Source organism: Marmota monax, unplaced genomic scaffold, assembly GCF_021218885.2.
Source record: "Marmota monax isolate L192 unplaced genomic scaffold, Marmota_monax_Labrador192_F-V1.1 WCK01_AAM20220418_F8-fsc00021, whole genome shotgun sequence".
NCBI classification, from domain to species: domain Eukaryota; kingdom Metazoa; phylum Chordata; class Mammalia; order Rodentia; family Sciuridae; genus Marmota; species Marmota monax.
Window position 1 is genome coordinate 22,950,590 of NW_026695228.1, and position 143,279 is coordinate 23,093,868.

At 43.2% G+C, this 143,279-nt stretch overlaps 6 protein-coding genes, 1 non-coding gene and 3 pseudogenes across 9 annotated transcripts; 3 read left to right on the plus strand and 7 right to left on the minus strand.

Moving 5' to 3' along the window:
- Positions 1–1,530: 1,530 nt before the first annotated feature.
- LOC124087550 (deaminated glutathione amidase-like) lies at positions 1,531–2,767 on the minus strand (annotated as a pseudogene).
- A 14,157-nt stretch (positions 2,768–16,924) lies between these two features.
- Positions 16,925–21,681, minus strand: LOC124087651 (ribonucleoside-diphosphate reductase subunit M2-like; annotated as a pseudogene).
- Positions 21,682–22,421: 740 nt separating this feature from the next.
- Positions 22,422–28,502, minus strand: Casp14 (caspase 14). 2 transcript variants are annotated; one of them, XM_046436397.2, is made up of 7 exons: positions 28,329–28,502; positions 26,415–26,484; positions 25,499–25,648; positions 25,175–25,400; positions 24,904–25,020; positions 24,653–24,756; positions 22,422–24,167 (listed from the first exon to the last, which is right to left on the minus strand). In XM_046436397.2, the coding sequence occupies exons 2-7, from the start codon at positions 26,451–26,453 to the stop codon at positions 24,063–24,065; spliced, it is 741 nt and encodes a 246-aa protein (XP_046292353.1). In that variant the 5' UTR covers positions 26,454–26,484; positions 28,329–28,502; the 3' UTR covers positions 22,422–24,062. The 2 variants fall into 2 exon arrangements, with proteins under 2 accessions (XP_046292353.1, XP_058432557.1); XM_058576574.1 differs by having other exon boundaries at positions 25,499–25,746.
- Positions 28,503–51,449: 22,947 nt separating this feature from the next.
- Positions 51,450–59,211, minus strand: Tektl1 (tektin like 1). The gene is made up of 7 exons (XM_046436634.2): positions 58,642–59,211; positions 57,391–57,495; positions 53,522–53,720; positions 52,979–53,145; positions 52,765–52,860; positions 52,558–52,671; positions 51,450–51,972 (listed from the first exon to the last, which is right to left on the minus strand). The coding sequence occupies exons 1-7, from the start codon at positions 59,209–59,211 to the stop codon at positions 51,712–51,714; spliced, it is 1,512 nt and encodes a 503-aa protein (XP_046292590.1). The 3' UTR covers positions 51,450–51,711.
- Positions 59,212–67,791: 8,580 nt separating this feature from the next.
- On the plus strand, positions 67,792–67,864 carry Trnaa-ugc (transfer RNA alanine (anticodon UGC)). The gene has a single exon. It is a non-coding gene; the product is annotated as a tRNA-Ala (tRNA).
- A 12,085-nt stretch (positions 67,865–79,949) lies between these two features.
- On the plus strand, positions 79,950–100,658 carry Slc1a6 (solute carrier family 1 member 6). Of its 2 annotated transcripts, XM_058576703.1 has the most exons (10): positions 79,952–80,287; positions 86,474–86,685; positions 87,459–87,596; positions 88,437–88,641; positions 89,676–89,718; positions 91,568–91,911; positions 94,992–95,225; positions 96,229–96,423; positions 98,932–99,066; positions 100,108–100,658. In XM_058576703.1, the coding sequence occupies exons 2-10, from the start codon at positions 86,481–86,483 to the stop codon at positions 100,301–100,303; spliced, it is 1,695 nt and encodes a 564-aa protein (XP_058432686.1). In that variant the 5' UTR covers positions 79,952–80,287; positions 86,474–86,480; the 3' UTR covers positions 100,304–100,658. The 2 variants fall into 2 exon arrangements, with proteins under 2 accessions (XP_046293028.1, XP_058432686.1); XM_046437072.2 differs by lacking the exon at positions 98,932–99,066 and having other exon boundaries at positions 79,950–80,287.
- Positions 100,659–105,309: 4,651 nt separating this feature from the next.
- LOC124087653 (INO80 complex subunit E-like) lies at positions 105,310–106,141 on the plus strand (annotated as a pseudogene).
- Positions 106,142–108,363: 2,222 nt separating this feature from the next.
- LOC124087654 (olfactory receptor 7C2-like) lies at positions 108,364–109,320 on the minus strand. The gene has a single exon (XM_046436636.1). The coding sequence runs from the start codon at positions 109,318–109,320 to the stop codon at positions 108,364–108,366; it is 957 nt and encodes a 318-aa protein (XP_046292592.1).
- Positions 109,321–118,656: 9,336 nt separating this feature from the next.
- On the minus strand, positions 118,657–119,999 carry LOC124087655 (olfactory receptor 7C2-like). The gene has a single exon (XM_046436637.2). It carries the CDS (start codon positions 119,984–119,986, stop codon positions 119,024–119,026), a length of 963 nt encoding a protein of 320 aa, XP_046292593.1. The 5' UTR covers positions 119,987–119,999; the 3' UTR covers positions 118,657–119,023.
- A 12,607-nt stretch (positions 120,000–132,606) lies between these two features.
- LOC124087656 (olfactory receptor 7C2-like) lies at positions 132,607–133,572 on the minus strand. Its single transcript, XM_046436638.2, has one exon. The coding sequence runs from the start codon at positions 133,567–133,569 to the stop codon at positions 132,607–132,609; it is 963 nt and encodes a 320-aa protein (XP_046292594.1). The 5' UTR covers positions 133,570–133,572.
- Positions 133,573–143,279: the final 9,707 nt, after the last annotated feature.

Sequence of the window (143,279 nt, forward strand, 5' to 3'; positions counted from 1 at the left end):
CTTCTCTTTGGGGAAGATGTGTGCTTTGGGATTACAGAGTAGGTGAGGAGAGAGAGAAACTCCTGGGGGTTCCCCCTCACTGGGGCACCTCCCTCATGCCCCCTCTCCGTCCAGAGGGAGCCTCATGGAAGTGCCTGGGCAGGGTGGTCCAGGGTGTTCAGGACCTCGATGGGCATTTGGATTCTCATCCATCCCTCACAAGGAAAACTCCGCGGGGAAGGAGATCGATACCATCAAGGGAAGCTCGGGAAGAAATGAGCAATCAACAGACACTGAATGAACGAGTTCATCAGACCATTTCTTGATCACCTGCTGTGAGTTGGATGCTATGCTTGGGAGTGAGATTTCAAACCACGTCCATGTTGAAAGTGCCTTCCTGTCAGCCCCGGGCTGTCAGTGTCAGCCTTCTGTAGGGAATCCCTCCTGCACCCTTGCTCAACTCTGTTGGCATGCTTTGTGCTTTGTTCTTTGGGAGCTGCATTTCTGTCTCCCCAGGGCGCCTTCCTGTCTCCTGGAATACGTTCATTTTTACCTTATCCCCCACTGGCCTTCTGATTTCTTTTAAACAATTAAGTTTTAAGTGGGCCACTGTGGTGCCCACCTGTCATTCCAACTCCCCAGGAGGCTAAGGCAGGAGAATTGCAAATTTAAGATCCTGTCTGCACAAAAGTTAACTGTTGGACTCTGAACTCGGGGCCTCACACGTTAGGCAAGTGCTCTGTCACTGACCTACAGCCCCAGCCATTTTTTATTTTGAGACGAGGTCTCATTTAGTTGTTCAGACTGGTCTTGAACTTGTGATTCCTGCCTTAGTTGCCCATGTAGCTGGGATAACAGGTATGTGAAATTATGCCCAGATAAAAATTAACCTCTTAAATGTGTCATTCTACTATGCAATGAAATAATGAAATGCCGCCCCCAACACAGGCTCTGCCTTCCCATTTTAGAAGCCTTCTTCAGGAATAATCCCTTTTAGTAATTCTTGGTTGGTCTTCTATTCTCTCTCTCTCTCTCTCTCTCTCTCTCTCTCTCTCTCTCTCTCTCCCTTTTTATACATAAAAGTAGCATACTATAATATTGTTCTGCACCTTGCATTTCATTTCTCACATAATTTATTTTGGTGATGTTTTCACATCCCTAATTTTGTTTACAACTCCTTATTTTCCATTAAACATGTGGTGCCATAACTGATAGAACTTCTTTTTTTTAAATGATGATTATTATTTTTTTCAATGCCAGTGCTTCTCAGTCCTCAGCATAATTTCAGTTTTCATGAAATAAACAGTGACTACATAAAATTTCATTTTTTCTGAAACTGAAATCTGAGCTCAGGGGAAAGATTCTTCTTTCCCAAGAAGTTGATTGTCTGTTCCACTGAGAATCAAGGTTCTCCAAGTGAAGGAAGCTGTGCTTGGATCCTGTTTACAAATCACAATAGCATCACCTCACAGTGTAGTGGGGTGGTGTGTGTGTGTGTGTGTGTGTGTCTGTCTGTCTGTCTGTCTGTCTGAATTCATGAAAGTCAAAGCCTTAAGACTTTGGGTGACCCAAATTGCCACAGAGGTCAGGCCTGTGATGCTGGAACACAGGCAGATGTTGGCACAACTGTTGCAGAAAGCTGAGGTCAATTTGGGCAAGGCAGAGTCCTGGCCCTTCAGAGCAACGGGCCACCACTGTTCCCCAGGGGCTACCACCATGCTTGGCCATAACTTGCTCTCATGGTGGTGTCGACACTGTGCAGCTGCCACAACATAGCACTGGATTTCAATGGCATAGCTCAGCAATACCTCCCAGTGGGCAGGGCCTGTAGCAGATCCAAAAGCTGAAGGGTAGGTGAGTATTTCTGCTCCAGTGTGAGCCAATGCTAGAGAGAGTTGAGGGAACCACAGACAGCTAGACCAATCTTGCCTGCTGGTGTGCTGACGGTGACTCAAGACTGGGCCCAGGCATGGTAAAATTGCTTTCTTGCATAGGCTCCTGCCCTAGAATCTCTACATCACACAGATGCGACTTCCTATAGGTGGCCACTCCTGATCCCTTGCTGTTCAGAAGCACATGACAGTTGTAGATTCTCTGAGTTGGCTCCCAGTCTTGGCCACCTCATGGAAACTACCCAAGAACAGCCAGAGTCCACACATTCCCTTAAAGCTGGGTGTATTCCTCCATAAGGTTCCCACCCACAGGCTCAGACAGGCACAGCGTCTCTGCAGGGTCTCGTGCAATGAAATCAAATGCCCAGTCTGGCAGCCTCTTGAACCAGCTCAGCACATGTCTTAAAGCTCTGTTGCTTGTCTGGTGTCGATGTTACCTGGACAGAGCCACAGGGGCAATTCCCAGGAGGAAGAGGAGATAGTCATGGGTCTGGGCCTGGGCTGGGCACGAAGTCTTGAGAGTCGAGGTATCTGGAGTCTGGGACACAGAAGGAACAGGAGTTGGTGATGCGGTCTGGTGATGAAGCCCAGCCTGAGGAAGGTGAAAAATCAAAAAACCAAACTCTCCTTCATGCAAAATATTTCTAGGATTCTCTGCCATCTACCCTTCATGCTGTGAAGGTGAATCAGGGACCTGCCAGTAAAAAAATCACCCATGTCTTGAAAACCACTTTTTACTGTAAGTAATTACAGGCTATGGAAAGAGATCCTAAGTGGGAAGATCGGGGGGCGGGGGGGGTTCTTTGATCGGCGCTTGAATAACTCAACTTCCAGTGATCTCACATTAAACTGAAGCCCTTTTCCTCTGCCAAACATTTCTGCAGATCAAAAGTCATCTCAGAGCCCGGTGCAGTGGCGCACCCCTGTAATCCCAGAGGCTGGGGAGGCTGAGGCAGGAAGATCACGAGGAAAAGCCCTGTGAATAGGTACATATTGAAAATACTTAAAATGTGCCAAACGGAACCAGGCATGGTGGCACATGCCTGTAATCCCAGCTGCTCAGGAGGTTATGGCAGAAAGATTGCAAGTTTGAGGCTGCCTGGGGAACGTCGTGAGACTCTGCCTCAAAATAAAATTAAAAGGGCTGGGGGGCTGGGGATGTGGCTCAAGTGGTAGCGCACCCCCCTGGCATGTGCGGGGCGCTGGGTTCGATCCTCAGCACCACATAAAAATAAAATAAAGATGTTGTGTCCACCGAAAACTAAAAAATAAATAAATATTAAAAAATTCTCTCTCTCTCTTAAAAAAAAAAAGGGCTGGGGGTGTAGCTCAGTGGGAGAGCACTTGCCTAGCATGTGTGAAGCCCCAAGTTTAATCCCCAGCACTGAAGAGAGAAAAGAGGGAAAAAAAAAAGAAAAGAAAAAAGTGTGCCTCATGTGTCTGTTCCTGACAAGCCATACTACAGTTTTTTTTGAAGAATAAGATACGTACACACTGCTGATTCAACTTAATTTTTCAACAAGCCCCTTAGTACGTGTAAACATGTGGACAAGAGACCCTCCATTGGCCCAGCAGCACCATTAAATGACAGCCGTGTGACCTGGTAGCACACACTGAGGTTAGGTCTTTGATGAGGAAGTATGTTGGCAGGGACATGTGCATTCCTGTGGCCAACTGAGTCTCTCTGCAGCTGTTGCGCATCCACCCAAATCAGGACCAGTCCCTGCTTGTCATTTCTCTGGTAGGGATCCAAGAACGAGGAGCAACTTGAGAAACACTTCCCAGCTGGAAGGATGAAGATGGAGTGTCGAAGAAGAAAGTTCCTTAAGACCCTTGTGCATGATTTTCAGCAGCAGTGCCCGGGCTGCTGGTGAAGAGGAGGGAGGGTGGTCATTGTGCCGGGAGGGGAGGAGGGGAAACGAGCTGATAGGGAGAGTCTGGGAGGTTCATTCTCATTGCTAATAAGAGGTGCTATGACGGTGGTATGCCAAGCACCCTTCATGCTTTACTTCTCAATCTCATGACTCTGGTTCAAAGAAGCTCTTTTATTTTTAATTGGTTCTGGGCATCCAAACCAGAGCTTTGCACGTGCTGGGCAAGTGCCCTACCACTGAGCTGTATCCCTAGCCCCAAAGTGACTATTTTTACCTCCACTTTGAAGACAGGACAATGGAAACTTGGGGAAATAGAGTGATTTGTCTAAGGGCACATGGCTGTGAAAAAGAAGACAGGACACGAACTCAAGGTCTTTCAAATTCCAGTAACTCTACTCTTTTATTCGGAGTATCTTTTTTTTTTTTTTTGGGTGGGGGTGGTACTGGGAATTGAATTTAGGGGCACTTGGCCACTGAACCACATCCCAGCCCTATTTTGTATTTTTTTAAAAAATTTATTTAGAGACAGTGTCTCACTGAGTTGCTTAGCACCTTGCTGTTGCCGAGGCTGGCTTTGAACTCAGGATCTTTCTGCCTCAGCCTCCCTAGCCTCTGGGGTTACAGTCATGTACTACCGTAGCCATCTCTGAGTCTTCTTTAAACTCAGTTTCCTCATCTATAAAATGAGATTCACAATAATGGCTACCTTGTAGGGCTGTTGGAAAGATCAAATACGATGAGGAAGTTATAAGGAGAAAAAGGTGCTATGTGCAAATTAGCTTGATTGTGGCAATCACTTTATAATGCATACATATATTAAAACATCACCACATACACCTTAAATATATACAATTTCCACTGGTGAGCCATACCTCAATAAAGCTGGGAATAAAATAACATAAAGCTTAAAAAGTAAAAAATAAATATACAAAGGAGGAAATCCTTTGTGTTTGTAGCCACCGTGTCCGTGCAAGTTTATTGTGGTGTTACACAACTCTTGTCATTATATCTGGGAATGAAATCCTTAGGCTTATTTATCTATTAAACATCACCTATTAATTGCTCACAATTCCTCTGGAGGTTTTGTAATACTTTCGTCCCCTTTATTCACCAGTACAAGTTGGTGTGCAGGCTCAGCCTTTCAATATGCGCGGTCATATCATAGTATTTTGTATTCCAGGCCTTTGGTGAACATTGTACTATTTATAAATGTTTTCTACTTTCTTTGTTTTAAGACGGGTCTAGCTGTGTTCCCAGGCTGGTCTGCATCTCCTGGGTCACCATCCTCCTCAAGTCCCAAGTAGGAGGGACTGTAGGCACGTGCCTATTGATGCTATTTACTTTTACTTTGTGTTGTTCCTTTGCTTCACTTTAACCAACGCTTCTGCTCTTGAGATAATTAATATGTACAAATATTTTCAGGTAATTAATATTAACAGCACTATGTGTTCTGGTGTTTTTGTGCAAATCTTTTTTTATATCTGAGAGTGTATTACCTGTTTGTTCTACTTGTTTGTTTGTTTGTTTATTTGGCAGCACATACATCATGGAAATTTTCCAGGTAAAGAGATAGATATCTAACTCATTATTTTTAATAGCTGCTTAATGTCCCATGATATGAGTGTACTCTGATTATGCAACCATTCCACCTTTGAGGACATGCAGGGCATCTCCAGTTTACCATTTGTTGCTACTATGAACAATTCACCAGTAAACATTTCTCTAGGGCGGAGTCCCAGATGTGGGATTTCAAATAGGTATTGTCATATCAATTTTCCAAAAGTGCAATAATAGGTCACACTCCCACTAATGAGGTGTGCCTCTTTCAACACCTCTTTGCAAGCACTGGATCTTATATTTTAATTAATTAATTAATTAATTAATTTCTGGGTACTGGGGATTGAACCCAGGGATACTTTACCACTGAGCTCCATCCCCAGCCCTTTTTATTTTGAGACAGGGCCTTGCTGAGTTGCTGAGGCTGGCCTTGAACTTGTGATCCTCCTGCTTCTGTCTCCTGAGTGGCTGAGATACAGGTGTGTGCCACCACACCTGGCTGAGTCTTTTTTTTTTAAAAAAATATATTTATTTTTTAGTTTTAGGTGGACACAATATTTTATTTTTATGTGGTGCTGAGTATCTAACCCAGTGCCTCATGCATGCCAGGCGAGCAGTCTACCACTGAGCCACAAACCCAGCCCCGTGGCTGTGTCTTATATGTAAAAAAATTATTCCCAATCTTATGAGTGAACAGGAGCAAGTCACTGTCTCTTCCATTTTCACTTCCCTGATGATAGTGAAGTGGAACCTCTTTCCATTTGTTTATTTTATTTTAAAAAGAGCCCCTTTCCTGTGATTGCTCATTCAATATTCTATTTGGATTATTTGTGTGGTTTTTTAAAAAAATATTTAGTTATTTAGTTGTATACAATACCTTTATTTTATTTATTTATTTTTATGTGCTGCTAAGGAGACAACCCAGGGCCTTGCATGTGCTCTCGCAGGTGCTAGGCGAACACTCTACCACTGAGCCACAACCCCAGCCCTAGATTATTTGTGTTTTATTTGCAGGAGCTCTTTAAATGTTCAAAATTATTGACATTTTAGTGGTTATGAGTAGTATCCGGTCCCAGGACTGTGAAAATATTATTATTACTATTTTTGCAGCACTGGGGATTGAACTAGGGCCTCACACATGCTGTGCAAATGTTCTACCACTGAGCTACACCCCAGCCTTGTCTTTAATGATGTTTTCAGTCTCTGTCATATCAGCCACACTACATCGGCTGTCTATTCATTCTTGGGTCAACTTTGCAAATTTATATTTATATAAATTATAAACTTGATTATAAATTATATAAATTATAAAGTTTATAAATTTGTATTTTGTTAGTCAATCGTAGTTTCTATATATTTTCAAAAGTGTTGCTGTACATTTTTATATAATAGTTTGTTATTTTAATGTCTTCCATACCTGTGTTTATGTTTTCTTCTTTCTAATCTGGTATAACTTTTTTTTTTTGACCAGATTTATGAGATATTTATCTTATTTATTTATTTACATATATTAGTGTATGTTGTTCTGGTTCTTTTTATCTTTTGTCTTTTTGAATTCTCCCTACTGTCTTTTGGTTTGTTTTGATGCTCTTTTTAATTTTAAAAATATGCTTCTTTGTTTAAGTTGTTCTTTGTTAATAACAAACGCACTTGCCTTTATGATTTTTCTCCTAGGGACTGCTTTAATAGCAGCCCACCTATTTGTCTTGAGACAGTTTCCTTTTCACTGTTTTTTTTTTTTTTAAGAGAGAGAGAGAGAGAGAATTTTTAATATTTATTTTTTAGTTTTCGGCGTACACAACATCTTTGTTTGTATGTGGTGCTGAGGATCGAACCCGGGCCGCACGCATGCCAGGTGAGCGCGCTACCGCTTGAGCCACATCCCCAGCCCCTCACTGTTGTTTTAATAGCTCATAAAACTTAAATTTTTTCTGCAAGTCAGAGATGACTCAGGAAACTTTTGAAGATTTGTTGAGATACTACAGGTCAGTTGAATCATGTCAACATGTCATAGTAAGTTTTTGTCTTACTATGAAGTAAGTTTACATTGTAAGTTTGTTTTCAGGAAGTAAGGCAACTCTGGATTTATTTAGCATCCACTCAATAACCATATCAGGAAATATGCATGTTTCCTGATCTTAGGGTGAACATGCAGTATTTGTCTTTTTGTGCCTGATTTATTTAGCTTAATATAATATCATCCAGGCTCATCCATGTTGATGGGATTTCACTTTTTGTAGCTGAATATTATTCTATTGTATGTTTATGCTGCATTTTCTCTATCTTTTCATCCATTGGTGACAGGATTTAGGTCAACTCTGTCTCTTGTAGCTGTCTTGATTAGTCAGGTGTCCTCAGGCTTGAGGACATAGGCTCATTCTTGCTCAGTCTTGCAGGAGACTCTAAGCCTTTGCCTCCATCGCCTAGTTTTATTTTATTTGTATTATAATTATTGCATATTGATCATACACAGTAATGGGTTTCACTGTGACAATTTCATAACATATGAGGTACCTTGATCATATCCAGCACCCCTATTTCTCTCTTTCCCCTCTCCTTCTCCCCCAGCCTTCTTCTCCTTCTTTACTAGTATACTGCTTTTGCTCTTTACCTTTGTTCTTTCTAGATTCCAAATATGGGAAAAAACATGTGATCCTTGTCTTTCTGAGTTTTACCTCCACTTCCCTCCATTTTCCTGCAAATGGCATGATTTCACCCTTCTTCGTGACTGGATAAATCTCCCTTGTGTATATACCACATTTTCTTTATCTATTCACCTGTTGATGGACACTGAGGCTGGTTCCAGAATCGGTCTGTTAGTGAATCCTAATTTAAGTTTGCTGGCAGTAGAGTTGAAGAGAGTAACAATTTGTGTGGCCTGGGGCTTATTTTTACTTATTTATTTAGTTTAAAAATAGTTTTAGTGGACACAATACCTTTATTTTATTTGTTTATTTTTATGTTGTGCTGAGGATCTAACCCAGTGCCTCACACATGCTAGGCAAGTGCTCTGCCACTGAGCCACAACCTCAGCCCCTGGCCTGGGGTTTTTTTTTTTTTTTTTTAATGGGGCTAGAGAGGAGCAAAAAATGTCAGTGTCTTCCATTGTTCATCCTAGGAGTCTGTATCAACTAACTGCTGCTGCGGCTTGGTGATCTGTGGCACTAGATTAGGACTTTAGTCTCCTTGGGGACATTAGTCAAGGATGAAAAGAAATGGGTAAGGAGCAACTGGCACCCTTTTGAGATTTTATAACTAGAATTTTATTTGGTAATGATTAGGGAAGCTCAGCACAGTGGTACTCAGTTTTCAAGCAGTAACAACTCTGTTTGATTGCTACCCATTTATTTGTTTACTTGTTTATTTTTATTCTCATTAGAGTATAATCAGAGGTTATGCTTGTCTTTTAAGGATGAAGAAGTCTGAGAAGGTGCCACAGAACTTCAATAGAATATATGCCAAACCAAAAAAAATGTTAACTAAAAAGTATTTAATTTAGAAATTTTAGGAATAGAAGAAGGCAATTACATGTATTTGTTGCAAGATACACTGATCACACTTTGTCTTTTCTTTTTTGGTCTTGGTGCTGGGCATGGAACCCAGGGCCTGTGTATACTGGCATGAAATCTGCCATTGAGCTATACCCCAGGCCCTACACAATTCTTTTCTGGTTGAGGCTACAAGACGTACTTAATAACATTATATCATCCTAACAATAACTTATTATGTAGTGTTTTGAGAAAAAATGATTGTTGTTATCTTCTCCTTGATTGGACTTTATGTAGTTATAGAAATTTACTACGCAGACCATTTTTGGTACAAAATGGAATGTGATCTCCAAGTGTTTAGGAGAGATGACCTGGAGTTTTAGAATAAAGATGCAAACCCCTGGCATAGTGGCAAGGCTTGAAATCCCAGCTACTTGGGAGACTGAGGCAGGAGGAGCACAAGTTCAAGGCTGGCCGGGGCAATTTAGTGAGAGTCCTGTCTCAAAATAAAATAAATGGGGCTGGGGATGGAGCTCCTGATCAAAAGGAAGGTGAGGTAAAACAGTACTTTAGCTTTACGATGCCTAGTTACTGGCAGGCTAGCAGCTGTCCCATGGTAGGTCACCTTCCAGATGTGGAAAGTCAAGCTCTTTCCCAACCTCTAGAAGGCTCTTCCCCTACCTACCACTGGCCTCAGCCACCCCCCCCCCCCTTCGTCACCTTAGCCTCTGATTCACACCTTAGCCTCTGATTCAGGGATTTGCTGTGACATTTCTGTCCATGTCTTAGGTGTGTGAAGCCTAATTGATCCCAAAGCTCCTTTTAAGAAGCCACATGTGGGAAGAGCACCAAGCCTCCACTGGCTATCTTGTGTCACTTGTCACCTTGTCCTTGAGTGGGAGTGTTTATCTCATGAAGCATCCACATCTTCTCTGAAGGCGGATAATGACACCTTTTGTGCAGGGTCATTGTGAACATGAAGATCAGAGACAGGTGCATGTAAAGAGCCTAGCACAGTGGGGCACACATCCAAGGGTCAGAGTTGATGTCACTTACGTTTTAGGAGGCTGTGTCTGCCCATTTCTTCCTTTAATTCTCTGTCCTGGGCACTGAGATCAGCAACTTGGAATAAAAAAAACCAAAAAACAAAAAACAAAGGAAAAATGATTTGCTCACAGCCCCAGGAGGCTGCTAAAATACTGAGAGAAAACTGAATAATTCTAACTCAGAGGTTGGGCAATATTTTTCTGGAAAGGACCAGAGAGTAAAGGGCCAGATAGTTTTAGCTTTGTGAGCCACATGGTCTCTGTCCCCTCTGTCTTTGTAGATCAGAAGCAGCCATAGACAGTGATAGTCACAGCTGAGCCATTGAAACTTCACAAAACAGGCAGCACGCAGGGTTTGAACCCTGGTCTAGGTCAGCATCCTCTTAAAGCAAGAACATTTTCTGCAGTACCCATGACAGATGGGGAGATTTGATCGATACAGAACTCCTTACCTCTAAAATTGCAAACATGGTGTAGGAGACCAGAATATGCCACCTAAAATATGACTGAATGACTTCACCCCTCATGCCTGGCAGGCTAGCAGCTGCTCCATGGTAGGTCACTTCCAGATGTGGAAAGTCAAGCTCTTTCCCAACCTCTAGAAGGCTCTGCCCCTCCCTGCCACTGGCCTCTCTGGCATAAGGATTGTTTCAAGCTGATTATTCTGAGAAACTTCAGAACTTGGAGTAGCTCTGAAAACAGGAGAGACGTTTTAACTGTAAAGTACAAATTTATGTCTATGAAGGAAATCACCCTTTGTAAGGGTTTCTCTCTCTGTACCAGGGAGAGAACATTAAATCCAAACCACATTCAATTTGTTTTTCCTTTGTATATCATTTGCTTATTTCCTATGCAACTGGATGGTTGAGTCCCTGGTCAGCCAGGATCCAGATAGGTCCTTGGCTTGGCTGCCAGTAACACAACTGAGTGTGAGGGCTGGAGAGAAGAGACTGGGTCTGGTTGCTGCCTTTATTCCTGCTAGCTCCTGCAGGGATGTTAATGTCCAAATAATATTTGTTGGATGAATGCATGAGTGGACAGAGATCTCCAAAGTGTTAGATCATGGAGGAAGGAACTCCTATTACCTGAAAAGGCAAAGGGACGCTTCACAGAGTGGTGACATGGGCCAGGTGTCTAAGAAGAGAGTGTACGATGAAAATGTACTGAATCCACCTAGCCGCCTGAACGTCACTCATCACGGCTTAGCAACAGCACACCATGGAGTGTTGGTTGCTTCCCCTTGTGATTGCTTGGCTGACACTTGCCTGTAGCTGTTTCTCCTTGTCATCCCCAGAGAATATCCCATCACATACTGCCAGCCTACGCAAAGATCAAAATTCAAAATCCAAAGGACAGCTTTTATTGAATGTATATTGCTTTCTTGTAATCTAAAGTAAAAAAAAAATAGTAAGTTGAACTATTGTAAGTTGGGGACCATCTGAAATTATGTGTGCATATGTGTACGAGTGTGTGTATTTACGTGTGTTTACATGAGCATATGAATGTGTATGTGACTGTGCATATGTATGTGGATGTGTTCTGTGTGGGTATATATGTATAGGTATATCAGTGTGTATGTGCATATGTGAGTGTGTTTGTGTGTGTGTGTGTGTGTGTGTGTGTGACAGAGAGAGAGAGAGAGAGAGAGAGAGAGAGAGGGAGGACATTCCAGGTAGAGGAAAGAACGTGTAAAAAATCATGCCATGTTGAGAGACTCTTGTACAGTAGTTTCTTTCCATTGTTTTTTTTTTAAACTCAGTTTTTTTTTTTAGTTGTAGGTGGACACAATATCTTTATTTTATTTATTTATATGTGGTGCAAACTCAAGCGCCTCACATATGCCCAGCGAGTGTTCTATCGCTGAGCCACAACCCCAGCCCCTCTTTCCATTCTTGGTCCATATGCACATCTATTTGGGTTCAGTTGGAAATGCATAAACATCATTTTCCTATGAGCTTTCCCCCACCTAACATTATTTGATCCCTGTACCCTGCCCCAGTTTCGCATACTCCTTGTAATTACCACTTCAATGGCTGCTTCACACTGCATGGAGTGCATGTATACTTGCCCTTTCTGTGGCTTTTACTAATTACAGATAAAACTGAAATAACAGCTTAAAATTTTTCTTCCTTTGTCATTTCCTTATGGTAACTGCTCCAAAGTGGAATTACGGATCAAAGGAAGTTGGAGATGTAGCTCAGTGTTAGTGCACTTGCCTACCATATGCAAGACCCTGGGTTTATTCCTAGTACAGAAAGACCAAAACAAAACAAAAGCCAAAAAACAAACAAAATGCCAAAACCAAAAAGTGTAGAGAACTTTTACATTTTACACCTCTTGACAAAGCTGTTTTCCTAAGGTTGTAGCAATTTATATTGCCACCAGGTGTTTTATTGTTAGCTCATCCAACTGTGCTAATTAGGAGGGTTTTAACAGGTCTCTGCAGGGCTGGTGGCATTTGCTTTTTTTTTTTTTTTTTTTTTTTTTTTTTTACTGCTAATGCAAGAGGACAAACTCAGCAAACTTCCCTTATGAGGGTTGACTTAGTCACAAAGGGAGAGTCCTGATGGCCTGGTCACAAGAGATGAGGTCTTGAAACTGTAGTTTCCCCAAGGGATCACAATCAATTATAATTTTTTTTTTTTGTACCAGGGATTGGACCTAGGGGTGCTTCACTATTGAGCCACATCCCCAGCCCTTTCTATTTTTTATTTAGAGACAAGATCTCACTAAGTTGCTTAGGGTCTCTCTTGCCTCAGCCGCCTGAGTTTCTGGGATTACAGATGTGTGCCACCTCGCCCATTTTCCTTCACTAATAAGGTTTCCTGTTATCGCCAGTCCTGTGACTTGTGGATTCTTTTTGGTGTGTATATCTGATGTCCTTCCTATAAGTTATGGCCCTTTGTTTTCCATTCCATATCCACCTGCATATGGCTAAACTATCTACCTAACTTAACAGGTGTTTTTTGGGATATATAATTCACATATTACAAAATTCACCCTTTGAAAATATATAATTCAGTTTTTTTTTGCTATTTATAATACTTGACTTTTTATTCAGCTATAAAATTGTCACAGTTTTAGTTGAGGTTGTCATTACGTTTTATCTGGATTATTACAGTGGTTTTTTAAATTTCCTAACTAAACCTTTTATTTTTTTATTTTATTTTATTTTTTTATTGGTTGTTTTTTTTTTGTATATTCAGAGTACTGCAACCATTACCACTATACATTTCTGAAACTTTCTCATCACTCCAAAAGGAAACCCTGTGCCCATTAGCAGTCACTCTCATGTACCTTTGTTCAACCCCTAGCAACCACTAATCTGTTTGCTGTCTCTGTGGATTTGGCTGTTCTGGGCATTTCATAGAATAAGAACATATGTTGCTTTTTGCAACTGACTTTTCTCATTTAGCATAATGGTTCGTCTACATTGTAGCCTGTATCAGTCTTTCATTCCTTTATATTGCCAAATAATATATATTCCACTGCATGGATAACAGTTTCCTTTTAATTTAAAAATGCAACTGTTTTAAAGAAAAATATCAACAGAATAACAATACATAAGGGATGAAGGTGGAATGCAAAAGACTAAACTTTGGGAAACTGTAATATAGAAACATGCACTTGGATACATGCACAAGTCCACATGAAAGATCTGGGACATGACTTCTGGGCATGCAAAGCCTTTAATTCTGTGGTTTGGGAGGGAGAATTGTTTATCCCATCTTCCCACCTATGCTATAGAATCATCAGTGGGAAGATGGTAGGTGGAAAATGTTTGTTAGAAAATGTATCTATTGCCTGTCTCTCCACCCTCCCATCATCAAGAATCTGTGCAAAGAGGTAGATATGTTGACCTAAAAACGTTAAACCCAGGGGCTGGAAGTGCAGCTCAGTGGTGGAGTGCTTATAAAATGCTTATCTGGGGTGTGTGAGGCCCACACACATGTATACACACACGTATACACACACACAGATTCAAGCCCACCCAGGATGGCATGAAGCAGTTGAAAGATGGTCCACTTTGACACCATGGTATTTGAACCCCAAGCACCAGGGACAAACTGTAAATTATTTTCAAGTGAAATTTCAAAATTTATGATTTGCCAATCAGAAATTACTGGCAACAGATTAGAGCTGACAAACTCATTTACATGGATTAGACACTCCAGCTTTTCTTTACTTTGTAATTAACAATGAATAACCCAGTTGCAATCAAGATTAAATTAGGGAAACAAAACACAATATCCTTTTATATATTTTATGAAGATCTGGAAGACAGGAGCTTGAAGGCTCCAAATCTAATGAAATGACAGGGAGGGCTGGGCTGGACCTCGGGGACAGAACTTATAGATGGCTGTATGAGGCCCTGGGTTCTATTCTGTCCCCAGCCCCCAGAAGAAAAAATAAAACCAAATAAATAAAATATGTTTTCAAGAAATGACGAGGAGAGGGAAATGCTGATTTCTCTCATTTGATCAGTGTATGCTGCGTGTACATGTTGAACTATCACCCTCCCTGGCAATAAGTGCAGTCATTACATGTAAATAAAAAAATTAAAAAATAGTAAACACACACACAAACTACCCTAGTTATTATTTTTTTGTTTTCATTAAACTTCTTTTAAAAAGTTTAGTTGGCAAATTATAATTGTGCATGTTTATGGGGTTATGCTAAATGATGTTATGCTAAATATTTACATTATGGAATGATCAAATCCTTGGAGCCAGTGTGTTGAAGAGAGATTGTTATTCCTATGTTCATTGCAACATTAAATAAACTTCTTATTTTGGAATAATTTTAAGTTTACAGAAAAGTTGCCAAAATAGTATAAAGAGTTTTTATACATCCTTCATTTACTTCCTTGAATGTTAACACGTGACACAAGACTCATGTTGTTGTGCAATTACTAACTCAACTCTGAATTATACATAGATTTCACCACAAATACCCTTTTTCCATTGTAGGCTCCCATCCACGATGCCACACGGTGTTTAATTATCTTGTCTCTAGTTTTCTCTGATCTGTGACAGGCCTGTCTTTTCTTGATCTCAAGAGTTTTGAAGAGTACTGGCTAGGTGTGTTGCAGAATGCCTCTCTGTTTGGGTTTGTCTGATGTTCACTCATTTTGAGACTGGGGCTATGGTATTTTGAGAAGAAAACACCCTATTTATTTATTTAGTTTTAAAGTAAAAACTCCAGACTTAGCCATTTTTTTTCCATTTTTTGCTCTCTGACTATTTTACCCAGAGTAGTACATCGCCTTTTATTTATTTATTTATTTATTTATTTATTTTTTATTTTTAAAAATTTTTTATTGTTGGTTGTTCAAAACATTACAAATTTCTTGACATATCATATTCCACACTTTGATTCAAGTGGGATACATCGCCTTTTATTTGGCCATTTTCATTGACATATAATAAGTTTACATCATCTTAGAATATAGTGTGATATTTTGATACATTTTTACAGTGTGTAATGAATGACTTAGGATATTTAGTTTATCTGTCAAACATTTTCCATTTTTTTTGCATTAAGAACATTCAAAACCCTCTCTTTTAGCACTTTTGAATGATATAATTTATTACTATTGACTCTAGTCACCCTTCTGTGTTCGAGAACAGTAGAACTTAGCCCTCCCATTTGGCTGACTTTGTACCAGTTAATCCATCTCTCTCCATCCACCCTTCTACCCTGCTCTCCCTTGGCCTCTGGAAAAGGGGATACACACACACACACACACACACAGAATGGAATACCATCAGCCACACAAAGGACAAAATCCTGTCATTTGCAGCAACATGGATGGATCTGGAGATCATCATATCAAGTGAAAGAAACCAGTCCCAGAAAGACAAGTCCCACATTGCCTTTTATTGTCATGTCTCCTTTGTTTCCTCTTGCCTGTGACAATTCCTCAGCCTCTCCTTGTTTTACACAACCTTGCCAGTCTTGAGAAAGATTGGCCAGGTCACTTAAGAATGTCAATTAATGTGGATTTGTGTGATGTTTCCCTCATGACTACATTGGTTCCAGAAAGCAGAGCAGTAGCAGAAGCACCCCTTTTATCACATCATCTCATGACAGCACATCATCCACGTGACATTCCTGTTGATGTTAACCTTCCTCACTTAGTTTTAGGTTTGCCAGCCCCCATCCCCCAAACATCCAAATTACTTGAATAAGTTCATTGCAATGTAAGTCACATACTATAGCATCCACCTATTCAAAGTTCATGTTTCATTGTTTTTTGGTTTATTATGTAATTATTTAAAATCTGTGGTAAATTATATATAACACAGCATTTGCATTCTAACCATTTTTTTGGAGCATACATTCAGTGGTATGAATTATATTCACATTGTTATACAATCATCACCACCATCTATTTCCAAAAATTTTTCATCACCTCGCATAGAAACTTTTTAACCATTAAATAATAACTCCCTGTCCTCCCCTACCCACAGCTCCTGATAACTTCTAACTTACTTTCTCTATGAACTTGTCTCCTCTGGGGTTCTTCTTATTAGTGGAATCATATAACATTTCTGCTTTGTGTCTGGCTTATTTCTGTTAACATAATGTTTTCAAGGTTCATTTGTGTTGGAGAAGCACTTGAGATATTTTAACAGATAGAAGTTAATATAGGAATTGAGTCAGGAGTGGTGGCACATGCCTGTCATCCCAGCCACTAGGGAGGCTGAGGCAGGAGGATCATGAGTTCAAAGCCAGTCTCAACAAAAGCGAGGTACTGAGCAACTCAGTGAGACCTTGTCTCTAAATAAAGTACAAAATAGAACTGGAGATGTGGCTCAGTGTTCAAGTGACTGAGTTCAATCCCTGATACCAAACCACCACCACCACCACCACCACAAAACCCCCAAAACCAAAATTCAGGTAATAGAGGCCTCAAAAGGCAAGAATGAATCACCAGGATTTATTATTTATTTATTTTTGCAGCTCTGGGGAGGGAACCCAGGGCCTGTGCAAGCCAGGCAAGTGCTCTAACCACTGAGCTCTACCCTCATCCACAAGGTTAGGATACAACCATAAATCATTCCTGTAGGAATCAGATGATGAACCTAGGCCTGGGGGACAAGAGGGAGAGTTGAGGCTGTCAGGCTGTAGCAGTTTGGAGGGGGGAAAAGGAGGTTCTGGGTGCATCTGTACATGTGTCTCAGAGATGGGGTTGCTGACCAGCTGGTGATAGCATGTACACTGTAGGGGACACAATGATGGTGGCTCTGTGGAGGGCAAAAATGGTTGGAAAGGAGATGACTTGATATTGCCGGTGAAATCAGAAAGAATCAAGTTCCATTTTCCTCCTCCTCCTCTTCTTGCCTTTCCTCCTCTTTTGCTGTGTACTGTCAGGAGCTATAGGAGGCCGATTGAGTGCAGGGATCCTGCCTTGAGGTCTTGGGTGTGGATTCTGGGTGAGGACATGCATCATCAGTAGGGGGATTAATTGAATGAATTGGCTGGGGCTTATAATTGACTGCTTATAATTGATTGCCTGGAAGAACAACTTCATAAACAGATGGAATATTTTAATCTCAGATAACACAAGTGTTCACAGTGCAGGTGGATCAGTTCCCAAAGCTCGAAATCTCATTGTCTTTCTTGCATCTCATGCTGTGTCGGGAGTGGTGAATGAATGATGGTCTTTGAACTGCCAAGAGACAGAGGCAACACCCCTCCGGAGAACTCTTAGTGTGAAGGTGCCACACTAAGATGGAGATGGCCCAGTTGTATGGTGATGCCGTGTTCATAGTGAAATTCCTTGCTAAGTAAGGAATTTTATTAGTTCATAACGTTGGTTCAAACAGCTGCTGTCCAGAGAAAGAGAATTATAAGCACAAGCTTGATAAGCCCTAATTGGGCTTCTTTTATCCTCAGCTTCAGCTCTGTTTATCTTGAAGAAGATTTCTCACAATGCCTTCTGATGTTTAAACCTATGTAATAAATGTGCCAAGCTTGCGGTGGTCAGTCTTCTTCCACCAGAGTTTGGCTGATCCACTGGGTCCTGGCCTTTTCTCTACTTTTGTGTCGGTTTGTCTTTTCTTAATCCCCCTCACAGCCTGGTTCATATAGCCCTGAATAAACTGTTGCCCAGGACATGACCATGCTGCACTTGTAAATGGCTGTGCTTCTTTGGTAGTGGATAAAATTTGAATGCCAGGAAGTAGAAATTACTCATAGAAAGTGGGCTTGTTTTTAGCTCATGGATTCTGTACATTTCTTCTGTGGTTGCTAGGAACCCTTAACATGCCATTCATTATGATATGTACGTTTAAAATGTTTTTTTTTTCTATATTTTTCATTGGTGCATTACCATTATATGTAATAGTGCAATTTGTTGTTACCTAGTCATACATGCACATGCACGCTATAATAATATACTTTGGTTTATATTATTCCCCAGTATTTCCCCTTTCCTTCTCTTCCTTCTTCCCCCTGGTCTCTTTCCTTTACTCTACTGGTCTGCCTTCCATTTTCATGAGATTCCCCTCCCACCTTTCTTTTCCTTTTTCCTCCCTAGCTTCCACATATGACAGAAAACATATGACACTTGACATTCTGATTTTGTTTTATTTTGTTTAACATAATGCTCTCAAGTTCCATCCATTTTGCTGCAAATAACATAGTTTTGTTCTTCTTTATTGATGAATAAAACTCAATTTTTGTATACACTGCATTTTCTTTATCCATTTATCCATTATAATGTGCACTTTTAAACTGCCTCCTTCACTTCGACCTTGTCTGGTGGTGTATTAGTCAGCACAGAATAGGTTATGCTGCAGTAAGAAATGACACCCCCACACCCCAAAGCCCACTGGCTTCTGAAAACAGAAGTTTAGTCTTGGAACCATCAAGTATAGGAACCAGATTCTAAATAATCACATAACAGAAAACATAATTTTATTTTATTCACTTTTATATTTTACCATTTTAATTCTTGTGTGTGTGTGTGTGTGTGTGTGTGTGTGTGTGTTGCAGGGGATTGATCCCAGGCCTTGTGCATGTGAGGCAAGCACTCTGCCAACTAAGCTATATCCCCAGCCCTGAATTCACTTTGTTTTATAAAATTAATGTATAATTTTAAAGTGTGGTTTTAGTTTTGAAGAAAAAAATCAACAAAAAATAAACATTGGTCTTATCTGAAGAAATGATATTTGAGCTGTAATATGACAGATAAAAAGGTGGTTGGAGGCTGAGTGTGCAGCCCAGTGGTGGATGCTAGCCTAGCAGGTGTGAGGCCTCGGGTTCCTTCCCTAGTACCACAAAGGGGAAAAAAGATGGCTAAAGATGATTGGGAGGAATGATCTTGGTAGAGGGCTCTGAAGTGGGAGAGAGCCTATTTGGGTGATGGGGGAAAAGGCCAAAGTGACTGGGGCAGAAAAAGTGAAGGGAAAAAGAGGGGAACATGTAGGGACCTAGAAGTTAAGACTTTTTTTTCTTATCCAAAGAACAGGATATTATGAAAGATTTTAAGAGGATGCTTAGCAGGTCAGATGTGTATTTTAACTTTTTAATTTCCAGTGCTAGAAATGGAACCCAGGGCCTCATGCACACTAGGCAAGCACTCTGCCAGCCGGGCCCAGATCCACATTTTTAAACGCCTGATTTGCATTTCAGGAATGACTTGGAGAACAGAGCAGTTAGAGGTGGGTTTTCAGGGAAACGAATGCAGCATAAGCTGCAAGGCCCTTTCTTTCCAGGACCCTCGAGAGGTCCTGGGAGAAACCCTGGCCATTTTGTTTGTGGGGCTGAACTAATTCTGTACAGGTGTTTTGTATTTTTCTTAAAGAGGGACTCTTCCTCCACCCAATGTACAGGTCCTGCAAAACCTATAAACCAGTGGTGGATGCTAGCCTAGCATGTAGAGGCCTCGGGTTCCTTCCCTAGTACCACAAAGGGGAAAAAATGTTCCTGATTCACAATAAGAAATATCTAGGCTAAACTTTCAAATCCTTACTTTCTTTTTTCATTGCTGGGGATCAAACCCAGGGCCTTATGCTTGCTATTCAAGTGCTTTACTACTGAGCTACATCCCCAGCTGCTGCCTTATTGAGTGATTAAAGAAAACTCTTATTCAGAAGAGGGGTGTTTTGAAGAACTAAGCCATGGATTTCAGTGGTGGGGAGACTATTAGATGAGGTACAGTTTTTGGTGGTGACCAACTCTGGCCAACTTTAGCAAAACTGGAAGATAAAAACTTATTGGATATATCTAAGGAGTAAAACAGTATTTAATATACATATAGATATAGAAAAAGGTTGCTATAGTAGAAATAATTAATATATTCATCATCTCACAGATACCCCAATTAACATATTCATCATCTTACAGTTACCCCCCTTTATTGTGGCAAGATCACCTGGAATCTTCTTTCTTAGCATAAACCCTAGGTGTGTAGGAAATCCTGGAGGGCAGCCCTCATGTGTATCCTCTAGCCTTGCTCTGCCTGTGCATCTGCCTCTTTGTACCCTTTGACCTACATCTCCCCATTTCTGCTCCCACTGTTGGTGTAGCAGGTGTTTGAACATCATGCTGGCAAAGTCCATGTAAACCCTCACCTCTGCTAATAAGATTATTGGAAAAAGTGAGGTCAGGCACCAATCCTGTTTCTTGAGCCAGAATATGGATTCAAAAGAAGCAGGAGAGATTCCCTCTATAGAGGCAAAGGTTACACCTGTTCTCCATCCAATGAAAGGCCCAGGCTGCTTTCTTCTTCATACCAGGCATCAATGGTATTGAAGAGAAATTCTCTTTCTTTGGGATCTTTAATGGAAATGTCAGGAAGGAGACTATACCTTTCAGAATGTATGTTTGCCATGGCAATTTGGAAGCCATAGATAGCAATGGTGGGCTTCTGTAATTTGAACTTCTTGGCTAAATCCTTCTGTCAACTTTTCATTTACTATGCCATTACTTGCAAATGTGATATAAAAATCTGTCTCCTTGGGCTTCAGGGCTTCCCAGTGCTAAAAGACCTTGGGAAGATCCACCTTCTTGGCTGTGCCAAAAGAAGCCCAGCTTTCTTATACATCTGCCACATATCATGGTATTCAATAGGAAGGATGGCCACGCGGGGGCAGGATGGGTCGTGGTAATGGTGATGGTGAGGTCTTCTCAGCAGTGGTTCATCCTTCATGCTGGGGGCAGTGACTTTAGTTTTCGGCTTGGTGGGCTCCTGGAAGAGCTGGCCAGGACACGGGTCCTGTTCTCCTGTTGGCCAAGCTGAATTCCTTCAGTGGTGACAGTGCAGCTGCTGCTGGCCCATGATGGTGGTGAGCAGTGTGCAGATCCAGAGCATGGTGGTGGTGGTGGCAGAGGTGGAGAGCAGAGAACGTGGTAGCTGGGACCCCAGAGCACTCCTGTGTTTTTGGTAATAGCCATCCTAATGGGGGTGAGGTTCTATTTAATTGTGGTTTTCATGGACAATTCGAATTTACTGGAAGGATAGTTGTCAAACCTTTTTTTTATTAGGGCCCTATAGAAAATATTTTCAGCTTTGCAGGCCATAGGCTGCCTGTTGTAACTACTTCACTCTCCCTTGTTGGACAGAAGCAGCCACAGACAGCATGCAGATGAATGAGCATAGCTGTGTGGAAACAGAGCTTTATTTGTGGGAAAAAAAAAAAAGGCTGCAGACTGGAGTTTTCAAGTGGGCCATAGTGTTCTGAGCCTTGTATTCAGAGGCTCCAGATTATTGGATGTTTAGCCTGCAGCTTGGTACATGAGTGGGTGCATAGGACTTGGCATGTGCATCGTCCTTGATATACTGGGGTCTGCACTTGCCTACCTCTGCTTTGGCCACTTGCTCTGCCAGTCCCATGCATAAAGCCCCAACCGCTGCTATGGTTGTGGCTGTGCCGCAGATGAGGAACACTGTGTCTACCACTGAAGATGACCCTGTATGAATCACTCTTTAGTAAGGGACTCAACCAGATCATGAATGACATGCTGGGCTGGGGAATGTAGCTCAGTGGTAAAATGCTTCCAGACTCTGGGTTTGATTACCAGAATGCCCCCCCCCCCCCAAATCCTTTAAAAATATCTCATCATCAGAAATGAAACGCCTATGTGAATAGATGGGTGTCAGCTGCCTGGGTACTTAGAGGAGAAAAACTTTGAGGCTAAATCTTAGTTCAGTGGGAAAGGAGATGTAATTGATTAATCATGACTCTCATGGGCACCAGGATGAAAGTAGTGATATACATTTGCTAAATATTTGTGTTCCTGCAACTAGCTGTTTTCCAAGGTTCCTTATAGTTTCAACAAGGCACAGTTCTGTGTCTGTATACCTCCCTGGGAACATTTTGGAGATGGAACAGTCATGTAAAATATAGTCATTTAGTTCAGAAGCATGGTCTGTAATTTTACAAATTCCTAACATATCTGCTTGTGTAAGAGACACAGTGTGAGTAATGGTGTGAGTCTCCCAATTCTGTTCATGATAGACACAACCCAGGAGGCAGCTGGACAATGAGAGAAAGAAATCAATCCATTACTACCTTTACCTCAGCCTCACAGCTTACACAGAAAGCAGATTCCAACACATTTTTTTTTGGCAAGATTTGACAGCTGTTTATTGAACACTAATTATTCCAATCAAAGATTCTTTCCTGCCCTCTAGAAATTGTAATTTCCAGTGTTTCATTCTGAGTAAGAGGGGAACATCAACTAGAAAGACTATAGGGAATGGCTTTCTGGAATAAATAGGGGTGGGAGGTAGTGGAAAGAGGGCCAGGGGAGAGAGAGAGGGCTCCTTAGCTTGGGGGAATGGGGATAGCAGAAGCTTAGAGGGAGTGCTGGTGGCAGGTGGGATTGCAAAGCTGTGAGAAGTCAGGATGTGGGGTTTGCTCTTGGTCCCTAAATAATAGGTCTCATGTCTTCTAGAGCTTTCCAGAGGGATCATTCTTGTGGGTTGTATGGAGGAGAGATGGAAGGATGGGCTCAGAGGGGCAAGGAAGGACCATGGTTGCAAAAATGAAGGTAGGAGAGGGTGGAGGTGGAGTTCGGAGGATGGCATGGAAGAGCAGCTGAGGCACGTGTGTAGGCTGTTCCAAAGTCAGGCAGGGCTGGGCATGGTGGCTGGCAGGATATGAAGGGGCAAGAAGAGAGGAGTCATTGATAAACACGGAACCCCCAACCTGGGGTCCGAGGATGTGGAAGCCAAGGAATGTTTGGAGAAGGGACCAGGAAGAAAAGACTCATCTTTAGTCAGAAGTTTTCAAGATGGCGGATGTGTCCACAGCAAGGGCCAAAGACTTGGAAGACAGCACAGCCCAGTGCTGAAATTCCACAGAGGTGACCTGGGCAGGTGGTTGTTGAAAATTTCTAGAAGTCTCTCAGAAAACTACCACCAAGGTAGGAAAAGAAAAATTTTTTTTTGTCAGTTCTAATTAGAAAAGATTTTTGATGGATCAAAACTTGGCAGATAAGGAAAGGAGGCTGGGCTGGAAGTCAGGCCTTGACTCTGTTTATGTCTTGCGGTGTGGCTTTTGACTAATTACTTAACTTCTCTCCACCTGTATCATATGTTCTGCAAAATAACAGGATGACATTAGGGGATCAGCTGTGATTGAAAGTTGAGTTGTGAGGATGGATGGGTGGATTTCCTTGGGAAGAGTTCAGTGCCTTATAGGGACAGACATTAGGAGAAAGGGGCCAACTTGACACCAACTTGCTAGCTACAGAAGCAGGGTATAGGGGGAAGAGCAATTTTTGCTTACAGAAACCCCAGGGTTTATGAGTAAATCACTGGGAGATGGAATGGATGTGGACTGAGGAGGAGATTATAGTTCCAGGTGAGATGAAGGAGCCAGCTAAATTGTCACTGGGGTGGGAGGTGGTGAGCAAGCAATGTTTGCCAGTGGAAAATATGAGCTTTATCTAGTTAAATTTCCAAGGATATGATTCATAGGAAGAAGATCTCAGCTGAACACAAGAACAGAAAGTAGGATAAGTGAATGCACTCAGAGGTTGCATTAATAGAAGTAGAGAATCCAGCCTGAGAGAGGTGATGCTAATGTTGTCATCATGCCTTGTGCTCAGTTGAGGTTGGCTTGCTCTAAGAAGAACATGGATGAGGGGGTGTAATGAAAGAGGGATTGGGTACCAGGTAGCCTTGGGAAGAGATTTTAAGGAATGGTGAGAGCTGCCTCTGAAGAGAGAGAGCACCTGAAGGAGAGCTTCTCCCTGCTTTTTCTACTTTTATTGTAGATAGAGTCGTTTCCGGAGGGTGCTTTGGATTTCAGGATTCACTTTCCTTGCTGTTCCTTCCTGAACCAGTTCTGCTTTTGCCATGCGCCTTGTCACCTGCAACAACAGGTGTGATCAGCTTGGGGGGCTGGGTCCCTAGGGGAACCGATGCAATGGGCTTACGGGGAGGTTAGGGAACAGGGCAGATGGGTATCCATGTCCCAAGATGGCAGACCTTCATTGTCTCCTCCTATGCCATAGTTTCTATGGAATCATTACATGGATGGGTATAGCTATGTCTCTATATCTATATCTACATTCTGATCTGCAACAAAACACATCACCGTTAGAAGGAAAAACTTTGTCCAAATATTGGTTAAATAAGAATGGTTTGTTCACAAATGTTTATCTGTATTTCACATTCTGTGGGCTTTGGGAGTTCCTGCACTGGGGAAATTTGTTGCTGGAAGACAGACATCCTAGCTTCTGTGTTGGGTTTGGAGATGGGGAAAAGGGAGAAAGATCAGGGGGAAGCTCAGCGACCTCCACTTACACTATGCTCAGCCTGAGTGGGGGTTCCAGGTAATCTTGTTCTAACTTACCTCCGTCAGAAGTTGCAGGATGGGTCCTTTCCTGTTGCAGAACACATCTGTTAGGGTTTGGATGAAGGTAGACCCATCCTCGTCATGTCTGTAGGCGAGGTGCCCTGGGGAATTTAAGAGAGGAGGGCTTGGGGAAGCTCTGGGGGTGGGAGTGCAGGGGACCCTGGAATAGGGTGGGCCCTGGGGGAGAGGCTCAGGGATCAGGGCCAGGGGAGGAGCAGAGGCCACTCTGGGCAGCTGGGAGTGCTTACCCTCCACTGTGGAGTAGACATGGAGGATATCCGTGTAAGTTGGGATGGTTTGAGGCTCATCCTTGGTGACCATCATCATCTCATCTCCACCTATTGTTTCACCGAGGTCTCTGTGTTCTGAAAACACCAAGAGAAGAAGTCAAGGTCAGAGAGGCAGATGCAAAGGGGGAAAGTCAGGACAGTTCAGCACATGCCAGGCTTAGCTAGGGCTCTGGACCTGGTATGAGGCCGCACTACGAACATGGACACTGGGTTCTCGACCTGTCCTTACCTCCTCGACAGGCCTGCACGATGTAAACCTTAGGCTTGCCTCTTAAGGCCCGGCAGTTCTTGTTGTTCAAGGTCTCAAAGAGGTCGTCCAGCTTGACCATCTCCTCATCTTCTCCCTTGAGGAGGCCTTCTTCTCCATGCGCCATGAGCACCACAAAGGCGCAGCTGACGGGTTCTTTCCAGTTATCTATGACATCCTGGAAATTTTTCAATTCTTCCTGGAATTGCTGGAGGGACAGAAATGGACGGGTTCAGATAGGGCCCCAGAGCTCACCCATCTGGTCCACCCCGCTTCTCTCTTGGCCTGGGGTTGGCAGCCCAGTACCTGGGCAGTGGGATCTCTCTTCGTGGTATTCTCAAATCTCAGCTGCTTGAACATGTATTCCAGGGCACTTATATCTACTTCTGAACCTTCTCGGGCTTTGGTGACACACAGTGTCAGGGCCAGACGGGCGCCTGACATATCATATGCCTCCTGGTCCAAGAGATGACAAAAATCAAGGGCAAAGAGGTCAAGGAGAAGCAGGAGATGTATTCAAAAGAGTTAGGGTTGCCAGGAAAAATAGACAGTGCCTAGTGACAAATAAAAAAAAAACAAATAAGAGTTTAGTATATCTCAAATATTGCTTGAGATATAATTATACTCCAGTGTTTTTGGTTGTTGACATGAAGTTCAAATTCAGCCAGACATCTCTTATTTTTATCTGCCAAATCTGTCAGTGCAACTGGGTTCTGGCTCTGCCTTAACAAGACTCCTTGGATAAGTCACTGCTCTTCTCTGAACCTTGGTTTCCAAATGCAGATAAGTGTGTGAGTAGAATTTTTAAGGTCCCATCCAGTTGTCACATTAGTGGCTTTATCTCTGTCCCCATCCTTTGCAAGAGTGTGGTGAGCATTCCTTCATGACTTCCTCAGTGTAGAGGTCTGAGAATTTCTGAAGCTAATTCTGAGCTTCTACCTGATTCTGTGTGAGGAAGACTATTGGGGTCTTTTAAGAAGAGAAGCAGGATACTGAGGACCATAGTGATAAGAATGTGATCTTTGGAGACAGAAATACCTACGTTTCTTCCCTCTCCCTCCAATTTGGGTTCCATCCCAGAGTCCTTTTGTTGTCATCTGGAAGATCACAAAGAACCTTCTAGCTCTGAGCCCAAGTCATTATTATTTTTTCATTCTTGTGCTCTTCAGGAAACAATGAGTTCCTCTCCTCCCTCCCTGTCGCCCTGTTGAATCCATCTCACCTCCTCCAAAGGCCGAGGATTGATCATTTCCTCTTCCATCTGTGTTCAACTCTCGTCACCCTTGCTGATCCTGGGGTCAAGAGAAGATAGGTGAAAGGTCTCCAAAGGAAGACAGTAGGAATCAGGGGGCAGATTGGTTTGTCTATCTGGATTTTTGAGAATGAATAGGACCCCAGTGCTGAAGACTCAGTACCTGGTCAGACCTAGACAAGAGATGACAGACCATGGTGTATTTCCTCTATAGAGTGACAGTCTGGTGGAGTCTTTTATCCATGGAGTCCTTGGAAAACCTGTAATCCCACCCCAAATGCCATCCCTCTGGACCTTCCCTGTCTGTCTTTCAGGATACTTATCCTGTGATGGGCTAGACTTCTCCTTGGTAGGTCCTGGATGGAGGAGCATATTCTCCTCTTTTCTACTCGGGAGATGTCTGACTGGGGAGGCATCAATCACTAGGTGCTTCAAGGTTGGGTTTAAAATAAGAATTTAATCAAGGTGAGGAATACTATTTTGAAACTGTCTTGGTGGGTCTCTAATCTGAAGAGGTCAGTATATCTCCTTCTCTCTGTTTTGAGATTGAACATCTGTCAAGGTTTCCATTTTCCTCTCTGTTTTTCTCATTGGCTGAAAGGAAAGACTTCTGTCATACTCTTGGGCGCCCCAGTGCCTTGACTTTCTTTATACTTCTTCCTCAGCCTGGACAACTTGTTTACCTGTCAAGACCCTTTCCCCGTGATTTGGATGGCATAATGTCTGACATGCCTTCCTTATCCACTCATGCACCCATCCTTTTATTTATCTATCCATGTCTTCATCCAACTTGTCTACCCATGCATCTTTTCATTTACTCTTCCATCCACCCATCCATCTGCTCACCCTTCCAGTCATCAATTCACCTACCTGCCACCCATTACCCACTAACCATCCATCCATCCACCCACCATCCATTATTTATCCTTCCACCCATCCACCCATCTGTCCAGCCAGCCAGCCACTTATCCAGCAATACACTCTTTCATCTATCCAGCACATATTTCTTGGGTATCTGTTGTATGTTAAGCACGGGGAACACACTATACATGACAGACATTCTTCTTGCCCTTCTGTAGCTTTAATCTATGACAGAAATGAACATTAAATCTCTCTTTTTCTCTACACACACACACACACACACACACACAGCAGGTGCTGTGAGGAAAAGGAGGTGAATGTTGTGAAGGAGGAAGCAGAAGGAGTACAGCTCTAGAACCAGATAAACCAGACCCAGGAGCTTGGTCTTTCCCAGCTGCGAAACCTTAACCATCTCGCTCTCCTCTCTGAGACTCACTTTTCCCATTTGAAAAGGAAGGACTTGGGAAGAGTGCTAGGTGCTTGGCAGCAGTGGGCCAAATAAAGCAGGTTTTATGACCTCTATTAACTTTTTGTACATGGCCGCTCCCTTCTCTAGATTCCCACAGTTCTGCCTATTTTTACTTTTTTTAAACATTTGTTCAATATCACTTTAATCATCTCTTTATGGTCACGCATATATAGATTGCAGAGGCATTTACAGGTAGAAAAATAATTTTACAAGTGTATGATCACACATTTTATACGCAATATTAAATAATATTAATTTGTCTTTAATAGAACAAAGAGTGACATGAACATAAAAGAGTAGTATTTTCAATTCTTAACCTCATGGATGAATCAGTCGGTCAGTTTCCAGATTGAAAGCCTGACATCTTTATTTCTGTCTCCACCAGGGCCAGCTGTGTGGTACAGAGGTGGTGTCAGGGAGAACAGCTATAAACAAAAGAACAAAGGAAAGAAAGCCTGGCTAGATGGATGGGTGGCAATCTCTCCAGTTCTGCTGGCACTGAGAGGGAGACCGTGTGTGAGAGACGGAGGAGCTGGTAGGTACCAGTCACTTACCAGCTGCAGGAGTAGTTGCTCCTTAAGCCAGGCTCAGTCTTGTCACTCTCCTAGCTGCTGGCACCAAGAAGGAGTCAGGTCCACTGCCAGTCTTGGAGAGGGGGCTGACCGGTGTGGGGCCTTCCTGGGTTTCTCCCGAGAGGCCTGTGATTCGTGCAGCACAATCATCTGGCCCTTTATTGCCAGCGAATTTTCTGTCAGTCGGGAAACCTCATGACTAGGGGACACACCCTTGGCACAGCCTTGGTGTGGAAATAGAGTCAGACGCCCGTGGATGAATGCTCTCAGGGCTTAGCTGACACCCCCTGGCTAAGGTGGCTGAGATGGAGCATCTAAATTAGCCAGTGGTTTTTGGGCCAGCCCAGCCACAAGACCCTCCACCCGACCATAGGTTTAGCTCATCTTGTTACCATCCAACATTTCTACCAAGACAACCCATCCATTCCACCGTGAACTGGGCAGACAACACTGACTGTACTTGTTTATTATCTCATCACTCCTCAGGAGCATTGTTGATTGGCATTGCTGCTCCATTTTGCAGGTGGGGAAACTGAAGCTCATGGTGGTGAAATCCAATGACTGTTCCACATCGCCTAACCAGTTGACGGGCACGGTTGGCGTTCATATCCAGGAGGGTCCAGTCCAGCTGCCTTAGCTGATACCTCAGCCCCTGTCTCCTCTGCTTCGTGGCCTCCCTCCTCTGTTCTTTCTCGCCATTTTATTTTATGTCAATAGCTTTAATGAGATATAATTCACACACTTTACAGATCACCTACTGAAAGTGTCCATTCCAATGGCTTTAGTAGATTTACAGAGTGGTGCAGGGTGTCCTCACCACAGTTTGTTTTAGAACATTCTTATCACCTCAAAACAAAAACAAAAACAAAAACCCTGTACTCTTAGCTATGGGCTCCACTTCCTTCATACATCCCAGTCCCAGGCAACTGCTAATCTACTTTCTGCCTGTATGGATGTCCCTGTTCTGGATGTTTCCTAGGAATGACATAACAGTGTATGTAATCTGTAATCATTATTCTATGTGTTTGGCTTTTTTTCATAGCGCAATATCTGCAGGGTTCTGCAATATAGCGGATATTAGTACTTCATTTCCTTTTTTATGGCTGAATACTATTGGGTCACATGGGTATACTTCATTTTGTTTACCCATGCATTTGTTCTTGGCATGTGGGTTGTTTCTATCTTTTGGGCATTTGAATGATGGTGTTATACATATACAACTTTTTATGTGAAGTCATGTTTTTATTCCATTCCTAGGGGTGGAATAGTCAAACAAGACAGCACAACTGGACCACTTTTGTCCCTCCAATTCTTTCATTTGCTTTGAGGTTTCCCAGGAACAAATGTAAGGAGTCCACCTTCAGTTCCCACGTCTGCATTGACTTACGCATATTTAACTGTTAGTTTATATGTGGGCTCATCTACAGTTTTGTTGTGATACCGTTTTACTCACCTAATTTTATGCCTGCGTCATCTTCCCATGTTAGCACTTATGAATCAATACCCCTTCCATAAGTTGGTGTTCTTTTAAAAACTTTTCATTGGAGAAAAACCTACATGTGTAAAAGTATACGAATGCTGATGAAGTTTCACAACTCAATACATCCCTGCAGCCAGCACCTGCCCAAGGGAAACAAAGTGACCAGCCCTGTGTCCCTGAATTTCTTCTTCGGTTTCCTTTTGGCTATTACCTTGTTGCTGCCACCTCCAAAAATCATCCTAATCAAGGACGCTATGGACCATTTCTTCCTGCTTTTGGTATATCATATAAATGGAATCAGATAGTATATTCTTTTTAGTGTTTGGTTCATCCACTTAATGTTATGCTTGTGAAATTCAATCATTTCAGCACGTGCAAGTAGCTTTTCAATCCTATTGCTTTAGAGCAGTGTTTCTTAATCTTTGTTCATTATTTTCCCCTAAACCATCGTAGACATTTACCCTTATTGTCCCTCTGTAAAATTTTATACAACAGATATACCATATCTATCTATCTACCTACCTACCTACTTACTTACCTACCTACCTGTCTATCTAATCTATCACTTATCAATCTATCCATTCGTTACCCATCTATCCATTGTTTGATAGAGATCCATCTGTCGTCTATCATTCCATCTGTCTGTATACCTATCTCTCTATCTGCAATATGACATATCATGTCTATCTACCATGAGCAACTTCATGGTTTATAAAATTCACATTATCTCATAGACTGAATGTACAGTAATTTGTTTAGTCATTTCTCTGCTAATGGACATTTCAGGTGTTTCCAGTTTTTCTCTATGACAAGTAACGCTGCCACTGAATTTAAATTCTCCTTTACTGAATTTATTCAACAAATATTTATCCAATGTTGTGTCAGATGTTGAGCCAACATCGGCAAATAAAATGGACACACTTCCATATTTGTAGAGATTACAATCTCATGTTATCCTCTCCTTCCCTTCCTTTTCCTTTTCCATTTTTCCTGTCACCAACAGCACTCACAGATCTTGCAAAGTATCTCACTGTCCCTAACATGTATTAATTACAGACTGTACCCCTTCCATAAGTTTTCTGTGCAGGGGGAGACACGGGGCACTGTTGGGCTGTGTAAGGGAAACACAGAGCTTCTTGTCACAACACGCGCTCTGAATCTCCTTATAATCACCCAGGTAGGGTCTGACTATAGCACAAGGGGATAGAGCAACAGGCCTGGGAAGGTGTGGAATCATCTTCAGCATTTGGGAGACATGACATCACTTAATTCTGCAATGGTGCGAAAAGTACACATTTTTCATTGGAAGAGAAGTGAAAACAGAGAAACTCTGAAATACATTGTACCCAACATTCCACCCTTACCCGGGGTCAAACATTTTAGCCAACCTGAGTTTCTGCCACCATGTTGCTCTTTGAAACTTCATTTTTCAAAATATGTTTATAGGATCTGGGCATCTGAGAAGATCAGATTTTGGAGTAAGAAATTTGAAATGGGAGGTGGATGCAATGGTGCTAGAAAATGTCCAACACCTGGATTGTCTCAAAATGAAACAAAACAAAACAGAATGCAACAACAAACAAAAAACCCTCAAACAATAAAAAGCAAAAAAATATGTTTATTTATAGTGTTTGCCAATTTCCATGGTGTAAGCGCTCCCACAATGGCTCATCTCAAGTTTCCAATATGGCGTCATTGAACATGGATTTGGGAAGTCCCAGACTGAAAAGGGTATCTGTCTTCTCAGGCATTGTAGGGAGGCAGGTGGGTCCAGAGAGTCTGGTCTCTGGGTGAGGGACATGGCTGAGCTTTTCACTCAGAGCCAGGCACACAATAAGTGCTAAGGAAGGAAAAGCTGGGGGTATGAGTGTGCTGGGGTGTCTGGTTATTTCCTCCAATGGAGAATGGCAGAAATGGCTTCTCATCAATTCCACTTTAGCCCACCAATTAGAGTTGAGGAAGCCCTGAGATACATGTTTACACAATGTCAGAATGTGAAAGAACCTATGTGTGACCATGGGCTAAAAAACAGTTAATTAATCTACTAGTTTAATGACTTAATCAGAATTATTGGACATTTGGCTAGCCAGAGAAAGACAGCTTGGTATAGAGACTCCGAGGAGGGAGATGCCTTGGGGCCACAGGGTCATGTGCTGGCTTTCCAGGGGAGATGCATTTCAGTTGAGATCAGAGGAATGAGTACGTGTATTCCAGGTGGGCATATGGGGGGTAGCTCATGCAGGGGGATCCCAGCATGGGCGAGAGCAGAGGTGGAGGAGAGATCTTGGAAGCTTCAAGGCTCCATGCCTGCCACCGTGAGGCCCTAGGACGAAGTGTGAGGGACAGTGGTGAAGAGAGGTGGGTTGATGGTGAGAGATGAATCTAGATGGAGAGAAGTGGGTCCGGATGGGGAGGGGTGAGTCCAGGAAGGAGTGGGATCACGAGGGGGCCTGGGGCCATGCCAGGGAGTCTGGGATTGGCTGGGCTGTAGGATGACCAACTATCCTGGTTTGTCCAGGACTGAGGGGTTTCTGGCATGTGGGGCTTTCAGTGCTAAAAAGCCAGAAGAGTCCCAGGCAAAGTGAAATGAATTTGTCACCTAATTCACAGGCAATGAGATGCCGCTGAGGAAATCTGATCAGGAGGGTGACACAATATATCTCCTGGATCACAGGTCAAATGAGGGTTCTGGAGGGAGCTGTCTCTCAACCTGCCCTGGACCAGGTTGGATGCCAAGTCCACAGCTTCCGGCACTCCTTCTAGGCAGTCACGCTGCTCTTAGAATGCTGCTTTGGGGTCTTTCCTCCCTAAAGACAGGTGGCTGATGACAGCATGAGCCTCACACGTCAGGTTTGCTTAGTTCCCAGCAGAACATGATACAACATTCAATAAATGTCCATAGATGATGAAGGTCTGGGGTTGTTGGAATTGACACTTCTGTTCCTTAAAACTACAAAACTCATCAAGAATGTAGCATGGAACTTTGTGCATTTTTTTTTTTTTTTTATGTGGTGCTGAGGATCGAACCCGGGCCGCACGCATGCCAGGTGAGCGCGCTACCGCTTGAGCCACATCCCAGCCCCATTGTGCATTTTTTTTGACCAACATTTCCCTATCCCCTCCCCCGCCCCCATCTCTGGGAAAATTCTACTCTCAACTTCTAAGAGTTTGACCTTTCCAGATTTCACATGAAGGAGAGATCCTGTGGGGTTTGTCTTTCTGTGCCTAGCTTATATGTCCTCCAAATTCATCTCTGTTGTCTTAAAATGATACGAATTCCTTCTTTTCAAAGGCCGAGTAGTATTCCTTTGTGTGTGTATGTTTTTATCTCTGTGTCTCTGTATCTATCAGCCTATACCACATTTTCCTTATCCACTCATCTATCGATGCACACTTAGGTTGTTCCCATGCCTTGGCTGTTGGGAATTGTGCTGCAGTGAACTGAATATTTACATGCAGATAGCTCTTTGACAACCCGTTTTTATTTCCTTTGGAGATAGACCCAGTAGTGGGATGGTTGGAGCACATGGCAGTTCCATTTTTAATTTTTTGAGGACCCTCCATACTATTTTCCAAAATGGCTATGGTCATTTGCACTCAATTTCAATTAGACAAGAGGAATAAGTTTGTGAGGACTTTTGCACAGCAGGTGACTATAGGTAATAATAATGTATTGTATATTTCAAAATTCTAACAGTAAATATTTAATATATTTAATTTTCAATATTAAAAAGATAAGAGAGATGATGGATTTTTAACCTGATCTAATCATTTCATATCACATACATATATCAAAACATTATATTATATCCCACAAATACACAAAATTATGTGTCAAATAAAAATAACATTAATAAAAAATTTAGAAAGGAGTGTATTATGAAAACAGTTAACACAGGGCTTGGGCGGCATAAGACCAAAACCATGAAATCTTAGTGGAATGTGAATCTGAATGGCAAGAAGGAGATGTGTCACTATGGGCTGGGGGTGGCTGTTAGCTAATTAACAAGCAGTATTAATTAGTTGTATTTATTATTATTAATTTGTTAGTTGTCTAACTTTAGTATTTTAGTGCTTTATTGTTTCATTTTAGGATGGAGAACAGGTTCTGTGATGTGGTCCTAGGGTATCCAGATAGTCCGTAGATGGAGGTCAAGGTGACCAGTGCTGAGATGGGGCTGTGGGATCCCTAAGGAGGCCCCTGACATGGCCCTGCACAGAGAAGTGGGACTGGTTGTCCCCAAACCTGCATATTCCTTCTGCCTTGGCTGCAGGCAGATCACGTCACTTTTCTGAGCTGGAATTGCCCCACGTGTTAAACCCACTTCTGTCTGGTGAAAAGAGAGTGAAAGGGGAACTCTTAAACTGTGGGTGGAAATGTAAATTAATACAGCTGGTGTGGAAAATGGTGTGGAAGCTCCTCAGAACGTCAGGAACAGAGCTATCGCACCACCCAGCAGCAGGTCAAAGAGACATCTGCACTCTCAAGCTCATTGCATTAGTAATCACAATAGCCAAGCTACGGAACCATCCTAGGTCCCCACTGACAGACGGGTACAGAAAATGCGGTTTACATATATTATTCAGCCATAAAAGAGGATGAAATTTTGTTATTTGTAACAATATGGGAGCATCGAGGACATTATGTTAAGTGAAATAAGTCAGACCCAGAAAGACAAAGGCCACATGTTTTCACTTACATGTAGATGTTAAAATAGTTGATCTCATAGAAGTAGAGAGTGGCACGGAGGTCCACAGAGCCTGGGAAGGGTGGCAGGAATGAGATGGAGAGAAGATGGTTAAGGGGGACAGGGGTGCAACTGAAAAAAGGAATAATTTTAATTTCCATAGCACTGCAGGATAATATAGTTGACAATAATGACTTACATATTTCAGAATACTGAATATTCCCAGCACAAAAGAATGATCAGTGTTTGAGGTGATGGAGATGGCAATTACTCTGATCTGATCATTATACATTGTAGGCATGAATTGAAATGTCACACCGTACTCCATAAATATGTATGACTGTTTCATGTCAATTAAAAAAGAAAAACCCCACCCTACTCCTGAGGGTGAAATGAAATGATCTCTGCAAAGTGGCCTGGCACCACCTTACCATTTGGCAGACTTGGATTCAGACCCTGGTCTTGGAGCTGTGGACATGAGGTCATCCCTGCTGCCTCCATGGCTGCACGTGGCAATGACTTGGGGAGCTCTTTTTTTTTTTACTTATTTATTTAACTTTTAATTTTTATTTGTTCTAATTAGTTATACATGATAGCAGAGTGCATTTCATTTCCTTGTACACAAATGGAGCACAACTTTTTACGTCTCTGGTTATATGTGACATAGAGTCGCACCATTTGTGCATTCATACATATATGAATGTAATGTACCTAGGGTAATGATATCCTTCTCATTCCACCATCTTTCCTGCTCCCGTGTCCCTTTCCTCCTACCCCTTTGCCCAATCCAAAGTCCCTCCATTATTCCCATGCCTTCTCCGCACATTATGGATAGCATCCACTTATCAGAAAAAACATTCGGTCTTTGGTTTTTTTGGGGATTGGCTTACTTTGCTTAGTATGATATTCTCCAACTCCCATGCATTTACCTGCAAATGCCATAATTTTATTCTCTTTTAATACTGAGTGCGTGTGTGTATCTCTCTCTCTCTCTCTCTCTCTCTCTCTCTCTCTCTATATATATATATATATATATATATATATCACAGTTTCTTGATCTATTCTTCTATGGAAGGGCATCAAGGTTGGTTCCACAGTTTAGCTATTGTAAATTGAGCTGCTATGAACATTGATGCATCACTATAGTATGCTGATTTTAAGTTCTCTGGGTATAGACTTGGGGAACTCTTAATGACCTGGAAACCTGGACCCTCCTCCAAAGATTCTGATTTAAGTGATCAAGCTGGGGTCTCAACCTTGTATTTGGAAGAGAGAGAGAGAGAAAGAAAGAGAGAGAGAGAAACTCCAAGGTGATTTGAATGTATTAAGAGTTGTATTGAAGGGCTGAATATGAATGACCAGTTTTGGGGAAGAGACAAATAATAAGTAGACAAGTTAGTGCATGAGATAATATGATGGTGACATGTTTAAAATGAAAATAGACCCAGAGAAGTGATAGAGAACCCCTGAAGGAGGCAGCAGGATGTTTGAGTCAAATCCTGGGAAGTGGAGGTGCTCAACCCACGTGGCCACCTCCTCCTTCCCTTCCAACAGCAGTTCACCAAGGTGGCTGTATGCTGGAATCCCCCAGAGAACTTAAAAATATCAAGGCAAGCCCCCACTCCTAGAGACCTGACTGGGTTGGTGGGACCCAGGCCACATGGAACACAAAATTAGTCACAGTGACCACCTGAAAGTGTACAGTTCAATAGCATGAAAGTACATTCATGATGTAGTGCAACTGTATTCCAAATAGAAGCTCTGCACCCATTAAAGCAGTCTCTTCCTTTTCTCCCTTTTCTAGCCACTGGAAACCTTTAATATACTCCATGTACCTATGGACTCGCCTATTATTATTTTTCGATTTGCTTATTCTTACTTATGATTGCCAAAAGGTGGAAATAACACAAATGTTCATCAGTGGATCAACAACACATTGTATGTTCGTACAATGGAATATTATCCAGACACAAAAAGAATGAAGCCCTATCTATGCTACACTGTGGATGAGTCTTGAAAATACAAAAGCCAGGCACTAAAGACCACGTGGTGTAACTGGTGGTGGGGTATCTTATCACTCTTAATGTCACATTGGGTTTCAGTTGGTAAGGGATTAATACTGCATTGTTCACAATCAGGTAACAATGACATCCTGAAACTTCCTATCCTTGGACTAACATCTCAAAGTTTCATTGTTATAAGAGGAACATATTTTAGTGAACTATTGCACAGCATGGTGACTTTAGTTAATAATGACATATTTTATATTTTAAAATTATTAAAAGAGTAAATTTGAAGTGTCCTTACCACTGAAGCTGACAAGATGTAGTGTTGGATATTCTTAGCCTCATTTAATCATTTCACAATGTACAGCTAGATCTCTGTATTCATGGGTCTCACATCAGTACATCCAACTGTTAATTGAAAAATATCTGCAAAATATTAAGTCTGTACTTAACATGTACAGATATTTTTCATTATTTACTAAATGACATAGTATAGTAAATATTTACATAGTATTTACATTTTACTAAGCATTCCAAATAACCTAGAGAGGATCTAAAGAGAGGATGTGTGTAGATTAAATACACATAAAATGCCCTTTTACAGAAGGTACTTGAGCGTCCGTGGATTTCAGTATCTGTGGGACGACTCTGTACACATATCAAAACATCACACTGTATCCTGTAAATACATGCAATTATTATTTGTCCCTTAAAAATAAAATAAAAGTATACTATTCATTAAAAACAAACAAACAAACAAACCCAACCAATGACAGTCTGACTTATAGCTCAAGTAGAGGTGGGTGGGGATCTTCTGGTCCCCAGGCAGCCCTCTCTCTGGTTATTTTTCAGCGCAGTGAGAGATGCTATGTGCTTCCTAGGTACCATTTTCCTAACAGTTCTCAGGCGTGGTGGATTTTTCCTGCTTTTACACATGGTCAGAGAATGGTCCTGCACCAATTGCTCATGCCACCCTGGGCACATCCATGATTCCACCTCTGCAGTCACTGAGCCTTTTCTCTGCCAGGTGCCTGCATGCTCACCTTTTTTTTTTTCACCAGTGCATAATTCCATCTGAATCCCGATCTTGACCTCTGAGGGCCTCTTTGCCTATGTTGTGAGCCTTAGCAGTGAGACCTCACCATCCTGATGAAAGAAGGTGGTGTTGCTCAAAGACTTCTGGCCCCATTCCAGCATCCCAGCTCTCTTGGAGAGTAAACAACACAGGGCCCAACAAGATGAGACAGCATCTGGACAGGCAGGATTCTGTCGGCCACAATCTGGGAAGACGCCCAAGTGCTTCAGGCATTCCTTCTCTTTCTGAAGGTATCAGAGTTTTGCAAGTCATTGAGCTTTCGATACAACAGGGAGGGCAGCTGTGCATCTATAATTTTTCAGTCACCCATTCAGAGCATTTTATTTTTTATCCTCATTCATTTATTGCCACATTCACTCACAGTAAAATATCCAAATGTGTTTAATACTGATGGTAATACTGGTAGTACTTGTTGTGGGTTGAAAATCTTGATTTTATTTGCATGTATACTTGCAACTCAGCTTAGTACAGGAGGTTGATCAAGGCAAGGAATACATATCACACATGTTACTTTTTAAAAACATGTTTTTTTAATTTGTAACTGGCATAATAACTGTGCATGTGTATAAAGTACAGTGTGACATTCCAATACAGGTGTACGTACCATCTCAAATGTTTACTGCACATGTTACTTTCCAAAACAAAACCATTATATATATATATATATATATATATATATATATATATATATATGCATATATTTAGCTTGTCAATCAGTGACACGGAATCCTACATTTCAGGTAGGATAAATATTCCTTTGCTTGACTTTTTACTTTCCTAAGCTACTGGATTAAGAGACACTCTCTATTCCTCAAACATTGTAAACATGAAAACTAATCCTGCCAACAACTGTGCAACTCCAGAGAAAAATGAAGGTTTAAGAAAAATTAAGTTGGTGTCAAAAGTGGAGCAACTGGGCTCTGAGGCTACTCTCCCAGACTCCTCAGTCCTCTTATTTTTCTTGTCCATAAATCAAGAGCTAGTTCAATGAAAAAGAAGTGAAAGAAGGGCTTGGCTACCCTGCAAGCCCACCTTGAGGAGGCCAAGTACACCCAGGAGAATAAGGGAGTTGACCAAAACTGCTCTGGGGAAGCTAAATCAGGTTGGTAGCAGTCTTCTTTCTGACTTTGACCTAGTATGTCCACCCTGCACCGCCATGTTTTTTGTTCTGTTCTGCCTCTTGGGAATCCATGTGTAGTTCCAATTCCTACTCATTTGCCATTGATGTTTGTGTGTGTGGGGGGAAATGCAGGTGGAAAGAGATGAAGATACAAGTGGGAAATCTTCACTGCAGCAAGCACATAAAATTGAGTAGGAGGCAGATAGAGCAGAATGGCAAAGGATGTTTGCATTGCAATTCAACTCTCAGCTTGGATTCCTGACCCTGGTGACTTGCGTTATGTAACCTCTTCGTGACTCTGTTTCCTTATCTCTAAAGAGCACCTTTTCAGAGTTGTTAATACATCTAAAACACTTAGGGGAGTTTCTGTGGGCTAAGAGGACAAATACTCAGCAAATATCTCCTGAATTCATACTCTTTCCCCTCCAACTCCACTTCCTCTGTCTTAGCTGAGATGGGTAACATCCATGATCTGGGCAGCAGATGCACAGTGGATCTCCAGGAGTTGGTTGTGTGGTGTGGACAAGCCCCTGCCATGCGCTGGGATGAGACCTCTTCACGGTACCCAGGAGGTTGGCCCTGGTCCTCTGGCTGGTGTTTTGGAAGCTGTGTGGTGTGTGCACTATTTGTCTTTTTTTAGGATGAATGTGGAGGAAAGCAGCAGGAAAGGGGGCAGCCAGAAAGTGATCCAATGCTTGAGCTGAGCCAAGTTTTCTGGGGAGTTCCTCCTCCATATCACTGTGGGAAGCAATGACTTAATTGCAATTAGTGATGGCTGTGGTAGTCGTGCTATTAATGAGGCATGAGATGAAGATAAAAGAATCATTATCATAAGTTCTGGCCATGAACAAGCAGAAATGGCATTTGTGGTTATTTTTGCAACGAAGTCACTAACATGGTTTTTGTGTTCAGAAGTGGGTGAGGGAAGCGGTGGGAAAGAACTAGCATGAGGGAATCCAGCAAGTACGGGAAAGGGTGCTTGTGTGGAAAATTACTGCTGGAAAAGCGATTCCAGTGGCATTTCTTGCACAAGACCATTTCTCCACAGAGGGGTGGAGCCAAATTCTCACTGCTGTCAGCAACATACCTACTGATAGGACATCTTGAATCTCAGGGGGATCTACGGAAAGAGACTGAGGTGCAGGACCTGAGAAGCCAGGAGAGGAAAGGTCCATGTGAAATCAGATTTTTCAAATGCTGACTTTATGAAAGTCTCCCCATTGTGGGAAAGAGATGGAGCTGCTTGTGCTGAGAATGCTTAATAGTTCGGTGGTGTTCTTTCTATACTGGGGAATGTTTTGAGGTAGAACTTCCTCTTTCCTCCCTCCTTCCCTCCCCCCCTCCTTTCCTTTTTTTTTCTTTGAGGTGCTGGCGATGAAACCCAGGGTCTCCGCCTTGGGGGCAAATGCTCTCCCACTGAGCTGCACCTCCAGACCTTTTTATTTTTGGAGACAGGATCTTGTTAAGTTGCCCAGGCTGGCCTCAAGCTTGTGATCCTCCGGCTTCAGCTTCTGGAGTAGCTGGGATTACAGGCATGTGTCACCCTGCCGGGCCACCTCCCTTCCTTTCCTCCTTCTTGCTTACAGTTATTGTCTGACTACTGTGTGACAGTCCTGATGGATATAAAAGATAAAAAAAAAAAAAAGTCACAGTCATTCTGTTACCTGATTTCAGAAGTGACATCTCCTCACTTTTGTCATGTTGTTATTCACGGGAAGCAAGTCACTGGGTCAAGAAGGATGAGACCATACAGATGCGACTACCAGGAGGTGGGGACCCCGGGGAACAATGTCGGAGGCTGCTGACCACAAAAGGAATGATGTCACTTGCCACAACATGGGTGGATGTGGAGGACCTGGTGCTAAGTGAAATAAGCCAGGCACAGAGAAACACCTCAGGTGTGATCTTGCCTATGATTAGAATCTAAACCAGCCAAACTCAAAGAAGCAAAGAATAGAAAGGGTGCCAGGGATGGTGTGGGGAGGGGAAAAGGGGAGATGGTGGTCAGTGTGTAAAAAGTCTCAGGTTAAAGATGAATAAGTCCTGGGGATCTAGTGTACAGCATGGGGCCTATGATTGATGATCCTTTATTGTATACTCAAGAATGAGCTATGCTGGTATGTTTTAGTAAACCTTTTAAAATCAACATGTATGGATTGTACCTATCAGTTCAGTGTAACATTTACATGCAGGCATATAACACACACTGATCAAATCCTACTTCCTTTTCCCTACCTTCTTCCTTCCTAATGAATGGGTACGATGGATCTCATGTTAAGTGTTCTTACCTCAAAAGGAAAATAAGACAGAACAAACAAATGAGGTGGAAGGAAAATTTGTGATATTGATTGTGCTGATGGCTTCCTGGGTGTATACTTATCTCTCCGTATATCAAGTTATAAACATTAAAAATTTATAGCTGATGGATGCCAATAATACCTCAATAAAGTGGTTTAGAATATGATGAATTGTCTCAAAAAATTAGTAGGCTTCAGGCTGGGGCTGTAGCTCAGTGGTAGAGTGCTTGCCTAGCATGTATGAGGCACTGGGTTCAATCCTCAGCACCACATGTAAATAAACAAACAAGTAAATAAAACAAAGGTATTGTGTTCATCTACAACTAAAAAAATAAGTTAGTAGGTTTCAGTCTGTTGTTTTTTGGTTAGTTCCAATGGTTAGGAAAAACTATAGCCAAAGAGTTTGTCTAAATATACTTAAATACTTAACATGCTTGAAATACATCTCTTCAAATTTTTCCAGCAGAATTTTATCTCCTTCTATTTTTTTCTTTCTTAAAATTGGGGTAAGATTCATAAAACATACAATTTACACTTTTTAAAAATTTATTCATCTATTTTTTGGTGCTGGTGATGATTTAACCCAGGATCTCCTCCGTGCCAGGCAAGCATTCTACTACTGAGCCTCACCCCAGCTGGAATTAACCATTTTAAAGGCAACAGTCAGTGACATTTACTACACATGCAGTATTGCACAACCACCATCTATTTCTAATTCCAAAACATTTTTATAACCTAAAAATAAACATGTGCTAATAATAAGAAAATAATTTCAACTTCAGAGTTGACCCTGAGAGGCACTTAATTTTGACACAGTGGAGTACTTCTTTGTCATGGCAGGGGGCCTGTCTTGTGTCCCGTGGGACACTAGCACTATCTGTGGCCTCTACCCACTAGATGCCAGCTGCATCTTCCATGCCCCATTGTGGCAGTCAAAAATGTATCTAGGGGGTGACTCAAAATGGGTTTGGGAGGGAGAGCAAGGGAGGAAGATTACCTCTAGATAGGGAATAGGGGTGGGAGGGAAAGGGAGGGAGAAGGGGAATAGCAAGGATGGTGGAAGGAGACCTCATCATCATACAAAATACGTGCATGAAGACGTGAATTTGGTGTCAACATACCTTATGTATAATCAGAGAAATGATAAATTATTGTATAATGGTATATTAAGAATTGTAATGCAAAAAAAATGTATCCAGGCATTTCCAAGTGTCCCCTGGGGGACAGAATCACCTCTGGCTGGGAACCACAGTTTTAACCCTCTGTGAGACTCCGCAGCACAACCTCTTTGTACTTGATTGCTTCTGCATCAGAAGTATCCCTTCCATGGTTAGACATGTACCTATCTAATGGGACAGGCTCTCTTTTTTGGGGGGGATGTAAATGTTTTGGAATTAGATAGAGGTGATAATTATAAAACACTGTGAATGAACTAAATGACATTAACCTCAAAATGGCTAATTTTATGTTATGTGAATTTTACTTCATTAAGCAAAAAAGCATAGGTCCCCCCGCCCCCCTTATGGGCACTTTCCTGCAGGCCAGACACTGGGGCAGATGACATACAATATTCCCTCAATGGATCCTCGCAGCTACCTGCTGAGAGAGGTGCTTTTGTAACAGTGGTCCCTTCACCTTCTGAATAGAACCCTCATTCCTCTAAGGTTTATTTAAAAAAAAATTTTTTTTTCTCTCTTCTCCTCTCTCCCCCTCCCTAACAAGATTAGGCAGACAGTGTTCTCTTTTCTTCCCCTAGTTAACTGCCCTTGAACACACCCACTCCAGGAAGGAGATGCCTGCTGAGGATCTGGGAAGTGAATACCTCCCAAATTAACAAGTGAATCCTAACAAGTCATGGGGTACCCTGGGACCCCCTGCCAGAGCACACCTGGAATGTAACCCTTGAAGTTCCTATAAAACCCCCCTGTCCCTCCTGATAGGGAAAGTCACAGCCTTTGGGACTGGAGTCTCCTGTGTTTCTTCTTTGCTAGTAAAGCAAAAAACCTTCTTTTTCCTTTTTTTCTCAAAACAGTGTCCATTGGCATTGGCTGGCATTAGGGACAGAAACTGAGCTTTCGGTTACACTTTAACCAACCTCAGTTTTACAGGTGAGAAAATGGAGGTTAACAAGTGAGCTTAAGCAAGATGTCTGAGGCAACACAGCTAGAAAGGGTCAAGCTCATATCTGCTTCTCTTCCCTGCAGATGCTGGATTGCTTCACAGCTCTGCCAGTCTCTTATTTTTTCAGGAAAGTTGGAGAGATAATAAGGAAGGCAGCATGATTGTGGTGAGTCAGATGGTACCTTACACAGGGATTTTCCAATTCTCAAATGTAAAATTAGTTAATGCAACAGTCCCAGAAACATGCTGCAAACTTTAGGTTAACTTCATAATGTATGTATTTAACAAATATTTAACCAACGTCTGCCGTGTGTCAGGTACTCAGAATACAGAGGGATCCAAGTAAAACTCTGTGCCTCCCTATTGCAGATATTTTGGGGGCCTCATCCATATCTTCTTGGCACTATTTCCATACTGCAGTGATTTCCTATAATTTTAAGTTGCCTCAGCATTCATTTAGAACATGAATTTAACTCTCATCCTAGAAGCAGGGCTCAGTTACCCTCGACAGTTTCCAGTTCTCCATTTCCTCTCAGGTCATCTGTGTGGCCATTCCAGACACCTGCCTTAGCCACCTCCTGCTGCCCATGTCCCTACCTAATAGCTAGATACGGCTACTTGATTCACTCTCCTGACCCCACTCTCCGCATGGATTGTACAGCTACATGGCCACCACCTCAGTCACAGCACGACCTCCTGGAACTTGTGCCTGCTTGCTTTTGCATCACCAGCTAAAACTCCCTGCAGAAAACCTGTTTGGATAGCATCCCGTACCCAGTAATGGCAGTGGTCCCCCAGTCCCTCTGTCTCTCTCTGTAGCCCCTGACCTCTGTGGGTATGGTGCCCAGATGTGCTATGTACCCCAGCACCGTTAAGTAATAAAGTCTTCATTTCCAGCTCGTGTCTCTCCTAATCATTGAAAGAGTGTTCTCCAGCTTAAAGATCCTAAATTAAAACTTGCACACTGGCTTTCCCAACTGCCAGTTTCAGAAACTCCCAGCTTGAGAATTACCTCTGGCCACCAAAGCTGGCTTGGCCCATGAAAAGGGCAGGTCAGAAATAAACTCCAGTCCCCTGGGAGCATCACTCTCTGACTGACTGCAGTTAGTCAATATATATCCCAGCTTTCTTAGTCTTTGGTTAAAATAATCCAGACACGTTTTTCACACTACCTCTAGAAGTCTCTAGGAGGACTGAGCCTCAGTACCTATAGTAGTAACTTATCTAACACCCCTTTCTGACCACCTCTCTTCTCTGTATCACTGCTCTGCTTCTGTACAGGAGACTCCTGGGACTGCCTTCCAGGCAAACTTCTTACACTTGAATTCTTATTTTGGGGTTTGCTTCTAAAGCACTCTAAACCAAAGCTGTACTTGCAGGGATCCTATGGTCACTGGGTGTCCTGATCCTTACAGCTTGTGAGTGTTAGCTTATGTGGCCAAAGGGACTTTGTAAGTGTGACGGAATTAAGGATCCTGAGATGGGGAGGTTATCCTGGATCATGCAGGAAGGCTCAGTATCATCATAGGGATCCTTATGAGATGCAGCAAGATGGCTGGTATCAGAAGGGAATTGATACAAGCAAAGAGCCAGAGTCGGGGAGAGGCTTTAAGATACTGCTGCTGACTTTGAAGATGGAAGAGGCAATCAGCCAAAGAATGCAGGCAATCTCTCGAAGCCGGAAATGGCCAGGAAATGGGTTTCTCTAGGAACCTCCAGAGGGATCACATCCCTGTGAACACCTTCATTTCAGGCCAGTAAACCCACTTTGGCTTTCTGGCCTCCAGAACTTTCTTAAGGCATCTATTTGTGTTGTTTTAAGCCAGTATGCTTGTGGTAGTTTGTTACAGCAATAATAGGAAACTTATTCAGAAGTGAAAATGGCTGTAAGTTGAAGTGTTGGGTGGAGGGAGATTGCTGAGATTGGGAGAGCGAGCAGGTGTAGGTCGGTTATGTGGCCTCATGGGCCACAGTAGAACTGTGTGGTAGGAGCAGTGGGTGCCGCTGGGGTGGAGGTGGCAACTGGTCTGCTCTGTAGAGTAGAATGGCTGCCCTGACTAAGATGTGCTCTGCAATGTGGACAGAGATGGCAGCTGGAGAACCAGACAGGGCGTTGTTAGGACCGTCCAGTCAAGAGCTGATGGTGGCTTGGACTAAACAGTGAGTGGGGAGTAGAGCAGGAGATGGAGGAAAACAGATGAATTTAAAATTGGTATACTCTGGTTGCCGCAGGTGGTTTGCTATAGTCTGGATGTGGTTTGTCCCCTAGGAGTTCATGTGTTGGAAGCTTGGTCCCCAGCATAGTGATGCTAAGAGGTAATGGGACCTTTAAGAGGTATACCTGGTGGAAGTCCTTAGGTCATTGGGGGGCATGCTCTTGGAAGGGATTAGGTAGCTCTCCTGGGATCCTGAGATCTAGTACGAGTTGTTCTAAGAATGAGTCCAATGCCTGAATCCCTCTCTGGCTTCCTGTCTTGTGATGTAATCTCTTGTCTGTGCATGGGCCATCTGCCACGAGATCCTTACTGGAGCTGATACAGGTGCCATGCTTGCGAACCTCCAGAACTGTGAGCTGAATAAAACTCTTTATAAAGTTGCCCAACTTCAGGTACTTAGTTATAGTATTGATAAATGGACTAAAAAGGGGTGCAAATAAAGCCTTCTCTTCATGCGTAACACGGTGTGTGGTCTTAGCCCATGCTATTGAATGATTTTGGTCAAGTGACTAAAGGAATGAGATGGATTGGGAGATGGATGTGCCCACTATCTAAGGAGAAAGTTGCAGGGCCAGATTTTGGGTTTCATGGGCCCGAGGTACTTTTACTTTTGTGGGCCACTTTACCTATAGAAAATCTTTAAAAATTCAAAGTGGCAGTGACATAGCCCACACAAAGCCTCTGGAGTAGTTAAAAATCATAGCCAGAAAGTAGAATGAAAGTCACCAGGGGCTAAGGAAAGAGGGAATGGGTATACAGTTTTCATTTTGCAAGATGAAAAGCGTTCTGGAGATGGATCGTGGTGATATTGTCCACCAATGTGAATGTACTTAAAGCCACTGAACTGTAGTCTTAAAAATGACTAAGATGATAAATTTTAAGTTATGTATATCTTATTACAAAATGAAAAATTGAAAAAACCTGCATCACTATAAAGAATATAATCTGGGCTGGATTTTAAAGTTTTGATAGTTTTAACATTCATAATTTTACATAATGGAATATATCATGTATATGCAGTATAAGATACATTCATCATATTTATTATTTACTCATATTTTTCTTCTTTCAAAAATATTAGAATGAGCAGGGCACTGTGGTGTATACCTGTAATCCCAGTGGCTCAGGAGGCAGATCCCAAGTTCAAAGCCAGCCTAGGCAACTTAGCAACTTTCATTTGTGTGCCCAATGCACAATTCAGTCCTGGGGATCTGGCAGCAGAGAATGGATGCATTTCAACATTGGTGTGTATTGGGTGCTCCTGGGGAAATGCAGCTCTCTAGACCTAGCCCTCTGAAATTTAGCTTCTGTAGGTCTAGAATGTGGCCCAGGAATCTGGATCCTGGTCAAGCACTCTAGGTGTTCCCATGCAGAGGATGCCTGGACTATTCTTGGGGATAAGAAACATCACCAATTTTTAATTTTATTTATTTATTAACATGTATTAATTACACACATTAATGGGACTCACATGGATGGAATGTGCATTGATAAAATCCAACAATCCAACCACCTTTTCCCACCTCCTGCCCCCACCCCTCCTAGTCTCTAGAAATCACTACTTTAGGTTGACCTTGTTTTTAGTTTCTACATAGGAGTGAGAATACATGGTACTTACCTTTCCTTTTCTGGTTTATTTCACTTAACAAAATAATCTCCATTTCCATCCATGTGGCTACAAATGACAAGATTCCATTCTTCTTTATGGTCGAATAATATTTCATTGTGCACATGCACCACATTCTCTTTTTCCATCTGTTGACAGACACCGACCGATGTGATTCCATATCTTTACTATTGTGAATAGTGCTACAGTAAGTGTGAGTGTTCAGCCATCTCTTTGATATGCTGGCTTCATTTCCTTTGGATTTATACCTGGGGTGGGATAACTGGATCATGTGCTAGACCTATATATATATACATTTTTGAGGGTCCTCCATGCTGTTCTCTATGGTGGCTGTACTTATTTGAATTCCCATCAACACTGTCTGAGTTTCTTTTTCTCCATATCCTCACCGGCATTTGTTATTTTAGTTTTCTTGATGATAGCCATCCTGGCTGGGGTGAGATGATATCTCATTGTAGTTTTGATTTGCATCTCCCTGATGGCTAATGATATTGAGCATTTTTCATGCCTTTGTCAGACCTATCTGTAGCAAAACCTTCCCACAATTACTAGCACCTTGTATTTCTTCTTTTGAGAAAAGTCTACTTTGAGTAGTTGCCCATTTTTAATTGGATTACTTATTTTTCATTATTAAGTTTTTTTGTGTTCCTTATATATTCTAGGTATTTACCATCTGTCATGTAGTTGACAGATATTTTCTCCCGTTCTGTAAGCTGTCTTCACTCTCTTGATTTTTTCCTTTGCTGTGCAGAAGCTTTTTAGTTTGCTATAATTCCATTTGTCAGTTTTTACTTTTGCTGCCTGTGCTATTAGCCATGCACACAGTCTTTAAACTTCAGGGGTAGCCCCATGCTTGCTGGGTGGCATACACAAATCTTGCCACTGCTCTGAGACAATTTCCTCTTTTCTCACGTGGGGATGACGCCCATCTTATGGTGTCCCTGTCTGTTACTGAGAGCCTGAAGCTCATGCCTGGGGAAACAGCTGAAATCTCAGCTCTGAGGCAATGCAGGGGATTGTGCAAATGCAGATGGGAGTACTACATGAGCTGTGGTGAACTGGGGGCTGAGTCAGCAAGGACAGGGGTGGCAGGCTCCAACCTACAGGGCAAGGCACTGCTTGCAAAAACAGCATTTGCATCCCCACGCAAGGTTTCTGGGAATCAAAAAGGGAAAAGGTGCCTGCAAATGGACCATCCCTGCTCCAGGAAGAACCTGCAATAGACTCAAAAGCCATTGGGTGGTTCTACCCATCGGGACACCAGCCAAAGGAGGGAGCGGGTAGAAGCACTTAATCTCCAGCACCCACACCGCAGCAGTGCAGAATTGGCTGTTTGCTTTCCTAACTTCCTGTTTGCTTCTTGGTTCTTTCAGACCTACCTGTAGCAAAACCTCCCCACAATTACTAGCACCTTGATACTGAGTTTTCCTTTAATGTTTTCCTACCCACTACTCACATCTTTGTAAATATAGTCATTTCTTATTATTCATGGTGACTATGTTTCTTAAAGTCCCTGTGAACATTCAGTCAGTAAATATGGAACCATGGCTCCTGGACAGATGCTGGGGCAGGCTCCTTTGAGCCTCTGGTCACACTTTTTGTCAACTGATCAATACATAACCTTGTTTTATGTGTTTCTGCCAAAAGACAACTTATTTAATAGACATTGTTGATGCATTTAGGGTGAGCTCACAGCCAGCAGCCATATTCTCATGCTTGAATGAATCTTCACCATCATGCATATGTTTTGTTTCCTAAGGAACACCACCCCCTCTTGTACTTAGGGACATTAGGCAGCAGTAACCCTGGGGGCATTTTAAACCCTATTATCTGTAAAAGCATAAAAAAAGCAAAGCACACTTCAAGGAGGACCCTTGGCTCAAGTGAGGGCTGAAATAAGCAGGCGGAGCATCACCTGGTTTGACCCCAGCTGGGGGACGTGCATGTCGTGTGGTTAAGCTTTCTCAGGGCTCTGTGCATGCCCACAAAAGCACCATGAGGATTGATTTTGAAGTTACAAAAAAATTTTAGTGAGTAGGTGAATTCCCAAAGATGGAGTCTGCGATTGGTGAGGATGGACTGTCATTTCTTTATTAAACATCTTCAAATCAAGCCTGCCATCTACTTCTGGTTGCTCTGTAGATTGGTACAGGGAGGAAGGGCCTGAAGGAGAGAGACTGGTGAGGAAGTCTGAACCCCAGGGAGCCCCCATGGCTCTCAGTCTGTGGGGTCCCTCTTGAGATGAGGGAGTTGGCCGTGATACTCAGTGATTCAGAGTCAGAGATAGTGGGTTTGAGCCCCAGATTTACTCTCTTTGCTGTGAATTTCTCCGTCCAATGGCATAGTTTACCCCATCTCCACATGGCTGTCATGAGGCCCAATGATCCTGGTCCAGGCTTGCAGTGGGGAGCAAGGGAAAGGTGTGGGGTTGTAACAGGGACCTAGAGAGGCTGCCTTTGCTAAAAGCAGTGACTCTTTCCTTAGGCCTTTAGGTGTCCCATGAGTAACTAAAAGGATAAAGCTTGGCCCCTGTGCCTGCATTTTATATCTCTGTCTCCTTTATCACCTTAAACTTTGTGGCACTGCTCAGCTTTGCACGTAGGCATGTTAATCCTTTAAGGAGTGCTCATCTAAAAACTAGTAATACAAGGTTTGTTAGCCCTGAATTTATCTAACCTATCTCGTCTCTCTCTTCAAGACTGAGAAAAGATTTGTAGAGACGTTTGACTGTCAGGTTTTATAGCCTCAGACTCCTGGGTGGGGCCCAGAAGTCTTCAGTCATTGTCTGACACCTTCGAGGAACAGCAGGAGGCAGGCACATCACCCCACAGTGATGCTGTCACCAAGCCGGAGCAGTCCTCTCATGATCACCGGTGATGGATAAATGTCCTGAGCAACAAGTGGGAATTGCTCCCCTCAAGCCACAGGACTTCTCTAGAGCTTCCTTGCAGAACCAGGACTGAACTAAAGATCAACATGACCACAGTTTGACCAGACCAGACCAGACCTCTCGCCCCCGGATCCAATTATTCTTCTATTTAAGCCAAGAGCTCCATCAGCACCCTGAAGACAGGGCTCACATGCTGAATCTCCCTTTGCCTCCCCTACATGGCTTTACTGATTAAAGTTCTTTTCCTGCTTTTCACCATTACCTTTCTGTTTGCCGTATAGGAAAATGGCCAGACCTGGTTTGTTGGGACTCTGGGAGTCAGGCCTCTGGCCTAGGACTCTGGTTACAGAGTTTAAAGTTTGCCTTATCCCTTGTTGACCTTGTAGCCTGGGACAAGTTGTAATATCCTGTAATATTCTTCATTTTACAGGTTATGTTTCTGAACCGTCATTTCCTTCTCTGTGAAATGTGCTGTGTCCATGTGACTGGCTGGCTTTGCTAAAAAGACACCAATATTCATGAGGGCCATTCTCCCTTGGGCACTGCCAGCTCCATAAGGAGGGACACATTTGGCTTAGTTCTTGCTACTCCGGCACACAGCAGTTCCTTAGGAAATACAAGTTTCCTAAGAAATTAAGAAATACAAGGAAATACAAGTTGCCTGGGCGTCTGTGGGGATTGGTTTCAGTACCCCTGTGGACACCAAAATCTGCAGGTGTTCAAGTTCCTTATACAACGAGGTGAGGTGTTTGCACACGACATTATCCTCCCCCACACAACTCTTCTGTAGGCTTTCTATCACCTAGATGACTTAGAATACCTATCACAATGTAAATGCTATAAAATAATCATGATATTATATTGTTTCAGGAATAAGGACAAGGAGAAAGTCTGCACACGTTTAGAACAGACATTTTTTTTTTTTCTGAATGTTTTTGATTCAATTTTGGTTAAATCTACAGATGCAGGACACACAGAGATAAGGAGGGCTGGCTGTGTTTGTGGTTGTAATGAACACCTCCTTTGCTATCTATATCACACCCTGGAATCTGCTTGGAGACAGCAGATAATAACCACAGGCTTAATATGAAGAGTTCTGTGAATTATGACTGGAGGAAAGGAGGCAATCAGGGCAGGCTTCCTGCAGGAGGCCACCCTGGGGCCTCAACCAAAAGAATCAACTACAATCTCAGCACCTGGTTCAAGGCCTAGCACTTTGTGAAGTGAATACAGATCAGATCTCAGGGGAATTCTGCTTAGAGTGCAGCCTCTGGAGTCAGTGATGAAAATCCCGGCTTTACTATTTACTGTGTGACCTTGGGCAAGATGTTTAACCTCTTGGGTGCCTCCATTCTCCCAACTGTAAGATGGAGATGCTAATAACTTAAATTCACTCACCATTGCTATACGCAGAAACGATGCTACAGGTCTTACCCATATGAACTCACCTCTTCTTACCATAAGCAAAGGCGTTCCTGTAATATTCTTCATTTTACAGGTTGGGGAGAGATCACCAAGGGACAGCATCTTGCCCAAGGCCAGGCAGCTTAAAACTGGGGAGCCAAGACTTGAATACTTATAATCTGGCCACAAATCTGTTCTGCTAACTACCAGGATGCACTGTCTATAATGTGTTGTATAGTATGTAATTGACATACAGTAGGTATCTAATAAATGACAATTGGTATCTTTAATTATAATTCTGCTATAAGGCGCTTGAAGGAACAATGAATCAGAGGGGAGAGAGGGCCACGGTGCTGGGAGCCTGCTCTCCCAATGGCCCAGCCCGCACAGTCAAGCCAGCTGGGGCTGGGGGCCTGCACGTCACTTGGGGGCCGCGTTGGACTCGGTGGACTCGCTACGCGGCGGCGGAGTGCGCGGGTCCCAGTTATTGACCAGGCGTTGCGCCTGCTCGAAGTACACATGTGGGTGCCTCTGACGAAGACGCAGGCGAACCACGTTGTAGTCCACGTCGTGCCCGATCTTCTTGCAGTTGAGGCTCCAGGTGAGGTCATCGCGCGTGGCGAGCAGCTCCTTTAGGTTCTTTTCCGCGTGCGTGATATGGCGCTGCAGTTTGTCAGTGCCCTGGAGAGGGGGCGGGGCCGTGCTGGGAGACCGCCAGCGGAGCCGAGAGCATGGCGCTACTGGGGTGGGCTGACACACCTAGGCCAGGTGTGCGTGTGTACCGAGAGCAACTGAAGAGGGGGCGAGTCTCAGATGGGGGACGGGGGGGGGGTCCGTCACACTTGGCCAGGTGTGCAGGTGGAAATGCGCGGTCTGGGAAGAAGCATAGCTGAGAGGGGCATTTAGTTGCGGGGTTGGGGGAGAACTGGACTGGGTGTCCCTGAAAAAGAACCCGCAATGGGTTGAACCGAGAAAGGGAATGCACCTGGAGAGTGAGAGAAGGGACGGACCTGGGATGGGGAATGCACCTGGGCATGGCGTGCAGGAAGGAGACCGCACAGGCCCGGGATGAGCGAGGGGGGGGGCCTCATCTTGGAAGACAGGGGTTGAAAGGACTGTAGGGCCCCCTCGTGGATAGAATAGAGGCTGACCTGGGTGAGGGGGTCTTACCAGTTCAGGTGTGCTTGAGGAAGTAGTCTTACCTGGGTGGGGCCATGCCTAGCCGGGGCAAGGCTGCGCATAGGAGGGGACGAGGAGGCGGCGTACCTGGACAAGGCGCGCGGCCTCGGGGAGTTGGGTGCCGACGTGTTTCTGGTGCATGAGAACTAGAGGTCTGTTCAGTTTCTCTCGAGTCGCCAGGTGACTTTTCGACAGAGGACCCTGTCGGAGTTAGGTGTGCGGAACACTGAGTCTCAGTCGACCCCGGCACCGCGTCCCGTCGCCATCCCGGTAGACCTTTTCCCTAAACCTTACCTTGATGAGTCCGCGGGTGACGTCCATCTCTTGGTTGAATTTCGTGCACCGGTGGATAGTTCCCCTCATTAGTCCTAACGTCATATTTATTCTTTCCTGGGGGTGGGGAATTGAAGCGGGATCTAGCTTGCTCTCTGTCCCACCTCCTCCCACCGCGGAACTCTTCCACCCCCGACCGCAGCTGCCACCTCCCGGCCGCGCTGGCAGCGTGCACCTTCAGTTCCAACGTTTCGCGCATCTTCTGCGCCAGGGAGGCGCACACACGGTCGCTTATTTGCTGCTGTTGCTTCTGGATGTCCGTCTCATTCTTTGCCATTTCTGCCAAGGTGTCCTTGGACTCCATCAACAACCGCTTAGCTTCGTACAGCGCGTAGGCGCACTCTGCCAATGCACCGGACAAGCGCTGGTGGGCGCGGAGCTGTCCTTTCCCAGATACTAGCTTTCTGCATCTTTCTCTTCACTATTCTTAGGGGGTAGTGGGCCAGGGGGGCTTACTGAGGGGTTGGAAGAAAGTCTAGGGGAGGGGCTGTTAGTGGGGATCCTGAATGGCGTCTTGGGTTGGTTTCCTTAGAATTAGAAACTGAGTAACTGAGTGTGGGGAAGATGTCCAGGGGAAGAAGCTAAGCTAGATGCGCTGGGCAAGACACTGGCTTGTTATTCCCCAGGGAACTGGGCAGCTAAGTGGGTGAAAGGGTGCATCAGTAGTCAAAAGGCACCATGGCACCCACTGTTGTGCACTCCTTCCTGTGGAGCCTACCTGGGGTAAAGGTGCCCACAGGGTCAGGAGGAGGCGTTTTCAGGCCCTGAGGACGCGGGGTAGGGGCGCGCGTAAGGTCCACCCACGAGTAGCGGCCGGCCTGCTCCAGAACTTTATCCAGCGGCTGGTTCATGAGTTCCACAGCCTGGAGCCTTTCCTTGCAGTAGAAACCCAGAGCATCGCGACAGGAGGCCAGAGCCTGGGGTCAGTGAAGAGAAAGCGGAGTGTGAGCTGGGAGGTTGAGGTAGGTGGCCCAAAGTGGTTTCTTCGCTTCGGGGGCGCCAGACCGACAGGCTGCAAAGCGTTTCTGTCTCTAAACTAATCCTTTCCAGTTTTTTTTTTTTTTCCATTTTTCTTTTTTTTTTTTTTTGATGCTAGTAATTTAATCCAGGGCTTTGCACATGCTAAACACTTGCTGTACCAGAAGGCCACACCCCCAGCCTTTCCTTCAAGTCTTTTTTTTCCCTTATAAAATAAAATTCTTGTAAAGGATTTTATTTATGGAAATATTTTTTGACTGAATTTATTTCCTCAAAGTTCCAGAGAAATATTTCCTTTATGGAATCGCTTAAAAAATGACATGTATTTTTCATGAAAAAAGATTTTTTTCTCTTTGGTCTACATCACACCATTCTTCAAGGTTCACTTTATTTTTCACTTAAATTTTTATTTTAACTGACCAATAATGACCACATATATTTATGGGATATATATATATATATATATATATATATATATATATATATTTAACCTTTCCATCACCATACATACTTATTTTTTTTGTAGTGAGAATACTTAAAATCACAGATTTAAGTGTTTTACCCTAGCTTTATTGAAGCAAAATTAACCCATATAAACAAATATATAATATGAACAACTTGTTTTTTTTTTTGGCCTTTTGCAGTGATCCAACCCAGGGCCTTGGGCATTCTAGGCAAGCGCTCTATCACTGAGCTACATCCCCAGCCCCACAGGAGAGTTTTAAGTAGTTGATTAAATGACTCCACAGGGTTTGGCAACACCAGTTTGTTGTTATTTTGAGGCCTGACTTCATCAAAACAGAGGTCTTTTTGCTTATGTATACAGCCATATAAACACCTCCTCCCATCCAGATGCTGTATAGAATCTTTCCACAACCCTGTAGCCTTTTCTGCTTCCCTTCCCTCTCTAGCTCTACTAAGCTAACTTAGTTTTTCCTGTTCTTCAAGGGGTTGGTAAGCCACAGCCTATTTGCCTGGTGGCCTGTTTTTGTAGGTAAACTTCTGTCAGGACAAGGCTATACAGGCCCATTCATGTGGGCAGGGCTCTGGCCATGTTCTTCCCACGGTGGTCATGTTGAGTGGTTATGACAGAGAACGTAGAGTGTACAAGCCTGAAAGTATTTAACATTGGTGCTTTGGTGAAAAGCTTGCTGAATCTAGAACTTCATTATACTTGCAACACACATCACATACATATGAATTATGGAATCACATAGTGACTATTTTTATGTTCAGCTTCTTTCTCTAAATATGTGATCCCTTTGGCATTCATCCATTTGAGTAATAACATAGACCTAAAACGTCTTTCATTTGTTAGTTCAAATGTTCATCAGGCTCTAATGTGTGATGGACAATGTGCCAGCATGTGGGGATGCAGTTGTCAGCAAATGGAGATGCTCTGGCCAGACCTGGTTCCTACCTAAACGAAGCAAGAGTCAGCATATGCAGAGCAGATTGTCTAGCAAGAGGATCAGAGGAATGGGGAATTGTCCAAAGGGGCACATGGGATCAAGAGAGATGGTTTTTTTTTTTTTTTAAATTATAAGGGCTGGGGATGTGGCTCAAGCGGTAGCACACTCACCTGGCATGCGCGAGGCACTGGGTTCCATCCTCAGCACCACATAAAAAATAAAATAAAGATGTTGTGTCCACCGAAAACTAAAAAATAAATATTAAAAAATTCTCTCTCTCTTTAAAAAAATTATAAAATAGCTGCAACACAAAATTTGCCATTTTAACGAACTTATGTGGACAGTTCAGTGGCATTAAGTCTGTACACAATGTTGTAAACCATTGCCACTGTTCATTTCCAGAACTTTTTCATCGTCCCAAACATTTGTACCCCTTAAAGGGTAACTCCCTGTTTGTTCACTGGTGGGAATGAACAAATAGGAAGGAAATATTGATGATGTTGAAGAAGGTGAGTGCAGAGGTAGATGGGATTAGACTTGCTTCTTGGTATCTGCAGAGGATTGATCCCAGGATCCCCTGCAGATACCCAAATCCACAGATGCTCCAGTCCCTTCTATACAATGGTGTAGTATTTGCATTTAACCTATGCTCATTCTCCTATAGACTTTAAATGATCTCTAGGTTAATTATAATGTCTAAAGCAATGTAAATAATTGTTATATGGTATTGTTTAGGGAAAAATGAGAAGAGTCTATGTATGTTCACTACAGATGCAGTTTTCTACTGCTTTTGGTTGAACCTGTGGGTGAGAAACCCACAGTTACAAAGGACAATCCATACGGGATTGACAGGAACAACGAGAAAGATTTCTTCTGGCAGCTTCTATTTCTTGGGGGCACTGAAGAGTGAGGAAGGAGTAGGGTGTTGGAGAGGTCTGAAAGAAGAGGAGGAATGAAATAACTTGCACAGTGGGATGGCAAGCCTTCTAGTACCATGGGAAAGCTCTGCATGTCAATTTGAGATTTTAAGTTGAAACAAGGCTGCTTGGCGGTGAACATTTTTCTCCAGCAACATTCAGCCCATGTCTTCTCCAGTGTTGGGTGTCTGTTTCTAGCTGCATCTTTTTATACCTTCCTATTTCCCATTTTCTCTTTTGAACACATCCCTCCTGGGTCAACCTTCATGGTCTTTTCCCTAATCTGTTTCTGGCTTCCTGGAGGAGGGACTTTTCAGGAATCACTATTAAAGGAATATAATGGTGATTGGGGTGTGCGCAATTGATGTTCAGCACCATGGACAGCACCACACCAGCCCCCCCCCCCCCCCCCCACAAGCCTCCCACTCCACCATTAACCCCCAGGGCAAGGCCAGCTCTGGTCTGTTCACTGCCTTGTCAGCCATACGGGATTGACAGGAACAACTAGTGCCAAGCACAGTGCCCATGACAGTAGGGCACTGGATTAATATTTGTCAAATGGATGAATCTAAAGTGCACAAAGCTAACCAGCTGATCTTACTGGCCCAAAGGCTTCCTGAACTCTGGATTCTCTCTCACCTTCATTAGCATCCTCATAAGGAAATTCCTGTTGCCAAGAGCAAAGAATATAGGGAGAGAAGGTGTCTGACCAAGTGTGAAGAGCTAGCTAGACTCAAGACACTTGACCTAGAATCATAGCCCAGTCACTGGCTGGCTCTGTGCCTTGAGGAAGTCATCTCTCTTTGAGTCTCAATTTTACCATCTCTAATGAGGGATTATAGTTTCTGTTTCCCTGGAGAGTTTTAAGGAGCTCATTCAGTGATTACTTAGGGTTTGGCACACAGTGGGTGTCTATTATTATTCTGAGGCCCAATGCTGCCCTCTCTCAGGACCTCCATTTTTCCACTTTTCAAAGTGGAAATGTGGGGCTGGGGAGCATAACTTGCTCAGCATGCATGAGACTCCGGGTTCAATCCCCAGCACTGCAAAACAAATGAACAAAAAACTAAAACAACTGAAAAACGAACCAGAAAACAAAAACAGGAAAAAGAATACAGAGAAAAAAAAAGTCAAAGTGGAACTGTGATGAGTGTCAGGTAGTGTGGGTTGAAGGATTTGTTGCTGTTAACAGTCTCCAAAGTCTGTTACAAATCCCAAGAGCAGTTCATCCATTACCGATCCCTCTCCAGCCCCTCTAACTTGGCCCCAGGTCTCCTAACCTTGAGTAGAGTTTCTGATTTTTCCATATCTGTCTCCATTTTCCTCTTCAAGACCCTCAGTTCCTCCTTCTCCCACGTAAGCATGCTGTCAGCTTTGTCAGGGATCTAGACAACAAGGTGAGAAGTGCTTTCACCCTCAGGAGAGGGCTGAGGGTGATCCCTCCTTCTGGAATAGGAGAAGCTCTGCCACCCTTATAAACTCCAGGCTTGGAGGATGGAGTTGGGGCCTATCTCACTCTATCTGCAAAGACTTGATCCTTTCAGGGACTCCTACTTGCCGGGGTTATCTTCTGGAGTTTGGGGTTGGGAGCTTCTTCCTTTTATAGATAAGAGCCCAGTGAGCTGGAATGGGAGTGACTTAACTTGAAGGAGGGTTGTTCTCACTCTTTGAGAATAGGGGCCACTTCCTCAGTGATGGTCTCATCCCTTAACCTTGGCTAGTATTGAAGGGATCTCATCATATGGATGATGGCGATTTGCCATTTTGGGGTCTCACTGTTTAGATCTGAGGGCTGGAACCTGGAATCTCATCTATCAAGCAAGGTCTCATTTCTCCCCAGGGTGGTTGGGTTTTTTCCCACCTTTAGTGGGTAGGGGTCTGGCATTTTACTTTAGGGGGAAGATTATGGGAGGAATGGTACTGGGGGGGGGCGTCTCACCATTTCTCCCTGGCTGGGGTCTTAACTCTTGGTGCAGGGTCGGGAATTTGATGTATCAGTCTGTAGATAGGACTGTTCCCAGGGCCTGGGGGAAGGTGTTCTCAATTCCTAAGCCTGGAAGCTTGGGTTTTATTTCACATTTTGAGTCGAGTTTCATTTGGGTGAGACAGGTCAGCTGGGGATGGAGGCGTTTTTCACTGGGTTTAGGTGGATTAAGGGTCTCACTTGGCATGGGGGGCTGGTGGGTGGTTTTATGCCAGGGCTGGGGGTTGTGGATTTTACTCTTTGGGAAGATTTTTTTTTTCTTTGAGTCTGATTCAGCGAGGCCATCCTGGCTGGGGGATTGGAATAGTTTCCCTCTCTTGGGGAAAGGTTGCTGAGAATCTCCTCCCTTTGGGTGGGTCTCACTCCCTGTGACTTGGGGGCTTAGGCATTTCACCCTGGGGGTGTGCTCATCTTATGCCTCTACTCACTATAGAGTTGGGACACGGGGGATATTCTCTTTGGTATGGGGGAGGTTTTTCTCAGGCTGAATACCCTGGACCCGAAGCTTCAGCTTTGCCACTAGCTTTGGTGGTGGGGAGGGTCCCACCTTCTCAGACTTGGGTCGGTAGCCCCTCAGTTTGACGCTTTGCTTGTTGATAAGCAGGCCCTTGCGCACTTCGCTGAGCCTGACGTCCGTTGCCTCGCGCTGGCGCAGCAGCAGCTGCAGCTGCACGTTGATTTGATGCTGGGCGCGGCCGAGGCGGGCGGCGGTGAGGCGCGCCCCGCGCGCGTGTGTGAGCACCGCCTCGGCCGTCTGCATGGCGCGCGCGTCGCGGTGCAAGGGCAACGGCAGGCGAGCATACCACGCCGGGGGCTTCATCTTGCTTTTCCACAGCGTGACGCCCTCGCCCGGCGGTGGCTTCTCTACGGTGCCGCCACCTTTGAGCATCTCCACGCGGAAGCGCCAAGGCTCGATGTAGGCGGCGCGGCAGAGGTGGTGCGCCATGTGCGGGTCCCGCACACTGTCCTTGGGTTGCCACATGGCCACTGCCTCTTGCCCGCAGCGGTCGGTCAGAAGGTGCGCCTTCCGCGATTTGGCTAGTGCCTCCTCGCGCCATTCTGGGGCTCCAACCCGTGAGTCCTCGCTGGGCTCAGCTGCGGGTAGCAACACCGGCATGGTTCCTATTTGACGCCTGGGCCTAACCTGGAATCTCCACGGTAGAGGCGCAGGGACCACCCTCTTCCCGCCCCGCCCTAACCACACAACTCTTTTCTTGTGGAGCCAGTTAATTGAGAGCGTCCATCACCATGGCGACAGGGACAACGGCGCCCTTGGAGTTCCATTAGTGGGGGAAGGGAAAGGCAGCGGAGCGGGGTTAGGGTTTGCTCTGGAGTCCAGCAGAGGTGCCTTGGAATTCTGAATCCTGGAGAAAGCCAATCTTCTCCTTCTCCTCATTCTCTTCTTTCTCCCTCTGTTCCTTCTTTTTGATTTTGGAAAGAAGTAACGATATCCCTGTTTGCCCTCAAAATGATGTTGCATTAACAAAACCATAAGGAATCCACCGAAAAACTATTGCTACCAATAAGTTCAGCAAAGTTGAAGAACATAAGATTGGCATACACATGTCAATTATGTTTTTATTCACTTGCAATGAACAATCAAAAAGTGAGATTAAGAAGCATTTCCATTTATAATGTAATATAATATAAACAATTCCATTTATAATACCATCAAAAAGAATAAAATACGTTGGAATAAACACTTTCCAGCAGTTTGGCCCTTCTTCCAGCCTCTGAGGCCATCCTAAGCTCATTCCCACGTGAAAGTTTAGAACTTGCTGTTCCTTCTGCAGGGAGCACTCCCTTTCATGTTCTTCCCGTGGCTGGCTCCTTTACAACCTAAGAAGCTTGCTTAAATATCTCCATCTTAAAGTGGCCCTTCCTTACCACAATGACTAAGCCTCATTTTCCCCATCACTCAGGATTTTTAGTGCAAGCTACAGAAACAGAAAAGAATAAGAGGGGCAAAGAAGAAGGAATGAACACCCCCGGCTTTGTAAAACCAAAGGGCCATTCAGTAATGGGGAGGAATGAAGTTTGCAACCTCCATGCTAGAGGTCTGTTACCAGGAAGAGAAGGACGCAGGCAAACTTTGGTGATGGAGGCTTATGTGTTTAACATAGTTATCACTTGCCAGAACCAATGGTTTCTGGCTCAGCTGTCTTCATGAGGTCAAGAGAGTGTAAGTTCACTATTCTGGAATTAATCAATGTTCAAATTCTAATTCTGATTCTTTAATTAAAGTCTCTTAACCACTGCTGCGTTTTCTCATCTGGCAACTAAGTTAATGGACATGCGTTAGCACAAGTGGAGCATCTGCTATCAGGGCTACCATAAGGCAAGCATTGTGCAGGTGCTTAGCTTTCTTTTTATTGGTTGGATGGAGCTATTCCCAAACAAGGTGGTGCAGAGAGGGTTTTCCCAGAGACAGCTCACGTGAGACAGCCATCCTCACTCAGCCATACACCTTTGTTGTTCATTCTGAGGTCCCTCTTTCCTGACTAGAAGATCCTATTGTCTTGGTTGGCTGCCTGTTGTACCGAGCACCTCTGTCAGGAAGACATTGCATCAGCTTACCCAGAGACACTTAAGTTAGCTTTCTCATGCCAGGCCTATGCAGGAGGACTTTGGCTTCCAGATGACCCTCTGGTGAAATTCATTGGGGCTATAGGTGAGGGTGAGTTCTCTGCCATTTTGACATTGTATTGGTTCAACACACTTTTAGTACATAATGCTGTTATCTGAGCACTGAAGTGGGTACAGACCATTGCTCAATCTTGCCAACTTTTCATTTTCACTTCCCAACCCTGAGTTTGACTCTGTGTCTACTCCCCCAAACTCACCTCTCCTTCCTGGCTTTGACAGCCCACTTTAGACACTTCTCCAGCCTGACATGTGTCCCTGCATTTGAGGCACAGGTGAGCTCTCTTCTGCTCATGGGTCAGCAGGTGTCTGGAAGGAACCACTGATCATGGGGCTGAGATGAGCTTTTATTTTCAGGAGATTCAGAGATCAAAAATGGTGACATTTGAGGGCTGCGGTTGTGGCTCAGTGGTAGAGCACTTGCCTAGCATGTGTGAGGCACTGGGTTTGATTCTCAGCACCACATACAAATAAATAAAGGTCTATCAACAACTAAAAAAAATATTAAAAAAATGGTGACATTTGAAAAATGCTCAGAAACATGGTGTGGTCCAGCCTCTGAAATCTGTGGATTCCATATCTCTGGACTCAGCTATTGTCCAGGGGAAAATCACATCTGTACTAAATGTGTACAGACTTTTTTCCTTGCTGTTGTTCCCAAATAATACAGTATTTCAACTATTTATGGAGACATCTACATTGTATTTAGTATTTTACATAATCTAGAGATGATTTAAAGTATATAGGAGCATGTGGGTGGGATCTATGCAGATACTATGCTATTTTACATAAGGAACCTGAGCCCCTGATGATTTTGGTACCTGGGCGCATTCTGGAATCAATCTCTATAGAAATGGAGGGAGACACATAAGCCTGAGGCCTGGGAAAATGTCTCATTATTTTTCAAGACCCAATTTCTTTCTTAAGCCAACAAAATATTTTTTGTTATGAAAGTAATATATATATACACACACACACATTATATAAAATGTGTAAAATACAGAAAACCATAATAAAGAAAATAAGAATTATTTTAAGCTATACTGTCCAAAGATACCTATTGTAAACATGCTCATGTAATTCTAACCATTTCCCTATGCATGTGTGTGTACACATCTCCCTTCTCTCAACATACTGAAGCCTAAATATATTTAACTCAGGCCAATGGGAAATCATATTAGTGCTCTGATTTTTATAATAAAGGACACTTTTTGGAAATTCTTTCTTGCAGTTGTCTTTGCTGGGGCTGTCTGTTCTATATAATGACTCATGTAAAGTAGGGAACTGAGTTCTATCCTGGGGTGAATTGCAGGATAGATGAGGAAGGAGAACCTTCTAAAACTCCTAGTTGTTCTTTTCTTTCTTTTGGTATTACATGGAGATGCCCTTTGCTCTGAAATCTTGGCAGGTAATTATCAGAGACCCCTTTTTAGGTTCCCCGATGTCTTCCCTTCTGGGGCACAAGGTTCTACTTTTAGTAGGTGCCCCCCTTTCTCTTGGAGATAATCACATCAATTGGTCTCTTGTTCCAGGGGGATATGACCTAGAATCCATTCTGTCTTTGAGAAATGAGGTCGCTTTCCTGGTGGAGGTGTCAGGAGACAGTGGGAAGCCCCAGGCTGTGAAGGGAGGTCCTTCCTAGTCACCTCCTTCAAAGGTGGTGACTGTGCTGGTCAGTGAGTGATCAGGGCTGGTCCCCCTGTCTGTAACCCCGTCAGCCCACTGAAATGACTCAGGCAAATGTCCTTTTCCAGTTGGCAAATACCATTTTTTTTTTTAGTCCCATTCCAGTGACCTGTAAGTAGCATTTGAAACTGAGGAACTCCTGAGACTTGAATGCCCTCCCCCCTGCCCTGTCACACCATTTCCCCCACTTCTATGCTATCCTTCATTAGCTGGCCTTTTGCCATCCACTCCTCAATATAGTGTCCTTTAGGTGAGATGGTCCATCCTGATGACTCCACATGACCCCCACCTTCTGGTCTTCATACCTCCTGTGCAATCTTATCCGAACCCTTGAGTATGGACCTAATGACTCACTTATCTTTTTTTAATCATTCTGTTTCATTTTAGTTTTTTAAAAATGTAAAATGGATTTATTTTTTAAAAACACACAGTAATTGTACATATTTGCAGAGTGCAGTATACTCCACGCGTATATTATGCAGCTTTGGAATCGCAGCGATTAGCATTTCCATTGCCTCAATCACTCATCATCATGTCTTTGTGGTGAGACCATTTGAAACACTTCTAGGGATTTTGAAATATGCATCGCATTGCTGCCAACTCTGGCCATTTGACTGGGTAGCGGAACAGCAGGGCTTATTTCTCCTCTCCAGTTTTGACTTTGTACCCGTTGGCCCGCCTCTCCTCATCCCTTTCTCCCCACATCCTCCCCGTTCTCTGGTAAACTCTATTCTGTTTCCTGTTTCTATGTGAATAGCTCTTCCAGATTCCACATAGGAGTGAGATGGTGTGGTATTGGTCTTTCTGTGCTGGGCTCATTCCCCAGGGACTTCAGACTTGTAGAATCTAGCACATGAGATGGGATGCCAGTTCTGAGATTAGCAGAGATCATGGCTTCTCTTGCTCATCTCTTGTTGTTCTTTTTCTTGCTCAATCTGAAGGAAGCCATTCACCTTGTTGTGAGCTGCCCTATGCAGACTCCCTTGTGGCCAGGAACCACGGGCAGCTTCTGGCTAACAGCCAGTGAGGACCAAGCCCCACAGCCTAGTATCTCATGAGGAACTGAATCCTCCACATCCACATGAGCAAGCTTGGAGGCAGATCCTTCCAAAGTTTACCTTTGAGATGAAACAGCTATCCCAGCTGATGTGTTATCTGCAGCCTGGAGAGAGTCCTCCAAGCCAGAGGACCAAGCTAAGCTGTGTCCAAATTCCCAACACACGGAACCTATATATTGTAGTCAGTATGTGTTAAGCTGTTAAGCTTGGGATTATTTGTTACACAGTAATAGCCAATTCATGCAACAGGTTCCCACCCTCCATTTACTTCTTTTTCTTCACTTTTCTCCATCAGTGGACTTGGACATTTCTTTTAGGTTAGGAAGACTGTGGCTTTAAGACCCAGTGGGTGATTCAGTGAGGTGAGCTTCAGGTTTTTTAGAGCATCCAAGTTTCTTACCTTGAGCTACAGAATTCCATTTTCTCACACCTGGTACCTGTCCATCTTCCTTCCCAATTCACCACTCTCTCTGTCCTTGGTGATTCTAGAGGTGATTTAGGGTTGTGTGTCTCCGAGGGTTCAAATGTTGGAGGCTTGGTCCTCAGTGCCATGGGTTGAGTTGGTGGGCACTTTAAGAGACTGAGACCAGTGTGGAGTAATTAGGTCACTGGGGGCACTGCCTTCAGAAAGGATTGATGTAGTTCTGTGGAACCCCAGCTAGTTACTTTGAGAGAGGGTTGTTTGTTTTATTTTATTTTGAGAGAGAGAGAGAGAGAGAGAGAGAGAGAGAGAGAGAGAGAGAGAGAGAATTTTAATATTTATTTTTTAGTTATCGACGGAAGCAACATCTTTGTTTGTATGTGGTGCTGAGGATCGAACCCGGGCCGCACGCATGCCAGGCGAGGCGCACTACCACTTGAGCCATATCCCCAGCCCAAGAGAGGGTTGTTTAAAAGAGCAAGACTGCCCTCTCTTCATTTTCTCTCTGGCTTTCGCTCTTGTCATGTCACCTTTTCCTCTTATGTGCCATGCCATTTATGATGGCATCTGCCATGATGTGACACATCCAAGGGTCCCTTACCAGAGGCTGAGTGAATGGGGCTGTCTGATCTTGGATTTTCAGCCTCTAAACCTGTGAACTAGATAAACCTCCTTTTTTTAAATAAAGTACCCAGCCTCAGGTATTTCGTTATAGTAATAGAAAATGGGCTAAAACACTCACCAAGCTTGTATCTCATAGTATTTGAAGTTTCTCTCCCTGACCAACCCCAAAATGTTCTTCCTTCTCTGGGATGTTCTTACTCTGAATTTCTATATGGCTTATTCTGTCTGAACTTTAAGGTCTCTTTTCAAATATTATCTCCTAATGGGCCCTTCCTCCACTGACTGGTCTGAAGTCTCACACCATCACCATGATGTGCTACATCCTTAAGGAACCATAGTAATCATAGGTTTGTCACTCTCTTGCCTGTCTCTAGAATGTCAGTTTCTTGATGGATATCTTATATGTCTTAGTCATGAATGAATCCACAGCCCAGTTCCTGGCACAAAGGCAGCCCTTAATGCTTATTTGTATAATGACTTAATGATGGGACCCTCCCTGCTAGGGCATAGTACATGTATCCACCAACCAAGGACTTTCTACTTCTTCTGCCATGGATGTTCCCTGCTGTCTGTCCAGTCTCCAAGCATCCTTCCTATTTGGGCAGGAAACCCAAATTAGGTGGGAGGCAGGACAGATAAAGACTTCAGCCACTGATGGGTATTGAATGGTTCCTTCTGAGAAGGTATTTTAAAATTCTACCCTCTGGTACCTGTGAAGGTGACCTTATTTGGAAATAAGATAATTGCAGATATAATTAGTTAAGATGAGATCATGCTGGAGAAGGGTGAGCCCTAATCCAGTAAGACCAGTGTCCTTTTGCCAAGACAGCCACGTGTGAGAGAGGACAGAGACAGACAGGCAGAATGCCCTGCAAAGACATGATGATTGACAACGGAGATGTCTGCCCTCCCTTGTTCACTGTGGCCTTATCTATAGTAGTCAGGACAGGGAGGCAACCTAAACGTCCATATTGGATAGAGAAAATGGTGAATGGATAGAGAAAATACGCTACATATACAAAAGGGATTACTTGAGAAACAAAAAACACAAACAAAAAAAAATCCTGTTCTTGACAATATGGGAAAACCTTGAGGACATTGAGTTGAGTGCCACAAGTCAGGCACAGGCAGATGAGATACCATCTGACCTCGTCTGTATGCAGAACCTGAAAGAGTCAGAATCCTAGAGAGTCAAGTGGTGGTTACCAGGACTGGGGCATGGGAGACTCTGGGACACGTTGGTGAAAGCACTTGAGGAGCAAGTTCACAAGATACACCGTCCAACAAACTGGTAGAGTTAATAACAATATATTGCAAACTTGAAAATGAATAAGAGGATAGATTTTTAAGTATACTCACCACCAAAAATGTGAGGTAATGTATATTTTCAATAACTTGATTAGTTACTCCACAATGTATTATATGTATATCAAAACACCATATTGTATCTTAAAAGAATATAGCTGTCTCTCTCTGTGTCTGTATAGGAATGGCTTCAAGAATCCCTCAGATACCAAGATTTGAGAATGCCCTTATATAAGATGGCATAGATTTGCACATAACCTACACACTTCCTCCCATAGACTTTAAATCATCACTAGAGAACTTATAATTCCTCACACAATATAAATGCTATATATATAGTTGTTATACTGTATCCTTTAGGGAATAATGACAGGAAAGAAAGTCTGTACATGTTCAGAATAGCCAATATAAGCAACAATGTAATATTCTAATATAGTTATGTCTTTACATGGTCATGTTAATTTGTTTTATTTTTATTTTATTATATGTGTCTTTATTTTAAATATTTATTTATTTTTGAGATGGCATTTCACTATGTTGCTCAGGTTGGTCTTAGACTCCTGGGCTCAAGTGATCCTCCTGCCTCAGCCTCCTGTGTAGCTCTAGCTTTATGGGCACACACCACCAAGCTTGGTGAGTGTTTTAGCCCATTTTCTATTACTTGAAACTTAAGCCCTACCCAGCTTAAGTTTTTTATTTAAAAAAATATTTTAATTTTATTAGCTATTTAAATTAGTTTATAAAAAATTGACAGAGCATTGAGCATAGTCACCAACAAAATAGTGCTTTAAATATGTGGTTGGTTGAATCTGCAGATGCAGAATCTGTGGATATGGAATCCACAGACGTGGAGGAGTGAGTGTATACATTTTTTATTTCTCAATCACACACACACACACACACAAATAAGCATAGGATGTGAGGACTGGAGTGAGTGCAGGATGGAGGATCTACAGACGGAGGAATGCCAAGAGTTCCTGGGCCACCAGAAGCTGGAAGAGGTGAAGAAGGGTCCTCCCCAGGATTCTTTGGAGATAGCTTGCCAACATCCCCATTTTTCTACTTTCTGCCTCCAGAACTGTGTGAGAGTAAATTCTTGTTGCTGTCGGCCAGCCAGATTGCAGTCATTTGTTACAGTGGTCCTAGGAGGTGCTTATATTAATAATGGCATCTGCCCCTTTAGTCTGGGGTCCACTACCTACACCTGCTCCCTCTCTGCATGAGGTCCCTCTTCTCTATGCTCAGCCATTTTCTCTCCTGATTGTCTGAAGCTCATCTTCAAATTTCCTAATTTCCCACCTTATGCTAAGCTTACCAGGTCTCCTGAGGCAGGGAACCCATTGATATGGTCCACAAAGATCTGTCTCCTGGGATGCAGAGTAGGTGTGAGAAAAATGGATTGTGAACTTGAGGGTCAAACCGGAGAACAAAGAATCTCAATCTGTTGGTCTGTCTGTCTCTCTTTTCTGTCTGCTGAGACTCAAACCCAGGGTCTTGCACCTGCTACACAAGTGCTCAATCACTGAGGCACATTCTCAGTCCTCTCTTTCTTAATGGATTGAATGAGTGAGTGTTTTGAAAAATACAATGTCCTCTCCATATCCTTGGGTTCTGCACCTGCAGATTCAATCAACCTGAGGTCGGGGAAAATGCAAAGCCAAACAAACAAACAAACAAACAAACAAACAAACAAACCCTCTGTATGTCTGCATAGTTAAAAACGGAATATTATGCAGCCACGAAAGAATGAAATCCTGAGGTTCGCAACAACCTGGATGAGCCTGTAGGATTTTAAGTGAAATTTTAAGTGATATAAACCAGGCACAGAAAGGTAAATATTGCATGATCTTTATCATGTGCACAATCTAAAACAGTTGAGCTTGAAAAGGTGGAGAATAGAATGAGGGCTACCAAGGTCTGGGTGGTTAGTGGGAAGGGAAAGAAGGGAGATGTTGGGGGCTGGGATGTAGCTCAGTTGGTAGAGTGTTTGCCTTGCATGCACAAGGCCCTGGGTTCAATCCCCAGCACCACACACACACACACACACAATTTAGGAAGGGACATGTTGGCTGAAGTCTACATGATTATGTCAGATAAGAGATCTGCATTTCAGGAGATCTATCATACAGCAAGATAACTATAGTTAGTGGTAATTGAAGAGAGTGAGTGTTAAGTGCTTTTGCATGCACAGAGGATAACTGTGTGAGGTGATAAATTTGTTACTTAGTTAACATTTTTAGTCATTCCACAATGTTAAAACAGTCATCCTTCCATATCAGCAGGTTAAACCAATCTTGAATAGAAAATGTTTTTAAAAAATTGCATCTGAACATGTACAGAGCTATTCCTTGCCATTAGTCCCTAAATAATTCACATCATTTGTATTCTACTGGCATTCTAAGCCATCTGGAGATGGTTCCAAGTCTATGGCAGGATGCACATAGTTCCATGCAAATCTTTTGCCATTTTATGTAAAGGACTCTAGCATCTGTGGGTTTTAGTGTCCTCAGGGCCCTGGAGTCAGTCCCCTTCAAATGCTGAGAGATGACTATATTTATTGAACACCTGCTCTGTGTCAGGCACGGAGCTAAGAATGTGAAGAGGAGGGTGATGAGACAAAGTCCCTGGCCTCCTGGGGCTTCTCACTGGGGAGACAGGGGATGGAAAACCAAAGATCCCTTCAGGATCTTGTCGGGTAGAGACAACTTCTTACCGTGCATGGAGTCACCGTCATTGTCAGGATAACACACTGGCCAAATGGGATAATTCTAATGGTTTTACTTTGGTAAAATAGGCATAGCATGAAATTTATAATTTCATCCATTTTGAAGGCTATGGTTCAATGCATTAGGCACAGTCACACTGTTGTACAGACATTACCACTGTCCATCTTCCCCAACGAACCTCTACCCATCAATCAACAACTCCCTGTTCTCCCCCCACCCCCCAGTCTCTGGGAACTCCTGTTCTTTCGTATCTGGCTTCTTTCACTTGACATACCGTCCTCCAGGGTGACTTCCTTCTCTTCTTCCCCACCCCCCCTTCCATCCTGCTCCTCCTCTTCTCATTTCTCTTCCTCCTCTCCTTCCTTCTTAGGGTCAGATGCATGGAGAGGGTCTGGGGCTAGAGTTGGCCTGGGGTGCAGAGAGAGAGGGGAACCAGTTCTCAGCTGGAGTTCAGAGTTCAGAGTGAGGGGAAGTGAACACTCCATAAGGGGTCCTTTGCAGGGGTCCACGAAGACCACCAACATGCAGGTGGATGAACAGCCACCTTCTCTGGGATGGCTGAGAGTCCCAGTATCACCTCGAACTTCATCCATGTTGTAGCATGTAGGCATGATTCTAATGTTGACCTAGGAAACACATTCTCCCCCAGCAAAACAATCCATCAACATGTTAATGATGATTATGAATCACCACTAAAGATTTGGATAATATTTTTGGTTTCCTTTTATACTTTATGCATTTAATTTTTTTTTCTGTATAAACACAAATGACCTTGATAATGAAGAAAAGTTTTAAAAACCTGTACCTCTGCTGAGCGCCAAGGCACATGCCTGTAATCCCAGTGGCTTGGGAGGCTGAGGCTGGAGGATTGCAAGTTCAAAGCCAGCCTCAGCAAAAGTGATAAGCTAAGCAACTCAGTGAGACCCTGTCTCTAAATAAAATACAAAAATAGGGCTGGGCATGTGGCTCAGTGGTCAAGTGCCTCTGAGTTCCCCCTAATGCCACCCCCCAAAAAAACACCTCTCTACCTCTCACCCCCTCTGTATTCTCTGTCAATCATGTGTCTCTTCAGTGTCTTCAAGTCCTGGGCCTACCATCGAGGACACTTCTATTACTATACTATGATGTCTTTCCTTTTTAATGCAAAGTTTTATCTTTGTTCACATTTAAGTAATGTGACACAATTATTTACATCAATGCTGGGTGTTTGCCATTTAAAACTTGCAATTTGTTTTTAAATTGAAAGACAAAATTAATTATGTTTATCATATACAACACGATATTTTGAAGTGTATGTACATTGTGGAATAACCAAACCTAGCTAAGTAACATGCATTTCCTCACATAGTTATTATTTCAGTGGCAAGACACTGTTATGTCCAATATCTAACATTTTTCAAGAAAACAACATATTATACAACATCTATAGTTGACATTTGGTACAATAGGTCTCTTGAACCTATTCTTCCTGTCTAACTGAAAATTCACATGCTTTGTCCAATCTCTCCCTGCCCTTGACCACCACAGTCATTTGTAAACACTTTCTACCCTCAATTCCTATAAGATCAACTTTTTTGGCTTCCATATATGAGTGAGGTCATGTGGTATTTGTCTTTCTGGGTCTAGCTTATTGAATTTAGCAAAACATTCACCCACATTGTTGCAAATGACAGAATTTTCTTCTTTTCAGAGGCTGAGTAGTATCCTGTTGTGACTGGGCAGGTGTGCCTCAGAGATCTTGGGAGTTTGGTGCCAGGCCCTTGTAATAAAGCAGATGTCACAATAAAGTGACTCATATGAATTTTTTGGTTTCCCAGTACATATAAAAGTTAGGTTTACATTGTACTGTGGTTTTTAAAGTGTGTATCATGTCTAAAGAAAGCAAGGAGCCTAATTTAATTAAAGGATACTTTATGAGAACAGTGCTAATGATCACCTGAGTGCTGAATAAACACTGCAGCTCCACTTTCCTCCATCCCTCTGACCTTCTGCAGGGCCTTCCCATGGTTGAACCCAGCCAGAAGCCAGAGGACAAGGGAGCATGTGGGTGTGGTCCCTGAGGGCCAATGCACTGGACACTGGCTGAGGGGAGGATGGCTGGCATGTCCCTGGAGGTCATGTGGCAGTCCCCAGCACCATGTGAAGACCTACTCTGAGTGGGGGGGCCAGGCTTCCTACCTGACTCAGTACAATGCTGGGCACAAAGTAAGTGTTAATATATTTTGAATAATCTCGAAAAGAGATACACTTTAAGACGATTTTGTGTGTTTTCCTCATATATAACATGAGGTTTTGGAGTACACATTGTTTCCTTGATATTCAAATGCCGCAGTCTGGCTGGGCACAATTCAGGAGCCACTTGTCAAAAGAAACGAACTTTATTTTTAGAACCACACACTCCAAACAAAACAGCTCCTCAGGAAAAACCCTCAGAGCCCAACTGCCACCACCGGCTTCCCACAAGCCTCTCAACAAGCCTCCCCCCCAATGCGGCGATGCTCTTGAGGCCGATTGGCTGGGTCGCATGGGCGGAGCCAAAAAAGTCCCCCAATGAGCAGCTCCAAAGTCTGAAAGGGCCGGGAAACAGCCCAATGAGCATCACCGCAGAGGAGCCAATCAGCTAGATGTTGCTGGGGCCCCTGTGAGCCAATCATCAGCTGGTGGTCTGAAAGTTTGCTGGGGCCCCTTGGGCTGTGGCTCTCAACATTCAACATTCAAAGGGATTGGTTCCAGAAACCCCCAGTGAACACCAACATGCAAGGAGGCTCAGGTCCTGTGTGTAAAATGGCATAGTATTTCCATAGAACCTACACACATGTTGGCATTAATGGCTAATTTCATTATTTATAGCTGATAGACTGATTTTTAAAAATATGTCAAATATACATGACATAAGGTGTTCAAAAGTAGACAATTCAGTGACAGTACATTCATGATGCCATGCAGCCACCACCTCTATCTAGTTCTAGAACATTCCATTACCCCAAAAGGAAACCCTGCCACTCCCCTTCCCTCCCACCTCCATTCCCTGGCAAACAGTGTTTATAAATTGACCTGTTCTGAATATTTCATATAAATATAAATGGAGACAGAACTTAGAGGGATACTTTGCCTTTCATCTCTTACATACCCCTTTTCTTCTTCCCTGAAATTCTGCTTCTGTTTTCAGACACTCGGGTCATGGCAGGGTGGGTGGAAATCAGGGGAGGGAGGCCTGGCCCTCCTCCCCTCTCCTTTGCTCCCTCTGGGGCCCTGGGAATGGTGGGGAAGCTGCAAGCCTGTAATGAGACCCCCCTTCTCCCTTAATGACTCTGGGGGCTTCGGGGATGCCGCAGGCCAGCTCTGTCCTAATTAATTGATAGAGAGTGTTTCCCACAGAGGAATTAGCCTCGATTCTTCTGTCTCAACCTTCTCTTGGCTGAGCCCGTGTTCAGGCTCCACCTTGCTGCCAAGGAAGTCATCTGGGACAGCCAAGGATGTTCCGTCGGAGCTGGGCCAGAGCTGGAGCAGATGGTTAGAGTGGACCTGGGGTGGTCGAAGCTTTGAGGCACACAGACTTGGACTCAAATCCTGGCCCCACCATGTATTAACCCGTGACCTGCCATTTAACATCTTTGAGCCTCTTCTGTATCTGTAAAAGGAAGATAGTATCTTTAACCTGAACAAGAGATTCGCAGGGCCCAGGTGAGAGTGAGATACTTGCTTGTTGTGCAATATATCAGGGAGTATTCCTGCACTGAGCATTTAGCTAAATAATAATCCAGTGTTAGTAATTGTAAAAAAAAAAAAAAACCCTGCAAATTAATGTAAAAAACCCCGTGATGAACAGGATATCAGGAAGTTAAAGGCAGAATCAGTAACAGTGTCCAGCCAAGTCATAAAGGCAGAGGAAAAATCAGGAATTCCAAGCTTTCCTTTATTTAATACGTCAAAATTTTGTTCATTGTGACTTTTTTCTATACTCATTTTGATGCATTGACTCTAATACTGAATATGATGGAGGTGATATTTTTGGTAAACACAGGGGGTCTGTGTTTACCAAGTTTGCAATATTTAAAAATATTGCATTGAAATATAATTTATTTTAAATGTTGAATTTTAGGGCACTTCCTGACTTTGGTTTTATTGAGGTGAGAGTCACATCACATAAAACGCATCATTTCAAAGAGTGTGACTTCTTGGCATTTAGTACAATTCACAATGTTGGCCGGGTGTAGAGGTGCACACCTGTAATCCCTGCGGCTCTGGGAAGCTGAGGCAGGAGGATCACAAGTTCAAGGCTAGCCTGGGTGACTTAGTGAGATCCTGTTTCAAAATAAAAAATAAAAAGGGCTGGGGATGTGGCTCAGTGGTAAAGTGCCCCTGGGTTCAATCCCCAGTACTGGAAAAAATCACAATGTTGTTGAATTGCCACCCCTAATTCATCACCTGGAAGGCACCTGTCCCCCTTTTTCCTCCACCTTTCCTGAACATTTCAGACAAATAGAATCATGTACTAAGTGGCTGTCTTGTGTCTGTCTTTTTTCACTGAGTGTACTTTGTTGTAAGGTATGTATTTTTTTAATTTAATTTTATTTCAAATGACAGATAAATTTGTGTGCTTTTATTATGCATAACATGGTGTTTTAAATTTATATATGCATTGTGAAATGGCTAAATATATAATCAACATATGCATTACCTCACAAAGTTATCATTTTTGTAGTGCAAACTCTGAAGGTGTCTACTCTTTCAGCATTTTTCGAGAATGCAATATATTGTTATTTACTATAGTCACCATGTTGTATACTGGATGTCTTGAACTCACACCTTTGGCCTAAGTGAAATCTTTTGGTGCCTTTTAACCAACATCCCAATTTCCCTCTCCTCCAGCCCCTGGCAACTCCTATTCTATTCTCTGCTTCAATGAGTTGGACTTTTTCAGATTCCACAGAGGAGTGGAATATGTGGTTCTTAAATATTTCTGTGTCTGGCCCCACCATGTATTAACCTGTGACCAGAAGGAAAAACCAGGAATTCCAATTGGGTTTGTTTTTTGAGCACAATGTGGAGGTTTATCTGTTGTGACATGAGATCAGTGCTGTCCCCATATGATTTCCACCAGGTTATTGTACTTAATCTAACAGCCTCCAGGTTCATCCTGTTGTCAAAGGACAGTAGTATACCATGTGCATTTATATATATGTATTCCATTTATATGTAAACATTACATGTTCTTCATCCATACCTGTTGATGGATCCTCAGTTGCTTCCTCCTCTTGGCTATTGTGAATGACGCTTTAATGAATGTGCAGATGCAGAGATCTCTTTGAGGTGCGTTGTGTCTGGCTTCTGTCACTGATCACAATGTTTCCTAAATTTCCTTTGGTTTTATACCCAGTGGTGGGAGTGCTGGGCCCTGTGATAATTCTCTTTTTAACTTTTTGTGGAATCTCCATACTGTTTTTCCATAATGAATTCCCACAGCAGAGCTCAAGGCTTCTCTTCTCTCCACACCTTCACTGGCACTTGGTACCTTTTGTCTTTGATGCCAACCATTCCAACAGGCACAAGGGGTGAAATGTCACCGTGGTTGATTTGCATTTCTCTTATGACCAGTGTTGGTGAGTATTCTTTCATGAACCCATTGACCTTTTGTATGTGTAAATGTATTGAGAAATGTCTTTTAAAGTCCTTTGTCCATTTTTTTACTGGGTGTTTGTTCTGAGCACATGTGGAGGTTTATCTGTTGTGACCTGAGAGCAGTGCTGTCCCCATACATTTTCCACCAGGACCTGGCACCTTGCTTGTCTCACACTCCCCAGAGTTCCGAGAATCACAGCGAATAATTTATGGATCCCTTCTGATGTGCCTGCTTTAACCCTCTCTACAGCTGGGAGGGGTAATTCCTACCACTGTCATTGGATAGGTGAGGAAACTGCGGCTTAGAGGAATTAAACAACCTGCCAGAAGCTTACAAAGCTTAAAGATCAGGAGAACTGCAAGGTCAAAACAACTTTAACAGTAATCAATGTATGCACAGGTGCAAATGCAAGGGCGAATGACAATTTCTAGCATCTAAGCATGAATTGAGGAGGTGGCACCATGCTTTATTAGGAGTCACTGTGATCTTTATTGTCACATGCTCACAGTTTAAAAAAAATCTAGCTTTTTTGGTGGGTTACTGAGGATTAAACCCAGGGGTGCTTACCACTAAACCACATTCCCAGCACTTTTAATATTTTATTTAGACACAGGGTCTCACTGAGTTGCTTAGGGCCTCGCTAAGTTGCTGAGGTGGGCTTTGAACTCATGATCCTCCTGCCTCAGCCTCCGGAGCTGCTAGGATTACGGGTGTGTGCCACTGTGTCCAGCTTGCCTGCTTTCAATTTTTATGGTTATATGCCCAGAAGTGGAATTTGGATCATATGGTAGTTTTAAGATAAATATTTATCTTATGGTACTGGGGATTGAACCCAGGGCCTTGCACATGTGAGGATATGGATTTCCCTGATGGTTAAATGATACAGAACATTATTTGTCTATTTGTTGGCTATTTGTACTTCTTTTAAGAACTATCTTTTCAGATGATTTGTTGTTTTTGTTGTTGTTTTTATTTATTTTTTTATGGTGCTGGGATGGAACCCAGAGCCCCTGAGACTAAGTGCTGTACTTAAGGGTGTTTGGGATTTAATCCAGGGGTGCTCTACCACTGAGCTACATTCCCAGCCCTGTGGTTAATTTTTGGAGTTTCTTATGTATTCTGGTGTCAGATGACTAGCTGGCCAAGTTTTCCCCCTATTCTGTAGATGGTCTCTTTACTCTGTTGATTGTTTCCTTTGCTGTGCTGAAGCTTTTTGGTTTGATGTCATCCCATTCGTCAATTTTGTTCTTTGTCTACTGTGAGAAATACCACGCTTCATGAACCCTGTTAATACATACAATTAACACAGGTTAACAAAACATTTTTAAAAAGACAGCTTTGCTTTGGCATGTATTTGATGAAGCAATAGAGTTATTAATTTTATGAAGTCTCAACTCTAAGTGTGTGTCTTTTTAATATCCTGGTGGTGAAATATGAAGCCCACTCTGAGGCACCGCTGCAGTGGTATTCAGAAGAACCTCGTGTGACTGTCCAAACTGCAAGCGGAAGGGGTGTGGTTCAGTGACAGGGCACTTGCCTAGCATGTGCAAGGCCCTGGATTTGAGCCCCAGCACCAGCTATGACAAAAAAAAAAGGGGGGGGGGTTGGGGTTGTGGCTCAGTGGTAGAGCACTTGCCTAGCACATGTGAGGCATTAGGTTTGATTCTAAAATAAAGGTATTGTGTCCATTTACAACTAACAATATTTAAAATAAATAAATAAAAACAACAGAAAAAAACTGCGAGCTGAACTAACCATGTTGTTATGGGATACAATTTTTAGAGAGACAAACCTTGGTTTTTCATGGATATTTGGTAGACATTTTTACAAAACTGAAAAGCATGTTTCTGTCCCTTCAAGAAAAACAACTGGCAATTTTTGTTGTCAATAATATAATATGAGCCTTTAAGTGATTGATATTGAATAATGAGATGTGCATGGGTAAAGATGTGTTTAGTAGACTTTAATGTTAATATAGCACAAAAAGTTTAGATTCCGCATTGTAACTGTCCTTTAAGAAACTAAAATTTGAAGGGTTTTAGTGTAGTTTTGAATAATAGCCACAATCACTTGAAAAGCTGATTAAAATACTCTGCCTGGGCTTGCGGGTGCAGCTCAGTGGTAGGGTGCTTGTCTGTCCAGCATGTGCGAGGCACTGGGTTTGATCCCTAGTACAGAAAAAGCAACAAAATACATTCTTCCCTTTCTCAACTACTATCTGTGTGAGGCTGAACTTTCTCCTTGTACTTCAAACAAAATAACATGCCACCACAGATTCAGTGCAGAAGTGGATTCAGTCAAGTTCTCATTATTCACAGTGGTTATGTTTTATAAAGTTGCTGTGAATATTGAATTAGCAAACACTGAGTTAACGAATACTGAATCATTACTCCTAGGGGGAATCTCAGGGTTAGATTTCTATGAGCCCCTGTTCACAACATTTTTGTCAACTGATGAATAAAACTTATTTTATGTATGTTTCTAATTAAAGAAAGTTTATTGAACATATATTGTTCATTCTTTAAAACTGGCTGGTGGCCAAGAACACTACAATTTATATCTAAGTGAAGCTCATCAAGCACATGTATTTTCTCTGTAAGAAAAAATGTAACAAGAAAAAATGCCTAACACTGAGAAATATTAGCCAGCACTTCAATACTATGCTTGGGGCCATTTTAGTTTATTTTTTTTGGTACTAGGGATTGAACTCAGGGACACTCAACCACTGAGCCAAATCCCTAGCCCTGTTGTATTTTATTTAGAGACAGGGTCTTGCTGAGTTGCTGAGCACCTTGCCGTTGCTGAGGTTGCCTTGAACTCTGGATTCTCCTGCCTCAGCCTCCAGAGCAGCTGGGATTACAGGCCTGTTCCACTGTGCTTGCTTGGGGCCATTTTAAACAGCAAAGTCAATGAAATGCACAAAAACTTGAAAGAATGTGGTGCTAAGTAGACCACAAGACACTTGTTCACAGCATGAGCTTAAGCAAAACAATAATACTGCCCTGTTCAACCTTAGCTAGAAACATTTGCATGGAGCAGCTCATCCATATCATCATATCTACTACTACCTGCCCCCCCCCCTACACGTTTCAGGATAACAGTGAAGGCTTCACGGATATTGATCTTGGGGTTACAAATAATTTTTAGCAAATAGATAAATTTGCACATTCACCATCTGTGAGTAATTAAGATCAACCTTATGGCAAGTTCTCTTTCTATATAGCTAGACATTAAAGCACTTTGAAAAAGTGTAAATGTCTCTCTTCTCATTATTATTATTCTAGTTTTGGAATATTTTTTCACAAAAATGTGATTCTTTTTTTTGAGAGAGAGAGAGGGAGAGAATTTTTTTTAATATTTATTTTTTATTTTTTTAGTTTTCGGCGGACACAACATCTTTGTTTATATGTGGTGCTGAGGATCGAACCTGGGCCGCATGCATGCCAGGCGAGCAGGCTACCACTTGAGCCACATCCCCAGCCCCCCAAAATGTGATTTTTAACATTAACGTATACTGGACTTTTTCTTGTTATATTAAAATGCATAAATAAAGATTTGCAACAGTTTTCAGGTTTAATTTAAAAAACAGGATCAGTAGCGATACACAAACAAAAGGTCCTTGGGGCTCTCCATGATCTTTTATATTAAGACACAGTTTCTTAGAACAGTTTTGGATTAACAGACAAACTGAAAAAACAGTACAGAAACCTCCCATATACCCCCTGGACCTAGTTTCACCTATAACTAATATTTTTCATTTGTATGCTATATGTGTACAATATTATATTACATTATTATATTGATATATTATTCATTACACATTGTGAATGTTGATACATTTTGAACTATTATTACATAGATATGTCACTTTTAACTACAGCCCATACTGTATTCAGATTTCCTCATTTCCTCCCTTACACAGGTTGAAAGAAGCACTTGGGAGTAGAAGTGATTCAGATTCCATTTTTGTTTCTCCCAGATTATAGAATATTTGCATACATGTAACATCTTGGGGATGAGATCCAGATTAAATGTGAAATTCAGGGATGTTTCCTATATATTTTATACATATAGCTTGAGTGTAATTTTATGTACCATTTTAAGGTATCTGCATTTTGACTGTGACCTATTCCCTGAGATCGGGTGAGGAATTTTCCAACTGTGGTGTCATATCTACATTCAAAAAGCTCTGGATTCTGAACATTTTGGATTAGGAAAGATCAACCCGCAGCCTTTTTCTATCTCAGGACACCAGTGACGTTGAGCTATCACCTGGCCATGGTTCTCCTTGACTGTGACAGTTTCAGAGACTTTCATTGACAGTTTTGAGAGAGACTCATCAGGGAGATTGTAGGATGCCCCTCTGTTGGAATTTGTCTGATGTTTTCCCCGTAATTAGACCTCAGTGATGGTCTTTTCGGATTCTCTATGGTTTTTAAGAAGAATGTAAAGGGGTTCCAAGTCCCAATAGTTAGAGAACCATTGCTATTCTATTTAATTTTTATTTGGTGTAACAGAACAAGTGTTTGGTCATCTTTCTTGCTGTATCTCCAGTCTTTAGAACACCCAGGCGCACCGTGGGTGTAAAATAAATATTTGTGGAGTAAATGACTGTGAGAACTAGGCTCTCAGAGACAGCTCCAGGCTCAGAGAGGTTAAGTGAAATATCCAAGCACAGCCAGTGACTGAAAGAGGGAGTGGGGAGGTGGCAGGGGTGGGTTGCAGATGTGGCCCAGGGGATCCTTAGTTACACTTTGGAATCACTTGGGGAGTATTGAAATGTATCAGCACCCAGGCCTTACTCCCAGGGACACTGACTTGATTGGTCTGGAGATCAGGATTTTGAAAAACTCTCTTGGTGCTTGTCAGATACACCTGTTTGAGAACCACCTACTTAGAAAGTGTTCAAGCATCAGAGCCAGGGTTGTGTGGATAGAGTTAGAATTGGGACAGCTGCTCTTTGGCTGTGTGACCTTGGGCAAATTATTAAACTGCTCTGACTGCCTATCCTTTGTCTACTTCATAGGGGTGTGTAGATAAAATATAACAACAAAACAACAAACAAACAAACAAACAAAAAAACCCCAAAAAACAAAAACAAAAACAAAAACAAAAAAAACCAAACAAAAACAAAAACAAAACAAAACAAAAAAACCCCTGTCAACAATGGCTCAATAATAACCACTACCACCACAACAACTGCAAAGATGTATGGAGCTCCTGTCTGGGCTCTGTGCTCAGCTCTTTAAATGGCATTAGTTTTCAGGAGAGATTGAAGATGTTGGAAACAACCAAATCAGCGCCATTTGAGAGGAAAAGCGGATGCACATTACCCTATGCACCATGCAGATAGCGAAGAAATATACTAACTGCAATCTTAATAGCAATGATTACATTTCCTAACAGCATTTCCACCCTAGCGCGCTTTAATTTTCTCCCTTGTTTAGAAGAAGAGGCCAGTCTCAGAGATCGAAGGGAACTGGCCCAAAGGCACTCAGCGGCCAAGCGGCCAAGGCCAGAAGGAGCACCAGAAGGGAGAAGAGGGACCTCTGAGCCCCCATGGTGGCTGTTATCACGAGACGCTCGCGCCCTGGCCTTCTCAAGACCTCCGCAGAGGATGTGGGCGCGGCCCAGCGGTGCCAGGGCCTGGTCCCCTCGCTCCCGCGGGGATGCTCGGCCTCCGAGCGCTCTGGAGGCGCGGCTCCGAGCAGGGGGCGGAGGCTGAGTGCCGGAGAGGCCACTCACCCCCGCCCACCCTCCGTCCCCCTCCCTCTCAAACACGCGGTTCCCCTTCTCCCGCGCGGCAGCAGAGCCGGAGCTGGGCGCGGGGGAGGCGGGGGGCGTCCCAGAGGGGATCCCGCCCCCTCCCCCGGTCACCCGGAGCCCCCGCACCCACGTGAGCGCAGGGCCAGCTCGGATCCCGCCAGCTGCACAGCGCGTCCCGGCTCCGCGCCGGTGCCTCCGCGGTCTGTCCCTGAGCCAGCGCTTCACGGTTCCTGGCGGGTCCCCGCGGCCCCGGCCGGGCGCTTCGCCGGGCTCCGGCTCCTGATCTGGGCGCAGCGCGCAGGCCGAGGCGCGGGTGGGCCGTCCAGCGGCTCCGGACGCCGGTGAGTGGGGAGACCCAGGTGGGCGCGGGGACTCCGCGCGCGTTGGGCCCCTGAGGTTCCTGGCAGGCGGCGATCGGAGACGGAGGGCTGCCCCTGGCGCCCCCAGTCTCCACCTCTCCGCTGCCCTTTGTCTCAGGTCCTCACTGCCCCTTAGGATCGTCGCTGCGTTCCACCCTGGTCACCCTGAAGATCCATCGCTTTAATTCTCCCCAGGTCTCGCTGCTGCCCATCTGCCACCTTCCCAAAGGTGGCCTCAACTCGTGGGCGTGTTTTTCCATTGAACCTGGTGCCTTATCCATTTGCACGGCCGGGTCCCTCTCCTATCCGGGTTAATGGCTGCAATTCTAGACGTACCAGGTGTGGCTAAGACTGGCCACCGCTGCAGGGGATCCAGGTGTGTGTGTGTGTGTGTGTGTGTGTGTGTGTGTGTGAGAGAGAGAGAGAGAGAGAGAGAGAGAGAGAGAGAGAGAGAGAATGAATTGTGTTAATATCATTGCCTGTGTGCAATTTGATTTATGAAGGTTGGTTGTGCAGGGCAGTGAAAATGTGTCTGATGGTATACATGGATGTGGCGCGCGCGGGTGTGAGAATTGTATGACTGGTGCTGCATGCATAGAGTTGCATGTGTGTGAGATGTGTGTGGTTGTATGTTTGAAGAGTTTGTGTATGATGGTGTCCGCAAGGGGTTGTGTATATGTAGTTGCACATTAGAGGCATGTGAGGTTGTGTGTTCAGGTTGTGTGTGTGTGTGTGTGTGTGTGTGTGTGTGTGAGAGAGAGAGAGAGAGAGAGAGAGATATGTGATTTTTCTCCTCATCTTTCCCTGCCCTTTCGTTACTCCTCTGGCTAGCACAGTGTTGAGATAAAATGTATAGCAAACCTCCTTGCTTTGCCCAGGGTGCTTTGTGATAAGAACTCTGAGATGTCCTAAAATAAGTTATAAGCCAGAGAATGGCGGGAGGAAAGAGAGGACATTTTAAGTCAAGGCTTTAAACTAAATCAACAAAGAAAAAGAAGAAGGAAAATCCAAAACAACCCAACAAAAAAAACACCTGCTTTACATTGCTTTCCTGTTTCTGACCATCACTCTCCAAGGCCACATTAGATTCTGCTCTTGGAACTAACCAAGAAATAGCAAGAACTCTTCATAGACTAACCTTCTGTCCCAGGGCTCTGCCTGCGTCCCCTGCCCTGCCCTCTTATTTACAGCCAACATAAGGTCAATGTAAGTAACTTGTTTCTTATCTCCAAAAATTTTTTTTTATGAAACACCCTGGCCCCTTGTTTCAACTGCCATCTGGCCATGCGGCTGGTCACTTTGGGAGATTGTCCTAAGACTGGTCCTGTCACCTTTTGGCTAGCATCTGTACAGCTCAATCAACCCTTTATTTTCAGGGATCTCAGTCTTGAAGGTTTGATTTAGTTCTTGCTTTGGCCTTAGGGGTTAGGAGGTTCTTTCTTTCTCCCCTTTGTGTCTAGGGACAGCCCCTCATCTCTTCACATCAGAGTCCTGAGGCTGGGGGATGCGGAAGGAGACCCAGCCTCAAGGCCCTCACCCTGAAGGGACTTGGGACTCTATAAGGACCATTTCTGGGAAGCTTAAGCGACAGGGCTAAGTGAGGGTTTAGAATCAGGACAGACCAGAAAAGAGAGCCCAGGGTGAGGGGAGAATAATCCTCCCGCGTCTCAGAGAGATCCAGAGGGGCCCAAGTTGAGGTCAAGTTCTTGGGAGAACCAGCTCGAATCAAGCATTTTAAAATCAATTTTATTTTTATTTTTCAAGTCAGGCACAGAAAGACAAATGCTGTGTGTTCTCAGCCATATGTGGAAGCTTAAAATAGTTGATCTCACAGATGTTAGACTAGTTAGTGGTCACTAGAGGGTGGAAAGCTGGTGAGTAAAGGGAGACAGAGAACAAGACCTGAAAACAGTTAGGAAGAATATGTTCCTGAGTGGTAGAGCACAGTAGGGTGATTGTAGTTTACAACAATTTATTATATATATTTTCCAAGGAGCTAGAAGAGCGGAGTTCGGAGGCTTCCAACCCAAAGAAATGATAAGTGATTTTAAAGAGACAGAAATGCCGATACCCTGATCATATTCATGTTTTGAATTATCATATTGCACTCCATAAATATGAGCAATTATGGTGTGTCAGTTATAAATAAAAAATAAAAATTTATGTATATTTTTAATTGATAAGCCACAGCTATACCTTTCTACCATGAAGACAGGACTGCGAAAGTTGATTGGAAGATAGTCTCCTTTCAGCTTGAGCCTTTTTCTCTGTCCTCAATTGTGTGTCTGTTGAGTGTCTGTTTTTGTTTTTTAATATATATTCTTTTTTAGTTGTATTTGGATACAATACCTTTATTTTGTGTATTTATTTTTATGTGGTGCTGAGGATCAAACCTAGTGCCTCACACGTGCAAAGCAAATGCTCTACTGCTGAGCCTCAGCCCCAGCCCCTGAGTGTCTGTTTTTATCAACCACATTTGACCTCTGTTTTGTGGTCATCACGTGTGGTCATCATGTACCAAGTGCATTGAGCCATCTGAGCTACACAGCAGTCCTGGGCCTATTCCTGCAAGGTGGTATTGGGGTTTGAAAGACAGAGCTCATGTATGCTTTTCTCTAGGTTGGAGGTTGGCGATTTTTAAAATTTTATTTTCTAATTTTTAGTAAAGAGCCAGAGAGTAAAATTTTTTTTCAGTTTTTCTGCTCATGTGACCTCTGTTACAACCACTTAGCTCAGCCATTGAGCCTGAAAGCATTAGTAGAGAATACATAATGGATGAACCCGGCTGTGTGCCAGTAAAACTTTATTTAAAAAAAAAAGGCAGTGGGCTGAATTTGGCTCATAGACTATGATTTGTCAACTCCTCTCTAGCAAGCTGTCCTTAGGTCTCTGCAGGGGTTTGGTTCCAGGAACCTGCAGGGATACCAAACCCCTTGGATGCTCAAGTCCCTTATATAAAATGGCCTAATATTTGCATTGAATTAATGCACATCCTCTTATATACTACAAATCCTGTCTAGATAATTTATAATACCTAATACAATATAAATATTATGTACCTAGTAGTTATATGATATTATTTAGAGAACCAGTACATACATACATGCTTAGTACAGGTGCAATTATTATTATTATTATTATTATTATTATTATTATTATTATTTTTGGTTTTGGAGCTGGGAATTGAACCCAGGGCCTGGCACATGCTAAGCACACCTTCTACTATTGAATATTTTTGATTTTAGGTTGGTTGAGTCCATGGATGTAGAATTGCAGATATGGAGGCCACCTGTGCTGTCCTACATCTTATAAGGAAGAAGAAAGGAAAGAGTCAAAACTCCAGGCTCTGGAGTTTTCCTGTCTAGTTTGGATTTCAGCTGAACACTCTTGGTGTCCAGGGGCAAATTTGTGCTACCATTTAATGATTGGGAACTTAATAAATCAGGAGAGGGAGGAATTGTCCTTTTCCTGCATAGTTTCTGGTTTGTGACTATGAGTTTTTTACAGCAAGGTGAGAAGCAGCCTCATGTCTCAGGTGACCTGTCCATTTGGAGCAGAATCCCTCCTGGGCTGCAGGTTGGAAACCAGGTTCAGACCTGGAGGATGCAGGGGCCTTGACTGAGGCAGACATCCCATCCCTTGGAAGAGGATGAGGAGCAGAGGAGGACAAGAAGATAGTGATTCCAGAGAAACAGCTGCTTAGCCAGTGGCAGGAAAAAGAAACCTAGGGACCTACCTAATGGTGGAATTGAAGCCACCAAGAGATGCTCAGCCATGACCTGGATGTTTCAGGCATTGGGAGTGAGGAGGGGTGGCGGGGGCATGATCCCTCAGAGAATAGCCTTTATAAGTGTCACAATCACAGGTAAACCAGGTAAACAAATCAGGGACACAGTCCAGCACAGGGTACAATACTGAATGTCTTCTGTTGGTTTGGAGAGCTTTTCCCCTGAGTCGGATGAATCTGGCGTATTGCTCAGGAATCAGACATCCACTCAAGGGGAAACTGAAAGGAATTTAAGATAAGACTCTTGAGCAAAGTTGGTGTGGCACTTGGGGATCACATGGAGGGGTGGTGGGCAGAGACATTATCTTCGGGATTGAACAGGCAGGGCAGGGACTCAAAGGAGAGCTTTGGCTGTAGCAGAGGACTGTCCCATGGGACATGGTCACAGATAGAGGAATGGAAGGCTTCATCTTCATTTCCTCCCACCCTTTATTCTCCTGCCATATTTCTTTGCTGCCTTGATAGAGAGACCAATGGTTGGGGGAGCCTGGGAGTCTATCTAAAGAATTCTTTCTGCACCTGGCACAGGGTTGCAGCCATTCTTGCTGGGAGTAGGTCAGTGTAGGTCAGTGGCTTCTCCCCCAGGCAAGGAGGCTCAGTGCCCAGAGCCCAGGATATTTTCAGGGACCCATAGAAACAAACATTTTCATTTCTTTAAAAATAAGAAGAAAGCATTGAACTTTTAGGTCAAAGAAAATGATCCAATATATACTATTAATAGATCTATTTTTTCTTATAGGAGTTGAATTGCAGAAAGTGTCCAAGTGCCCCTGAGCTTAATCTCCGGTTCCCTCCGCCCTCCCAAAAAAACCCCCCACCCAAAACCCACCAATCAACAAATAGAATAATAGTCATAAGTTTGTTGTCTTGCAGTGGGGGCAATGTCCTGATAAATCCCTAGTAAGCTGAAAATACTGTAAGTCAAAAATGCATGTTAGAGCTGGGCATGTAAGTCAATGATAGAGCACTTGACCATCTCATGTGAGGCCCTGGGTTTCATCCCCAGCACTGGGGTGAAAAAAAAAAAAGCCTCCGATCTACCACTGAATACCAGAGCTTAGCAACACAGCACACTGTGGAACGTGGGTTGTTTCTGCTCATGATGGCCAGATTGGCTGGTAGCTGGGGCTTACTGCTGCCTCCCAGTATCACTCAGCAGTGTCATGGTGCTTATCACTAGCCTGGGAAAAGATCAAAATTCAACATTCAAAGTACAATTTCTAGGCAGAATAGAATAGACAATATGATTGATGTATGTACATTCCATGTATGTATTATATATCAAAATGCATTCTACTGTCATGTATGACTAAAAAAAAAATAAAAATTAAAAACAAAACAAAAACAAAAAAAACAAAAAAAAACAAAGTACGATTTCTACCAAATATGTTTCACTTTGAAACATCAGAAAGCTGAAACATTGTAAGTCAAGATTATCTGTATTTTCCTTTACACTAATGCAGTTCCAATTGAACTGCATTAATTTAAATTCAACATTTTTTTTTTTTTTTTTTGAGAAAGGGGTCCATGAAGGGAAAATTTCTCAGGTCCATGAAAGTAACCATTTCTAAGCTGCTCTAAGTTGGGAAATGGATGGGCAGGTTTTATTTTTATATGTGTTTTATTTATATTTATGAAAAACAACATTCCAGGTAGCGTTCTGAAGTTTCTATTTTGGATACTTTTTAAAAGATAATACTTTTTATATCTGGATATGGCCAAATGTAAGAAACACTAGTGTCTGAAGTGAGAAGCATCCGAGTTTAGTGCCTGAGACCCTGGAGAGGCTCATGAATATCACAATGGAGACAAGAATTGTCACTGTTGCTCTCCCTGTGGCTTCCCCTTCCCTCTGTTGCTCACCTGAGCATTCACGCAGGCAGCTACATTTATTGGGTGTCCTCTGTTTGCCAGGTAGCTGCAGATTTGTCATCGTGGAAAGCTGACTCTGGTTATCTCCAGGTCAGACACCTAACTATATTAACTTTGGGACTGGCCTGAAGGTGCTTTGTCCAGGTCTCTTCATGCAATTGGCATTCAGCAATTTGGATCGAGAGGTGGGGCAGCCCCCCAAATTCTTCTAATGGTGAAATATGGAGGGGACTGAAGCCATAAATGGCGAAAGTGTTAATAATTTTATGGCTTTCTTTCCCGGCTCTTCCCAGCTATGCCCAGGAATGATTCTGGAGACCTTGACCCTTTGCTGTCACGACATGACTTTTGAACTCCAGGCAGTGTCCCAGGTGTCCTAGCAAGGGCACAGCCCAACAAATGGACACATCTTTCCCTTGCCTTGTGAGCTTCCTCCAGTGCCCACCATCCTCCCATCCTTCCCCTTCCACCACTTCTGCCTTCAGACCTGGGCTCCTCTGTTCCCGCAGGTAGACCATGAGCAGCCACGGCAACAGCCTGTTCCTGCGGGAGAGCGGCCAGCACCTTGGCGGGGTGGGCTGGCTGCAGGGGCTGCAGGACAGCATGCAGCAGAGAGCGCTGCGCACGCGCCTGCGCCTGCAGACCATGACTCGAGAGCACGTGCTGCGCTTCCTGCGCCGGAATGCCTTCATCCTGCTCACTGTCAGCGCAGTGGTCATAGGTGAGCCCGGCTTCCGGGAGGGCGGGGACTTCCGGGAAACGTCCTGCTTGCATGTGTCTTTGCTCCAGCCGGCCACTCTCACCTGCACACACGTCCCACCTGCCACTGTTCCAACCTCCTATGTGTGCACACATTGTCACATTTGTCACATATGTACACGTGCACTGCACACAGTTTACACGTGCACAAACATGAACATATTTTATGGGTGCTCAGAATTTACAGGTGCAAATTCCTGTGCACACTTACACAAATATACAGTTGTATTGTGGTACCAGAAGCAGAGCCAGAGGATATGGAGGGCTGAATGTATTAGAACTTACAAACACATCCATTCCCACATGGGCATTCTCCTGAACATATATCTACAGACTTAAGTGTTTAAATATATGTACACCCCCCGTGTTTGAAAATAGTAACATATGCACAAGTCTCGTGTATGGACACTTCCAAGAAAATGCAGGTGCATATTCACGTGTATGGGCTTACATTCACAGGCAGATGTATAAGCTCACAAATGAGCGTGTACTCACATGTGCATGCATGTGTGTGCTTGAATGGGTGAAAACATCTGCACATGTATCAATATGTAACAAATCTTACATTTCTGCAATGTACACCTGTGCCAATGTGCACACAAGTGCATGTACTTGTAGAACGTTTTTCTCTTTCTCTCACTGATCCCCCTACCACAAGCCTTCTTGGAATGGGTGGGTCCTGTCTGGGCTGAGTGACCCACACTCCACTACATGGACCCCTCTTTTTGGCTCTAGGGGTCAGCCTAGCCTTTGCTTTGCGCCCGTACCAGCTCACCTACCGTCAGATCAAGTATTTCTCCTTCCCTGGTGAGCTTCTCATGAGAATGCTGCAGATGCTGGTGCTGCCCCTCATTGTCTCCAGCCTGGTCACAGGTGAGAGAGCCCAGGCTCGTGTTGACCTTCAAGACCCATTCAGAACCCAGTCTTGAACCTAGAGCCAAGACAGTTCCCAGCATGGGAGCTTGGGATCACCTTTCCAACTCAGCAACTCAAACATGGAGCCTGGCGTGGCCCACGGTCCTGACCAAAACCCAGGTCCTTGACTAGAACCCAGAGTGAGGTTCCTGCTCCTAGGTACCCACAGCACTTATCCCAGGAGCTTTCCTGTATGTCTCTTTGGAGGTAAAATGCCAGCCTTCAGGGCTCAAGTTATCCAGAGGGGAAGGAAAGGTGGTGGAGGGAGGGATGGGCAGCTAAGGAAGGTAGCTGGGCTAGAGGGTGGATGGGCAAGAGGTGGATGTGAATAGGGTATACAAGGTTAGTAAGGTGGAGGTGCCAGGATGCGGGGTAGGGAAGGGAGTGGGATGGGAGCACCAACAGTATCTACTCAGCCTACAGTGAGGTGGGTGGAGAGCTGTGATTGGGTGGACTGTGGGATAAGGAGTAGGATGAAGATGAGGTTATGTGCAAATAGGAGTCAGTAGAGCTGGGGTTGAAAAGATTGGCTTGAGTTACAGGGAAGGTAGTGTGGATGGTGGAGTTGTGTTTGGGGTAAAGAATGGGGTGGGATGTGAAGGTGTTTATGGAAAATAGAATGGGGATGGGATGGTGGTGTGGATGAATTGATTGTGGGGGACCCTGGGTGAGGTGTAGGGGGACAGGATGTTTGGGGCAGTGGTTGCTGAGTTGGTGGTTTGGGAGGTGGAACAGATGGATGGGGAGTAGGTGATGGGGTATGAATGAGGATACGGGGGCTGCACTGTCTGTCCTCAGGTATGGCATCCTTGGACAACAAGGCAACAGGGCGGATGGGCATGAGGGCAGCTGTGTACTACATGGTGACCACGGTCATTGCGGTCTTCATTGGCATCCTCATGGTCACCATCATCCATCCTGGGAAGGGCTCTAAGGAGGGGCTGCATCGCGAGGGCCGCATTGAGACCATCCCCACAGCTGACGCCTTCATGGACCTGGTCAGGTGATGTTCTAATTTTGATGGGATTTCCGGATGAACATGCAGCAAGGCAGGCAAACCCATCCTGGAAATGGTGACACCCCTTGGTTCCTATTTTTTGGTACCTATTTGTTGCCCTTTGCCCTTGCACATATCCTCCAAGAGAGCTAGGATATGATCTTTGTACCCTTAGGCTGGGGGAGGCTATAGCTGCAGTGTCTTGGAGCCCAAGCTCCATTTGAGGGTGAATGATCCTTTTATGCAGCAAGATTTTTTAGACAGAAAATCAAGGTTGGCAGTATTTCTGCCCTAGTCACCAGCTAGGGCATTACATGGACTTGGATGATTTTTAGGAACTGTCTCTGGTGTTTTGGGTTCTCATTGGATTGAAGTCTTGAGGTGATATAGGGGTCAGATAGACCTGGATCTGAGGTTTGTCTTAGTCTATTTTCTGTTACTACAACAGGATACCCGAGGCTGGATGAGTTGTAAGGAGCAAAGTTTTATTTAGCTAACATTCTGGAGGCTGGGAAGTCAAACAACATGGTGTTGGTATCTGGTGAGGGCCTTCTTGCTGCATTAGAACATGGCGGAGGGCATCCCATGGTGAGACAGAGCAAGTGTGCTAGAGAGAGCCTACTTTTATAACAAAGCCACTCCTCATTAATCCCTAAAGCCCTTGATCCATGAATGGATTAACCCATCTACGAGAGCCAAGCCAGCATGACCTAATCATCTCTTTGAGAGGGCCCCACCTCCCAATACTCTGCAATCAATTTTCACCATGAGTTTTGGAGGGAACAAACCCTAGGCAAACCACAGCTAGGCCCGTCTGCACCTTTTAGCAGCTGTGGGGCTTTGGACAACTACATAAGGCCCTCCAGTAAAGACCTGTTAAATCAGATGGTGTAGGTCAGGTACCTCACTCAGCATTTGGCCTAGACTAAGCATTCCTATGTTGGTTGACATTATTATTATCGTTGTTATTATTACAAGTATCGCCCCAGGCTCTCTTCCAAGGTCTAACCACTTTTCCTTCCTTTGATGTTTTTCTGCAGAAATATGTTTCCACCCAACCTTGTGGAGGCCTGCTTCAAACAGGTCAGTGGGAAGCACCCAGTTGGATCAAGGTGGCTGGGAGGGCCATGGTGGGGCCTGTTGCTGGGTGGGTGACCCAAGCCTGAGGGGTGGGAAAAAGCAGCTGAGAGAGGGACGGGCAGGAGGGGCCTATGGAGGAATCCAGGAGAATGGATTGAGTTCCCTCAGGTGTGGTGATCAGGACAAGAGGACTTAGGCCCAGGGCAGCCTGGGCTGGGGTAGGGATTCCAGGACTTCTGACCACACATAGTGAAGAGAGAGGCCTTAAAGTCTGGCTGAGCACGGCCCAGGGAGCTTATGAAAATGCGGAATCTACACTTACTCTTTCATGCTTGGTTATTCACGCCCTCATTTGTCTATTCATTCACTCATTTTTCAACGCTTTTTTTAATTTTTAAAAATTTGTTTTTTGATTAGCAAAAATTATATAGTTGTCCTTTGATATCAGGAGGGAATTGGTTCCCTGAAGATTATAAAATCTGGGAATGCTCGAGTCTCGATATAAAAAGGCAGAGTGTTTGCATAGAACCTGTCCTCCCAGAGACTTTAAATCGACTCTAGATAACATGTCATGCCTAAAGCAATGCAAACACAATGAGAATAGTTGTTGTACTGCATTGTTTAGGGAATAGTGACAAGAAGAAGTCTGTACATGTTAAGTTCACAGCCAGTTTCCCTCCTCCAAATATTTTTGATCCATGGTTAATTGAACCCACGAAAGGGAATCCACAGATGTGGAGGGCCAACTGTCTATTTATGGGGCATAAATATGTATACATTGTGGAACTGCTAAATTGAACTAATTAACATATACATTACCTCACATGCGCATTTTTGTGTTGAGAACACTTGACGTCTACTCTCAGTGATTTTCACAGTACAGTGTTATTAACTAGCACCACCCTGTTGTACAATGTATTTCTTGAACTTCTTCCTACCTGAGATTTTGTGCCCTTTGATCAACATCTCCCTAACTTTTCCCCACCAACCAACCTAGACTTGGGTGACCATTCTCTTATTTCAATGATATTACCTTTTGTGGATTTCATGTACGTCTGAGATCATATAGTGTTTGTCTTTCTATGTCTGGCTTATTTCACTAAGCACAGTGTCTTCTATTGTCATCCAAGTTGTTGCAAATTTCAAGGTTTTCTTTTTCTTTTTGAAGGCACAATAGTGTTCTATCATGAATATATTCTACATTTTCTTTATCCATTTGTCCATTGGTAGAGACAGGTTGATTGCATAGCTTGGCTGTTGTGAATAGTGCTGCAGGGAGTGTGGGAATGCAGGAATTTGAAGTGCGTGGGATCAGAAGTGTTTTGGATTTTTGACTTTATCAGATTTTGGAATATTTGCATATACATAATGTGCTATCTTGGCGATAGGACCCAAATAGAAGCATGAAATTCATTTATGTTTCATGCATACCTCCTATGCAGTCCGAAGGTGATGTTTATACAACACTTTCAATGCATCTATGTTTTGATGGTGACTTGTCACATGAAGTCAGGCATGTGGAATTTTCCACATGCATCATGTCAGTGCTTAAAAAATTTCAGATTTTGGAACATTTTGGATTTTGGATTTTCGGACTAGGGATGCTCCATCTGCATCTCCTCGTGATTCTGATTTGCTGGATCATATGGTGTTCTAATTTTAATTTTTTGGGGACCCTCCGTTCCATATTCTGTCACGGCTGTAGTAATTAATTCACTCCTCCTTCTATGCCTTGGCCCCGTTCTCCTCAGCAATAAGACTTTCTGGGGTGGGGAACCAGGAATTGGTGTTTTTAGGACTTTCTCCAGGTGACTCTGCTTCTGAGTCTGGGCCCCATCTCTCTGCATTTCAGTTCAAGACACAGTACAGCACGAGGGTGGTGACCAGGACCGTGGTGCGGACAGAGAATGGGTCTGAGCTGGGTGCCTCCATGCTGCCTCCGACCTCAATGGAAAATGAAACCAGCATCCTGGAAAATGTCACTCGGGCCTTGGGCACCCTGCAGGAGGTGCTCAGCTTTGAGGAGACCGTGCCTGTGCCGGGTTCAGCCAACGGTATCAATGCCTTGGGCCTCGTGGTCTTCTCTGTGGCCTTTGGGCTGGTCATTGGTGGCATGAAACACAAGGGCCGGGTCCTGAGGGACTTCTTTGACAGCCTCAATGAGGCTATTATGAGGCTGGTGGGCATCATCATCTGGTGAGTGCTGGGCTGTGCCCCGGGGCGGTGGTGTTGGTACACGGGAAGGGCAGAGCCAGGGCTGGGACCAGTCAGGCTGTGTGGAAGTTGAAGTGATTGGGGACATTTGACCAAAGTCTCTCATCTACTCTATGTATTGGTTAATTCACTCGCAAACTCACTAACTCATCATGTATTTCTGCACTGAATTATTCACTTGTTGACTATCTTCTTTGTGCATTCACTCATTCTTCTGTGTGTTGACCAATTGTTCATTCATTCATTCATTGAAACTCATTCATCTATATTCGTTCTTCCACGCACACCAAACATACTGTGGATTTTATTCCTGTATTAGTCTGTTTTTCATTACTATAACTAAATGCCTGAGGTTGGATAACTTCATAAAAAAGAGGTTTATTTAGCATATAGTTCTGTTGGTTCAAGGACATGGTGCCTGCATTAGCTTGACTGTTTAGGATCTCCTAGTAGATGGCACACCCAAGAGCCAAAGATTATATCACAAGACAGGAAGCCAGAGAGGGATTGAGAGGTTAAGCTGGTTCTTACAACAACTCTCACTAGAACTAACTCAGAATCCCGTAAGCACAGCCTTGATCCCTTCTAAGTGCAATGCCCCCATTAACCTAAGGATCTCCCACTGGGCCCCACCTCTTAAAGGTCCCACTACCCTTAACATCGACACCCGGGGGACCAGACTCCCAGTACATGAACTCTTGGGCAGTGTAAATCATATCCAAGCATCATCCCAAATAATTTGAAAGTTGTGTAGGAGACTTTAGGCCAATTTGACAGCTTGGAAAGTTTTCTGATGGGAATAGAAGGGAAAGCCTATCAAGAATAAGCAGAGAATTAACGGGGAGTGTTGGAGGCCCAACAGAACTGGGAACCATGAATTTACAGTGGTGTCATTGGCCTGGTTTGGCAAAATGTGCAGGAGTGCCAGGTGACTGAGTATCAGAGGTAAGAAGTCACGTGCAATTGATCCAGGATTGAGGCGTTTTGCAGGGGGTGAAGCAGAAGGATGGAGGCCACGGAGAAGCGTAAGACAGGTCTTGGGGTTTGACTTGGAGGGGATTCTGCAACCACGTACCAGAGCTCACTCCAGCCAGCCTAGGAAACACAGATAGGGCCGGAGAAGTCCCCTGCATCCTCCTTTTTTGACCCAAGCTATTGCGCTGACTTTCCAAGTGGTTCCCACCTCCTCCGTTACGTTCACCGTGAGAGTGATCAAGAAGCACTTCCATTCCTGAAGACAGAGGAGTTAGCAGTGGCATCCTGGGGGACAGACCACAGGCAGAAGCTCACAGGATTGAGTGACGGGCTGGTTTGTGTGCGCTGTGTCTCCATGTGTCCCCCAAAAGTCCATGTGTTGGAAACTTAATCCTCAAAAATATGTTGATGGTATTCAGAGGAAGAGCCTTTGGGAGGTAATTAGGGTTAAATGAAGTCATAAGAGTGGGGTTTTGTGATGGGGCTAGTGGCTTTATAAGAAGAGGAGTGGAGACCTGAGCTGACGGGCTTCGGGCTTGTGTCACGTGATGCCCTCTGCCATGTGTTGCAAGAAGGCCCCCCAGAGGCTGGAACCTTGGTACTGGATTTCCAGCCTCCCAAATGTGAGAAATTAATTTTCTGTACAAATTCCCCAGCCTCAGCGCGGTGTTTTGTTATAGCAACAGCAATGGACTAAGGCCGTGGGAAAGGCAGTTGGGCCCTGAGGATCCTGCTTCCTTCGCCTCCTCTTTTCCTTCTCCCTCAGGGACTTTGCCCTGGGCCGCAGAGCTTCCCTCCACATGCCCACAGTTCCTTCTCACCATTCAGCGCTCCACTTTAGTCACTTCTCCTGAGAAGTCCTGCTTGACCACCCACTTGTCACAACCTGGCGTTTGTTATTGCGGTGGTCCCCTCTGATCCACTGTTTCACTTTCTGCGATTTCAGTTACCCACGGTAAACCGGGGTCCAACAATATCAGGTGGAAAATTCCAGAAATAAGCAGTTCATGAGTTTTAAATAACCGTCATTACAGCAAGTTGCTGTATCATGATTCATTGTTTCATTGGCTATTGTGTCTCCCTGTGCCTAATTTAATTTTAAAGTTTAACTTATTAAACTTTACCATTGGTATGTATTTATTGGGGGGAAAACATGGAATATATATTTAGGTTCCAGCACTGTCCTCAGTTTCAGGCTTCCAAGGACCGTCTCAGAACATGTCCCCCAAGGATTTTGCGTTTCTATGAGTACCTCCTGTTTTCCCCATTAGAATGTGTCTTAGTGCATTTGGACTATAGCAAAAATACCACAGACTGGGTGACTTACACAAGGAACATTCATTTCTCACAGTCCTAGAGGGTGGGAAATTCCATCCAGATCATGGCACCCACAGATTCAGTGTGTGGGGAGGGCTGTTCTGGTTCAGGGACCGTGTCTTCTCCCCGAGTCTTCCCATGGTGGAAAGAGCAAAGCACCTCTCTTTTATATAAATGCTCATCCATCATTGAGCCCTGCCCTCATGACTTCTTAAAGTCCCTGCATCCTAATGCCACACCTTAGGGATTCGGATCTCAACACGTGTTTTTTTTTTTTTTGGGGGGGGGCGGGATAGGGCACCAACATTCAGTCGCTGGCCACGCGTAAGTGCCGTGAGGACAGGGAGCATGCCCCTGGAAAACAGTGCTCATTAGGTAGTTGCTGAATGAGTGGAGAATACAGAGGTGATTTCGAGGTGTCCGTAGGAGAAGCGGTGACAGGGCCCAGGCTGGGGAGGGCAGGAGACCATGCACTGATGGGAGAGGGGTAAGGAGTACAGATATGGAATGGAGAGTTGGGGGCAGCAGACAATGATGTTCAGAAGAGGTCAGAAGTGTCCCTGCACTGTTAGGGTAGGGGTCCTGGAGTTGGGTGGGGAGGCCTGGAGTGGGGAGTGGGATGAAGCCCTCATAAGGTGGCTGGCATGCCCTGGCCCCGTGGGAACTCTGGTGTGGGGCGAGTGTGAGTGAGCGGCAGGAGGAGGTGGGGTGTGTTGTGGGCCTGGAGGGGAGGTGGGGAGGGATCCCTGACGGGTGTGTGGCTTGCCCAGGTATGCACCTGTGGGCATCCTGTTCCTGATTGCTGGGAAGATTCTGGAAATGGAAGACATGGCCGTCCTTGGGGGTCAGCTGGGCATGTACACACTGACTGTCATCGTGGGCCTGTTCCTCCACGCTGGCGGCGTCCTGCCCCTCATCTACTTCCTCGTCACCCACCGGAACCCCTTCCCCTTTATTGGGGGGGTGCTGCAGGCCCTCATCACTGCCATGGGCACATCTTCCAGGTATGGCCGTGCTCCCCACTCTCCCTCCTCCTCTCTTCCATGGGCTCTCCAGGGTCCCGCTCTCCCCCTACCATTAACGTCTTCTGGTTGCACAGTCATGTCACAGGCTCTTGGAGACCCAGGTGGCCATTACTTATTTCATATGGAGGAGAACTCATTTTATATGGAGGGGCCAATTTTGAGTTTACAGATGAAGGTTCCAGAATGCCCTGGGAGCTCAGTCATTTACTAGCCCAAAGAAAGAAAGAGTCTCATCTTCCCTTGAGATAGTGTCTGGAAGCTCTTTTGACTTCCTTGTGCACTTTTTGGTGCTTTTAGGGGGCTCTTTATTAGCCCCCCTCATTAATCCCCATCATTAAAATTCAAAACAATTTGAGAAGATATGCAAGAGCCAAATAGATGGGAAAAAATGTCATTTTTATTGCTCATAATGCTCATTGAAGAACGTGCCTCTTTGATTGGTAGCTAAATAAGATTGGTGCCACTACACCCCTTGGTCACCATGGAGCTGGATGCCCAAGCATGACATAAACCTGACCAGACAGAGCACATATCCTGTGGCAAGCTGACCCCCAAAGAGATGCCCACTCCTTTCGCTAAACTCACCCATTAATGGAGTCACTCTGGCTTTTCTGGGTATTGGTGGAGGGTTAGTGTAGTTGGGGTTTATCCCAGAGCACCATGAGGCAGAGGGCAATTGGGGTCTTCTGTGATACCCTTGTCGTAGTCCCCAGGTGTGGGAGGTCAGCAATCTGGGACTGGACTGTTGGCTTTTATGCCATTGGCTTTAAGTGAGTCAAGAGGCCTCAACCCTGGGTTGTCTGCAAGGCTGAGTTCTCCCTTCATGAGGAGGCGCGCCCCTCTCCATCTGGATGGTTGTGCCCATGCCCTCCTCCTCTTGCTTGTGTTCTTACCTGGCCCCTCCGTGTTCCTGAGGGGAGTCCTCCTTGGGTCCAGTGCTACACCACTCTCCCCTGCCACTCCCTGTATCTTTCTCCCCCAGCTCTGCCACCCTGCCCATCACCTTCCGCTGCCTGGAGGAGGGCCTGGGTATAGACCGCCGCATCACCCGATTTGTGCTGCCGGTGGGGGCCACCGTCAACATGGATGGCACGGCCCTCTATGAGGCCTTGGCTGCCATTTTTATTGCTCAAGTCAACAACTATGAGCTCAACCTGGGCCAGATCACCACAATCAGGTGAGGTGCCTCAGTTGGGACCTGGGAGGTCATCAGTGTGACGGTGGGAGGAGGGACCCAGAACTGGCCATCAGGGGAGACCTCAGATATTGCAAAGGGGAAATGGGGAGAGCCCAATGCTGGATGAGGTTAAAGGTGAGACTTTGCCACCTGAGGCTGTCAACAGCCCACAAGAGGGTGCTGGACATTTCTCCCCTTGCATGCTGTTGAGAGACATCCCTTTTCCCAGAATTTTCCAAAGCGTGGCTGGAATATCCTAATAGCCCAAAGTTTGTGTTATAATTATAGATTCCTTGGTTCCATCACATCTAGAGAAAAACCACAGATGTAGGGAAGCATGCCACAAAGATAGTTTCAAATTTAAAAATTCTTTTGATCAAGGTCCCAAATAGCAGAATGAGTACTTCTCACGGGAAACCATTAGTTTTAGTGAAGTTATCAGAAAAGGTGAGGATGGGAGACTTTTGAGAGGGTGTTCTTTGGTGGATCTGGGGACTTGAGCTTCTTCCTACAGAGAGACCTTGGTGATGATGGCTTGCATGAGACCTACTAGGTAATGCCTCATATGTTAGCAGCAGGCAGTGATCGACTGCATGGAGAGTCCTAGGTTGGACCTACTCTAACTCAACCCAAAGGCTTTTGAGGTGGTCCTGATAGAATCAGCTCAACCTATCCAGAGGGGGCTGCCTGCCTCCCAAGGGCTCCCACAGGTCACTGTTTATTCCAGGGCCAGGCGTTGCAAGGGTAGGACTCCCTCACCATTCTGTCCTCTTTGAGACCCATTCATAAGGCTCTGCTCCTGCCAAAGGAAACCAAATCCAAACAGGATAAACTCAGGAGAAATTATGTGGCTTTTAGAAAATAGAATTTTACTTTTTATTAAAAAAATATTTTATCTATGTGGTTGCTGGTGCTGGGGCTTGAACCCAGGGCCTTCACGTGGAATTTTACTTCCTGGATATATTTTTGATAGCAGTAACTGACACCTTGAAGCACATATCATGTCCAAGCACTGTGCTCCTCTGTTGCTCACAGTAAGAAGGTCGGCACATGTCCTGCACTCTACAGAGGAGGAAAGGGAGACTCTGGGTTTAGGTCCAGTGTTGGACAGCTCATGCCTTGAGTCTGCTGGACTCCACAGTCCATGCTCTGTCACCAGTCCCAGCATTTGCTCAACCATTGATCACATTGGTTCTGACAGAGCCATCCTCTGGGCTAAGCATCTCCTGGAACTCCATGTTGACAATTTAATTTTTTCCACACTTTTTTATTGGTGCATTATAGCTGTACATATTGATGGAATTTGTTGTTACATATTCATACATGCACACAATGTAACAATATAATTCAACCAATATCACTGTCCAGCACTTCTTCCCTTTGCTGATGTTGAAAATTTTAGAATCTGCTAAGAGGTTTCAGAGGCCACCAGGCAGAGGGTGGTGCCCACAGGGTACTAGTACCTTTCCTGGTAGCGCATGGGCTTGTAGAATCCTTTTAGGCAAAGTTGGGCAATCAGAGTTGATACAGGATTTAAGATCTAGCCCATCCCTAGATCTGCTCTCTTTTCTTTGTTTATTTTTAAAAACCAATAAATTTGAGGAAGAGTTTAGGCTCTAGCACTGGACATTTCTAGACTCAGGATGGTCCAGAATGTTCCCATCTCTAAAGTAGTGAGCTATATTTAACTACTTTTCTTTTTCTTTTTGGTAGTGGGGATGGAACCCAGAGGCATTTTACCACTCAGCCATGTCTCCAGTCCTTTTATTTTTTATTTTGAGAAGGGTCTCACTGAGTTGCTTAGGGCCTCACTAAGTTGCTGAGGCTGGCCTTGAACCTGCCATCCTCCTGCCTCAGCCTCCCAGGTTGCTGGGATGACAGATGTGTGCCACCTCACCCAGCATACTACTTTTCTTTTAAAAACTTCTGTCCTTCCCCCCCCCCCCCCTTGGCATTATTGAAGTATAACTGACAAATAAAACTCATACATATTTTAGGTGCACAATGTGATTTGATATATGTATACACATTGTAAAATGATGATCTCCATCAGGCCAATGAACATCCATTGCTTCACATGGTCACCCCCACTTCTTCCATTTCTTTGGGTAGCGAAAACACTAAACAGCCACTCTTTTTGCAAACTTCAAGTATACAGTAGCATATCAGTAATTATCGTCACCATGCATCAGATCCCAGAGCTTAGTTCATCTTATAACTGAAACTCTGACCAACCTCTCTGCATTTTTATCCCTAAACCTCCTTATCCTGGGGAGTCACCATTCTACTTTCTGCTTCCGAGATTTCTGACTTTCTTTAGAGTCCATGCATGAGGGAGATCATGCATGAGCAGGATTTTCCTTTCTGCACTGGCTCAGGAATTTTTAAGATGCCTCAGGAAACTGACCCTTCCCCTTCTCTCTCTCTCTCTCTCTCTCTCTCTCTCTCTCTCTCTCTCCACCCTCTCTTCCTTCCTCCTGGTTTCCTGTATTCTCTCTCCACTTGCAGCATCACGGCCACAGCGGCCAGCGTTGGGGCTGCTGGCATCCCCCAGGCCGGCCTGGTCACCATGGTCATTGTGCTCACGTCTGTTGGGCTGCCCACGGAAGATATCACACTGATCATAGCTGTGGACTGGTTCCTGTGAGTGTTTTTGGGTCGGACCCTGGCGCCAGCTCTCCCCGCCCCACTGTTTTGTGATCCAGCAGGGACAGAGTTCTAGAATTTTAAAGAAAGGGGTCCTTGGAGAGTCCTCGGCCTGTGGACCCCAAAGTCCATAGAGTTAATAGTGGGAAACAGCAGGGAGGAGACAAACCATGAGGGTTTTACCATCGACCAGAACAGCTCCTTTTTGACCTGTTTCATGTATAAATCATAAGAAGGTGCTCCATGGCATGGTCTGGCTTTGTATCATACAAAAAATAGGTGTTTTTTTTCTCTCTGGTAAAAATTTTTAATTTCAAAACCAAAAGAATTTTGTAAGTGAGAAGAAAACATAGGTTACCTACAACACTAAGTCGGAAGGAATTTTGATTGATGAATTTCACCTTTCAGTGATGGATAAAATAATTTTGAGGGCTAAATCTTGGTGGGTTTATGAGTTAAAATGTTGTACCTAGTAAAATGCCACTTTTATGTGAAGACAATAGGAAAGCATTTTTAGATAGATAAGGACTGTTCTGTCCTCCCTCCCAGCTGTCCTTCCTTCCTTCCTTCCTTCCTTCCTTCCTTCCTTCCTTCCTTCCTTCCTTCCTTTTATCCACCCATCCATAATCTGGACTTTCACCCCAGTGGGAGCTGTGGGTGGGGACTTGAGTCCCACTGGAAGTCTGTAGCCTGCCCTGGTCAGTACCTCTATTGGCCCATCATGGCTGACTCACTCATGGTGGTTACCCTCCTGATTCTATATGCATTTCAGCTTATGGCCCCTAATCATCTGTATCAACATTTACATCTTAAAAAAGTATCACGTTGCTAAGAACAAATCAGAGTGTCTCAGAGCTGGCCCAGCCTCTGTTTGTTAGGAGAGGAAACTGAGGACAGAGACGGGGAGGTCCCCCTTGAGGTCAGATGGTCAGAGACTGGACTGGAATGTGAACCCAGGGAGCCTCCCCTTATGCAGCCTTTCTTCTGTGGAGCTTTTTAAGTCCCCACTAATGGCAGCTTCTCTCTCTTCTCTACCAGGGACCGGCTTCGCACGATGACCAATGTGCTGGGGGACTCCATTGGAGCCGCCGTCATTGAGCACTTGTCCCAGAGGGAGCTGGAGTTGCAGGAGGCTGAGCTCACCCTCCCTAGCCTGGGGAAGCCCTACAAGTCACTCATGACACAAGAAAAGGGGGTGTCCAGGGGCCGGGGAGGCAACGAGAGTGCCATGTGAGGGGCCTTCAGCTCTTCTCCAAGGCAGGAAGGAAGGGGACTGGGGAGGGGACCCTGAGGACAGTCGGCTGCTCAGCCGACCCTGGGCTGCACCCACGAGTTCTGCTTGGCTTCTTTGTGAGAGGAACTAAGATAAAGGAGCAGGAGTGAAACCTATTCAGGGTCTGTGTTTGTCTCAGAGCACAGGCTGAGAGAGGGAGCGAGCCAGAAAGGGGAGGAAAATTTTCTCCTGGGTTTTGGGGGAGAGGAGGCTTCAGGTTCAACAAGAAGAAAGGTCACCTGGTGTTATTTATTGTCTCAAGGACTGGTGGAACTGAAGAGGGTAAAGAAAAACTGTACTGTTTCTCATAATAAAAAATATCCGTGGCCTTTGTGTTCGGATTCCAAAGTCCACCTTCAGATTTCAGTGATTCACCAGAAAAACCCCGAGCTTGGAAGAGCCATCTACTCATGGTCATGGTTTATCACAGTGAAAGTAAGAGATTAAACTCAGCAAAGGCAAGGAGTGGTTGGGGTAGGGTCCGTAGACCACACGTGAGTTCCTAGCTCCTTCCTGCAGTTGCATGTGCCACGTCCTTCTCCAAGAAATGATGTGTCACAACGTGGATAGTGTACTGTCAACCAGGGATGCTCACCTGAATCCTGGTGGGCAGAGTGGGGTATTAAGGCATGGTCACATAGGTGTGAAGCACCTGCTGACTTTAACTATTGATTCTTCAGTGTCCCCCAGAGGTCAGTCTGATACAGCATGGTCTAGGGCTCCAGGTGAGTAAAAATGGGCATTTGCCATAGATCACATTGTTAGCGTAGACTCCCTGGGATGGCCCAGGGCTCTGGATTACAGACACACTTATCAGGAAGGTTCCAAAGATCAGAGGCCATCTTCCAGGAGGCAGTAAAAATACAGTCCTTTCTTTGGGATGAGTGGGCTTGGGGAACCCCAACTTCTCAGAATTAACCATTTATTGCACAAACTCCAAGGCTGTAGATGGGGAAAGCAACTTCCTGTGGGGAGGGTAGGTGGGTATAGTAGCCCCAGCTTTTGACTTCTGAGATTGAGTGACATTGTATCCCCATACCTGGCCTCAAGAGTATCTTTGCTACACAGGGGTGGAAATAGTGTTATTTTCCTGTGACCTAAGGGACCAGGCGGGACATTAATTCATGGAGAAAACATGAGTAACATGACTGTACACTTATTTCTAAGTTAAATTAGTTCACTTGAGCACCTCCCCCGAAGACAGAGGAAGATCCAAGTGCAGGTCCATTCTTTAGGATCCTAAAACAGCCCTGGAGCAGAACAATTCAGAAAAGGTGGGGAAGGCTCCAGAGCTTCTGTAATCATGGTCACTGCAGATGTGGGACGTTTATGGTCAGAGTTTGGAAATGGTCTATGCAAAAGCATTTGCCATAGATCACATTGTGAGCACAGACTCTGCTTCTAAACCCTCCTATGACACATATGACCCCAGGGGCCCTAGCCAGGGACTCCCAATCTCCAACCAGAATCTCAGAACCACGTTATCCTACCCCACAAGGATCTGCAGCCCCAGAGGGTCTTTGTGGGAAGGAGTCATGAAAACTCAAGGGATCATGTCATGGAGGAGGAAAGGATCCGTGTTCTTCCACGTGAGGACCTTCCTCCAGCCCTGTTTTCTTTATTAAGTCCGTGTCAGCCATCTTCCCCTTACCATGACTCATACCCAAGATGATCACTTTATAAAGAGAAAAGGTTTGCTTCAGCTCACAGTTTGGGAAGCTACGGTCCAGATTTTGGGTCTCACGGCAGGTGCACCTAGGAGAGAAAGCTGCTTACCTCATGGCCAGGAAGCAAAAAAAGAGGAGAAGGAGGTCCAGCAAGCTCTTGAGAGCATGCCCCCAGTGATCTCTTGCTAGGCCTCAACTCTCAAATTTCCCCCCAAGGACACCAAGCTTGGGACAGAGCCTTTAGCACATGGTCCTTCTTGGGCCATGCAATCTGGTTTTCAAAAATAATTGGATCAGTGGTTGTAGCTCCATGGTGGAGTGTTTGCCCCCCATGTGTCGGGCACTGGGCTCAATCCTCAGCACCACATAGAAACAAATAAATTAATTAAAGGCATTGTGTCCATCTTCAACTAAAAAAATAATTTAAAAAAATAAATGGATCATTTGGGGGAGATTGTGGATTGGATTAGATTTTCTTTCCATCCTTTCAATTGCCCTGTGATGGCCAGAACAAGACAAACCTGCCCCTGAGCACAGAGGGAATCTGTAAGGTACAGGATTTGCTTTCTGGATTCATGACAAGGAGGGAAGATGGACATAAAGTGGGGGAGGTCAGGATCTAGCTGGAAGCCACAAGCAAAAGATGGACACTCACAAGCCCGGAACAGAGCTTGTGTCCACTCTGCTCCTCTGCCCACGATGATGGGCATATCCTGAAGAACCCAGAGCCATTTTTCCTGGTGGTAAACACACACACCCTGGCCCAGGAGGCAGCAGCTGAAGGAAACAGAGAGAAATGGCAAGCCAGGTGCCACTTCACACCACGGAGCTGGTGAGCCACAACACAGCAGCTGCTGTTTCTTTAACCCTGTAAATGATCCGAGAATCTTCTCTGTGGCCTGTATCAGTTTCCTCTGGCTGCTGTAACAAACACACAATCTGGCTGGCCTACAACACCAGACACTTGTTTTCTAAAGTAATACTTTTGGAGGCCAGAATGAAGTTCAAAATTACAGTATTAATCGTGCTCTTTCCAAAGCCTCCAGGGGAAGATCCTTCCTGACTTCCTCTAGCTGCGGGTGGCTCCAGTCATTCTTTGTTTTGTGGCCACATCATTTTAACCTCTGCTTCTATCTCTACACAACCTTCTTTTTTCCTTTGTTCTTTTCTTTTGCATTTTATAAGGATATTAATTGCAGAACTTAGGGCCCCTCCAGGTAATCCATAGTGATCTCTCATCAAAATTCTTTTTTAAAATGAAATCTTCTAGAACCCCCTTTCCAAATAATGACACATTCACAGGGTCCAGGAGGACATATCTTTGGTAGGGCCACCAATAAACCCACTAACTGTCCCAAGAAATGTATCTCATCCTAGAAAAGAGCAGGGAGACAGAGAATGGAAGACAGTCATAAAGGTATATTTATTTTATTTATCCAGTGGCCAGTATGGACACTGGGGCTCCCACTGGGGAACCCTGGAGCCAGTGCAATGCATCCTTCAGAGTTATCTTACTCATTGAGCAAGGAAGTTATATACCAACTCCTGTCAGTCCTTGGTTAAGGAGTGACTTATGGGGCATTGATTGTCTGTGTCCATGGGCAGAGTAGACGCCAGTCAACAGAGGAATCTCTCAGACAAAGAGATGCATATATATCAATTTGAACCAGCAAGTATGTGCTAAGATGATAAGGCCTGCTGGGATAGATTCAACATTGTGCTCCCCTGTGGACTCCACCTTCTTGGGATGTTGTTGCAAGGGCTGCAATGATAGAAGCCATCTTGTGACCACCGTTAAGCCCCTCTCTTCTTGTTATTCATAAAGTGCACAGTAGGTTTTTGTGAAGTATGACTGCCCCACTGTGCTGCAGAACTCTGGAATTTATTTCTTCTTTTTAACAGGCACAAGCAAAAAAACGTTCCTTAAATGAAGCTACTTTAGCTTAGGCAGTGAGCAAACTTATTTTTAAATCATATCCCAAGACAAAACAGTCAGCAACTTAGGTGTATTCTTCAAAAAGAATAACTGGGCAAGATAATTTTTAAAAAGAGGAGCAAAGAGGGAACATTTGTCCTTCTTTTTTAAATTTTGAGATATGGTCTCACTAAGTTGCTCAGGGCCTTGCTAAGTTGCTGAGGCTGGCCTTGAACTTGTGATCCTCCTGCCTCAGCCTCCCGACTCACTAGTATTACAGGTGTGCACCACTGTATCCAGCTTCATTCTTCTCTTTAATAACATGTTTAAAACCTGTATTCCTCAAGGCATTGCAAACTTGGCTTATTTAAATAGACATGTCAATGCAGCACAATAATAAAAAGAAACCCAGGAAAGTTAGAAGTGGATATAAAAGTGCTCAATACTTGGTGCAGAAAGAAAGGATTTTGAAATAAACAGTGCTTGAATCCTTCATTGTTAATTGGAAGGAAATCAAGGTAAATTCCTGTCCAATGCCAATCATTATAATACAGTGAAGTTGGCCAGAGGATCTCAAGCTGGCTCACAGGAGAAAGTACAGATGAACACTTGGAGCATAAACCCAGGAGGAAGATAAAGAAAGGAATAGAACTGAGAACATCATGGACGAATTCACACATGTTAACCATGAGTAGGGAAAAAAAATTAAAAACAAAAAAGGAAACCCAGGGAACATATTTAGAACATATACGGCATTATAAACAAATCAATGTAGATAAATTTGTTTAAAATAATTAAAATGAAAATATTTAATATGATATCTGATCCAAGGAGGGGAGCCAAAATAGAGAAGGAATAACAGCCAGGAAATCATGACACCATGTTCGAGTCCATCAAGGGATCACACTGTCACCGAATGTGTGCCACGTGGTCAGTTAAACCTCAATAAAGCAGGAAAGAAGAAGGGACACAGCTACATGAGAATACTCACCATCGAAGGAAGTGGAAGTACTCCCATTTTTTCGATGTTTAATAATTATTATTATTATTATAAAGTTAGTCCAAGTTTCCACACCATCGTGCCTAAGAGAAGGAGCTGCTTATCCATCCCTGGGTTTGAACTCTGTCCTCACATCCGAGACCTTGACTTAGAGACCCATAACCTCTTACTTCTTTATCTACAAACAGGAGGAAAGGACACTGACCGCAGCTGCTGTTGGGACATGGTTCACCTGTGTTGTCTATGGGCTCACGTGTGGAAAGCGTTCTTTCCTGTTGTGATGTGGGAAGGGGGTGGAACCGTTAAGGGGTGGAGCCTATGCAAGTGTGGTCATCTGAGTCAGTGTGCAACCTGGTCAGTGTGGTTCTGCTCTTGGAAGGAGTTCATGCGGGTTCGGTTCTTGTGTGACCTTGGTGGCTATAAAAGAGCACAACTGGCCCCTCCGTGCTCTGGCTTCCTGTCTCACCATGTGACCTTTCCTTCATGTGAGGGCTACTGGCATTCCATACCCACCCGTCTAATAACACAGAGGTACCCTTACCAGAGCCAGAGTCATTCTATTGGGACTTTCAGTCTGCAAACATGTGAAATAACTAACTTCTTTTCTTTCTAAAGTACCTGGATTCATGTATTTTGTTATAGCAGTTGAAAGTGACTAATACATCACATCAAGGTGTTATTGGAGGCAGAGCTGGTGGGGTAGTGGGATTCCAGATGGCCAGTGTCACTCCTGGGTGGATTGAGAATCATTGGAAAAGTGGACTACAATAAGAAATATGGTATCTGAAGCAGAAGCTCAAGTGCATCATCTGTGAACACGAGTGCTTCCAGGAGGAGCTGAGGAAGGCCCAGAGGAGATTCCTCTTCCACCGACTTCTGCAGATGGAGACCTTCTGACTCAGATGACACCGACTCTTCAGAGAACAGTGAGGCAGAGGGGACCCGAGTTGTCTGATACACAGATCCTAAAGGAAAAGCAGCCCTCTTCAGGACGCCCTGCCCCCTGTCTCTCCCTGCCTCCTTCAACAGGGTTTCCCTTCAGGCCCCTGGGCCTTCCCCCACACTTGACCTGTCTTGTCCCTCTTCTCCCCCATTCCTTCTGACTACCTGGCTCTGCAGCCACCCGAGCCCAGTCCACTGAAGCTCACGATGGAGAAGCACCCAAGAAACTCCAGGAGGTAGTGGGTGCTCCTGACTGCCCTGTGGGTGGGAGCTGACCTTTCCTTCCTGGGCCTGGGGTCCAGGGCTGGAACAGCCCTGTCCCCCAGTTTCCTCCCAGGGTGCTCCCCCACATGATCCTGAGCACCCTGCAGCTATGCAGGCAGAGGAGATGATGCTCTGGATGGGGATGATGACCTGACCAACATCTGGAGTGACCTCCCATGCCATCTGCCAAGCCCCCATCCAGCACACGCCACGAGCCCCAGCTTTCTCAGCGATGTTCACTGATGCCCATTTGTCATGCTTCAGGCCACTGACACAATCAGAAAAGGTGTAAACAGTACAAATGTCCCCCAGGAAGGTGGCAGGGGCCCTGCCCTCATGACCCAGCCCCATGCAGGGGACAGCTTTTAAATGTATGGCCAGAAGCATCGGCTATCTCTTGGGAAGGCAGAGACCTTGTGGTGGCCACCCCTTTAGAGGGTCATCTGTTCAAGGCTAGGACTTTTATTTTTTTAAATGAATATTCTGTACTAAAGGAGTGGTCTTAAAAAAGTCATTGGAAAAATTAAAAAAAATATATATTTTTAGTTATAGATGGACACCATACCTTTATTTTATTTATTTATTTTTATGTTGTGCTGAGGATGGATCCCTTTGTTTCACACATATGAGGCAAGTGCTCTAACACTGAGCTACAACCCCAGCCCAGTTACTGGAAAATTTAATGTGATGGTTTATGTGACACTGAAATATTACCAGCACCTACAGAGTGTTGTTATTATGATGATCCACGTAAATAACTTTGCATTTTTTCCAGTTCAACACCTTGAATTAAATCAATAACTTTGTATTTCTGATCCAGATTTTATTTTTATATATAACAATTCAGTTGTCTGATTTTCATTTCATTGGACAAATATTTACTGAGTATAAATTTCTTACCAAGAACAGTACCAGGCATTGTAGTTGAAAAGGTGAAAAGATACAGCTCTGAAATCCCATGAGTCCATATTTTGGATGAGTCTATAAATTCAGTAAGGTTGATTTGACTGAAAGGAAAGAGATTCAGATACAAGGGGAAAATCTTTGAGTTAGGTTTATTTGCATCACCTCAGAAATGTAGCTGAGTTTCCAGAAAACATTACTACCTCACTGTAGGTGTACATCCATCAGTGCTGAGCATATATAGCTGACACGGAAGATTTGGTTCATTAATAAGCCCATGACAGGCCCAGGCATGGAGGCTTATGTCTGCAATCCCACCTCCTCAGGAGGCTGAGGCAGTTCAAGGCCAGTGTGGGCAGCTTAGTGAGAGCTGGTCTCCAAAAATGGGGTTGGGGATGTAGCTCCATGGAGCAGCATGGCCTAGCATGTGTCAGCCCCTGGGTTCCATCATCAGGACAGGAAAAAAAAAAAAGAAGAAATCCAGAATGTTCTTGTTCACGTGTTCAGCTAACAAAGGGATTTCACAGAAGCAGTAGAACAGAGGTCGCCAGAGGTTACAAAGGGTAGGGGGGACACCAGGATAGAGGGAGGCCCAATAAAGAGGATAAAATCCAGTTATACAAGAGAAATACGTTCTAATGTTCCACAGCACAGTAGGGCGACAGTAGGTCACAATAATTTAGTGTATATTTTATAAAAAGGTAAAGGAAATGAGTCCAAAACTTGACAATAAAACGATAAAGTTAAGAAGATGGAAATGTTAATGACCCCGATTTGATCCTTACACATTGTTTGCATGTACTGATCATCACTCTGTACCTCATCAATATGTGCCATTATTCCATATCAATAACAAATATATAAATTAAAAAACCCAACCAATATTGCAGATAATAGAAAAGGCCCAGTTGAGTTCATGCAAAGTTAAAATGAGTGGTTAGTTAGTAAAAAGAGTGGTACAATATTTGACACTATGAACAATATTTAGGACAGGAAAACCCCAAGGAAGATGTGAAAATGAGTGGCCTTAAAATACACCAAGAAGGCCGGGCAAGATGGCACATGCCTGTAATCCCAGCGGCTCATGAGGCGGAGGCAGGAGGACCCGCGAATTCAAAGCCAGCCTCAGAAATTTAGCAAGGCGCTAAGCACTTCAGAGAGACTTTGTCTTTACTAAAATACAAAATAGGGCTGGGAATGTGGCTCAGTGGTCAAGTGTCCCTGAGTTCAATCCCTGGTAACCCCCACCCCCAAAACAAATACACCAAGCAGAGGTAGATTGCCTGGAGGAGCGAGGCTCTCTGGTCTTCACTATGGTGCACACTGTGACTCAGAGGAGATGTGCATTGATCCTTTCACTGAGAGGCACCATCTTGCTGAGGACTCTCCCCAGGGCCACCTTGATGTCCCTGTTCCTTAGACTGTAGATGAAAGGGTTCAGCATGGGGGTGACCATAGTGTACATCACTGAGGCCATCAGAGTCATCCTAGAAGACAGTGTGGCTACAGAACTGAGATAGACCCCAAGGCCAGTGCCATAGAACAAGGAGACCACCAGGAGGTGAGACCCACAGGTGGAGAAGGCTTTGTACTTGCCTCTGTCTAATGAGATCCTCAGGATGGAGGAGAAAATCTGAGAATAGGAGAGGAGGATGCCACTGAGAGGGAAGACACCCAGGACCATGGTCTCAGAGTACAGCACTATGTGACTGATGAGTGTGTCAGAGCAGGCGAGCTTGAGGACTGCAGGAAGATCACAGAAGAAGTGAGGGATTTCTATGTTGGTGCAAAACGAGAGCCTCAAGATGGTCAAGGTCCCAGGCAGGGCACCCAGGACACTGACCAACAAAGACCCCAGAGCCATGAGCAGACAGAGCCGTGGGTTCATGATGTCCACATAGTGCAGGGGGTGACAGATGGCCACAAAGCGGTCATAGGCCATCACGGTCAGGAGCAAGTTGTCCTGGCAGGCAAACAAAAGAAAAAAATAAACCTGTGAGATGCAGCCTGCAAAGGAGATCACTTTGCTGTGAGTCTGGATGTTCCTGAGAGCCTTGGGGATGGTGATGGATGTGAAGCCAATGTCAGCCAGGGACAGGTTGGAGAGGAAGAAGTACATGGGTGTGTGCAGGTGGGAGTCTGAGATGGTAGCCAGGATGATAAGCAGGTTCCCCGGCACAGTGACCAGGTACATGGACAGAAAAAGGCCAAAGAGGAGGGACTGCAGGTCAGGGTCATCTGTGAATCCCAGGAGGATGAAGTTGCCTGTTTGGTTTCCTCTTTCCATGGTGCTGGTGTGTTTTCCCAGGAGGAAGAGAAGGAACTCCAAATTCACTCCAAATAGGGATTCCCCAGGATGAACCCAGTGTCTATTATTGACACCTTGGGAACTCAAGAAATCATTTGTTTTGTCTTATGATCGGGTCTCTTTGCTGACAAGTTGCACTTATCATTGTTACTCGAAGATATTGGCTGTAGGTCAATGGTTCTCCATTGGCTGTCACCTGGGAACTTGCTAGAAATGTGCATCTTCTGGCTCTCAGGACCCCGAGCCTCCCATTCTGGGTGCAGGCCCAGCACTCTGTGTTTCAACAAGCCCCTGGGGATTCGGAGGCTCACAGCCATAGGAGGACCGAGGCTGCAGTGCCTGAGCCTCCCTAAGCATCCTCCCTCCCCAGCACCCCTGCTGGCTGCTCTGGGGTGTTCTGCCACAGGCACATGGGAATGAGGGTGTCCTAGCTCCAGGCAGGTCTGTGAGGCATTGGAAGGCTTGTTGTTTTACTGTGCTGCTTTTGTGGAATTTCTACGTGTGTATCCCGACCTTTGGTGGCCCTTCTGCTAACACACATAAAAAGCATTGCTATCATTAAGCCTTGTTTCCATTTCCTCTGAATTACTACTTTTCTTTTATAAATCCAACCAACACGGGTTTTTCTAAATAAAGAAATCCTAGCATTTCTAAATGTAAAAGTGAATCTTTTGGGTATTTTCCACCATCTGATTCTCATCACATCCACTTATTCCACCACGTGGAAATGGCTCTTCAAATCCTGCCCATTCTGGACACTGACATTCTTTCTGCGTTTTCTTTGTGGCAAATGTAGTTTGGATCAATTTTAATTTCATATGTTCTTCTCTTCAGATGTAAATGGCCTCTGTCAGTTTTTAAAAATTCAGGTATATCCTTTGTCACATTCTTATAAATAAATGACTAAAAATGACCGTTTATCAGGTTGTGAGATCTTTGGTCCCATTTAAAAAAAATGACTCTCTTCATATTTGAAAGTTGAGTATGACAAGTCATTTAGTATTATTTCCACTGTCATTTTATTCCTCTTACCTGACTATACTCATACATGAATTTAAGAATGACTAGGCTCTTTTGTAGGAACAGTATGTCTGGCATTTTTTAGAAATCCCCTCGAATTTATAAACCAATCTGGTAAAAACTGACATGTTACAATGTTCAGATTGTCATTCCAAGTACAGGAATTGACCTCTAGATATTTCTATTCTTTTATGGGCAAACCTTTCTTTTAATGAAAAGTAGATTGTGTCCATTTCTTTTAAGTAATATTGAGTATATTTTAGGTTTAATGCTCATAAGAATGATTATTCCCCATATTATATCTCCACTGTTGCTATTATAGGCAGAAATCTTTTAAATTTTTTTTCATTGATGAAGTTTCATGTAATTTTCTGGGTTTTCTCATAAATTTTATGATGTTTTCTAAAAGTCTACTTTGACTAAAAAATATTAATTTGGAACACATTATCTCTCATTTTGGTTTCATTGTTTTGTTTCCAAAATCCAAATCCTTGTGAAGGTTTTGTGTAAGATAGGGAATTCTTCTACTTTTTCCTTTGTTTAAGCTAATAACCTTAGAGTTTTGTCATCAAATGTGACGCTCACTCTCATATTCAGGTGTTTATATTCAATATGTAATTTTAATGTCATTAACATGCATTTTTTTATTCCTGGATCATTTAGAGAGGCTATTTAAAGATATCAATAAACCTGTCATGGTTAATTAACTATTTTGAAAATATAATGTTAAATCCAATCTGTATATTCTCAAATAAATTTCAAACATTTGATGTGGAATAAGAAACAATAGCAGCTAACTTAATGCCTATACTTCACATATAAGTATATGAATAATATAAATTTATACAGGGACATGTATTATCATTGAAAGTAGAAGTATTTCTGAATTAACAGTTTTTTTGGGGTATAAGTAAGAAAAGTTCAGTGATTGGATTGAAAACATCTGAAGGAGAAAAAGTGACATGCAGATAGTTAAGACACAAAAATAAATAACCTCCTTGTTTAAAGTTAATATCTTAGATTTATAAAGTCCTAATGATGAATTATAGAGAGACTAATGCATTTCTGGGAAAAGGGCATAGAATATTAGACATTTGTGAAAGGAAATATACAAAGGATATTAAATGCTTGAGATTTTCATTCTTACCATTAATGATGAAAGGGAAATGTCGAATAAGATCTCATCTTCTCTGAAGTCATTTAGAAGTCCTTGTTAAAAACAGTAGCTGCAAAATTCCATCATGAGAAATGGAAGACACTGCTGTGAGTGCATACTTGTCAGCTTTTCTGGGTTGGAGAAATTTAAATCAGCAAATAGATGTTTGTAATGACACACATGCTTACATAAGAAAAGTTATCCTCAAGATTCACCAAGCAAGGCTGGGGATATAGCTCAGTTGGTAGAGTGCTTCTTCATATGCACAAAGCCCTGGGTTCAATCCCTAGCACCAGAAAAGAAAAAAAAAAAAAAGAAAAAGCAAATAAAGACTCACTCAAGTCGTAGCAGAGACCATTACTGAGTGGTAACATGAATCCTTCTTTTTGGGGGGGCCGGTACCAGGGACTGAACTCAGGGCTCTCGACCACTGAGCCACATTCTCAGCCCTATATTGTATTTTATTCAATGATTGGGTCTCACTGAGTTGCTTAGTGCTTTGCTTTTGCTGATGCTGGGTATGAATTTGCAGTCCTCCTGTCTCAGCCTCCTGAGCTGCTGGGATTACTGGCATGTGCCACCATGCCGGGCTTAAGAGTCACTGTTTAGTTTATTATTCTATCCTTAGGAAATACCAACTTTAAAATTTAAAGATATTGGTAATAAAACATCATAGGGCAAAACTAATTAAAGCAGAAAGGAGGAGAAAATAAAGATCCAAGCAGAGTAGATAAATTAAAAAGAAGAAAGACTCTGGAACTGATAAAATAAACTCCGTAACTAATTCATTAGTGTCCACATATAAATTTCACAAATGAGACAGAATTCTGATGAAATGGACAAAAGGAGGAAGAATAGAAATGCCTAAAGTTGGAACGAGAAAAATGAACACAAAGTGAATAAAATGCTCAACCTTACAAGATAACACTCCTTATAACTCCAGGAGAAGAGAATGCAACTCTCTCATAACAGAATTTATTTCTGGGAAAATAACTGTCCAAAGTTGATGAAAGATACTAGTTCAATAACCAAAGAAAGAATGAAATAAATTACAAAATTTTCACCACAAATGCCCTGGCAGGGCCCTGAGGCAGGAGTAACACCAGAATTCTGCTTTAGGTAAAGAAGAAAACTAAGTCTATCATCATTAATGTTTACCAGTACATTGGAAGTTTGAGTCAGTGCCATACAAGGAGCAAAAGAAACCAGGCATTGAAGGCAACACTCATTGTTTTCAGAGGAGGGACTGACTGCAGACGATCTAGGGTAGCTGCAAGGCTATTTTAAATGAGTATGATTTTGCTAAGGCAACTGATACAAAACTAAGATGCAAAGAGCAGAAGCCACTCCAGGTGGCATCAGGAGCACAGAGAACATTCAGAATGTCTTGCAAATAGGGCTTCTATTTTTTAGCTCTAAACATGTCTATCACTGAATGAGAACTCAGTATTCTCTTTGTAACCTCTCTGCAAAGCCAAATTATTAAAAATAAAAATTAACAAAAAAAGAACTCACAAGAGATAAAAAGGGGGCATCCCCAAGAACAGTCAAATCTGTTAGAAAATAGATCTCAAACATTTCAAATATTAACACCATTGAAAACTACCCGACAGGGACAGGAATATTGTAAATACCCAACAAATAAGAGTAATAATAGCTAGAACTTTCTCGAGGACCTATATTTATCCAGCCCTCACACTATGTTTAATATACCTTAGCTCATTTTTATCTTTGTTTACTTTTTATACAACATAAACAGAATTGTGTTAATGAAATCCAATGAGACAAATGAAGAGGTATAGATGCTCACTACGTGTCAAGAGAAGACTAAAATTGTTCTCACGCACATCCCCCATTAATTAAATCCTCATATTACCTCTACAAAGTGGATCTTACTATTACCCCAATTTTTCAGATGTGGAAAGGGAGACACAAACGTTAGGCTGAGCATGTAGTAATGGAGAATGGATGAATGTCCAAGTGCTGATGCACAGAAAAGAGGTCTCTTCTTTAGAGAGTGCATGAAATGGTAAGTAGAAGAGGTCAAGATGGAGAGCATTACAGATACGCGTCAAATAATGTGCAAATTACAAAGAACTATATATAAATAGAGGGAGACAGGAGGAGGAGGAAAGGGAACTGGGAAGGAGGTGAGAGGAAAACAGGAAGTACTGGGGATTGAATTGGGGCAATTATATTCCATGCTTGTCGTGTCAAAACGAACACTGATACCGCATGTCACGATGACGTACTCATAAAAAGGGAAATTAAAAAAATGTTAACTTTCAACTAAATTAAATGGTATGGGCCCCCAAATTTCATTCTTCTTATTACTAGATCTATGTTACAAAAATCACCTGTGATCAATAATGTATTATACTTTAATTTCTGTCAATGAAACAATGAAGACATTAAAAGAAAAAAAATGGAGCGTCTTTGGTGGAGAAGGATGAAGGTACCTGCAGTGGCTGCCGCTGCTGGGTAGGAAACTTGAGACAAGCTGAGAGCTTGTTCAACCAGGAAGGTGAGAGAGCCTCAGAATCGGGTTTCACCAGAGAGACAGGAAGTAGAGATGTCGAGAGAGACGACAGGAGCTGACTGCACAGACGGCTCTAAGTGAGGGGCCCTCCTCACTGCAGTGTCCTTACTTAGGGCACCCATGCTCATCCTGTGAGGCTGTGCTGCCTCCTACCTGCTCCCACATCAGCAGCCCTGGGGATGGTGAGCTCCTGCTCCTCCTTCTCTGGGTGATGAGGGTCAGCTCAGCCCTGATAAAGGATAGGAGGAGGCGTCAGGTGTGGTGCTCTTCAAGGTCCAGGTGAAGACTCTCATTCCTGGCAGTGCTGAGCTGTGGGTGAGAGGATCACGGGGCATATTTACTATTTCCAGGGCCTGGGAGGTTGAATTCTCAGGAATGCTCATTAAATTAATTGTTGCATTGTTATCTATTCTCAGAGCAATTGAGTTTCCATGAGTGAAAACAAAAAAAAAAACAAAAAAAACTAGAAAGGTAATTGTGCATGTAGCCAGTTTTGCATCACGTTTTTTTTTTTTCTCTCCCAAATATGTACATTCCTTCCCCTGGGGCACTTGGCTCATGGTGTGCTTTCTCCCTGGACTTGATCTCAACTGATCCTTGGCTTTCCCCATGAGCTTTTCCTCAGTAAGTGATACAGAGTTTCCTTGTCTACACAGACAAGTGCAGACACCCTTTCCAAGCCCATGTGAGTCCTGAGCACCTTCACTGAGGGCTGTGGACAGGACCACCCTCCAACCACATGTGTTCCAAGATGTTGTCCTGGCATTTGTCCTCACTATTGAAGGTGCAGTGTAGACAGAGCATCAGGTGTGTAGTTACAGAGGTGTGTGGTGAGAGGTGGGCTGACTGTACAGGCAGGAGTCTGCACAGGTGTCTAGGCTTTCCAGGTTCAGAGCAAGCTGAATACATGGCCTGAATATTCCAGTCCAGAGAGGAAGGACCAGCCTCACAATTCACAAAGCACTGATTTTTATGCTCCTAAATCAAGAATAATGAAAATGATTCCAGAAAATAACAGTGGGACCCAGACCATTTCTTTTGGGCTTGATGGAGTAGCCAACAGGGTTAGAAGGGAAGATCTCCCAGGTGGCAGGACTCACCTGATCCGTACCATATTCCTGGATTCATTCCCCATCCTTCCCCCTCAGGAATGACACCCTTCTGTGCTCACAATTGGCACAAAGTCATCAGGCCTATGGAAGTGTATTATAGGAAGGGCTGTGTGAAATCAAATTTTGGGTCCCTTGGAAATAAAAAGGGAGCATACGCAGAATGCAACGTGTCCTTGGATCCTTGGAAGTAGAAGAGAGGCAGAAAAGTCAGTGCCTGAGTGATGCGATGTGTGGGGTTTCACTCAGCCATTGCTGCATTTGAATGGGGATGCAGAGCCCAGGCACCCAGGCATGTGGGCAGCCTCTAGAAGTTGGAAAATATAAGGAAAGGGATTCATCCTCCTCAGATCCTCTGAAGGCTCACAGACCTGCAGAAACCTTCATTTTATCCCATAAGTCCAGTTTGCACTCTGACCTCCTGGACTGTAGGACCATCCATTGGTGTTCAGTTTAATCTCTGAAGTTTGCTGAAATTGGTTCCATCCGCAATAGGAGAGGAGGACACATCGTAACCCTGACCTTTATGTTTCAGGCTGGGTCTGTCCCCACTACAAACTAACTCTGCTCTTAAGAAGCTGAGCATACATATTGAAAAGGCAACTTGGCCATGTTTTTCCCTCACAAAGAATAACTGGGAAAGATAATTTTAAAAAAGAGGAGTACATAGAGAACACTTGTCCTTCTCTTTATGAAAATCTGAATGAAAGCTCTACTCGCCCGGGCGGTGTGGACTTGGTTTAAATCTGAATAGAAACATCAATGCAGCAGAACAATAAAATACAAACTTAATAAAATGAGAAGTTACATAAGTGGCATCAAATATCAATGTAGAATCAGGTAGACCAGGGCCTAGTGGCTGATCCAGAGATCTCTGTGGACCAGTCAGTGAATGGCTTGTTAGTTGGCACTACAGGAGTCATGTTACAGAGACCCAGAGTGTCATGAGAGTCCCCTTCAATGTCACCATTGCTATTCTAAAGCACACTAGTTAAATCCAAAGGACTTCAGTGGGCTCACTGGCACAGATGCCCATGTGGCTGAATGTATGTGCTGTTCTTTGAGTTTTGATCCTAACTCTGCCCCTGGGGTTGCAAGAGTTTGACTGTGCAAAGCAGAGGTCCCCTGGTTGTGACAAGTCTTACAGAGGAGATGAAGAAACTTGCAAAATAAGCCTGGTACTGGGGCCACACACTGAGAAGCAGAGGGGAAGTTAGCCAATGTTCCAGATGGTTCCTTTCTTGTTCGGGATAGTTCCATTGACTGTTATCTTCTAAGCATGAGCTTTCCTTCCCATGGAAAAACACTACCAACTAGAATGGAGCACTCCAATGGTAGGTTTATGAACAATCAGATGTGGAAGGACATGTGTCCATAATTGATCTAATGCAGCATCCAGTCAGGGACTCTGAAAATGGAGCTTTTTGTTATTGAACACTTCAGTGCCTGGATCTGCAACGTATCCCTTCAGACTGACCAATCAATCCAGTGTCGAGGTTCAGGCAGGTCCTTCTCTGCAGTACCTGTGTCTCTCATTATACCTCTGTCTACAAGGATAGACCTAATTCAGAAACGACTTTGACAAACAAAATGAAGAACTATTTCTAGGAGAAGCACTACTGAAAGATTGAGATCCTGAATTTTGCACTTTGTGAATAAGAAAAAGAGACTGAAACACAATTTATTATCCGTTTGTTTAGGATTCGGGAAGTGTCTCAAGGTATCTTGTGTTTATTTTGGTTCTTAAAAGGTATGTCTTGAGGTTCTAGAAGTGGAAATTATCTTTCATTAGTGTGCAGAAAAATCACAGTGTGAATTATCAGATTCTCCCTGATGCCCTCCCCCAGTTCTTTACTGTCATTTTTATTCATGAAAGGCACACTTCATGTATCTTCAACCCTGAGTGAATGAATGAAGCTCACAGATGGAAAATTGCTTTGTCTTTTAAAATGATCCAATTTCAGAAGTCAGTGTTGAATGAACATGTGAAAAAACAATTTACAGATACACCGAAAAGACTTTTAAATATCATAGTTTAAAAAGATTCATTGAGAATTAGGAATGAACTTCATAATAGTTAATGGGATGCAAATCTGACACACATCTTTTATAACAATCTTTTCTAAATTATTTTTGGTTGTGTTATTATAACAATGCAACAGATTAATACATCAAATAAAAGAGACACTGGGAAATCTAGTGATGGGATGTTTATAAAACATGGAAATAGTGCTGGCACCTGCTGAGGGTTGTTGTTATTAATATCAGCATTAGTAACTCTGAATTTCTTTTCCAGCTCAAAATCTTTTATTCAATTTATAACTTTGCATTTTCTCTTCCAGATTCTATTTTACATTGAACCATCTGCCGAGCTAGTTTTCACTCCATTTGACAGATATTCACTGAGTAAAAATGCTTTTCCACAACAGGATGAGGCATTGTGGCTGTGAAAGAGCCAGTTCTCAAATTCAAGGAATCTGTACAGAGGGTGAGTAGAAAAATTCCACAGTCAGTGTGATGGGAAGCACAGTAGGAATGATTTAAAGGGGAAAACATTGAGTTAATTCATTCAGACCACCTCAGGAAATGTTCCTGTAAATGAGTTTTCAGGACAGCATTTGCACAATTTACACACCCTATTCTGAGGATATATGTCAATCCAAAGGACCAGAGCAAAGGCTGCAAGTTCTTGTTCATATGCAGAAGGGGATGAATTTGATGTCCCAGAAGGCGAGAGTACAAAAGTGGTCCCTGGAAATCAGGCAGGGTGAGGAGGAGGTTAGTTTCAGGGTGTGAAGCCCAGTTTTACAAGAGAAATGATTTCTAAAGTTGTACAGCAAGTAGAGTGCATGGGCTCTCTCTTGTTCAGCAGGGAGGTCCACAGAACAGGGTAGAGGAGAGTGTGGCTGTGGAGTTGCTATTCAAGACCTCCGGAGATCAAGCAGGAAGCAGGTGGATTTAACTGCCCAGTTACCATGTATATATGCTGGGGAAGTAGCCAGGCAGGTTACAGGCAGCCACCCATGCAATTTCTTGCTAACTGTCCTTATAGCGACCAACCGAGGGACAGGCTGTGGAGCAAGTGCAGGGACTGCAATACATGGCCTCACACCCAGGGCTGTGCCTACAGGGTAAGCAGTCTGCCACTCACATGCCTAGTGTGAGGGGTGTGGCCTGCCACTCTGGCGCCCTTAACATATGCCATGTATGCAGTACTCCATGACCTTGTCCCCAGAGTAGAGGACAATAGTTCATAACAATTGATTATGTAATTTTGTAAAACTAGAAGAGCATGAAGTATGCCAGTGATAAGAAATAATAAACATTCCAGGAGATGGAAATACTGATTACTTTGATTTTATCACTACATGTAGCATGCATGCATTGAGATATAACATGGTGCTCCATCAACAAATGCCAGTATTTTGTATCAATAAAAATACAAATACCCACACCTCAGTGTTGGGTAATCACAAATTAAAAATCCCATTTGTATTCAAACAAAATTACAATGACTGGTTAGATAGTGCATAGGTGATCCAAAATGTTGCAATAGGAACAGTCCCTAAGTAGGAACAAACCCTAAGATGATGACAAAGCCATGAAAATATGCTCATCTTCACTAACAATCCAAGGCAGTGCTGTGGATTAGGTATGTGGTATTCCCATAGTTCAGATGTAGACAAGGCAAGAACATTCAGAGGTGAACTGATTAGATCATGGAGCTTTAGATTAATTGCTGGATTAATCCACTAAAATGTATTAATGAGGTACCCTAAAATACACCAAGCATAGGTAGGCAGAGTCTTACATGGAGGTTTGGGGCTCCAGGGTCTTCAGTATGATGGACATTATGATTCAGGAGAGCCGTGCATCCACCCTTTCACTGAGAGGCACCATCTTGGTGAGGACTCTTCCCAGGGCCACTTTGATGTCCCTGTTCCTCAGACTGTAGATGAATGGATTCATCATGGGGGTGACCATAGTGTACATCACTGAGGCCATCAGATTAATCGTAGAAGACTGTGTGGCTACAGAACTGAGGTAGACCCCAAGGCTACTGCCATAGAACAAGGAGACCACCAGGAGGTGAGACCCACAGGTGGAGAAGGCTTTGTACTTGCCTCTGTCTGATGAGATCCTTAGGATGGAGGAGAAAATCTGAGAGTAGGAGAAGAGGATTCCAGTGAGAGGGAAGACACCCAGGACGATGATCATAGAGAACACCACAATGTTATTAATGAGTATGTCAGAGCAGGTGAGCTTCAGGATTTCAGGAAGATCACAGAAGAAGTGAGGGATTTCTATTTTTGTGCAAAAGGACAGCCTCAATATTGTCAAGGTATCTGGGAGGGAGCCTAGGACACTGACCATCCAGGACCCCAGAGCCATGAGCAGACAGAGCCGTGGGCTCATAATGGCCACATAGTGCAGGGGGTGACAGATGGCCACAAAGCGGTCATAGGCCATCACTGTCAGGAGCAAATTGTCCTGGCATCCAAACAAAACGAAAAAATATACTTGTGAGACGCAGCCTGCAAAGGTGATCCCTTTGCTGTGAGTGTGGATATTCCTGAGGGCCTTGGGGATGGTGGTGGAGGTGAAGCCAATGTCAGCCAGGGACAGGTTGGAGAGGAAGAAGTACATGGGCGTGTGCAGGTGGGAGTCTGAGATGACAGCCAGGATGATGAGCAGGTTTCCTGTGACTGTGACCAGGTACCCAGACAGAAGCAGGCCAAGGAGGAGGGACTGCAGGTCCGGGTCATCTGTGAATCCCAGGAGGATGAAGTTTCCAGTTCCTGTTTGGTTTCCTCTTTCCATGGTGCTGGTGTGTTTGCTCTGAGGAGGGAGAGAAGGAACTCTAAATTCCCTCCAGCTAGGGAGGCTGAGGCAGGAAGACTGCAAGTTGAAAGCCAGGCTCAGTATCTTAGTGAGATCCTATCTTAAAATAAAAAATAAAAAGAGGGCCTGGGCATGTAGCTCAGTGCTTAAGTGCCCCTGGATTCCATCCCTGGTACCCTCTCTCCACCCCACCCAGTTCTCTCTCCCCCAAATAAGAATTTCAAATAGAGATTCCCCAGGATACCCCAATGTCTTTTATTGAAATTTTGTGAACTCAATAAATTATTTATTTTATCTTGTCATTTGTCCTCCTGGCTGACAAATTTCAGATACCATTTGTATACCCGCAAAGAAACAAATCAAAACATGGTTCTATGTCAGTGCTTCTCAAATGGTGTTCCCAGGAGTACCCACCTGGGCATCACCTGGAATCTTGCTGAAATGTGCATTCTCATGCACACCTCACCTGACCACCTGAACCTCCTGCTGTAGGTGTGAAGCTGCCCTCTGTGTCTTGAGAAGCCCTGTCAGGATTCGGAGGCTCACTCCTGCTTAGGAACCAGGGCTCTGGACCTTGTCTGCATCCCCACCCAATCCTCGTTCCCCAGGTGCTCTGCTGCGTTCTGCCTCATGCTCATGGGAATGAGCATCTCCTAGTTCCAGGCAGGTTGCTCTGCCATGTAAAAGCTCTCTATGTTACTGTGGTTCTTCTCTCTGATTTCCTCAAGTCCTATCCTGTGGACCTGTGTGGTCTTTTTGCTAGAAATATCAGCATCTTCTGGTATTATTATTAATTCTATTTCGTTTTAATTTCCATTTTAACCAAACATATTGAAGAAACATGGAATTTCTAAGTTTAGAAATCTTAAGAATTTCTAAATGTAGGCATGAGTCTTACACACATTTTAAAAAAAATCACATGAAAATATTCCATCATGGCGAAATGGCTCTTCAAATCTTGCCCATTCTGGACATTTGGTTTTCTTTATGAGTGAGATTGTTAATGTTAATTTTAAGTTTATACTTTCTTCTCTTACGATGATCTGCAAATGACTTCTGTCATTTTAAAAAAATTCAGGTATTTCCTCTGTCACATGCATAGAAATGATTGACTTAAACTGACCATTCATCAGGCTGCCAGATTCATAATGTAAAAAATTGTACATCTGCATGATGTACTTAAAAGTCCAATAGAGAAAGTCGCCTAGCATTATTTCTATCAGAATTCTATTTCTAGTTTCAGTTTATTCTTGTAGGTTTTTAGAATCAGGACTATTGCAAGTAAAATACTATTGGAATTTTATCAGAGATTCCCTTAAAATTTTAAGATAATTTGGAAAAAAGATGACATCATAACAACATTCAGAGTCTCATATCAGTAGCACGAACTTGCCTCCATGTATTTCAATAATTTTTAGGCATATATTTCTGATTTTTAAAAGAAAATATAGGCCAAGTGTTGGGGATATAGCTCAGTTGGTAGAGTGCTTGCCTCACATGCACAAGGCTCTGTCTTCAACTGCCAGCACCACGATAAAAAAAAAATGTAATCATGTTCATTTCTTGTTGATAATATTGAGTGTATTTAAACTTTAATGCTGTTAAGAATGATGATCCCCAATATCATATCCACTATTGTGATTATTATCAGAAAGTGTTTTTTTGAGTTGATGAGGTGTCCTATAATTTTTCTGTACTTTCTTTTTATTTTGTGAAAATTATTGTAAAAATGTACTTTGATTAAATAATATCAATTTATAACACCTATCTTTTTAATATTTATTTTTTAGTTGTAGGTGAACACAATATCTTTATTTTATTTTTATGTGGTGCTGAGGTTCAAACCCACTGCCTCATGTGTGTTAGGCGAGCACTCTATCACTGAGCCACAACCCCATCCTGATAACACCTATTTTTTTTATTTGGTTTTATTTTATTGCTTTGAAATCCAAATCCTTGTTAAGGTTTTGTGTAAGATATGGAATTCTTTGTTTTGTCACATAATATGGTGCTCAACTCATATTAAGTGGTATGATATTTACTATGTAATTTTAATCCTGTTAGTGTGCATTGCTTATCCCTGCATACTTTTGAGGAACTGTTTAAAATTTTCATAAGAGTGTAATTACTTATTAGCTATCTGAAAAATATAATGTTGACTGCATTCTTCATGTTCCCATATAAATTTCAAGCCTTCAATGTGGAGCAAGAGACCAAAGCAGCTGCGTAATGAAAACACAATGTAATGATAAAGTAGACATCTACATGGGCATGAGTAATATCTAACATTAGAGGAACATTCTTAATTAACTAAAAATTATTTGTACAAGCAAAAAAACCCTTCACTAATCAGAACTTTATATTAAAAACATCTGAAGGAAAAAATGCTCAAGTTTAGAAAACTGCAAAAATATTCTATTTGGTTAGTCAAAGTGAATGTATTTCAATACTAGAGTCTCAGTTATAAATTAAGATTCATGTCTTGCTTGTAAAACGGTAGAAAGAGTCATAGGTTCATCAAAGGAAATGTAAAAAGGGTATTAAATGTTTGAAAAGATTTTCATTCTTACCATTAATTTATAAAAGTGTAATAAAAATAAGATTCCATTTTTGTGGAATTAATTGAGAAGGCCTTTTTCAAAAATAGTAACCATGCCAAATTCTGTGATGGGGAAAGGAAATAACATTTCAGGTGCTGATATGAGAGCATATTTAGTCCTCTTTTCTGGGCTGGAAAAATTAAATCAGCAATGAGCCATTTTATAAATTCTACAAGAGTCACCAGCATATGACCAGGGATCTCCTGGAGTAGTGATGTCATTTTTACTTCTTGGATTTGCTTCTTGGTGTGTCATATAAAAACTGCAAATGAATACATATGTCATCCATCCTTAAGAAATAGCAATTCCCCTTCTCGGTCTATTCCCTAAAGACCTAAAAAGAGCATGCTACAGGGACACTGCTACATCGATGTTCATAGCAGCACAATTCACAATAGCTAGACTGTGGAACCAACCTAGATGCCCTTCAATGGATGAATGGATAAAAAAAATGTGGCATTTATACACAATGGAGTATTACTCTGCATTAAAAAATGACAAAATCATAGAATTTACAGGGAAATGGATGGCATTAGAGCAGATTATGCTAAGTGAAGCTAGCCAATCCCTAAAAAACAAATGCCAAATGTCTTCTTTGATATAAGGAGAGTAACTAAGAACAGAGTAGGGTCGAAGAGCATGAGAAGAAAATTAACATTAAACAGGGATGAGAAGTGGGAGGGAAAGGGAGAGAGAAGGGAAATTGCATGGAAATGGAAGGAGACCCTCAGGGTTATACAAAAGTACATACAAGAGGAAGTGAGGGGAAAGGGAAAAATAATATAAGGGGGACAAACGAATGTCAGTAGAGGGGGCAGAGAGAGAAGAGGGGAGGGGAGGGGAGGGGAGGGGAGGGGGGATAGTAGAGGATAGGAAAGGCAGCAGAATACAGCAGACACTAGTATGGCAATATGTAAATCAATGGATGTGTAACTGATGTGATTCTGCAATCTGTACATGGGGTGAAAATGGGAGCTCATAACCCACTTGAATCAAATTGTGAAATATGATATATCAAGAACTATGTAATGTTTTGAACAGACAACAATAAAAAATTAAAAAAAAAAGAAATAGCAACTTTAAAACTTAAAATTATTGGAAATAAAAATACCACTAGGCAAAACTAAAGCAGCAAGGAGCATAAAATGAAGGTAAAAGCAGAGCTAGAGAACTAAAGAGGAGAAAGATCCTAGAATAAAAAACAAATTCCAGAACTAATTCTATAGCATCCATAACTAGAAAAAGTCAGACATGAAATGAAATGGATTAAAGGAGACAAGAGGAGGAAGGAGCAGGTGTGATATGGAGCAGTAAATTCCATGCATGTGTGATTTGTAAAATGACTTCAATATTATGTAAAACTACAATGTTCTAATAAACCCTTCAAAAGACTAAAAGTCAATTGAAATGTCTAGAATTTGGAATGAGGAAAATGAACACAGAGGTAAGGAAATGCTTGATCTTACAGGATAATATTTCTTACAACTCTTAAGTTGCAGTTTTTAATTCACAGTAAGTGCGTGGGGCTAGGGAAGAATCCATGTATGGAGATTAGATGGCGGGGAGTGATGACAGAGGAAGGGATCTGGAGGTAGGAAGGAGAGTAGAATGAGTTGGCCATAATTGTCCTATGAGTATATTTGATTACACCAGCTGTGTGATTCTCTATCTGTATAACCAGGAGAGTCAGCAGTTGTACTCCAATTCTGTATGATGTGTCAAAATGCATTCTACTGTCATGTATAACTAATTTGAAGAAAGAAAAAAATAAATAAAATGAATGAAAAAAAATATGTAGCTGTCTGAGAGTAGAACTTATTTCTGGAAATTGTCCAAAGTTGATGGAGAAAAACACATCAGAAACCAAAAGGAAAGAAGACAATAAATTACAAAACTTACCACCAAAAACGCTCTGGCAGGAACCTGAGGTGGGAGCAGAAGCAGAATTCTCCTTTAAGTGAAGAAGAAAACTAAGTTTCTCATCACTAATCATTTGTCAGAAGCCTGGAAGTGCAATCCAATGCAATAGAGGGAGAAAAAGTCATCAGAGACCTGAACATGGAAAAGGCAAGGTGTCCACTGGGGAATGATCTTGGCCAAATTCTATTGTTATACCGTGTGTATGTATGAATATGAACCAACAAATTCCACCTATGTACAACCAAAATGCATCAGTAAGAAAAAGGGAAGAGGCAAGGTGTGGTTTATGGAGGATGGAGTAGCTGCAGATGACAGATTGGTGGCTTCAGACCTATTGTAACCGGGTGTGATTTTACTAAGCCTGTTCACACAAACCCAATATGTAAAGAGGCCACTCCAGGTGGCAACGAGGAAAAAGGCACGTTGAGATCTTTGGCAAATATTGCTTCTCCCTCTCTAGTTGTGAATTTCCAATTTCAGCTGTAACAGAGAAGTCTCAGTATTCTCTGTAACTTTTATACTCATCTAACTTATTTGAAAATCAGGTGATAGAAGGAGGAAAAAATTTGCATTTGTACATGCAGCAAATTTATTAGAAAATAGATCTCCAACATTCCAAATAGTAATGAAATTTACAGCTCCATGAATGGGGATCAGAACCTTACAAACACACAACAAATGAGTTTTATTTTGTATAGTTACTTGAGGACCTGCCTGTGTTCAGCACTTGGTTTATGATTTATGTACCTTGATTCATTATGTCATCATTGCTGTTTTTATATAACTACAAAAAGTGTTATAATAATGCAATGATAATGATAAATAGGAGTAGAGCCTCGCTACCTGTTAGAGAGTATTAACATTTTCTCATGCCTGATTTACTTTAACTTCACCCCAATATGATTCCTATGAAGTGAACACTTTGTGATCCTTATTTTATAAATATGGAAACTGAGACCAAAAAAAATCTTCAGTAATGTGATGCCAGAGATGTATGGCTGGACTTGTGATAACTACACAAGTTCATGAAGGAGGTACTTTGAGGGAATGAAAGAGCAGTTTTATACATAAAAACAAAGAAGCTTCTCTGATGGAGAAGAGAGTACCCTAAGGTGGCTGCAGAAAAATGGTAAAGATAGCTGTGCAGGAAACGCTTGAGAGAAGGTCAGTTCCATCAGGAAGGTGAGAGATGATCAGATCTGGGTTCCAGAAAAGAGAAGGAAGATGAGAAGAGAGGGATTGGAAGAGAAGTCGTGAGAGACAGGAGCTGACTGCACAGATGGGTCTAAGTGAGGGCCCTCCTCACTGCAGTGTCCCCATTTGGGCCACCAAGGCTCATCCTGTGAGACTGTGCTGCCTCCTACCTGCTCCCACATCAGCAGTCCTGGGGGTGAGCCTCTGCTCTTCCTTCCCTGGGTGATGAGGGTCAGCTTAGTCCTGATGAAATGCTGGAAGTGGCCTCAGGCATGAGTGCTCTTCAAGGTCCAGTTGAAGCCTCTCATTCCTGGCAGAGCTCAGCTGTGGGTGAGAGGATCAAGGGGCATATATTATTTCCAGGGCCTGGGAGGTTGAATTCTCATGAATGCTCATTAAATTAATTGTTGCATTGTTGTCTATTCTCAGAGCAATTGAGTTTCCATTTGTGAGAAAAAAACAAACAGAAAGGCAATTGTACATGTAGCCAGTTTGCATCATGTTTTTTTTCCCCCCAAATATGTACACTCCTTCTCCTGGGGCACTTGGCTCAAGGTGTGCTTTCTCCCTGGACTTGATCTCAACTGATCCTTGGCTTTCCTAATGAGCTTTTCCTCAATAAGTGATTCAGAGTTTCTTTGTCTACACAGACAAGTGCAGACACCGTTTCCAAGCCCATGTGAGTCCTGAGCACCTTCACTGGGGGCTGTGGACAGGACCTCCCTCCCCCCACGTGTCCCACTGATGTTGGCCTGGCATTTGTCCTCACTATTGAAGGTGCAGTGTAGACAGAGCATCAGGTGTGTAGTTACAGAGGTGTGTGGTGAGAGGTGGGCTGACTGTACAGGCAGGAGTCTGCACAGGTGTCTAGGCTTTCCAGGTTCAGAGCAAGCTGAATGCATGGCCTGAATATTCCAGTCCAGAGAGGAAGGACCAGCTTCACAATTCACAAAGCACTGATTTTTATGCTCCTAAATCAAGGACAATGAATATGATTCCAGAAAATAACAGTGGGACCCAGACCATTTCTTTTGGTCTTGATGGAGTAGCCAACAGGGTTGGAAGAGAAGACCTCCCAGGTGTCAGGACTCACCTGATCCGTACCATATTCCTGGTCTCACTCCCCATGCTTTCCCCTCAGGAATGACGCCCTTCTGTGCTCACAAATGGCACAAGGTCATCAGGCCTATAAAAGTGTATTATAGGAAAGAGCTCATGAAATAAAATTTCGGGTCCCTTGGAAATAAAAAGGGAGGATACGCAGAATGCAACGTGTCCTCGGATCCTTGGATGTAGAAGAGAGGCAGAAAAGTCAGTGCCTGAGTGATGCGATGTGTGGGGTTTCACTCAGCCATTGCTGCATTTGAATGTGGATGTAGAGCCCAGGCACCCAGGCATGTGGGCAGCCTCTAGAAGTTGGAAAATATAAGGAAAGGGATTCATCCTCCTCAGATCCTCTGAAGGCTCACAGACCTGCAGTCACATTCATTTTTTCCCATAAGTCCAGTTTGCCCTCTGACCTCCTGGACTGTAGGGTCATCCATTGGTGTTCAGTTTAAACTCTGAAGTTTGCTGGAATTGGCTCCATCTGCAATAGGAGGGGAGGACACACACAGTAACCCTGACCTTGATGTTTCAGGCTGGGTCTGTCCCCACCCCAAACCAACTCTGCTCTTAAGAAGCTGAGCATACATATTGAAAAGGCAACTTAGCCATTTTTCCCCCTCAAAGAATAACAGAACAAGATTATTTTTAAAAAGAGGAGTAAATAAAGAACTTTTGTTCTTTCAAAGTATGCATGAAGCCTGTACTCACCCAGGCAGTGTGGACTTGGTTCAAATCTAAAATGGTACATCAATGCAGCAGAACAATAAAACACAAATCCAATGAAATTAGAAGTTCCCTAAGTGGCATCAAAATCAATGTAGAATCAGGAAGAACAGGGCCTAGTTCTTGTTTCAGACATCTTTACGGACAAGCCAGTGAATGGCTTGTTGATTGACACCACAGGAATCATGTTACAGAGACCAAAGTGTCATGATAGGTCCTTCCACTGTCACCATTGCTACCTCCAAGGCAGAGTAGTCAAATCCAAAGGACTTCAGTGGTTTCACTGGCACAGATGCCCATGTGGCTAAATGTATGTGCTGTTCTTTGAGTTTTGATCCTAACTCTGCCCCTGGGGTTGCAAGAGTTTGACTGTGCAAAGCAGTGGTCCCCTGGTTGTGACAAGTCTTACAAAGGAGCTGAAGGAACTTGCAAAACAAGCCTGGTACTGGGGCCAATCATATGCTGGGAAGCAGAGGGGAAGCTAGCCAATGTGCCAGATGGTTCCTTTCTTGTTCGGGATAGTTCCATTGACCGTTATCTTCTAAGCATGAGCTTTCTTTCCCATGGAAAAACACTACCCTCTAGAATGGAGAACTCCAAAGGTAGGTTTAGCTTATATGAACAACCAGATGTGGAAGGACACACATCCATAGTTGATCTAATGCAGCATCCAGTCAGGGACTCTGAAAATGGAGCTTTTTGTTATTGAACACTTCAGTGCCTGGATCTGCAACGTATCCCTTCAGACTGACCAATCAATCCAGTGTCGAGGTTCAGGCAGGTCCTTCTCTGCAATACCTGTGTCTCTCATTATACCTCTCTCTACAAGGATAGACCTAATTCAGAAATGACTTTGATAAACAAAATGAACAACTATTTCTAAGAGAAGCACTACTGAAAGATTGAGATCCCTGCATCTTGCACTTTGGGATTTGATGGATGAGAGGGACGGCAGTCATTAATTCCACACTTATTTCTGGCCTACTAGGAGTCTCCAGGCTGCCTTCCCAACTGGGAATAAATCCATTGCAAGGCCCATCAAACTGACTCCTCCCTTACTACTATGGGGAATTCCAAGACTGATCAAGCAGCTCGATCAGCCGCACGACAGAGCTTTACCTCCTCTTCGTTAGTCTTTGTTACCCCCCGGGATTGGCCCAAAGATCCCCAACAACTCTTCCAGTTTCTTCACTCTATTCCATTCTAGTCCACAGAGTCTCACTACTTTCCATCACTCCTTTTTCACCCTTTCCCCATACGATAAGACCCTCCTACAACAGATCACTTCTGCTTGTCAGATCTGCCAGAGAACCAATACTAATACTCCATTAAAACCTAAACTTTTCCCTTCTCATCAAGCCCAGGGTCATACCCCAGCTGCAGACTGGCAGATTGATTTTACCAACACGCGCCGAGTAAAAAACAAGTCTTTCCCACTTCTAACAAGCAGGCCTCTATGGTAGTTGACTCACATAATCCCCCGTTTCAGGATGCCCACTTCTATCCAATCAGACAATGGCCCAAAATTCACCTCTCAGATAACTCAGGGACTGGCTCACACACTATCACTCCCTTGGCATTTCCATTGCCCTTACCACCCCCAGGCTTCTGGAAAGGTTGAAAGGACCAATTTGTCCCTTAAAGAGACCCTCACCAAGCTCTCCATGGAATGAAGCCTGGACTGGGTAAAGGTGCTCTCCTTGGCTTTTTTGTGCATTAGGGCCTTACCAAAGAAGCCTTCTAATCTCTCACCTTTCAAAGTCATGTATGGCCATCCCCTTGTTCCTCCCGGACTGCCTACAGAACCCCTACCCATCTCCTAAACCTATGCCCTGCCCCTCCTCTTCCATCTATGCTCTGAACTCTGGCGCTATCAAGACTGGCTCCTTCCTGACCCCAGTCTCTTTCAAAACCCTACCTCCTTAACACCTGGTCATCTTGTTTACTATTGCCCACCAGGGGAAAAGCCCCCCTCTAAAACCAAAATGTGAGGGTCCTGCACTCCCTTGGTGGCCAAACTCAAGCTGTCTAATAACCAACTTACCCTGTGGATTCATATTTCCAGGGTTAAGCCCGGCACTCCTACACCTTCATCAGAAGAGCCAACTATCGTCACCTGTCATTAAGTACTCTTGTCAATGCTCCCCCTCATTTCTGGCCCCTCTTGGGTCCTCTCTTCGCCCTATGTCTGAAGATTCAAGGCAAGTGACCCTAAGGGCTGCCTCCAGCCAGACCCCCCGCTACTTGCTTGAATCAGGCCAGTAGTGGGATTGTTGTGTGTTGTCCTTCTGACAAACCACTTAGGTGTCCAGAGCATGGTGACCCCTGAATAAGTGTGATCATAAGAGAGCACTTCACCAGTTGCCTTCTGGGCCTAAGGAGGAACATGTGTGTTTTGTTTACCCTCCCAGTTTCGTAAGAATTTCATGTATCAGTATTTAAAGTTGAGGTGTTTTACATAAAATCTGGAGAGAGCTGACTGCTCTCAAAGGGAAATATGGTAACAATGGGCCACCGTCCTTCCTTGGCCCCCTTTGAGAAAGGCAAAGAGAGAAGCAAGCTGGTACACCCAGTTAGGAGAAACTTTGAAGAACAGCCTTAATAGAGAGGGGAGGGAACTAGATTGGACTAGGAATGAAGAGTGGAATTGAGGGTGTTAGGTGCAGGACAGGCTGGTCTGCAGGTCCCAAACAAAGTTAGCTGCAGGATGACCTGGCTTCTCAAACCCTCTCTCTGGTTCTTTATCACTGTTTGCTTCAAGCCCAAACGCCCAAGCCCCCACTCAAGGCTGAACACTTAACCCCCCTTGTGCCAACAAGGCAGCTTGCAGACCTAGAGACCCCATTAGATTTGGGCTATAAAAACTCCCTGTGCCTGTTCCTTCCCTTTATCATAAAGTTCATTCAGACTCAGGTGGGTCAAAAATTTCTAATGAAGCTTTTAACCAGCTTCTCCTCAGGAATTACCAACTCCTGGCTACTGATGATACCTCCAGTTGAGACCTATGCCGAATGGACTGACATCATCATGGATCTGTGGTGGCAAGGAACCTTCGTTGATCTGGTTCCTGAAGTTATACTGGTCTTCTCTGCCCTCCTGTGGGGGCTCCTTACTTCCCTCCTCTCTTTCTCCCACACTGACCCATCTCAGCAGGAAGCAGCCAGGATGAGTCTATGCCCACTCTCATTTAATAACAAAGAGGGGGAATGTTGGGAGTCACCCAGCTCCAAAGACTAACTTCCCCATCTCCTAAGAAGAGCCTTCAAATGGTGAGCCCTGCTGGCTCACATGATCCTGCCATCCAATGGTGAGTCTTGCTGGCTCACATGATCCTTACCCACCAATCAGACTAGCCCTGCTGTCTCAAATGATCCTTACTCACCAATCAAAAAGCACCTCATGCCAACTGTCAAACCCTTCAACCATTAAACTGCCATAACTCTCAAACCGCCCCCGGCTCTATAAATATACAGAGCTGTTCCTCAATAAATGGGCATTTTCTCCTATGGTAAGCCTTGATCCTTCTTTCATGATTAAGAGAGACTGAAACACAATTTATAACTTTGATTGCCATCAGAATCTTTTGCCGCCATAATTATTCTAGATTTTTTTAATGTAAAAGAGTCATCTTTTACATTGTTTAAGGGGAAATGCCTGCAAGGTGTCTTGGGTTTATTTTAGTTCTTTAAAAAGGGATGTGTTGAGGTTCTAGAAGTAGAAATTATCATTCATATGTGTGCAGAAAAATCACAGTATGACATTCTTCTTAATGGACCCACCCTCAGTCCTTTGCTGCATTCCACCATGGTTTTTAATAATTAAAAGCAAATTTCATGTGTTTTCACCATAAGTAAATTGAATGAAACTTACAGAATGAAAATTTCTTTGTCTTTTAAAATGATCCATTTTCAAAAGTCAGTGTTGAATTGTCCTGTAGTAAATAATTTACATATACATTGAAAATGACTTTTTAATACCACACTTAAAAATTTATTTAGAATTATGAATTGACGTCATCTAAGTTGATGGGATGCAAACTGATATGCATGTTTTACAATACTCTTGTCTAAATTATTTTTGAGGTTGTGTTAATATTTTTGGTTATGAAAAGTTGTGTTTTTATGTTGTCTTCATTTTCATCTTGTGGTTTGTTTACTTTAATAAATGGCCTTATATTAAAAATTATAAAGAAATATAAACAGCATTTTAGCAATCATGGCCTTTTCTGTTATTAAACCCGGGTACAAGTTGGCATAGCATAAAGACTTAGAGACTGGAATGATGACTACGGAAATGAGATAAGTTCCTGCAAGAGCATTGATAACAATTCCTGCAATGTTCCTTTAGTAAATGTTTTATCTGTGATTTCTTTAGTTCAGTCAATATTTTCTTGGATGAACTTGATAGTACAACTAATTTTCATATATGGACTGTTTTTTCTTACAATGTTAATGTTTATATAGAAGTTTGAGGTTGATTTGAGGAGAAAGGAAAAATTGTTTTAAAGTTGGATTTATATTTTTCTTTTATGTAGTCAATAAAATGTGCTAGATTTGACTACTCCTTCCCTCACCCCCAATAAAATCAACACTTAGTGACTTGAAATAAAAATAAAGATCTACCACACAGTAGAGGATAATAGTTCATACAATTGATTATATAATTTTAGATAAGTAGAGGAGACAATCATGAAATATCCCAGTAAAATGAAATCGTAAAGGTTTCAGGAGATGATTACCTTGGTTTGGTCATTCAACATTGTATACCTGCTGAGATATCATAATATGCCAGTATAATGTATCAGTCAGAACACAAATGCTCACACCACATTGTACATAATTGCAAAAGAAAAAACTCATCTGTATTCATACAAAATGACAACTATTGTTTAGATAGCACACAGATGAATCAATATGTTGCATTATGAACAGTCCTTAGACTGCAATGAGCCCAATGAGTGAAAATGAGATGTAGTAAAATATATAAAGCAGAGATAACCACAGCTGGATTGAAGGGGTGAGGTTCTCTGGTTTCTAGTATGGTGCACACTGTGACTCAGGAGAGACGGGCATCAAACCTTTCACTGAGAAGCACCATCTTGGTGAGGATTTTCCCCAGGGCCCTCTTGATGTCCCTGTTCCTCAGACTGTAGATGAAAGGGTTCAGCATGGGGGTGACCATGGTGTACATCAATGAGGCCATCAGATTCATCGTAGAAGACTGTGTGGCTACAGAACTGAGGTAGACCCCAAGGCTACTGCCATAGAACAAGGAGACCACCAGGAGGTGAGACCCACAGGTGGAGAAGGCTTTGTACTTGCCTCTGTCTGATGAGATCCTCAGGATGGAGGAGAAAATCTGAGAGTAGGAGAAGAGGATGATGGTGAGAGGGAAGAAACCCAGGACGATGGCCACAGTGTACACCACTATGTTGTTGATGAGTGTGTTAGAGCAGGCGAGCTTTAGGATTTCAGGAAGATCACAGAAATAGTGAGGGATTTCCATGTTGGTACAAAAGGACAGCCTCAAGATTGTCAAGGTATCTGGGAGGGAGCCTAGGACACTGACCAACCAGGACTCCAGAGCCATGAGCAAACAGAGCCGTGGGCTCATGATGGCCACATAGTGCAGGGGGTGACAGATAGCCACAAAACGGTCATAGGCCATCACTGTCAGGAGCAAATTGTCCTGGCATCCAAACAAAAGAAAAAAATATACCTGTGAGACGCAGCCTGCAAATGTGATCCCTTTGCTGTGAGTGTGAATGTTCCTGAGGGCCTTGGGGATGGTGGTGGAGGTGAAGCCAATGTCAGCCAGGGATAGGTTGGAGAGGAAGAAGTACATGGGCGTGTGCAGGTGGGAGTCTGAGATGACAGCCAGGATGATGAGCAGGTTTCCTGTGACTGTGACGAGGTATCCGGACAGAAACAGGCCAAGGAGGAGGGACTGCAGGTCCGGGTCACCTGTGAATCCCAGGAGGACGAAGTTTCCAGTTCCTGTTTGGTTTTCTCTTTCCATGGTGCTGGTGTGTTTGCTCTGAGGAGGGAGAGAAGGAACTCCAAATTCACTCCAGCTAGGGAGGCTGAGGCAGGAAGACTGCAAGTTGAAAGCCAGGCTCAGTATCTTAGTGAGATCCTATCTTAAAATAAAAAATAAAAAGAGGGCCTGGGCATGTAGCTCAGTGCTTAAGTGCCCCTGGATTCTATCCCTGGTACCCTCCCCCCCTCCCCCCGTTCTCTCTCCTCCAAATAAGAATTTCAAATAGAGATTCCCCAGGATGCCCCAATGTCTTTTATTGAAATTCTGTGAAATCAATAATTTATTTATTTTATCTTATCATTTGGCCTCTTGGCTGGCAAGTTTCAGATACCATTTGTACACACCCAAGAAACAAATCAAGACATGGTTCTATGTCAGTGCCTCTCAAATGGTGTTCCCAGGAGTACCACCTGGGCAACACCTGGAATCTACCTGAAATGTGCATTCTGATGCACTCCTCACCTGACCACCTGAACCTCCTGCTGTAGGTGTGAAGCTGCCCTCTGTGTCTTGAGAAGCCCTGTCAGGATTCGGAGGCTCACTCTTGCTTAGGAACCAGGGCTCTGGACCTTGTCTGCATCCCCACCCAATCCTCGTTCCCCAGGTGCTCTGCTGCGTTCTGCTTCATGCTCATGGGAATGAGCATCTCCTAGTTCCAGGCAGATTGCTCTGCCATGTAAAAGCTCTCTCGGTTACTATGCTTCTTTTCTGTGATTTCCTCATGTCCTATCCTGTGGACGTGTGGTCTTTTTGCTAGAAATATCAACATCTTCTGTTATTATTATTGTTATTCTTAATTCTATTTCGTTTTAATTTCCACTTTAACCATATAGATTGAAGAATCATGGAATTTCTAGGTATAGAAATCCTAGAGTTTCTAAATGTAGGCATGAGTCTTATGCACAGTTTTAAAAACATCACATGAAAATATTCCATTATGGGAAAATGGATCTTCAAATCTTGCCCATTCTGGACATATGGTTTTCTGGTTCTCTTTATGACGTGAGATTGTTAATGTTAATTTTAAGTTTATACTTTCTTCTCTTACGGTAATCTGCAAATGATTTCTGTTATTTTTTAAAAATTCATGTATTTCCTCTGTCACATGCATATAAATGATTGACTTAAACTGACCATTCATCAGGCTGCCGGTTTCATATTGTAAAAAATTTTCCATCTGCATGATGTACTTAAAAGTCCAATAGAGAAAGTCACCTAGCATTATTTTTATCAGAATTCCATTTCTAGTTTCAGTTTACTCTTGTAGATTGTTAGAATCAGCATTATTGGAAGTAAAATACTGTTAGAATTTTATCAGAGATTCCTTAAAATTTTAAAATAATTTGGAAAAAAAATGACATCATAGCAACATTCAGATTCTCACATCAGTAACAAGAACTTGCCTCCATGTATTTCAAACATTTCTTAGGCAAATATTTCTGTTTTTAAAAGGAAATGTAGATCAGGGGCTGGGGATATTCCTCCTCGCATACAAAAGGCTCTGGGTTCAATTGTCAGCACCAGCAAAAAAAAAATGTAGATCATATTCATTTCTTGTTGATAATATTGAGTGTATTTAAGATTTAATGCTGTTAAGAATGATGATCCCCAATATCATATCCACTATTGTGATTATTATCAGAAAGTGTTTTTTTTGAATTGATGAAGTGTCATGTAATTTTTCTGTACTTTCTTTTTATTTTGTCAAAATTTTTGTAAAAATGTACTTTGACTAAATAATATCAATTTATAACACCTATCTTTTTTAATATTTATTTTTTTAATTGTAGGTGAATACAATATCTTTATTTCTTTTTTATATCGTGCTGATGTTCAAGTGCCTCATGTGTGTTAGGCGAGCACTGTATCACTGAGCCACAACCCCACCCCAATAAAAACTATCCTTTTTATTTGGTTTCATTTTATTGCTTTGAAATTCCAGATCCTTGTTAAGATTTTGTGTAAGATATGGAATTTTTTGGTTTTGTCACATAATGTGATGCTCAACTAATATTAAATGGTATGATATTAACTATGTAATTTTATCCTGTTAGTGTGCATTACTTATCCCTGCATACTTTTGAGGAACTGTTTAAATTTTCATATGAGTGTAATTACTTATTAGTCATTTGAGAAATATAATGTTGACTGCAGTATCCATGTTTCCAAATGAATTTCAAGCCTTCAATGTGGAGTAAGAGACCAAAGCAGCTACGTAAAGAAACACAACATAGTAATAAACATCTACATGGGCATGAGTAATATCTAACATTAGAGGAACATTCTTAATTAAGAATTATTTGTACAAGCAAAAAAAACTTCACTAATCAGAACTTTATATTGAAAACATCTGAAGGAAAAAATGCTCAAGTTTAAAAAACTGCAAAAATATTCTATTTGGTTAGTCAAAGTTAATGTATTTTAATACTAGAGTCTCAGTTATAAATTAAGATTCATGTCTGCTTGTCAAAAGGTAGAAAGAGTCCTAGATTCATCAAAGGAAATGTAAAAAGGGTATTAAATGTTTGAAAAGATTTTCATTCTTACCATTAATTTATAAAAGTGTAATAAAAATAAGATTCCATTTTCGTGGAATGAATTGAGAAGGTCTTTTTCAAAAATAGTAACCATGCCAAATTCTGTGATGGGGAAAGGAAATAACATTTCAGGTGCTGATATGAGAGCATATTTGGTCCTCTTTTCTGGGCTGGAAAAATTAAATCAGCAAAGAGCCCTTTTATAAATTCTACAAGAGTCACCAGCATATGACCAGGGATCTCCTGGAGTAGTGATGTCATTGTTACTTTTGGATTTGCTTCTTAGTATATCATATAAAAACTGCAAATGAATACATATGTCATCCATCCTTAAGAAATAGCAACTTTAAAACTTAAAATTGTTGGAAATAAAAATACCACTAGGCAAAACTAAAGCAGCAAGGAGCATAAAATGAAGGTAAAAGCAGAGCTAGAGAACTAAAAAGGAGAAAGATCCTAGAATAAAAAACAAATTCCAGAACTAATTCTATAGCATCCATAACTAGAAAAAGTCAGACATGAAATGAAATGGATTAAAGGAGACAAGAGGAGGAAGGAGCAGGTGTGATATGGAGCAGTAAATTCCATGCATGTGTGATTTGTAAAATGACTTCAATATTATGTAAAACTACAATGTTCTAATAAACCCTTCAAAAGACTAAAAGTCAATTGAAATGTCTAGAATTTGGAATGAGGAAAATGAACACAGAGGTAAGGAAATGCTTGATCTTACAGGATAATATTTCTTACAACTCTTAAGTTGCAGTTTTTAATTCACAGTAAGTGCGTGGGGCTAGGGAAGAATCCATGTATGGAGATTAGATGGCGGGGAGTGATGACAGAGGAAGGGATCTGGAGGTAGGAAGGAGAGTAGAATGAGTTGGCCATAATTGTCCTATGAGTATATTTGATTACACCAGCTGTGTGATTCTCTATCTGTATAACCAGGAGAGTCAGCAGTTGTACTCCATTCCTGTATGATGTATCAAAATGCATTCTACTGTCATGTATAACTAATTTGAAGAAAGAAAAAATGAATAAAATGAATGAAAAAATATGTAGCTATCCGAGAATAGAACTTATTTCTGGGAATTGTCCAAAGTTGATGGAGAAAAGTACATCAGAAACCAAAAGGAAAAAAGACAATAAATTACAAAACTTACCACCAAAAACGCTCTGGCAGGGACTTGAGGTGGGAGCAGAAACAGAATTCTCTTTTATGTGAAGAAGAAAACTAAGTTTCTCATCACTAATCATTTGTCAGCAGCCTGGAAGTGCAAACCAATGCAATAGAGGGAGAAAAAGTCACCAGAGACCTGAACATAGAAAAGGCAAGGTGTCCACTGGGGAATGATCTTGGCCAAATTCTATTGTTATATCGTGTGCATGTATGAATATGAACCAACAAATCCCACCTATGTACAACCAAAATGCATCAGTAAGAAACAGGGAAGAGGCAAGGTGTGGTTTATGAAGGATGAAGTGGCTGCAGATGACAGATTGGTGGCTTCAGACCTATTGTACCTGGGTGTGATTTTACTAAGCCTGTTCACACAAACCCAATATGTAAAGAGGCCATTCCAGGTGGCAACGGGGAAAATGGCACATTGAGATCTTTGGCAAACATTGCTTCTCCCTCTCTAGTTGTGAATTTCCAATTTCAGCTGTAACAGAGAAGTCTCAGTATTCTCTGTAACTTTTATACTCATCTAACTTATTTGAAAATCAGGTGATAGAAGGAGGAAAAATTTGCATTTCTACATGCAGCAAATTTATTAGAAAATAGATCTCCAACATTCAAAATATTAATGAAATTTACAACTCCTAGAATGGGGATCAGAATCTTACAAACACACAAGATGAGAGTTTTATTTTGTATAGTTACTTAAGGACCTGCCTGTGTTCAGCACCTGTGTTATGTTTTATGTACCTTGATTCATTATGTCATCATTGCTGTTTTTATATAAGTACAAAAAGTGTTATAATAATGCAATGATAATGATAAATAGGAGTAGACCCTCGCTACCTGTTAGAGAGTATTAACATTTTCTCATGCCTGATTTACTTTAACTTCACCCCAATATGATTCCTATGAAGTGAATACTTTGTGATCCTTATTTTATAAATATGGAAACTGAGACCAAAAAAAATCTTCAGTAATGTGATGCCAGGGATGTATGGCTGGACTTGTGATAACTACACAAGTTCAAGAAGAAGGTACTTTGAGGGAATGAAATAGTAGTTTTATACATTAAAAACAAAGAAGCTTCTCTGATGGAGAAGAGAGTACCCTAAGGTGGCTGCAGAAAAATGGTAAAGATAGCTGTGCAGGAAACGCTTGAGAGAAGGTCAATTCCATCAGGAAGGTGAGAGATGATCAGATCTGGGTTCCAGAAAAGAGAAGGAAGATGAGAAGAGGGGGATTGGAAGAGAAGTCGTGAGAGACAGGAGCTGACTGCACAGATGGGTCTAAGTGAGGGCCCTCCTCACTGCAGTGTCCCCATTTGGGCCACCAAGGCTCATCCTGTGAGACTGTGCTGCCTCCTACCTGCTCCCACATCAGCAGCCCTGGGGTGAGCTCCTGCTCCTCCTTCTCTGGGTGATGAGGGTCAGCTCAGCCCTGATAAAGGATAGGAGGAGGCGTCAGGTGTGGTGCTCTTCAAGGTCCAGGTGAAGCCTCTCATTCCTGGCAGTGCTGAGCTATGGGTGAGAGGATCAAGGGGCATATTTACTATTTCCAGGGCCTGGGAGGTTGAATTCTCATGAATGCTCATTAAATTAATTGTTGCATTGTTGTCTATTCTCAGAGCAATTGAGTTTCCATTTGTGAGAAAATAACAAACAGAAAGGCAATTGTGCTTGTAGCCAGTTTGCATCATCTTTTTTTTTTCTTTTTCCAAATATGTACACTCCTTCCCCTGGGGCACTGGCTCATGGTGTGCTTTCTCCCTGGACTTGATCTCAACTGATCCTTGGCTTTGCCCATGAGCTTTTCCTCAGTAAGTGATACAGAGTCTCTTTGTCTACACAGACAAGTGCAGACACTGTTTCCAAGCCCATGTGAGTCCTGAGCCCATGTGAGTCCTGAGCATCTTCACTGGGGGCTGTGGACAGGACCACCCTTCCCCCCACATGTGTTCCACTGATGTCCTGGCATTTGTCCTCACTATTGAAGGTGCAGTGTAGACAGAGCATCAGGTGTGTAGTTACAGAGGGTGTGGTGAGAGGTGGGCTGACTGTACAGGCAGGAGTCTGCACAGGTTCTAGGCTTTCCAGGTTCAGAGCAAGCTGAATACAAGGCCTGAATATTCCAGTCCGGAGAGAAAGGACCAGCTTCACAATTCACAAAGCACTGATTTTTATGCTCCTAAATCAAGGATAATATGATTTCAGAAAATAGCAGTCGGACCCAGAACATTTCTTTTGGTGTTGATGGAGTAGCCAACAGGGTTGGAAGAGAAGGCCTCCCAGGTGTCAGGACTCACCTGATCCATGCCATATTCCTGGATTCACTCCCCATCCTTCCCCCTCAGGAATGACACCCTTCTGTGCTCACAATGGCACAAGGTCATCAGGCCTATAAAAGTGTATTATAGGAAAGAGCTCATGAAATAAAATTTCGGATCCCTTGGAAATAAAAAGGGAGGATACTCAGAGTGCAACATGTCCTCGGATCCTTGGATGTAGAAGAGAGGCAGAAAAGTCAGTGCCTGAGTGATGCGATGTGTGGGGTTTCACTCAGCCATTGTTGAATTCGAATGGGGATGCAGAGCCCAGGTGCCCAGGCATGTGGGCAGCCTCTAGAAGTTGGAAAATATAAGGAAAGGGATTCGTCCTCCGATCCTCTGAAGGCTAACAGAACTGCAGAAACCTTCATTTTATCCCATGAGTCCAGTTTGCACTCTGACCTCCTGGACTGTAGGGTCATCCATTGGTGTTCAGTTTAATCTCTGAAGTTTGCTGGAATTGGTTCCATCCGCAATAGGAGGGGAGGACACACACAGTAACCCTGACCTTGATGTTTCAGGCTGGGTCTGTCCCCACTCCAAGCCAACTCTTTTCTTAAGAAGCTGAGCATACATATTGAAAACAACTTGGCCATGTTTTTCCCTCACAAAGAATAACTGGGAAAGATAATTTTAAAAAAGAGGAGTAAATAGAGAACACTTGTCCTTCTCTATATGAAAATCTGAATGAAAGCTCTACTTGCTCAGGCGGTGTGGACTTGGTTTAAATCTGAATAGAAATATCAATGCAGCAGAACAATAAAATACAAACTTAATAAAATGAGAAGTTACATAAGTGACATCAAAATCAATGTAGAATCAGGTAGACCAGGGCCTAATGGCTGATCTAGAGATCTTTATGGACAGTCAGTGAATGGCTTGTTGGTTGGCACTACAGCAGTTATGTTACAGAGACCTAGCGTGTCATGAGGAGTTATTGCTATTCTAAAGCACACTAGTTAAGTCCAAAGGACTTCACTGGGCTCACTGGCAAGATGCCCATGTGGCTGAATGTATGTGCTGTTCTTTGAGTTTTGATCCTAACACTGCCCCTGGGGTTGCAAGAGTTTATGTCTATGCCAAGCAGTGGTCCCCTGGTTGTGACAATCCTTACAGAGGAGCTGAAGAAATTTGCAAAATAAGCCTGGTACTGGGGCCAATCACACACTGGGAAGCAGAGGGGAAGCTAGCCAATGTTCCAGATGGTTCGTTTCTTGTTCAGGATAGTTCTATTGACCGTTTTCTTATAAGCATGAGCTTTATTTCCAATGGAAAAACACTATCCACTAGAATGGAGCACTCCAATGGTAGGTTTATGAACAATCAGATGTGGAAGGACATGAGTCCATAATTGATCTAATGCAGCATCCAGTCAGGGACTCTGAAAATGGACCTTTTTGTTATTGAACAACTCAGTGCCTGGATCTGCAACCTATTCCATCAGACTGACCAATCAATCCAGTGTCCAGGTTCAGGCAGGTCCTTCTCTGCAGTACCTGTGCCTCTCATTATACCTCTGTCTACAAGGATAGACCTAATTCAGAAATGACTTTGACAAACAAAATGAAGAACTATTTCTAGGAGAAGCACTACTGAAAGTTTGAGATCCTGATTTTGCACTTTGTGAATAAGAAAAAGAGACTGAAACACATTTACAACTTTCATTGCCATCAGAATCTTTTGCTGCCGTAACTACTCTAGTATTCTATGTAAAAGAGTCATCAGTTTGTTTAGGATTCGGGAAGTGTCTGCAAGGTGTCTTGGGTTTATTTTGGTTCTTAAAAGGTATGTCTTGAGGTTCTAGAAGTGGAAATTATCTTTCATTACTGTGTAGAAAAATCACAGTGTGAATTATCAGATTCTCCCTGATGCCCTCCCCCAGTTCTTTACTGTCATTTTTATGCATTAAAAGTACACTTCATGCATCTTCAACCCTGAGTGAATGAATGAAACTCATAGATGGAAAATTGCTTTGTCTTTTAAAATGATCCAATTTCAGAAGTCAGTGTTGAATGAACATGTGAAAAAACAATTTACAGATACACTGAAGAGACTTTTAAATATCATAGTTTAAAAAGATTCATTGAGAATTATTAATGAACTTCATCATAGTTAATGGGATGCAAATCTGACACACATCTTTTACAACAATCTTTTCTAAATTATTTTTGGTTGTGAAAAGTTGTGTTTGTATTTGTGTTCATTTTTATCTAGTGGTTTGTTTACTTTAATAAATGGCCTTACATTAAAAATTGTAAAGAATTATATGCCACCAGTTTAGCAATCATGGCCTTATCTATCATTAAACCCAGGTACACGTTGGCATAGCGTCAAGACATATTGACTGAATTATGACTACAGAAATGAGATCAGGTCCCATGAGAGCATTGTTTTCGTGGAATGAGATGGACATTATTACCCCAAGTTCATGTATGAAAACACAAATGGTGTGAATACACTTTATATAACAACAGAAAAAAAGAGTGCCATGAAGAAGATTTTGAAATAAATGGTGCTTGGATCATTATTTATGGATTGGATTAAGATGGAGTTAATTGCTCTCTAAATGTCAAAAATAGTCATCAAAGAAAGTTGTGGGAAAGATCTTAAGTTGTAGTGGACTTTAGAAGGGAGTATAGATGAATTCTCTGAACATATACCCAGATGGAAGAAAAAATGGGTAGAACTGAAAACATAACTGGAGAATTCTAGCATGTTCAACAGTGTAGGTCAAGAAATCAGGAAAGAAAAAATAAATGGAAAACTAGGAAATGCATTTAGAACCCATTAGGCATTATAAAACAAGACAATGTAGGTATTGATATACCTAGCCTAGTTCTCTCATTAGATCAGAAGCCAGCTTGTCACAAGTGATGAAGGATTCATTTCTGTTTTCTGTAAAAATATTAGGATGTCTGTAGGGCCTGGCCACTAATTGATGTTGTAAAGCTGATTGGAATGCCTGCCCGTGCCCTGAACTCACCCATGTCCGGTTTTCCCTGACCAGATAACAACCCTTTCCTAAACCTTAGTGACGCCTCATAAATTCTGGCTTTCCCTGGCCGGATAACGACCCTCTCTGAGTCTCTAAGATCTCCATAAATTCTGATGCCGGGGCCAGCAAAAATGTAAACTTGTGTTATGCTCCTCAGAGTGTTGTTATCTGTAACCCCCCATGTGTAACTTTTTGGGCTATAAAACTGGGCCACAAAGAAGCCTCGCCGCTGTCCTTGGCTCCCACGATTTTGATGGGCAAGGCAGCCAGGCCGGTCGAAATAATAAGCTTGCTTTAATTTGATTTTAATTGGAGTCAGTGGTCTTTTCTTGCGTTGTGGTCTAACAGGTATATCAACTGATTAAAGTAAATTAGAACTAGGATATATATTATGGTATATGATTCAAAGAGCTGAGGCAAAAATACAGAAAGAATAAATGCAAGGAGATCATGACACACTGTACGTGTCTGTCAAGGCAAAACCTTGTCACCGGAATATGTGCCGCCATGCTGGCTGTACTTCAGTGAAGCAGGAATGAAGAAAAACGCAAAGCCATGAAAATATGCTCATCTTCACTAACAATCCAAGGCAGTGCTGTGGATTGGGTATGTGGTGTTCCCAGAGCTCAGGTGTTGACAGGGCAAGAACAT

What these genes read in the sequence shown, in the direction of transcription:
- Tektl1 (XM_046436634.2), bottom strand. Translation starts at nt 59,211, where the DNA reads ATGCCGGTGTTGCTACCCGCAGCTGAGCCCAGCGAGGACTCACGGGTT. An exon ending in TCACCCGCGGACTCATCAAG is followed by an intron (nt 52,672 to 52,764) that starts GTAAGGTTTAGG and finishes TAACTCCGACAG; the next exon opens with GGTCCTCTGTCGAAAAGTCA. An exon ending in AGGCCGCGCGCCTTGTCCAG is followed by an intron (nt 51,973 to 52,557) that starts GTACGCCGCCTC and finishes CCCCCTCTCCAG; the next exon opens with GGCACTGACAAACTGCAGCG.
- LOC124087655 (XM_046436637.2), bottom strand. Translation starts at nt 119,986, where the DNA reads ATGGAAAGAGGAAACCAAACAGGAACTGGAAACTTCATCCTCCTGGGA.
- Casp14 (XM_046436397.2), bottom strand. Translation starts at nt 26,453, where the DNA reads ATGGAAGAGGAAATGATCAATCCTCGGCCTTTGGAGGAG. An exon ending in AGAGAGATCCCACTGCCCAG is followed by an intron (nt 25,401 to 25,498) that starts GTACTGGGCTGC and finishes CTGTCCCTCCAG; the next exon opens with CAATTCCAGGAAGAATTGAA. An exon ending in CGTGCAGGCCTGTCGAGGAG is followed by an intron (nt 25,021 to 25,174) that starts GTAAGGACAGGT and finishes TGGTGTTTTCAG; the next exon opens with AACACAGAGACCTCGGTGAA.
- LOC124087656 (XM_046436638.2), bottom strand. Translation starts at nt 133,569, where the DNA reads ATGGAAAGAGAAAACCAAACAGGAACTGGAAACTTCGTCCTCCTGGGA.
- Slc1a6 (XM_058576703.1), top strand. Translation starts at nt 86,481, where the DNA reads ATGAGCAGCCACGGCAACAGCCTGTTCCTGCGGGAGAGCGGCCAGCAC. An exon ending in GCCTTCATGGACCTGGTCAG is followed by an intron (nt 88,642 to 89,675) that starts GTGATGTTCTAA and finishes GTTTTTCTGCAG; the next exon opens with AAATATGTTTCCACCCAACC. An exon ending in CTGGTGGGCATCATCATCTG is followed by an intron (nt 91,912 to 94,991) that starts GTGAGTGCTGGG and finishes TGGCTTGCCCAG; the next exon opens with GTATGCACCTGTGGGCATCC.
- LOC124087654 (XM_046436636.1), bottom strand. Translation starts at nt 109,320, where the DNA reads ATGGAAAGAGGAAACCAAACAGGCAACTTCATCCTCCTGGGATTCACA.